Raw genomic sequence first — 144179 nt, 5'->3', positions numbered from 1 at the left:
TATAGGAGTTTCTTAATTAAACCAGGATCCAATCGCAATTCATGTATTTTGTTTTTTTAGTTTTTTTGGAATAGTCCCTCTACTTTTTAAAAATGACATTGTGTTTTTGAAGAGACTTTGTAGAAAGCCCCACAGTCTAGATTTGTCTGATTAATTGTGGGTGGTGGTGTTCTTCTTCTCCCCCGCTAGATTTCCTGCTATGAGCTGAATTGTATCTGTCCCCCAAAATTCATATGTTGACGCCGTAACCCCCAGTACCTCAGAATGTGACCTTATTTGGAAATAGTCACTATAGACGTAATTAGTTAAGATGAGGTCATACTAGAGTAGGGTGGTAGGGTGGACCCCTAATCCAATATGACTGGTGTCCTTATAAAAAGGGGAAATTTGGAGACAGACATGCACACACAGGGGGAATGTCCTGTGAACATGAAGGCAGGGATCAGAGTGACACTTCTACATGTCAAGGGATGTGAAAGATTGCTAGCAAACCACCAGAAACTAGAAGAAAGTGAAGGAGGCCAGAATGTGCAACTCCCAAACATGTCACTCAAAAAGGATGGTTTTGACCTGAAGGCATTTAGCTCTCTGCCCTTCCCGCTTCTGTCTAAAAGCAGGACATAAATTTCCAGTTGTAAGGCATCTGCCTCTGCTGTACTAGGTAAACTCTTAGCACCTTAGATGTCTCCTATCTAAATAACGAGACAACTCTTATTTTCCATACGTTTCCTGCCCTCCCTTTCCCATAACTTACCACCCCACAAGAAGCCCAAACTCCCTTTCCTTTGTCTAGTTTAGGATGGCGTGTAAGCCCCAAAGTCTAACGGCCTCCTTGAGTGACCCTCCTTTGTTAACTTTTGTGTGTCTGTATATAATTAAGTCTATCTTTTTCTCATGGTAGTCTGTCTTCTTTTTTTTTTTTTTTTTGGTTTTGAGATGGAGTTTCGCTCTTGTTGCCCAGGCTGGAGTGCAATTGCGCGATATAGACTCACTGCAACCTGGTTCAAGCGATTCTTCTGCCCCAGCCTCCCAAGTAGCTGGGACTACAGGCATGTGCCACCACGCCTGGCTAATTTCGTCTTTTTAGTAGAGATGGGGGTTTCATCATGTTGGTGAGGCTAGTCTCGAACTCCTGATCTCAGGTGATCTGCCCATCTCGGCCTCCCAATGTGTTAGGATTACAGGCATGAGCCACCGTGCTGGCCTTCTTTTTTTGTTGTTGTTGTTTTGAGACAGAGCTTCGCTATTGTTACCCAGGCTGGAGTGCAATGGCGCGATCTCGGCTCACCGCAACCTCCGCCTCCTGGGTTAAGGCAATTCTCCTGCCTCAGCCTCCCAAGTAGCTGGGATTACAGGCATGTGCCACCGTGCCCAGCTAATTTTTTGTATTTTTAGTAGAGACGGGGTTTCACCATGTTGACTGGCATGGTCTCGATCTCTTGACCTTATGATCCACCCGCCTCGGCCTCCCAAAGTGCTGGGATTATAGGCGTGAGCCACCGCGCCCGGCCCTGGCCTTCTTTTTTTATTAAAATTTTTTTTTATATAAATGGGGCCTTGCTATTTTGCCTAGACTGTGTAACCACGCACACAACTGGTTCATCTTGCCTGCTGCCCAAATGCAGTCAATTTATCAAGACAAGAGAATCGCAATAGAGAAAGAGTTTAATACACAGAAAGCTGGCTGAACAGGAGACTGGATTTTTGTTATTACTCAAATTCGTCTCCATGAAAATTCAGGCTTTTTTAAAGACAGTTTGGCGGGCAAGGGGCTTGGAAATGGAGAATGCTGATTGGTGGGGTCATGGTTGAAATCACAGGCAGTTGGAGCTTGTCTTCGTGCACTAAGTTGGTTCCTGGGTGTGAGCCACAAGAGCAGAGGAGCCAGTTTATTAGTCTGGGTGGCACCAGCTAATCCATCAGAATGCAGGGTCTGAAAAATACCTCAAACACCAATCTTAGGTTTTACAATAGTGATGTTATCCATAGGAGCAATTGGGAAGGTTAGGAATCTTGTGGTCTCTGGCGACATGACTCTTGAGCCATAATTTCTAATCTTATGGCTAAATTGGTAGTTTTATAAACATGGTCTGGTCCCCAAGCAAGGAGGGAGTTTATTTCAGGGAGGGACTGTTGTCTTCGTTTCAAAGTTAAACTATAAATTCCTCCTAAAGTTAGTTTGGCTTATGCCCAGGAAGGAATAAGGGCAGCTTGGAGGTTAAAGGCAAGATGGACCAATTAGGTCAGATCTCTTCCACTGTCTCACTGTTATAATCTTTGCAAAGGCAGTTTCAGCTGGTCTTGAACTCCTGAACTCCTGCCTCAGCCTCCCAAGCAGCTGGGATTACAGGTGTACACAACTACACATACTTGGCTTGGTAATCTGGTTTTTTTTTTTTTTTTGTCACTTTAATTCACAGGGCTAGGAACCACTGAGCCACTCCCCTAGAAGAAGTCTACAGTAGTTCATTCCCTCACAGGCTTGAAAAGGAACCAACCCCACCAGCACCTTAATCTCAGACTTCCAGCCTCTAGAACTGTGAGACAATAAATTTCTCTTGTTTATTCCACACCGTTTGTCGTACTTTGTTTCAGCAGTCCTGGCAAGCTGAGACACCTGTAAACTGGATGTTAGGTCTAGAGACATAATGAGATTCAGGTTAAATATTTTTGGCAAGAATACTACGTAGGTTATGTTGTGTATTTCATATTACATCACCTCAGGAGGCACATAACACCAGGCTATCTCACTGTAAGTGATGTTAAGTGTAATCACTGGGTTGAGGTAATGAGAAACAAGCTAAATTTTTACCTTTGCAATTAAAAAGTAACATGAAGCCACATGTGGCAGCTCACGCCTGTAATCCCAGCACTTTGAGGGGAGGGATGGAGGCAGGAGGATCCCTTGAGGCTGTGAGTTCAAGACCAACCTAGGTATCATGTGAGACCCTGTCTCTACAAAAATTTCAAAAATTAGAAAAAGAGTAACTTGAGGAGTGGTACGTTGGTACTGCGTAAGTATGCTGCCTCCACCAATCTATCATCCAATTGTGTTAGTAGTCATTGATGATCCTTGCCTGAATTGATTATTTTATTGGAAAATGGGAAAATTGTTAGCTGACATTCCTCTATAAAGAAGAATTAAATGGGGATTAAAAAATCAGGGTAAATGCCTGAATCTTTCCTTTAGTTACAAAATTTCAGGAAGAAAAGTTGGTATAATTGTCATCATTGATCACTAATGAGTTTTCTCTTGTTTGAGTATCAAAATGTATTCATGGTTTTAACTCACTCAGTGATTATAAGCAATTATGGTCATTATTCTTCTTGATGCTCAATTGTCCCAAATTTGGCCAGTGAGAGAGCCCCTTTAACCTAGCTTTTGTGTCCTTTTGACACAACCCCATTGGTCTTTTGGGGCTTTCTTATATCCTGGCATAAGAAGTCCCAGCCTCACCTTGTACTTTGCCTGTGCCAAGCCAGGAATCCACCATTTCTCCAAGAAGCACTGTGGTTTTGTTTGTTTGTTTGTTTGTTTTTTTATGACGGAGTCTCTCTCTATCGCCAGGCTGGAGTGCAGTGGTGCAATCCTGGCTCACTGCAACTTCCGTTTTCCGGTTTCAAACAATTCTCCTGCCTCAGCCTCCCAAGTAGATGGGACTACAGGCACGCACCACCAACCTGGCTAATTTTTTGTACTTGTAGTAGAGACAGGGTTTCACCATGTTGGCCAGGATGGTCTCAATCTCTTGACCTCGTGATCTGCCTGCCTCTGCCTCCCAAAGTGCTGGGATTATAGGCGTTACCCACCGCGCCCGGCCTTTTTTTTTTATAATTAGGAAATAGCATTTAGAAACCAAGATCTGGTTTCAAGGTATGCTTATTGCTACTGGGACATCATTGATTCTAGGCCACAGCAGTGCACAAACACTAGAAAATATGAAGGACTAGCTTTGTTGGTGTACTTGTGTACTTCTGCTCAGAAGGGCCTGGTGCTTGCGGTTTAATACTCTGTAATCACTGTCTTGAAATTCTATGCACTTTTATTTTTGTATCTGTGGTTTGTAAGTAGAGTCCAATAGAGTAAGGAAGCACACACCAGGGTCTTGGAACCTTGGCTCATATGTGGCTCCCTGACCTACCCAAGAAGGGTTCTTAAGGGCTGCTCGCCCACTCCCTGGCACCCTGGGCCCTGCTCGGCCTCTCCATCTCCAATCCTTCCCAGCAATCACTGTTGCTCTCTGTCTCCAACTGGTGTGAGTGCAGGGAAGGTCAGGTTAAGTGTGTCTGCTCTGCAGTATCTTGGAACAAGGAATGGCAGTAGCATTTTCAACCTGGGTTGGCAGTACCACATTGCATTCATTAGATGACTAGGCAGGAGTAATCTATAACCCACCACCATCCAGTTACCTAGTGCATCCTAGCATGGAGACTGCAATATGTTTGGAAGCCTCCCATTTGAAATGGCTTGGGGCAGCAGGACCATGGGAGAGAAAATGCCTGGCCTGACCTTTAGCTGAGGCACGTTATATCAGCCTAGACACCAGAAGGAGGGGGAACCTGGCAACTCTCACACTCAAGGGATCACACATGCCCCATGACATAGAGCAGGCCCCTTGAGTGCCTGTGAGCATCTGCACTTGCCCCTCAAGTATCCCATGCAAGGGATGTAGAGTAACTCTTCACTTAGCATCATCAATAGGTTCTTGGAAACTGCAAATTTAAGTGAAATGACATATAACAAAACTAATTTTACAATAGGCTGATATAACAAGAGTTAAGTTCCTAGGGCACATTTGTGGTCAGAAAAACATCACCAAACTTCTAAAACAAATACCCAAAACACTTCTAATATCAAATATTAAAATAAATGTGAGCTATGATCATCATGGCAGATGGGAGGCAGGACTAGATTACAACTCCAGACAGAGCAGCATGTGGAGGCTTGCATTGTTCATTTAAGCTCCAAATTGACTGCAAGAACAAGTCAGCAATCCCAAGAGGACTCACAGAGCCTCTAAAGGAAGTGGACTGCTTTTGCCAGACCTGTGAGACACCCCAAATACCGTGAGTGCCCCAACTGCGGAAGTGGGAAATGGAGACCCTCCTCTCCCAACACACTCCCTCAGTGGAGAAACTGAAGGTGTATTTGTGAGAGAAGTTTCTGACTTTACCTGGAGCTGAATCAATTTAGAGAGCTGAGTGAAATACAAGGGTAGAGGATGCAGCAGAAAGGCCTGGGAGCTCACTGGGTCCCTAAGCAGCCCATTCCTGCCTGGCACCACAAGGATCCATCCAGACAGAGGAACAAGAGGTAAAACTCAACAGGGAGAAGGAAATCTCTACCTGAACTTGGTAACAATTTGAACAGAGTGAGAAGCCTCCTGGCCAGAACTTAGGAGGGTGTGCAAATCCGCTGTGCAGACTCCACAGGCAGGGGAAGAACCAAGCCCTTTTCTTTAACAGCTGAGAAGCAGGTAGCCTGGGGCAAGTTTGTAAGCCCATCTCACCCACCACCTGGAAATAGACTCAGGGCTGTTGGTTGGGGTATGGTGGGAGTAAGACTGGCCCTTCAGTTTGCGTCAGAGCTGGGTGAGGCCTGTGACTGCTGGATTTCCCCCACTTCCCTGACAATCTTCATGACTCAGCAGAGGCAGCCATAATCATCCTAGGTATACAACTCCAGTGACCTGGGAATCTGACTTCCATCCCCTACAGCAGCTACAGCAAAACCCACCCAAAGAGAGTCTGAGCTCAGGCATGTCTGTCCTGGTGTTTCTGAGGAAGAAAAGAATTCTAAAAGCTTGGAAAACATATTTGGGGGAATAATCAAGGAAAACTTCCCCAGCCTTGCTAGAGACCTAGATATCCAAATATAAGAAGCACAAAGAACATCTAAGAAATTCATGACAAAAAGATCATCACTTAGGCACATTGTCATGAGGTTATTCAAAGTTAAGATGAAGGAGAGCCATTTGCTGGGAGAGACATCCAAGATGGCTGACCACTAGCAGCTCGGGATAGTAGCTCCTAGTAAAAGAGCAGAGAATGAGAGGACGCCACACTTTCAGACAAATTTTTGTTGCTCACGGACCAGGAGATTCCCAGCGGAGGAGCCCCACGGGTTGCTAGCACGACTCTTGTGGCCGGCGTGGCGGTTTTGCTGGCACCTCAGCGCAGCAGTTCTTGGTGCAGAGTGAGTGGGACTGGGTCCCCTTTTGGCCAATTCCCGGGCAGAAAAGCACCATCAATCTTGACGCCACTGTTTTGACCGGCGCAGTGGATTGCTCAGACTTTGGTGCTGGGAATCAACAAGTTTGACATCCACTCAGAAACCTAATTTGAAAGTCGGAAATCACAAAGACAACAGGTGGATAAATTTACAATGATGGGAAGAAACCAGCGTAAAAAGGCTGAGAATACCCAAAGTCAGAATGCCTCTCCCTCTGCAGGTGATCAGTTCCTCATCAGCAACGGAACAAGGCCTGATGGAGAACGAGTGCATTCCATTAACAGAAGTAGGCTTCAGAAGGTGGATAATAAGAAACTTCTGTGAATTAAAAGAACTTGTTCTAACCCAATGCAAAGAAACTAAGAACTTTGAAAAAACGTTTGACGGAATGCTAATGAGAATAGACAATTTGGAGAGGCATATAAGTGAATTAATGGAGCTGAAAAACACAACACGAGAACTTCCCGAACAATGCACAGGTTTTAACAGTCGAATTGATCAAGCAGAAAAAAGGATATCAGAGTTCGAAGACCAACTTAACGAAATAAAATGAAAAGTCAAGATTAGAGAAAAAAGGATAAAAAAGAATGAGCAAAGTCTCCAAGAAATACGGGACTATGTGAAAAGACCTAATCTACGTTTGATAGGTGTACCTGAATGTGACGAAGAGAATGAATCCAAGTTGGAAAATACTCTTCAGGAGATTATTCAGGAAAACTTTCCCGACCTAGTAAGACAGGACAATATTCAACTCCAGGTAATACAGAGAACACCACAAAGATATTCCTCAAGAAGACCAACCCCAAGGCACATAATCGTCAGATTCACTAGGGTTGAAACGAAGGAGAAAATACTAAGAGCAGCTAGAGAGAAAGGTCAGGTTACCCACAAAAGGAAGCCTATCAGACTTACAGCAGATCTCTCAGCAGAAACCCTACAAGCCAGAAAAGAATGGGGGCCAATATTCAACATCCTTAAAGAAAAGAACTTTCAACCCAGAATTTCATATCCAGCCAAACTGAGCTTCAAAAGCAAAGGAAAAATAAAATCTTTTGCAAACAAGCAAGTACTTAGAGATTTTACCATCACCAGGCCTGCTTTGCAGAAGCTTCTGAAAGAAGCACTACACATATAAATGAACAACCAGTATCAGCCTTTCCAAAAATATATCCAGCTAGCATCAAATGGCAGTATTAAACTCATATATATTATTAACTGGATAAAAAGCCAAAACCCATCGGTACGCTGTGTCCAGACCCATCTCACATGCAACGATACACAAAGACTCAAAGGGACAGAGGAAGATTTACCAACCAAATGGAGAACAAACATAAATAAATAAATAAAAAGCAGGAGTTGCAATTCTCACCTCTGATAAAAGAGACCTTAAAGCAACAAAGATCAAAGGAGGCAAAGAAGGACATTACATAATGGTAAAAGGATCAATGCAACAAGAAGAGCTAACGATCCTAAATATACACGCACCCAATACAGGAGCACCCAGATACATAAGACAAGTTCTTAATGACTTATAAAGAGACTTAGCCTCCCACACAATCATAGTGAGAGACTGTAACATCACATTGTCAATATTAGACTGATCAATGAGATATAAAATTAACAAGGATATCCAGGACTTGAATTCAGACCCAGAACAAGTAAACTTAATAAACATTTATAGAACTCTCCACTTCAAATACACGAAACACACGTTCTTATCAGTACCATATCACACCTATTCCAAAAGTGACTACATAATTGGAAGTAAATCACTCCTCAATAATTGCATAGCATTTCATAGGTTTAAATGAAATATTTGTTGGCTGCTTGTTTGTTATTTTCTTCCCTTATTCCTTCCTGTCTCTATTGTTAAGCACAATTATTGGCATAAAAGAGGTTTTCAATTCCCATTTTTAGACTGCATTCTAGCCTGAACCATAAAGCAATATTCCCATTCTCTCTCCCTCTTTCTCTTCCTTTTTCTTCCTCTTCTTCATTTTTTTTTCTTTTTTCTTTCTCTCTTTCTTTCTTTCTTTTTCTTAAAAAAAAAAAAAAGCCATTTGTTACCACCATTCAGCAAAAAAAGAAAAAAAAAAAAAGATGAAGGAAAGACTCTTTAGAACTGCAAGACAGAAGCACCAGGTAACCTATAAAGGAAAACCTAACAGATTAACAGCAGATTTCTCAGCAGAAACCCTACAAGCTAGAAGGGATTGAGGCCCTATCTTTAGACTCCTCAAACAAAACAAATATCAATCAAGAATTTTGTATCCAGCAAAACTAAGCATCATATATGAAGGAAAGATGCAGTCTTTTTCTGACAAATTCTGAGAGAATTCGCCATTACCAAGCCACCACTACAAGAACTGCTAAAAGGAGCTCTGAATCTTGAAACAAATTCTGGAAACACATCAAAACAGAACCTGTTTAAAGCATAAGTCACATAGGACCTCTAAAACAAAACTGCAAGTTAAAAATCAAATCCAAAAAAGCCAAAGTACACAGGCAACAAAGAGCACAATGAATGCAATGATACCTCGTATTTCAATATAACATTGAATGTAAATGGCCTAAATGCTCCACCTAAAAGATACAGAAGCACAGAATGGATAAGAACTCACCAACCATCTGCTGCCATCAGGAGACTCACCTAACACACAAGGGGACTCACATAAACTTAAAGTAAAGGTGTGGAAAAAGACATTTCATGCAAATGCACACCAAAAGCAACCAGGGGTAGCTATTCTTATATCAGACAAAACAAACTCTAAAGCAACAGCAGTTAAAAGATACAAAGAGGGACATTATATGACGATAAAAGGCCTTTCCTAACAGGAAAATATCACAATCCTAAACATACATGCACCTAACATTGGAGCTCCCAAATGTATAAAACAATTGCTAATAAACCTAAGAAATGAGATAGACAGCAATACAATAATAGTGGGGGACTTCAATACTTCACTGACAGCACTAGACAGGTCATCAAGACACAGAGTAAACAAAGAAACAATGGATTCACACTATATCCTGGAACAAATGGAATTAACAGATATATACAGAACATTGCATCCAACAACCACAGAATGCACATTTTATTTAACAGCGCATGGAACCTTCTCCAAGATAGACCATGTGATAGGCCATAAAACGAACCTCAATAAATTTAAGAAAATTGAAATTATATCAAGCACTCTCTCACACCACAGTGGAATAAAACTGGAAATCAATTTTAAAAGGAACTTTCAAAAACATGCAAATATGTGGAAATCAAATAAATTGCTCCTGAATAAGCATTGGGTCAAAAATGAAATCAAGATGGAAACTTAAAAATTCTTCATATTTAACAATAATAATGGCACAACCTACCAAAACCTCTGGGATACAGCAAAGGCGGTACAAATAGGAAAGTTCATAGCCCTCAATGTCTACATCAAAAAGACTGAAAGACCACAAAGTCACATTCTAAGGTCATACCTCAAGGAACTAGAAAAACAACCAAACTCAAACCCAGCAGAAGAAAGGAAATAACCAAGAGCAGAGCAGAACTAAAGGAAATTGTTTGTTTGATTGATTTGTTAAGACAGAGTCTCACTCCATTGCCCAGACTGGAGTGTAGTGGTGTGATCTCAGCTCACCGCAACCTCCACCTCCTGGGTTCAAGTGATTCTCCTGCCTCAGCCTCCCGAATAGCTGGGACTACAGGCGTGCATTATCACGCCCAGCTAATTTTTTTGAATTTTTAGTAGAGATGGGGTTTCACCATGTTGGTCAGGCTGGTCTCAAATTCCTGACCTCAAATGATCCACACACCTCAACCTCCCAAAGTGCTGGGATTGCAGGAGTGAGCTACCACACCAGGCAGGAAATTGAAACAAACAAACAAACAAAAAATACAAAAAGTAAATGAAATGAAAAGCTGGTTCATTGAAAAGATTAATAAAATTGATAGACAAAAAAAAGAAAATTGATAGACCATTAGCAAGATTAACCATGAAAAAAAGACAGAAAATCCAAATAACCTCACTAAGAAATGAAACAAGAGATATTACAACTGACACCACTGAAATACAAAAGATCATTCAAGGCTGCTATAAACACCTTTACACACATAAACTAGAAAACCTAGAAGAGATGGATAAACTCTTGGAAAAATACAACTCTCCTAGCTTAAATCAGGAAGAATTAGATACCCTGAACAAAAATAAAAATCAGTGAGATTGAAATGGTGATTTCAAAATTACCAACAAAAAAAAATCCAGGACCAGATGGATTCACAGCAGAATTCTACCAGACATTTAAAGAAGAATTGATACCAGTCTGTTTGACACTATTCCACAAGACAGAGAAAGAAGGAACCTTCCTTAATTTATTCTGTGAAGCCAGCATCACCCTAATACCAAAACCAAGTAAGGACATAAACATTAGATGTTGGCATGGATGCAGTGATCAGGGAACACTTCTACACTGCTGGTGGGAATGTAAACTAGTACAGCCACTATGGAAAACAGTGTGGAGATTCCTTAAAGAACTAAAAGTAGAACTACTATTTGATCCAGCAATCCCACTACTGGGTATCTACTCAGAAGAAAAGAAGTCATTGTTTGAAAAAGATACTTGCGCATTCATGTTTATAGCAGCACAATTCACAATTGCAAAATCATGGAACCAACCCAAATGATGGAATTTGGAATACTACTCAGTATGGATGGAATACTACTCAGCCATAAGAAGGAATGAATTAACAGCACTTGCAGTGACCTGGATGAGATTGCAGACTATTATTCTAAGTGAAGTAACTCAGGAATGATTAAACCAAACATCATATGTTCTCACTGAGGCATGGGAGCTAAGCTATGAGGATGCAAAGGCATGAGAACAATATAATGGACTTTGAGAACTTGGTGGGAAGAGTGAGAAGGGGGCAAGGGATAAAAGACTACATATATGGTGCAGTATATACTGCTCGGGTGATAGGTGCACCAAAATCTCACAAATCACCACTAAAGAACTTATTCATGTAACCAAAGACCACCTGTACCCCAATAACTTATGGAAAAAAAAAATTAAAAAGCAGAAAGAAATGTGAGCTATTCGTACATTAAGAAAGACAGAAAAAATAAGTAAGATCATTGTTTCCTCAATTTTTGGTGAATCACTGAGTGACAACTTTGGTTGTGGTGGTGGTGGGTTAAATTAGAGAATAAATGTTTGCACAATGAACATTGCAAAGAGTATAGTCACCTGACAGGTTCTTTCTGCCTGCTGCACAGACAAAACCAATTCAGTGAGACCATGGTATTGCAGTAAAGAAAGAGTTTAATTAACACAAGGCTGCTAAGTGAAATGACTGGAGTTATCACTCAAATCAGTCTTTCCAAAGGCTTGGAGGTTAGGGTTTCTCAAGGATAGTTTGATGGACAGGGTACTAGAGATTAGGTGCTGATGATTGGCTGGGGATGCAATCACAAGGGTGTGGAAAACAGTCCTCATGCACTGAGTCCACCTTTGGTTGGGGGGCCACCAGGCCAGATGAGTCATGAGTCACAAATCCAGATGGGGTCAGCCATTTGCTGTTATTTGAAAGTCTGAAAAACATCTCAATAGGTTCTACAATAGTGATTGTATCCACAGGAGTAATTGGAAAAGTCACAAATCTTGTGACCTCGAGCCACATGACTCCTGAGCAGTAAGGGATTACAGAAATTACACTTACATTTTAGCAGAATTCAGGCCCTTTCCAAAATCCTAGTCTTGAGGCCTTTAATTAGTATTACAAAGGAAGTTTCAGCCCTTGAACGTGGATGAAATCAGTTTTAGGGAGGGACTATTATAATCCTTTCTTCAAACTATAAATGAAGTCCTCCCATGGTTAGCTTGGCCTAGGTCCAGGAATGAGTAAAGACAGCCAGCTTGTGAGGCTAGAAGCAAGATGGACTCAGCCATGTTAAAATTCTCTCACAGTCATAATCTCTGCAAAGGCAATTTCAGGAGCACCTCCTCCCACCACCACACAGTTCACAACCAGTCACAAATAGGGTGGGCTCACTGAGTGCTTTCATGCTGTGTCGTATATTGTCATGCATTTGTATGATTATTGTAGACCTTTTGAATTTTTATTTGACAATCATTTGTATTCTTTCTTTCATTAATTTTTCAAGTTGCTTATTCCAATGCAGTGTCATAGGTGGCTGGAGCCCATCCCAGCAGTCTGAGGCATCAGGCGGGAATGTGGCCTGGACAGGATGTCATCCCATGGCAGGGTTCATCCACACGTATACCCACACTCATTCACACTGGGACCATGTAGACATGCCAGTTAACCAAATGTGCACAGCTTTGGAATGTGGGAGAAAACCGGAGTCCCTGGAGAAAACCCACACACATGGGGAGAATGTGTAAAGTCCACAGGGACAGTAGCCCCTGCCCAGAAGTGATTCTTTTTCTCATTGACATGTAACTGTAGTAGGTTCATTGCCTCATGCACATAGCAAGTCAATATGCTGAGACACCAGGTTGCAATAGAGAAAGAGGTTTAATTGTAGGGTCAATGAACAAGGAGATGAGAGAAAATCTCAAATCTGTCTCCCTGAGGATTTTGGATTTAGTGTTTTTAAGGGTTTTGGAGTGGGCTGACGTGTGGAGATCCTTGATTTGTGAAGCGGGCAGGGTGAAGTCATGGGGCAGGGAGACGAAGAAGCTGTATTCTCATGTTGATCCTCTTTCTCTGCGGGAGTCTTCAAACTGGCTGCTGGAATTTGAGGTCAGAAAAACGTTTTAAGTGATCCTTAAACAAAAGCCTTATGATTCTAATGTCAGTGATCCTCTCTATAGGAACAATGGGGATACAAATCAATTTGTAAACAGTCTTATGACCCCAATGTCAGAAAGCCAATGGAAAAATGCAAATGATCACTGTCTAGTGTTACCCGACTTTTAGGAACAAGGAAGTGAACTAAAGTGCAGTCTGATGAATGCTTAATTATAACTATATTTCTGTCCAGAACCTACCATGCAATTCTTATCAACACTGTGTGGACCATTTCAAACATTATAAGGAAACATCATTGAATGAAACAATGTTATCTCAGGGCTTGCTGTATCCTGTGCCTAGGGAGACCCTTTCTTCCTCCTTCCAACTTTCCTGAATCTGGTTTGTGTTAGTCTCTTCTGGCCAGCTCCAGGCAATCGCTGGGACAAGTCACAAAATACAGGTTGTGAAATTTCAGTTATTCCATACAGGAGTTAAAGGTTCTTACATTTGCTTTAAAAACAAACATTTCACAATATAGAGATAAAAGTAAAATTAATGCAAAAAATTTTAATTTTTAATATTCTTCAGAACAACACTAAATAGCAATAAAAACACCATTACAAGTTGAGAGAGCAAGAGGTTATGGAAGGGAAAAACTTTTTTACTTTAATATCACTTTTTTTTTTTTTTTTAGACAGAGTCTTGCTCTGTCACCCATCCTGGAGTGCAATGCTTCAATCTTGGCTCATTGCAACCTCCGCCTCCCAGATTCAAGCAATTCTCTGCCCCAGCCTCCAGAGTAGCTGGGATTAGCCACCACACCTGGCTAATTTTTGTATTTTTAGTAGAGAAGGGGTTTCACCATCTTGGCCAGGCTGGTCTTGAACTCCTGACCTCATGATCCACCCGCCTCAGCCACCCAAAGTGCTGGGATTACAGGTGTGAGCCACTGTGTCTAGCCAATATTTTAATACCTTTAAGGGCATTATTATTTAAAGCATTTATTAATGCTTTTTAAATAAGTGACCACATTTTTATTTTGTGTCAATTATGTTGTCAGTCTTTTTTTTTTTTTTTTTTAAGACAGTCTTGCTCTGTCACAGGCGCTAGGCTGGAGTGCAGTGGCGCAATCTCGGCTCACTGCAACCTCTGCCTCCCAGTATCAAGCAATTCTCCTGTCTCAGCCTCCCGAGTAGCTGGGACTACAGGCCCACGCCACCACGCCCAGCTAATGTTTGTATTTTTAGTAGAGACGGGATCTCACTGTGTTGGCCAGGATGGTCTTGATCTCTTGACCTTGTGATCTGCCCGCCTTGGCCTCCCAAAGTGCCGGATTACAGGCGTGAGCCACCGCTCCTGGCATGTTGTCAGTCTTAAATGTGTGTGTGAATAGATGGATATAGATAGACATAGATACTTTTCATTCAAATTTACTTTATCTGTAATACATACATACACATACAAAGGTTTCAAAATTTTAATACCTACTCACAATAAAACTACCAAGTGATAGTCAAGATTTCTTTTGACTTCTTTTTGACTTTGGTAATAGTCCGAGTACTGTGTTCATGAATTATTTGAAATAATTCTTGTCTCTGTGTGATTCCATTATCCAGGATATACAGTTAGGTCCATTTTGTTGTTTTCGATTATAAGTTTTGGTTTTTCTTCTTTTTTAATTTCGTTTTTTGGATGTTAAACTTTATATATTAAGTCAAAATTTTATTAACAGGTATACTCAGAAATCTCTTCAATTCTTATCCTCTCCTCCTTGGCGCCCCTCCAAGCCCTCTGTGGGTAACCATTTCTGTTAGCTTCTGGTTATTATTCCAGTACTTTTTGGGAAAAAATTTTAGCAAATACACGTAATATTATTTTCCTCCTTTCACATAGAAAAGATAAAACACTATATACACTCTCTGCACCTTGTTGGTTTTTTTTTTTTTAATTCATTGGCCGGGCATGGTGGCTCACATCTGTAATCGCAGCACTTTGGGAGGCTGAGGCAGGTAGATCACGAGGTCAGGAGTTCAAGATCAGCCTGGCCAACATGGTGAAACCCTGTCTCTACTAAAAATACAAAAAAATCAGCCAGATGAGATGGCGGGTGCCTGTAATCATAGCTACTCAGGAGGCTGAGGCAGAGAATTGCTTGAACCCGGGAGGCAGAGGTTGCGGTGAGCCGAGATTGTGCCACTGCACTCCAGCCTGGACGACGGAGCAAGGCTCTGTATCAACTTAAAAAAACACAACATTCATATTAGTACATAGACACCTTGTCATTCTTGTTGTACCCCTGTCTAGTACTTCATTATAAGATAACTTAGTTTATTCAATAAGTCCTTTATTGGTGGATATGTCAGATGCTTCTAGTCTTTACTATTAAAAATAATGCCACAAAAATAACCTTGTACATGTATTATTTCATAATTATGGAAGCATGCCTTCAGGGTAAATTTCTAGATGTGGGATTGCTAGGTCAAGGGGCAAACAGAATTTCATTACATATTGCCAAATTCCCCTCCTTGGGACTTGTACCATGTTGCACTTTCACCAGCAATGTATAAAAGTGCTTATTTCTCGACAGGTCTGTCTGTCAACAGTGTGTTTTGTAAAACTTTGGAGTTTTGGCCAATCCGATTTGTGTAAAATGGTAACAATACAGTTTAATTGATATTTCTATTGTGAGTAATAATGAGCACCTTTTCAAATGTTCATTTGCATTTCCCTGTGAACTCTCTGTGCCTTTTGCCATTTTTTTTTAAATCAAAGTTTTAGTCTTTTTCTTAATTATTAAGATCACTTTATGTATTAGGGAGATTAATCTTCTGTCTGATATATATATATATGTATAATAGGTCCTCTATGTTTACTATTTTATATTTGATTATGATTATGTGTTTTTAATGGAGGTAAATTTATTGATCTTTTATTTATTGAACCTGAATTTTGAGACATAGTCTGAAAAGCTTTTCCTGCTCTCATGTTAAAAAGAAAAATGGCCAGGCTCGGTGGCTCACGCCTGTAATCTCAGCATTTTGGGAGGCTGAGGTGGGTGGATCACAAGATCAGGGGTTCGAGACCAGCCTGGCCAACATAGTGAAACCCTGTCTCTACTAAAAATACAAAAAATTAGCTGGGCGTGGTGGTGGGTACCTGTAATCCCAGCTACTCGGGAGGCTGAGGCAGGAGAATCACTTGAACCCAGAAGGCAGAGGTTTCAGTGAGCTGAGATCACTCCATTTCACTGCAGCCTGGGTGACAGTGTGAGACTTCATCTCAAAAAAAAGGAAAGAAAGGAAGAAAAGAAGAAGAAAGGAAGAAAGAGAAAGAAAGAAAGAAAATGAAAAACAGATAACTTCTGTGTCTGATCAAGATGGAGTGTCCCATTCCTCCCAGGGTCTTCTCCAAAGAAACCCTGCGCATAACATAGCAAACAAGCATAGGAAGACGCTGAAAGGTTGAAAGAAGAAAGCAGAATTCTTAGGGACCTTAGACTGAGGAACAACACAACAGTGAATTTCCTGGGTTTCCTTATCACCTCCCTTATGTCCCAGCCAGGGCACTACAGAAGTCTCCAACTCTCCAACCCAAAACTGACAACACATACAGATTAAAAAACAAACAAACAGACACTTCCAAGGAAAGCCTGACAGCCCTAGCTATCAGTCATAACAACAGAAACCTTTTTGGCAATACCTGCCCTACTCCAACCAAACACCAACAGAAAGTCTGTACCCTTCCCTGCTGTGGGATCTTCCAATACCCACCAGGCAAAAGCAGCTGGTGTTCTGATTCCCATGCAGAGATACTGGCAAAGCTGAGCAGAAAGCTGAACTTCTACTCCCTGCCAAACAAAAGCAGGCAGTTTGCTGATTGCCTCATGGGGTAGTGTCAGCGGGGTCCAACTGAGCCTGGATTCTTACCAGGTAGTAATGAGACCCAAAGAGGCAGAAAGATAGGGCTAGTCCATACCCTGTTTACCCCCATCCCAAATGTTAGCTGGGTCCAGCCGCGGGGAGCTAAGCATCCACCCCCACATGGCATTAATAGGACTGAACAAGGCAATGCCAGTCAGATCTAATCAGCACTTCACTGTCCACTATCCCCCGACCACTAGTGTCAGCAGGGCTCAGTAGGGAGCTGAGCCTGCAACTCTACCCGACGTTAACATGGCAGGATGAGGTGACATGAGGTAGGTTTAGTACAGTCTTTGCTTCCTCCCACCCTCAGTATTAGTGGGGCCCAGTTGGGAGATGAACCTTTCCACACCAGGCATTGATTTGGCAGAAAAAGGTGGTGAGAGGTGGGGCTTGTTGGCGTTCCACTTTTCCTTTTCACTCCCTTGGTGTCTGCAGGGCTCAGCACAAAGCTGAGCTACTGCCTCCACTGTAGCAGAAAAGCAGAGTGAGTCAACCCGTGGCTTCCCCCACCCTCACTAGTGTCAGTGAGAACCAATGGGGAGTCAGGCTTACATTCCCGTTAGGAGGCAGTGTGGTGGCAAACATCAGTACCCCATTTTCACTGGGAAGGTATTGATGGGGCCAATGTGGGAACTGAATTTCCACCCCACACATCTACAAGGCAACAGGAGTCAGTGCCTACTTTTGCCAGAGTAGTATCAGTTGGAACCAGAGAGCAGCTGAACATACACACCTACTCAGCCTTCATGCTATATGTCAACCAGGGGACAACCTGTTATAAAAAGAAAAAGAAGAGCCGGGTGCGGTGGCTCAAGCCTGTAATCCCAGCACTTTGGGAGGCTGAGGCGGGTGGATCACGAGGTCAAAAGATCGAGACCATCCTGGTCAACATGGTGAAACCCCGTCTCTACTAAAAATACAAAAAATTAGCTGGGCATGGTGGCGCACGCCTGTAATCCCAGCTACTCAGGAGGCTGAGGCAGGAGAATTGCCTGAACCCAGGAGGCGGAGGTTGCGGTGAGCAGAGATCGCGCCATTGCACTCCAGCCTGGGTAACAAGAGTGAAACTCCGTCTCAAAAAAAAAAAGAAAAAGAAGAACTCGTAGAATCCATAGTCTAATAATATCCAAATGTTCTGGATGTAGTCAAAAGTCACTCACCATATCAAGAAACAGGAAAATCACATGGTTGAGACAAGATAACCAATAGACACCAACAAGGAAATGAATCTGATGATAGAATTACCTGACAAGGATTCAGAATCAGCCATTGTAAAATGCTTCAACAGGTAATTACAAATTCTCTTCAAACAAATGAAAAATATAGAAAATCTCAGCAAAGGAATAGAAGTTATTTAAAAAGAACTGAATGGAGATTATAGAACTGAAATATATAATAACCAAAAGAATGGATTTGACAGAAGATAGAATCAGTGAATTTAAGGACACATCAATAGAATTTTCCCAATCTGAACAAGAGGAAAAATAGACTGAAAAAAAAATGAACAATCTCAGGAACTGGTAAGATGATAAAATAGATAACATTTGTCTCATGAAATACCAGAAAGAAGAGACAGAGGGTTAAAAAAGTGTTCGTAAGATTTAAAAAGTATCTGAAGAATAATGGCTGAAAACTTTCCAAATTTGGTGAGAGACAGAAGCCTAGAGATTGATTCAAGAAGTGGAATGAATCCCAAACAGGATAAATGCAAAGAAATACATGCCAAGACACATAGCTTCTGAAAAATTCTGAAAATGAAAGACACAAAACAGAAAGAAAAGAAATCATGAAATCCAAAGAGAAATAATGCATTATTTGTAGTGGAACACCAATTTGAATCACAGGGTATTTCTCATGTGAAATCATGAAGGCCAGAAGGAAATAACACATTTTTCAAGCATTGGAAGAAAAGACCTGTCAATTGCAAATTCTGTATCAAGCAAAAATTTTGTTTAGGAATAAAGAAGAAGTAAAGATATTCTTGGAAAAAGGAAAACTAAAAATTTGTTGCTAGCAAATCTACCCTTAAAGAATTGCTAAAAGAGACTCTGAAAAAAAAGTGGAAATGATAACAGAAGAAGGTTTGGAACTTCAAAAAGGAAAGAAAAACATCAGAATAAGTAAAAACTAGAAAGAGAAGATCAAAATAAACTCAAAGAAAGAGGAAGGCAAATAATAAAGAGCAGAAATAAGTGATATTAAAAATAGGAACACACTATAGAAAATCAATGAAGCCAAACTAAATTATTTTAAAAATCATTTAAATCAATAAACCTCTAGCAAGACTGACAAAGACAAAAAAAGAGAGAAGATACAAATTACCAATCTCAAAAACAAAGCATGGGGTATCACTACAGATCCTGCAGCCATTAAAGGATAATAAGGGAATATTATGAACAACTGCATGTTGACAAATTCAAAAACTTAGAAAGGAACAATTCCTCAAAATCTGCAAACTCCCATACTCAATCGCAATAAAATAGACAACCTGAATAGTCCTATAACCACTGGGTGAAAAATGATTTTGTAATTAAAGAGCTCCTGAATGGTTTCACTGGAGAATTCTATCAAATATTTAAAAAAGAATTAATTTGAATTTTACACAATACCTTCCAGGAAACAGCAGAGGTGGGAACACTTGCCAACTCATTTTATGAGACTAATATTACCCAGATACCAATAACTATACAAAGACAGTACCAAAGAAAAGAAAGAACAAAAAACTACAGAATATCTCTCATAAACAAAAAAAATTCTCAATAAAATATTAGCAAATCCAAGAATATATTATAAAAAGAATTATACATCAAGATCAAATGGGATTTATTTTAGGTATGTGAGGCTGGTTAAATATTTGAAAATAAATCATTGTAATAGACCATATCAACAGGCTAAGGAAGGAAAATCATACAATCATATTAATTGACATAGAAAAAACATTTTACAAAATCCAACACCTAGTCATGATAAAAATCCTCAGGAATAAATAGGAACCACGTCGACTTGATGAACATCTACAAAAAACTTATTGCTAACATCACACTTTTTTTTTTTGAAACAAGTTCTCACTCTGTTGCCCATGCTGGAGTGCAGTGGTGCAATCTTGGCTCACTGCAGCCTTGACCTCCCAGTGTCAAGTGATTCTTGTGGCTTGGCCTCCTGAGTAGCTGAGACTGTAGGTGTATGCTACCATGCCCAGTTAATTTTCATATTTTTGTAGAGACAGAGTTTCACCATGTTGCCCAAGCTGATCTTGAACTCCTGAGCTCAAAGGATCTGCCTGCCTCAGCCTCCCAAAGTGCTGGGATTACAGGCGCAAGCCACCTTGTCTGGCTTTAACATCATACTTTATGGTACAAGACTAAATGTTTTCTTCCCGAGTCTGGGAACAAAGCAAGAATGTCCACTCTCAGCGTTTATTCAACATAGTGCTAAAAGTTCTAGCCACCATAAAAGGTATATAGATTGGAAAGGAAGAAATGAAACTATCTCTATTTGCAGAAGACACGATTATGTATACAGAAAATTCCAAGGAATCTATCAGAAACTCCTAGAAATAATAAGTGAGTTCAGCTAGGTTGCAGGGTACAAAAATCAACAGACAAAATTAATCATATTTCTATGTACTACAATAAATATGTAGAAACCAACTTTCAAAACAATACCATTGCATTCTCTACGAAGAAAATGAAATACGTATAAACTTAAGAATGCATGCACAAGATCTATATGGTGAAAATTACATACTGATGGAAGAAGTGAAAGAATAAACAAATGGAGAATCAGTGTTCATTGATCAGAATACTCAACAAGGTAAAGATGCCAATTTTCCCCCAAATTACTGTATAGGCTTAATGCAATTCCTATCAAATATCAACAAGGTTTTTTGTAGACACAGACAAACTAATTCTAAAATTTATTTGGAAAGGCATAGCCCTGAAATAGCTAAAACAATATTGAAGAAGAAGAATAAAGTGGGAGGGATCATTCTCCCCAACATTAAGACCTACTATATAACTGCAGTAATCAAAAGAGTATGGTATTGGCAGTGGAATAGACACATAGATAAATGAAACAGAGTAGAGAACCTGGGCTCTCTAGACCTACATAAATATGCTGAACTGATTTTTGACAAAGATGCAAAAGGAATTCAATGAAGGAAGGACAGCCTTTTCAACAAATGGCACTGGGGAAATTGGACATCCATAGGTTAAAAAACAAAACAAAAACCTTTACTAAATCTCTTATCTCATGTAAAAAATTAACTCAAAATGGATCACAGATAGAAATATAAAATGTAAAACTATAAAACTTTTAGAAAAACATTATAGGAGAAAATCTTCATGATCTAGGACTAGGCAAAGAGTTCTTAGACTTGATCCCAAAAGCATGATCCAGGAAAACTGATAAATCAGACCTCATCAAAATTTAAAACCTTGATCCGTGAAAGACCCTGTTGAAAACATGGAAAAACAACCAACAGACTAGGAGAAAATATTTGCAAACTACATGCCTGACAAAGGAATGATATCTAGAATATATAAAGAACCCTAAAAAACTCAACAGTTAAAAAAAAATCCATGGAAAAAAAGGCAAAAGATCTCAACAGAAATTTCACCAAAGAGGATATTCAAATGGCAAATAAATCCATGAAAATATGTTAAATATCATCAGCCATCAGGAAAATGCAAATTTAAACTACAATGAGATAGCAGTACACAGCTATCAGAATGACTACAATAAAAAATAGTGAAAATATCAAATGCTTGCAAAGATGTGGAGAAATTGAATCAGTTATGAATTGCTAATGGTAATGAAAAAATGGTACAGCCACTCTGGAAAAGAGTGTTAACACTTTCTTAGAAAACTAAACATGGCTTACCATACAACCCAGCAATTGCACTGACTTACATCCCTGTCTAAGTTCATTTTGCAGCTATAACAGAATACCGTAGACTAGGGGGCTTATCAACAACAAAATTTATTTTTCGTGGTTCTGGAAGCTGGGAAGTCCAAGATCAAGACACCAGCAGATATGGTACCCAATGAGGGCCCATTTCCTAGTTCACAGATGGCCATCTTTTCACTGTATCCTTACAGAGCAGAAGGGGCAAAAGAAGTCTCTGGGATCTCTTTTATGAGGGCACTAATCCATTCATGAGGTCCCTACCCTCATGACCTAATCACCTCCCAAGGGCCCCAATCTCCAAATACCATCACCTTAGGGATTAGGATTTCAACATATGACTTTTATTCAAACATTCAATATATTGCATTCTGTCCCTGGTCCCCCAAAATTCATGACTTTCTCATATGTGAAATATATTCATTACATCCCAATAACCCCAAAAATCTTAACTCATTCCAGCATCAACTTGAAAGTCTAAGTTCATAGTCTCATCTAAATATAATCTAAATCAGATGTGGATGATATTCAAGATATGATTCATCCTAAGGCAAATTCCTTTTCAGCTGTGAACCTGTGAAACCAAACATGTTATGTGCTTCCACAATACAATGGTGGGACAGGTATAGATAGACATTCCTGTTCCAAAAGAGAAAGAAGAAAGAAGAAACAGGGGACAGGTCTCAAGTAAGTTTAAAACCTAACAGGGCAAATTCGATCAGACCTTAAGGCTTGAGAATAATTCTCTTTGGCTTGATGCTCTGACATCCAGGTCCACTGGGTGACAACATTGAGTGGCAATGTCACTTTCACAGCTTTATGGGACGACCCTATGGCAGGATCTCTGCCCCCATGCCACAGATCTTCCCGGCTGTCATTGTGTGCCTGCAGCTGTGGGCTGTTTCAGCCTTTGAAACCTAGGCGCAAGCAGCCATGCCCCTACCTTAGCCTATGAACTCTGCATATCAGAGAAGACAGTGCCACATGGACACCACCAAAGTTTGCTATCTGCACACTCCAGAGGGGCAGCCACCACAGTCCATGTTGCACCAGGACCCATGGGAGCTGCACCCGGAGTGACAAAGGAGTACAGTGAGTGGAGACCACAAAGTGAGTTGACAATGAGCAGGGTGCACTGAAGTCCCACAGGCACTGGCAGTCCCACATGGGAATGGCAAGCCTGATGATCTCTGAATTGCCTTCAGGGTAATTCTTCCATTACCTTGAAGAATAACATCTAGTTTCTGTTGAGATGGCTGATATATACTAATCTCCTTATCAAACAATCATTTGCCACATCTTTAATGTCCTCATTTTTTGCAATATGTGCAGGCTAAGTATTTTCCTAAGAATCTTTCATTTCTGCTTCCTTTTGCTTAACAATTCCAACTTTAAGTCACTTCTCTCTTCTCACATTTTGCTATAAGTAGTTAGAAGAAGCCAAGCTGCACCTTCAACACATTGCTTAGAAATTTCCTGAAATAAATATCCAGTTTCATCACTCACAAGCTCTACCTTCCACAAAACATTAGAGCATATGCACAAGCCAGCCAAGTTCTTTGCCACTTTATAACAATGATCATCTTTTCTCTGTTGTCTAATAACATGTTCCTCATTTCTGTCTAAGACCTCATTGGAATGGCCGTACCACCCATATTTCTACGAACATTCTATTCAGAATCACTCAGATATTCTCTAAGAAGATTGAGGCTTTCTCTACAGCCCTCTTTTCTTTCTGAGCTCTCACCAGAATCACCCTTAGTGGTCTGTTTATAGCAACATAGACTTTTTCCATCATGCACCTCAAAACTCTTCCTACCGCTACTTGCTACCCAGTTCTAAAGCCACTTTCACATTTTTAGGTATTGGTCCCACCCCACTCTTAATACCATGTTTGTATTAGTCATGTTTCTATGTATTAGTCATGTTTCTATAGAGAAACAAACCAATAGGATACGTATAGAAAGAGAGTTTCTTTTTTAGACTGGGTCTCACTCTGTCACCCAGGCTGGAGTGCAGTGCCTCAATCTTGGCTCACTGCAGCCTCAACCTCCTGGACTCAAGTGATCCTCCCACCTCAGCCTCCTAAGTAAACAGGACTATAAACGTGCACCACCACACCCAGCTAATTTTCATATTTTTTGTAGAGATGGGGTTTCATCATGTTGCCCAGGCTGGTCTCGAACTCCTAAGATCAAAGGATCCACCTGCCTTGGCCTCCCAAAGTGCTGGGATTATGGGCGTGAGCCACCGTACCCAGGCAGAAAGAGAAGTATTATGGAAGATGGACTCATGCAATTATGGAAGTTAAGAAGTCTCACAATTTGCCATCTGCAACCTGATGATCAAGGAAAAACAGTGATGTACTTCTAGTCCAAGCCTGGAGGCCTGAGAATCAGGGGAGCCAATAGTGTAACTCAGTCTGAGTCCAAAGGCCTAAGAACCAGCGAGCCTGTGGTGTAAGTCCCAGTCCAAGTCCAAAGGCCCTAACACCAGGAACTCTGATACGTGAGGGCAGGAGAATATGGATGTTTCAGCTCAAGCAGAGAGCAAGTTTCCTCTTCATTTGCCTTTTTGTTCTATTTAGGCCCCTCACTGTATTAGATGATGGCCACTCACATTGGTGAGTGTGATTTTCTTTACCATGTTTACTGATTCAAAGGCCAATCTGTTCCAGAAACACTCTCACAGACGTACCCAGAAATAATGTTTCACCAGCTATCTGGGCATCCCTTAGACCACTCAAGTTGACACACAAAATTAACTGTCACAGCCAAGTGTGGTGGCTCATGCCTGTAATCCCAGCACTTTAGGAGGCTCAGGTGGGTGGATCACCTGGCGTCAAGAGTTCGAGACCAGCCTGGCCAACATGGTGAAACCCCGTCTCTAAAAAAAAAAAATTAACTATCGTAAGTTTATCTTTGTCAACTTGGCACCCATAGGCATCTCCTTAAACCATACTTAATCTCCAAGTAAAGACAATAACAAGGTCATAATTCCACCTAACATGATACAACTGTTCTATATACAACTGAAAATGCACTAATCCCTTCCCCAGATAGGAAAGTCCTTGAGTGATGTTTACTCTTCTTCTGATATCCCATAACTTAAATACTATGATATAAAATTAACAATATTTAAATACTGATAGAAAGTCAATACATATTATGTTGCATGATAAGAAATAAGATGAAAGAAAACAAATATATTTGCTACACTAACACATGAGCATATTCACAACAAAATAAACTAGAAATACTCATGAGAATTACAGTCTTCTTTCCTGTTAAGTGGTCATGTGGATTGCATAACAACCTTCATCCACTACCTGGTCCATATTTCTTTGCATTCAGTAAGCACCTCAGCTGGTTGTGATTCTTTAGCTGGTAGAATGACCCAAGTCTTTATTCATGAAGAGTCTTGGCCATTAATAGTCGTGCTTGGATTGAGTTGTTGGAGTTTTCCATTGACTTTAATCACAGGGAATGATAAAACTAGAGCCATCCTAAGGGATCCCTGTATTCCAGACATACTGTTTCTTACCTCCATGGTGGAGTAGTAGTTCAATTCCCTCTTGGTAGTCTGGATTAATCACCCCAGACAACACTATAACTCTCTTCTTGGCCTTGACTCAGGGGCATGAGGAGCCCAAAGTGGATGGGTGACAGTCTTAACTTCCCATTCAATGGAATTATTGCTACGACTCCTGGTGAAAGCACTCCTCCTTCTGCAACTAAGATTTCTAACCAGCAGAGCATAAAATCACAGGAACAGGAAGCAAAAATTTTGCTAGTAGGTCACTAGGGGCAATGGTGACCACTCCCATTTCCATCCCTTAATTCCTGGATCCGTGAATTCTGGCTATTTGATAAACAGCACCATACACTGGACATTTATTCAGAGAATATACAGCCTTCTGAAGAACCTTGCCCCCATGCCTGCAAGGTATTACCACCTAGCTAATGCTGTAACTGAGTCTTCAAAAGCCCTTTCCTCTGTTATATCAAGTCAGTTGCTTCAGGATGATGGAGAACATGATAAGACTTACGAATTTCATGAATGTGGTCCATTGCCACACTTCTTTTGCTGTGAAGTGAGTTCCTTGATCAGGAGCAATGCTGTATGGAATACCATGACAATAAGGCATTCTATAAGTCCATGGATGCTAGTTTTTAGCAGAAGCATTGCATGCAGGGAGGGAAAAATCTGTAATTAGAGTAAGTGCCTATTCCAGTAAGGACAAAATGCTGCCGCTCTCATGATGGAAGTAATCCAATGTAATCAACCTGCCACCAGATAGTGGCTGTTCACTCCAGGGAATGGACCTATATTGGGGGCTCAGTATTGGTCTCTGCTGCTGACAGATTGGGCACTCAGTGGTGGCCATAGCCAGATTGGCCTTGGTCAATTCTGAGCCCATGCATAACCTCCATCTCTGAAGCCTGGCCACTTACTTCATTAGCCCATCGAGCAGTGACAAGGGTGGCTAGGGAAAGAGGCTGACTGGTCTCCACAGAATGGTCATCCTATCCACTTGATTATTAAGATCTTCCTCTGCTAATGTAAACCTTTGGTGAGCACTCACATGAGATGCAAATACCTTCACATTCTTTGCCTATTCAAAGTAGTCTATCCACATACCTCTCCTCCAAATATATTTGTCACCAATTTTCCAATCATGTTCTTTCCAAGTCCCTGACTATCCAGACAAATCATTGGCTACAGCCCATGAATTGGTATATAATTGCATATCTGGCCATTTCTCTTTCTGAGCAAAGTGCATAGCCAGGTGTGCTGCTCAAAGTTTTGCCCACAGGAAGGATTTCCCTTCACCACTGTCTTTCAGGGATGTCCCAGACAGGGGCTGTAGTGCTGCAGGTGTTCCCAAAGAAATGAACACTTATGTTTACATGAAAACCTATACATAAATGTTCATATAACCTTTATTAATAATAATCACAATGGGTGAATAGTTTAAAAACTGTGTAACATCTATACTAATGGAATGCCACTTAACAATGAAACTAACAAACTATTCATACACCAGCAACTTGGCTGGATCTCAAGGGAGCTAAGCTGACTAAAAAAGAAACATTATAGAAATGGAGAACAGATTAGTAGTTACCAGGGGTCAAGGATGAGGGCAGGGGGAAGAAGAAGGAAGCATGATGTGGTTACAGAAGGGCAACGTGACAGATCCCTGGGGTGATGTAACCATTCTGTATTTTTTTTTTTTTTTCAGATGGAGTCTCTCTGTGTCCCCTAGGCTAGAGTGCAATGGTGCGATCTCGGCTCACTGCAACCTTCACCTCCCAACTTCAAGCAATTCTCCTGCCTCAGCCTCCCAAGTAGCTGGGATTACAGGCATGTGCCACCACACTCAGCTAATTTTTGTTTGTATTTTTAGTAGAGATGGGTTTTCACCATATTGGCCAGGCTGGTCTCGAACTCCTGACTTTGTGATTCACCTGCCTCGCCCTCCCAAAGTGCTGGTATTACAGATGTAATCCACCACGCCCGGCCCTTATTCTGTATCTTAATGGTATTAATGTCAGTATTATGGTTGTGATTTTGTACCATGGGTTTGTGTTAGTCAGCTCAGGCTGCTAAAACAAAATACCATAGTCTGAATGGCTTCAGCAACAGATGTTTATTTCTCACAGTTATGTAAACTGGGAAGTATAAGATTAAAGTGCCAGCATATTCAGTTAATAGAAAAGGCTCTTGTCCTGACTTGCAGACTGAGGCCTTCTTGTTGTATTCTCAAGTGGTGAAGAGAGAAAAAACTGGTCTCTCTTTCCATTTATATATGAACACTAATTTAATCATGCAGTCCCCACCCTCATGACCTCATCAAAATCTAATTACCTCCAAAATGCCCCACCTCCAAATGCCATCCCACTGGGGGATAGAAATTCAACTTATGAGTTTTGGGGATACAAACATTCAGTCTATAAGAAGGTTTTAAAAAATTATTTTAGTAAAATACAAAACATGAAAGTTAGCATTGTGACCATTTTTAAGTGCACAATTCAGTGTCATTAAGTATATTCACAATGATGGGTAACCATCACCACTATCTTTTTTTTTTTTTTTTGAGACCGAGTTTTGCTCTTGTTGCCCAGGCTGGAGTGCAATGGTGCAATCTTGGCTCACCACAACCTCCACCTTACAGGCATGTGCCACCATGCCCAGCTAATTTTGTGTTTTTAGTAAAGAGATGGGGTTTCTTCATGTTGGTCAGGCTGGTCTCGAACTCCTGACCTCAGGTGATCTGTCCTCTTTGGCCTCTCAAAGTGCAGGAATCACAGGCAAGAGCCATAGCACCCGGCCGACCACTATCTATTTTTAAAACTTTTCCATCATGCAAAAAAATCCCTCTGTAACCATTAAGTAATAATCCCCATTGCCCCTTCCACTCAGTCCTAATAACCTTATTCTACTCCCTGCTATGAGGTTTTCTTATTTGTAACATACTTTTGCAAAATGTTACCATTGGATGAAACTCGGTAAAGGGTACACAGAATCTCTCTGTATGATTTCTTAAAACTGCATGTGACTCTGGAATTATTTTAAAATTTAAAAAGTTATTTATGTGTTCTTATATTATTTATATGGTTATTTTTATTATTAGAAGCATATCTCAGAGATAGTGCAGGTTTAGTTTCAGATCACTGCAATAAAGTGACTATAACAATAAAGTGAGTCACGCAATTTTTTGGCTCCCAGTGCATATAAAGTTATGTTTACAGTGGCTGGACATGGTGGCTCATGCCTGTAATCCCACACTTTGGGAGGTGAGAGGATCGCTTGAGCCCAGCAATTCAAGACCAGCCCAGATGACATAATGAGACACCATCTCTATTTTTTTTAAAAAAAGCTATATTTACATTATAATATAATCCATTAAGTGTGCAATAACATTATGTCTTAAAAGACAATGTACATATCTTAAACATATTTTATTTCTAAAAACTGCTAACAATTATCTGAGCCTTTAGCGAGTTGTCATCTTCTTACCAGTGGAGGGTCTTGATTCTTTGTTGATGGCTGCTGGCTGATCAACGTTGGTGGTTGCTGAAGGGTGAGGGTGACTGTGGCAATTTCTTTTTTTGAGACAGAGTCTTGCTCTGTCGCCAGGCACCAGGCTGGAGTGCAATGGTGCGATCTCAGCTCACTGCAACCTCTACCTCTCGGGCTCAAGCGATTCTCCTGCCTCAGCCTCCCAGGTAGCTGGGACTACAGGCGCATGCCACCACTCCCAGCTAATTTTTTGTGTTTTTTTAGTAGAGACAGGGTTTCATCATATTGGCCAGGATGGTCTCGAACTTCTGATGTCAGGTGACCCGCCCACCTCAGCCTCCCAAAGTGCTGGGATTACAGGCTTGAGCCACTGTGCCCGGCCAGCAATTTCTTAAAGTAAACAACAATGAAGTTTGTTGCATTGATTGACTCTTCCTCTCATAAAATACTTTTCTATAGAATCCAATGCTGCTTGATAGCATATTATCCACAGGGGATCTTCTTTTAAAATTAAAGTCAATCCTCTGAAACCCTGCCCCTTTGTCAACTAAGTTTACAGCATATTCTAAATCCTTTGTTCCCATTTCAACAATATTCACTGCATATTCAACAGAAGCAGATTCTGTTGCAAGAAACCACCTTCTTTGCTCATCCATAAGAAGCAATTTCTCATTCATTCAGGTTTTATCATGAGATGGCCCAATTCAGTCACATCTTCAGGCTCTACTTTTTATATAAATTTTTGTGGGTACATAGTAGGTGTATATGTTTATGGGCTAAACAGGATGCTTTGATGCAGGCATACAATGTATGATAATCACATCAGGGTAAATGGGGTATCCATCACCTCTGGCATCTATCCTTTGTCTTACAAACAATCCAATTACACTCCTTTAGTAATTTTTAATTTTAAATGTACAATTCAATTATTATGGACTATAGTTACCCTAGTCTGCTATCAAATACTAGATCTTTTCACACTTTCTAATTACTTTTCAGTACCAATTAACCATCCTCATTTCTTCCCCTACTCTATCCCCTCCACTACCCCTCCCAGCCTCTGGTAGCCATCCTTCTACTGTCTATCTCCGTGAGTTCAATTGTTTTAATCTTGCCTCCCACAAATAAGTGAGAACATGCAAAATTTGTCTTTCTGCGCCTAGCTTATTTCACTTAATGACTTCCAGTTCCATAGATGTTGTTGCAAATGGCAAGATCTCATTCCTTTTCACAGCTGAATAGTACTCCCTTATGCATATGTACCACATATTTTTAACCATTTGTCTGTTGACAAAAACTTGGGTTACTTCTAAATCTTGGCTATTGCAAACAGTGCTGCAATAACCATGGGAATGCAGCTATCTCTTCAGTATACTGATTTTCTTTCTTTTGGATATATACCCAGCAGTGGGATTGCTGAACCATATGGTAGCTCTACTTTCAATTTTTTTGAGGAACCTCCAAACTGTTCTCCATAGTGGTTGTACTAATTTACATCCCCACCAACACTGTATGAGGGCTCCCTTTTCTCCACATCCTCACCAGCATTTGTTATTGCCTGTCTTTTGGATACAAACCATTTTAACTAGGGTGAGATGATATCTCATTGTGGGTTTGATTTACATTTCTCTGATGATCAGTGATGCTGAGCACCTTTTCATATATCTGTTTGCCATTTGCATGTCTTTTCAGAAATGTCTATTCGGATCTTTTACCCATTTTTAATTAGATTATTAAACTTTTTCCTATAGAGCTGTTTGAGCACCTTCTGTATTCTGGTTATTAATCCTCTGTCAAGTGGATAGTTTGTAAATATTGTTTTCCCATTCTGTGGGCTATCTCTTCGCTTTGCTGCTTATTTCCTTTGTGGTGCAGAAGCTTTCAAATTTGATATAATCCCATTTGTCCATTTTTACTTTCATTGCCTGTGCTTCTGGGGTATTACTCAGGAAATTGTTGCCCACTACAATGACCTGGAGATACTCCCTAAGGTTTTCTTATAGTAGTTTCATAGTTTGAGGTCTTAGATATAAGTCTTTAACTCATTTCCATTTGATTTTTATGTATGGTGAGAGACAGGGATCTAGTTTCATTGTTCTGCTTATGGATATCCAATTTTCCCAGCACCATTTATTGAAGAGACTGTCTTTCCCCCAGTGTATGTTCTTGGCACCTTTGTTGAAAATCAGTCCACTGTAAATATATGAATTCGCTTCTGGCTTCTGCATTCTGTTCCATCGGTCTATGCACCTGTTTTTACAGCAGTACTATGCTGTTTTGATTATCATAGCTCTGTAGTATAATTTGAAATGAGTTAATGTGATTCCCCAGTGTTGCTCTTCTTATTCAAGATAGCTTTGGTTATTCTTGGTCTTTTGTGGCTCTATATAAATTTTAGGATTTTTTTTTTAATTTCTGTGAAGAACTTCATTGGTATTTTGATAGGGATTGCACTGAATCTGTAGATTGCTTTGGGTACTATGAACATTTTAACAATATTGATTCTTTCAACCCATGAACATGAACTGTCTTTCCATTTTCTGGTGTTCTATTCAATGTCTTTCATCAGTATTTTACAGTTTTTATTATGGAGAGCTTTCACTTTGGTTAATTCCTAGATATTTAATTTTACTTGTGGCTGTTGTAAATGGGATTTTTAAAAGTTTCTTTTTCATATTGTTCACTGTTGGCATACAGAAATGTTACTGATTTATTTATTTATTTATTTTTGAGATGGGGTCTTTCTCTGTCACCAGGTGGAGTGCAGTGGCATGATCTCGGCTCATAGCAACCTCTGCTTCCTGGGATCAAGCGATCCTCCCACCTCAGCCTCCTCGGTAACTGGGATTATAGGCGCATGCCACCACACCTAGCTAATTTTTGTATTTTTTGGTAGAGATGGGTTTTCCCATGTTGCTCAGGCAGATCTCGAACTCCTGAGCTCAAGTGATCCACCCAGCTTGGCCTTCCAAAGTTCTGGGATTACAGGTGTGACCCACCACACCTGGCCAGATTTTTGTATGTTGATTTTCTATCCTGCAACTTTACTGAATCTGTTTATCAGTTCTAATTGGTTTTTTTTTTTCGTGTGTGTGTGTGTGTGTGGAGTCTTTAGGTTTTTCCAAATTTAACATCGTATCATCTGCAAACAAGGATAATTTGACGTTTTCCTTTCCAATTCTGATGTCTTTCATTTCTTTCTTTTGTCTGACTGCTGTAGCTAAGATTTCCAGTATTATGTTGAATAACAGTGGTGAAAGTGAGCATTCGTCTCATGTTCCAAATCTTAGAGAAACGGCTTTCAGTTTTTCCATTTCTTTGTTGATTTTCTGTCTAGATGATCTGTCCAATGCTGAAAGAGGAGTGTTGAAGTCTCCAGCTATTATTGTATTGGGGTCTTTCTCTGTCTTTAGCTCTAATAATATTTGCTTTACATATCTGGGTGCTCCGGTCTTGGGTACATATATATATTTAGAATTTTTATATCCTCTTGCTGAATTGACCCCTTTATCATTATCAAATGGCCTTCTTTGTTGCTTTCAATAGTTTTTGTCTTGAAATCTATTTTGTCTTGTGTAACAACATCTATTTCTGCTGTTTTTTGGTTTTCATTTGGATGGAATATCTTTTTCCATCCCTTTATTTTTAGTCTGTGTGTGTCTTTATAGGTGAATTTTGTTTATTGTAGGTAATAAATCAATGGTTCTTGCTTTTTTAATCCATTCAGCTACTTTATGTCTTTTGGAGAGTTTAGTCCGTTTACATGTAACATTATTATCAATAATTAAGGACTTACTCTTGCCATTTTTAAATTTGCTTTCTAGTTGTTTTGTGGTCTTCTATTTCTTCTTTCTTTCCTTCTTGTCTTCCTTTTAGTGAAGGTGATTTTCTCTGATGATATGATTTAATTTCTTCCTTCGTATTTTTTGTGTATCTGTTGTATGTTTTCAGAGTTGAAGTTATCATGAGTCTTGCAAATAATATCTTATAACCTGTTATTTGAAGCTGATGTCAACGTAACACAGATTGCATAAACAAAAAGAAAATGAATAAAAACTTTATATTTTAACATTTTCTCTGCACATTTTAATTTTTTCTTGTTTCTGTCTATACCTCATTGTACTGTCTATGTCTTGAAATGTTGTTGTAGTTGTTACCTTTTTTTTTTTTTTGAGATGGAGTCTTGCACAGTCGCCTGGGCTAGAGTGCAGTGGTGTGATCTCGGTTCACTGCAACCTCTGCCCCCTGGGTTCAAGCAATTCTCCTGCCTCAGTCTCCCAAGTAGCTCAGGATCACATGAGGTTGGGAGTCCGTCACCACACCCTGCTAATTTTTGTATTTTTAGTAGAGACGGGGTTTCACCATATTGGCCAGGCTGGTCTCGAACTCCTGACCTCGTAATTTGCCTGCCTCGGCCTCCCAAAGTGCTGGGATTACAGGCGTGAGCCACTGTACCCAGCCAGTTATTATCGTTGATCAGTTCATCTTATCATCTTTCTACTAATGATGTGAGTAGTTTACACACCACAATTACGGTGTTATAATGTTCTGTGTTTTTCTGTGTACTTACTTTTACCAATGAGTTTTGTACCTTCAGATAATTTCTTATTGGTCATTAAGGTCCTTTTCTTTCAGGTTGAAGAATTTCCTTTAGCATTTCTTGTAGGACAGGTCTGGTCAGCTTTTGTTTGTCTTGGAAAGCCTTTATTTCTCCTTCAAGTTTGAAGGATATTTTCTTTTCTTTCTTTCTTTTTTTTTTTCTGGAGATAGAGTCTTACTCTATTTCCCAGGCTGGAGTGCAGTGATCTTGCCTCACTGCAACCTCCACCTCCCGGGTTCAATTGATTCTCCTGCCTCAGTCTCCCGAGTAGCTGGGATTACAAGCGCCCACAACCACACCCAACTAATTTTTTTATTTTTAGTAAAGATGGGGTTTTGCCGTGTTGGCCAGACTGGTCTCGAACACCTGACCTCAGGTGATCTGCCCGCCTCACCTCAGGTGATCCGCCCGCCTCAGCCTCCCAACGTTCTGGAATTACAGGCGTGAACCACCTTGCCAGGCCCCAATAATAAATTTTATTGATCTGTCTTCAAGTTTACTGGCTCTTCACTCTGTCATCTCTGTTCTGCTGTTGCGCCTACCCAGTGATTTGCTGTGAGCAGATGTTGTCATCCAGGCTTTGTTGTTCCATTTGCAGAGTACAGACAAGTAGATTTAGCATAATTCTTAGTGGTCCTAGGATTTTCTGAATAGTAAATGAGCATTGGCTTCAACTTAAATGCACCAGCTGCATTAGTCCCTAACAAGAGAGCCAGGCTGTGTTTTGAAGCTTTAAAGCCAGGCATTTATTTCTTTCTAGCTATGAAAATTTTAGGCTGGGCACGGTGGCTCACACCTGTAATCCCAGCACTTTGGGAGGCCGAGGCGTGTGGATCACCTGAGGTTGGGAGATCGAAACCATCTTTGCTAACATGGTGAAACCTCAACTTTACTAAAAATACAAAAAATTGGCCGAGTGTGGTGGTGCATGTCTGTAATCCCAGCTATTCAGGAGGCTGAGGCAGGTGAATCACTTGATCCTGGGAGGCAGAGGTCGCAGTGAGCTGAGGTCACGCCATTGCACTCTAGCCTGGGCAACAAGAGCAAAACTCTGTCTCAAAAAAAAAAAAAAAAAAGAAAAGAGGAAAATTTTAAGCAATCCCATTACTGAGTATATATCCAAAGGATTATAAATCGTTCTACTATAAGGACACATGCACACGAATGTTCATTGCAGCACAGTTTACAATAGCAAAGACCTGGAACCAACCCAAATGCCCATCGATGATAGACTGGACAGGGAAAATGTGGCACATATACACCATGGAATATTATGCAGCCATCAAAAACGATGAGTTCGCGTCCTTTGTAGGGACATGGACGAACCTGGAAACCATCATTCTGAGCAAACTGACACAAGAACACAAAATCAAACACCACATGTTCTCACTCATAGGTGTGTGTTGAACAATGAGAACACATGGACACAGGGAGGGGAGCATCACACACTGGGGTCTGTTGGGGGGAAATAGGGGAGGGACAGTGGGGGGTGGGGAGTTGGGGAGAGATATCATGGGGAGAAATGCCAGATATAGGTGATGGTGAGGAAGGCAGCAAATCACACTGCCACGTGTGTACCTATGCAACAATCTTGCATGTTCTTCACATGTACCCCAAAACCTAAAATGCAATTAAAAAAAAAAGAAAAAAGGAAAATTTTAGATACCATATTCTTCCAATAAAATGCTGTTTCATGGAGACTGAAAATCTGTTGTTTAGTATGGCCGCCTTCGTCAATGATCTTAGCTAGATCTTCCGGATAACTTGCTGCAGCTTCTCCATCAGCATTTGCTACTTCAACTTGTCTTTTTATGTCATGGAGATGGCTTATTTTCTTAAATCTCATGACCCAAGATCTGCCAGCTTCAAGCCTTTCTTCTGCAGCTTCCTCGCATCTCTCTCAGCGTTTATAAAATTGAAAAGTTACAGCTTTGCTCTGGATTAGGCTTTGGCCTAAGGGATTGTTGTGGCTGGTTTGATCTTCTTATCCAGACCACCTAAACTTTCTCCGTATCACCAATAAGGCTATTTTTCTTTCTTATTCATGTGTCGACTATAGAAGCACTTTTAATTTCCTTCCAGAACTTTTCCTTTGTATTCATAACTTGGCTAACTGGTGCAAGAAGCCTAACTTTTGGCCTATCTAAGTTTTCTTTTTCTTTCTTTCTTTCTTTTTTTTTTTGAGACAGAGTTTCGCTCTTGTTGCCCAGGCTAGACTGCAGTGGCGCGATCTCAGCTCACCACAGCCTCTGCCTCCCAGGTTCAAGTGATTCTCCTGCCTGAGCCTCCCAAGTAGCTGGGATTACAGGTATACCTGTAATCCACCAGGTCCAGCTAATTTTTTGTGTGTTTTTAGTAGAGACAGGGTTTCTTCATGTTGGTCAGGCTGGTCTCGAACTCCCGAAATCAAGTGATCCGCCTGCCTCAGCCTCTCAAAGTGCTGGGATTACAGGTGTGAGCCACCACACCCGGCCCCTATCTAAGTTTTCAACCTGCCTGTCTCAATAAACTTAATTTGTGTTTTAAAAAATTTGTAAAAAACACAATATCTGCAAAGCACAACACAGCAAAATGCAGTAAAACAAGCTATGCCTGTAGATAGTAAGTACTGTTTTTCTTTTTTTTTTTTTTTTTTAGCCGGAGTCTCACTCTGTCACCCAGGCTGGAGTGCAGTGGTGCGATCTCAGCTCACTGCAGCCTCTGCCTCCTGGGTTCAAGCAGTTCTCCTGCCTCAGCCTCCTGAGTAGCTGGGATTCCAGGAATGCACCACCACACCCAGGTAATTTTTGTGTTTTTAACAGAGATGGGGTTTCACCATGTTGGCCAGGCTGGTCTTGAACTCCTGACCTTGTGATCAGTGAGTACTGTTTTTCTAAAAGATGTTTAAATTGCTGCATTAACATTTTAAGTGTAATCAGCTTCTTATTTATTTATTTATTTATTTTTGAGCCAGAGTCTCACTTTCACCCAGGCTGGAGTGCAGTGGTGTGATCTTGGCTCACTGCAATCTCCACCTTCCAGGTTCAAGCAATTCTACTGGCTCAGCCTCCCAAGTAGCTAGGGCTACAGGCACCTGCCACCACACCCAGGTAATTTTTGTATTTTTAGTAGAGACGGGTTTTCACCATATTGGTCATGCTGGTCTCGAACTCTTGACCTCAAGTGGTCCACCCGTGTCGGCCTCCCAAAGTGCTGGGATTACAGGAATGAGCCACTGCACCCAGCCTTAAGTATAATCAGCTTCTGATTTGAAGTAAGAGACTTGTGACTCTCTCACTTGAACACTTATTTAGATGCCATGGTGGAGTTGTTAGTTGGCCTAATTTCAATATTGTATCTCAGGGAATAGGGAGGCTCTAGGAGAGGGCTAGAGATAGGGAAATGGACAATCAATGGAACGAACAGTCAGAATACATACATTTATTCATTAATGTGCTGTGTTACATGGCCAGAGTTTGTGGCACCCAAAAACAATTACAATAGTAGTATCAAAGATCACTGATCAGAGATCAGCATAACAGATATAATCATAATGAAAAAGCTTGAAATATTGCTAGAAATATCAAAATGGGACACAGAGATACAAAGTAAGCACATGCTGTTGGAAAAATTGCCCTGATAGACTTATTTGAAGCAAGGTTGCTACAAACATTCAATTCGTAAAAAACCCAGTATCTTCAAAGCACCACAAAGCCAAGTGCAGTTAAACAAAGTATGCCTGTAGATATTGAGTATTCAGTTTTTCTAAGAGCTGTTTAAATTGTTGCATTAACATTTTAAGTATAATCTTTCCAATTGCGCTATCCAATATGGAAACTTATAGGAAGTTATTGTTTTGGATTAAGCTCCTGCACTAGGCCCCGATAGATCAGACTAGAAATCAAATGGAGTCACTCATGCTAAAGTTTCACATCGCCAAATCCAAACTAATTTATCATCTGAACTTCAGAGAAATTAGGAGAGACCTAATTTCCCAAACAGGCCAGTTTAAATCTTCAATTGGCATGATAATGAAGTTCCCTCTGTTTTAAATCCTTACACAAAAGAAGTAGCCTGAAGTAACCTGACATTAACTAACCTATTATCTTTCTATTGTTCTGTCTCTCTACCCCACCTCACAAGAAAAGTAGCTTTGAACCCCCTAGTAATGCTTTGTTCTTTATTTCTGCTTTCTTCAGCCCTTCTCTGTCTATAAAGCCAATCTCTTCTGCTCAGCTCATGGGAACACTTAATTCTATTTCATGGAATAAAGTGTTGCCTGATTCTAGAATTCCAATAAAGCCAATTGAGATCTTTAAATTTGTTGTCATTTTGTCTCTTGACACATGCATTATAGACATTTTTATTTATTTACTTATTATCTGTCTCCTCCAATCAGAAGGTAAGTTTCATGAAAGCGCAATCTTTGTTTTACTCATTGTTATTTCCCTAGCACTTAAAACAGGGCCTGGTATATGGTAGGTCCTTGACAAATACTTGTTGTATAATGAATGAATTCATGTGAGTAATGTACACTGTTGCTCATGTATTAACGGATTCAGTGACCTAAAATACATTAGAACATGGAAGAACTGAACCCAGTTACAAGTTTGTCTTGACAAACATATATAGAATATTGAATCTAACAAATAGAATTCCTGACCTGAAGTGATCCACCCTCAAGTGCTTCATTCAATTAATGAAGCAGTTACTAAAACAGACCATGCATTATGGCTCAAAGAAAATCTCAGTAAATTCTTAAAGGCCAGTATTATAAGGGCCCACTATTTTGCAACATGCAGTAACATTATACATTAACAACAAAAGAATATCCAAAAAAAGAAGCTATGTGCTTAGAAATTATATTTTTTGAAACTCTTCTAAGAAACTAAAGTTAAAGAGGAAATAAAGACTGAGATTATGAAATATTTCTGAATAAAGACCAAAGAAACCATTATATGGCAAAATTTGTAGGATGCACATCTCCACTACCCCTTTCCTTTCAGCCCAGAGAAAAATCATAACTGTAAATTTGGTAAATAAAATGCCTTCCAACTGTTACTGAAAAGGGAGTCTGGATCCAGACTGCAACAGAAGGTTCTTGGATTTTGCACAAGAAAGAATTTGGCCAGTCGTGGTGGCTCACGCCTGTAATCCCAGCACTTTGGGAGGCCGAGGAAGGCAGATCACTTGAGGTCAGGAGTTCGAGACCAACCTGGCCAACATGGTGAAACCCACCTCTATTAAAAATACAAAAATTGGCTGGGTGTGGTGGCTCACACCTGTAATCCCACCTTCTCAGGAGACTGAGGCAGGAGCATCACTTGAACCCAGGAGGCAGAGTTGCAGTGAGCTGAGACCTCGCCACTGCACTTCAGCCTGGGTAACACAGCAAGACTGTCTCAAAAAAAGAAAGAATTCAAGGTGAATTCTTAGAGTAGGTGAAAGCAAGTTTATTAAGAAAGTAAAGGAATAAAAGAATGGCTACTCCATAGTCAGAGCAGGCCTGAGGGCTGCCGGTTGCCCATTTTTATGGTTATTTCTTGATTATATGTTAAACAAGGGGTGGATTAGTCATGCCTTCCATTTTTAGACTGCATAGGGTAACTTCCAGACATTGCCATGACATTTGTAAACTGTCATGGCGCCGGTGGGAGTGTAGCCGTGAAACAACCAGCGGTCTCGTCACCATCTTGGTTTCGGTGGGTTTTGACTGGCTTCTTTACCACAACCTGTTTCATGAGCAAGGTCTTTATGACCTGTGTCTTGTGCCGACCTCCTATCTCATCCTGTGACTTAGAATGCCTAACAGTCTGGGAATGCAGCCCAGTAGGTCTCAGCCTCATTTTACCCCGCCCCTATTCAAGATGGAGTTGCTCTGGTTCAAATGCCTCTGATACAACCACTAATCAATATTGAATAAAGATAAGAAGCCTTAGAACAAACTGACAAAACCAGATTAAACAAAATAATCACTGGATGCATTCTTTATATATTCTGGCTACTAATCTTTTTTTGTTGTTGTTGTTATATATGCTTATAGATATCCTCTCCCATTCAAATTACAAATATTGCCTGAAAATAACACAAAGTACCAGAGTTTTCTAATAATGATAGGAAAATTTGAAGTTACTCAGAACTCTACCTTTCCCAAAGCAATGAAACCAGACAAAAACGACTTTAGGTGAAAGTTCTATCAAAACTTCAAGGATAGTTACCTAAAAGCTCCAATTTAAATCTGGAAGGAAAGATACTAAAAGTTGCTAACTCATTCTATGTGACTAGCATAACCCTTACATCAAAACCAGACAAGGTGAACACACGCATGCACACAGACACACAGACACACACACACAAATTATATACTAATTTCACTAATGAATATGAATAACAATGTAGCTACATTACCAAATACATTCCAGAATTAATCCATTTTGACCAAAAAGTGTTTATCTTACAAAAGCAGCCGTGTTTCAGCATTTAAAAAAAACATGTAAATTTAATCTCATTCCGCATATAGATTAGATGAGAATAAAATCTTAGGTCAGCATTAAAAGTCACCAAAAAGCCTGGCACAGTGGCTCACACCTCTAATATCAGCACTTTAGGAGGCCGAGGCAGGTGGATCACTTGAGTTCAGGAGTTGGAAACCAGCTTGGTCAACATGGTGAAACCCATCTCTACTAAAAATACAAAAAAAATTAGCCAGTATGCTGGCACCTGCCTGTAATCCCAGTTACTTGGGAGGCTAAGGCAAGGAATCGCTTGAACCCAGGAGACAGAGATTGCAGTGAGCTGAGATGGCTCTATTGCACTCCAGCCTGGGTGACAGAGCAAGACGCTGTCTCAAAAAAAAAGTCACCAAAAAGCAAATGGTAAAATTTAACACTCATTCCTGCTAAACTTCTTAGCAAACAAATAATAAAAATCAACTTTCTTTGAATAAAAAAATGAAACCTATAAAATAAAAGGTTTCTATAAGAAAGCATCAGAAAGTATGACACATATTAGTGAAATGTTATAAGGATTCCTATTAATGTCAAAAATTTTTTAAAGATGATCATTGTAATTGCTATGATTTCATTTTGCCCTTGAGAACATAGCCAATGCAATAGAAAAGGAACTATATTATTGTCTCAAACTCCAAGGTAGACCTAGTAAGACCATTGAATAACTGTCTCAAACAAAATATCCTAGATAAACGTCAAAAAAGCAACAGCTTTCCTACATCAATTACAGTCATGCCTCATTTAACAATGGAACTTCATTCTGAGAAATGTGACGTTAGATAGTTTTTATTTTTGTGAGAACATCATAGAGTATACTTACATAAACCTAGAGCTACAAACCTGCCCAGCATATTACTGTACTGAAAATACTATAGTCAATTATAACAAAAATGGTATTTGTGTGTCTAAGCATATCTGACCAGAAAAGGCACAGTAAAAATACGATGTAAAATAGTAGCTGGGTGTGGTGGCTCATTCTTATAATCCCAGCATTTTGGGAGGTCGAGGCAGGTGGATCGCTTGAGGTCAGGAGTTCGAGACCAGCCTGGCCAACATGGTGAAACGCTGTCTCTACTAAAAATACAAAAAATAGCCTGGTTTGGTAGTACACACCTGTAATCCCAACTACTAGGGAGGCTGAGGCAGAAGAATTGCTTGAACCCAGGGGGTGGAGGTTACAGTGAACTGAGATCATACCACTGCATTCCAGCCTGGGCAATAAAGTGAGACTCTGTCTCAAGAAAAAAAATAATGTAAAGACAAAATATTCCACTTACAATGAACACAAACCTATTTTAAAGCCTAAGAATAATTTTAATAAGAAACAATAATAACTATATTAAAGAAAATCTAAAACTGCAAAGAAAATTTGAATGAGTGAACAGATATAACAAGTTACTGGATAGGAAGATTCAATATTGTAAATGCTTTGGCTCTCCCCAACATAATTATGCGATGTTCAATAAAAGTGTTATAATTTTACATTTTGCATCTCAAATGTCATCTCCTCAAAGAGGCCATTCCTTACCACCCTATCAAAAAATATCCTGTTCTCTGTCTTAGTTCATTTTGTGTTCGTATAGCAGAGTACCAGAAACTGGTAATTTATAAAGAAAAGAGGCTGGGCACAGTGGCTCACACCTGTAACCCCAGCACTTTGGGAGGCCGAGGTGGGTTGATCACAAGGTCAGGAGATAGAGATCATCGTGGCTAACAAGGTGAAGCCCCGTCTCTACTAAAAATACAAAAAATTAGCTGGGCGTGGTGGTAAGCACCTGTAGTCCCAGGTACTCAGGAGGCTGAGGCAGGAGAATGGCTTGAAGCCAGGAGGCGGAGGTTGCAGTGAACCGAGATAGTGCCACTGTTGCATCTCAAAAAAAAAAAAAAAAAAGAGGTTTATTTAGCTCAGGTGCTGTAGTCTGAGAAGTTCAAGGGCATGGCCCTAGCTTCCGAGGGCTTTCATGCTGCATCATAACATGGCAGAGACAGTCAAAAAGGAAGCAGACATGTGAGAAGAGAGGAAACTCTGAGAAGCACCTTGACTTTTTAACAACATGCTCTCATGGGAACTAATTCATTTCCTCAAGAGCTAATCCAGTTTCATGAGAGTGAGAACTCATTCACTACTGTAAGAATGGCACCAAGCCATTCATGAGGGATCCACCCCAATGACCCAAATACCTCCCACCAGGCCCCACTTCCAAACTGCCATACTGGGGATGACATTTCAACATGAGTTTTGGTGAGGACGAACAAACCACATTCAAACCATAGCATGTCCCTCTTTTGTAATACTTTATCTGCTAAATTTGCTGTACTCTTCTTTATAAATAAATAAATATAAAACACCAACCTTATATTACCTATTTATTGATTTTCTCTTTTATCTGTTGTGTTCCCATATTAGAAGTAAGCTTCATGAGAGTACATTCTTTTTTTAATTCGCCACTATGTCTCTAGCTTCAAGAACAGTGCCTGGCACATAATAAATACTTAGTAAGTATTTGTTGAATGGGTGAATAAATGAATGAGTGAAGGAAAGATATAGGCTTTCATGTAATTCGGCTATATTAACAACAGGTTGAGTAGGAAAAATCTTCAGTGGATCTGCATCAAGGAAGAGATAAGGTATGTTTGTAATTTGCACATCCCTAATGACAGGCAATTAAAGATATTTGATATCTTTTTATTCTCTTAAGTATTCAACCTCTCATTCTTCTCATAAAATTTTTATTGGTAATGTCTGACTACATAAATTTTATTCTACGTGGATTAAGTCCATAATTATATGCTTTCATAGTTTTCCAAGACGAATGAATTCATAGCTGAATTCATGTTGGCAAATCTATGCAGTTATCTCGTTAACTTAGTAAGTAGACAATTGTTGATTCATAATTCCTTTAATTCTCAAATCCCATAGCCTCTCCTCATCCTACGTTACCTAATTATCAATTTCTCTGTTCTAAACAGCCCATAGGCATTCTTCATCATGAAGAATGTTCATGGCAGGCAGAAAGAAAAACTTTATGCTCTCCTCCAATATCAAGAAACCATCATTTCTCCCATATAAGTAAATAGGAAAGCTTGATTACTGGTCAATAATTGATTCTATGTTCTGTATGCCCTCAACTACGACTTGGCACCTCTTCTAGGACATGTCAGTCAAAGGACGTTTTACCTTCACGGGAGGGTCATTTCTAGTTTTTTCTGTGATGAAATGGGAGAACTTTGAATCCCTTGCCTAATGGTCTAATTGAATAATCCTTTAAATCAGAGTAGGGGGAAAAAAGAGGTAGAATAAAGATATATTCTAGGAAAGTGATATATAACAGAACCTGTCTTATAAGAGATGCAACCAATGAGAAATAGATGTACGAGACATCACCTGTTCTGTGTCACTTTCCAGGGTTAAATACTGTGCTTCAGGAGGCGTACATACCAGTGTGATCCATAAAGCATCCATCTTCTTGGCAGACTTTAACAGTTTTGAGTGTATTCATTTCTGCTTGATGCACTCTGAATCCTCCATTTCTCTCATACTTGCCTGCACCACTCAACATTCCTTTGAAATACCATCTCCACCTTCTCTTCTTACCTAAAGCTTACCTACCCTTCTAAGTACAGATCAAGTCTCACCTCTTTGACCCCTTCTTTGACCTTACCCCCAGGGATCACTGTCTTCTCCGAACTCCCAAAAAAAAGTCACCAAAAAGCAAATGGTAAAATTTAACACTGACTTCTCAGGGAGCAATGCACAGCAAGGAAGTCCGTGTGAAAAACATAAAATATATTGTTCCTGCCTCTCACTTCATGTCCACTCTGCCCAAAGGGTTGCCTATCCATTTAGGCAAATGAAACAAAACAGAAATATACCATTGTAAAAAAAAAAGTCACCTGTAATTAATTAATTGCGTGAGAATGTACAGGAGGGAAAAAAATCACTGAGCCCTAAAGTAGTGTGGAAAGATTTTGCCAAGGAGACACTTGGCTTAGATGTAACAGAATGGGTAGATTTAGGCAAATGGAAAAGAGACCATTATAGGTGGAGAGGACAGAAGTAAATGAGGAATTGAGATAGAAAAAAACAAGATGTGTTCTAGGAACAGGAAAGAGGAAAATCTTCTCTGAATTGTATTCTTCAATGTGCCCAGTCCCACACCTCACCATAGTAGGTGCTCAGAAAGCATCGTTGATTGAATGAACTGAAAAACGCAATAATATTTTTTGCTAGGTAATAATCTGCCATTTCATCAATACATGAACAGAAGATGGCTTCGTTTTCAGGAAGTATAAGAGCATTGATTTCCCACATAATATGAAATAGTAGCTTGCTGTATCTTACTGATAGACAGTTTTAATAAGACAAACTAAAAAACCTCATCTTTTAAAATTAGTTGAAATTAATAATAGAAATAGAACCATTAGCATTTCTAATGGTTGTTCTCTGTTTACATTCAGTGGTCCAAAATGTTACTATTTAAGTCAAATATCTATAAAAATATGTACAGTAAATTTCAGCATACATCCCTGTTATTACAAGTGCTGACCTTTCTCATTTTTGAAAATACCTGTTTTGAGATAATGCATCACAATATCTTCTACAAATACTTAGGTACTTAATTAACCATTGGATATATTGTTGACGTAAGAGCAATAAATGCCTACAAGAAGAGCATGTCTATTTCTGGTTCCCAGAATCACCGTTCCACAATTGTTTGAGGCATTATCACAGTATCCTTGAGTAAAGGCTTATCTCATGCTGAAGTCACCTGTATCAGTGAGAACAAGAATGGCTGCTATGGATTTGTGGGACCCCCTCCTTCATACCTGGCTTTGAGCCACAAACTGATCACATAACAGCCTACTCCTCTCTAAGTCTCAGACAACCTGCCTCAACTTTGAAAAACCTAAGTGTCCAGTTACTTAATTTCATTAACCGAATAAACTGATTTGTGTTGTGTGGGTGTGTATGCACATGTGTTATGTATACATGAGCTGAGAGGGATGTTTACAGACTGTTAAAATACGAACTTGAAAAGAAAACTAGATCTCAGGGAACATAAATCAACATGTCCAAACCATGAATGCCTGTGGGGAAGATCTCTCATTTTCCGCCACTTAAGACACCTTTAACAAGATCAGTTTTCTTCACTTCCATGAATAACTTTTTGTGGGTCATTAATTAGACCCTTACACAATAAACAAAGAAATTAGTAAGAAAGTTCAATATTAAATCAAAAAATGGGAAAAAGAGTTATTTCTTGATAAGAGAGAGCAAAGTTATTTTCAAATACTTAAGCAAGTGAATTAAAGAGGGTTTTTTTCTTGAGTTAGACATAGGTTTAGTTAATTCTCACAAACATATCTGGGAAGATAAGGAGTTTTCAGTAGAGATGTCATCCTCAAAGAATACTTATGAAGGAGAAAAAGTGCAAGTGACATCAAGTTGGAAGAGAAAATTAATACATACGGTTGCTATGAAAGACCAGCTAATATTGGTCTCAAAACTCAGTTATGAGAACTTATGAAAGCTGAACACACGTTAATACACGTGAAAGTGAGCAGAATCACTTTCTGCTTCCACTTGTACCAAGAACTCCTAGTAAAGAGCATGTTCAAAATAGTACAGAAATAAGAGATGGGCAGAGAACAAAGTTTACAAAAGTCCTCTCACAGCTAACCATCCTCAAACACACTGCACTCTGGATTTAAGCTAGGCATAGTACATAAAAACTCTTGTAGATCACATCTAGTTCCATCTCTTTTGTCTATCACAGAGGGCAGGGCTCCCCAGAATGGTGGAATTTGCCAGTTTTCTGAAAAGGTGATGGGGAGAGCACATCAGTAAAAACTTTGCTTTGACAGGCAACTGACACCCATATGTCAACTATTTCTCCAATTGTGGAATGAGGATCAATTTTTAACTGAATATAGAATTCTAGCATTCAGAGATTTTTTTTCCTTTTAGTTTCTTTTTTTTTTTTTTAACCAGACCTATCCAGTTTTTGAAATGGCACGGCCTTCAGAGCCCATAGCCCCTTCTCTGACCTCCCACACTCCTCATATCACAAAGCCAAGAAAATTAAGTACCTGCCCATAGCAAATAGCTATGGGCTATTTTTCCTAAATAGCTATGGGCATGTTTGCTCATAACCTTCTAAATCCCCTGGAAACTGGGCCAAAAGGACCCAGGAAACTTGAAGGGAGCACATTTTAAAACAACCCAACAAAACAGGCACTTTTTTCTTGTGTATTTTACCACCACTTTGCTTGGGCTGGTGAAAGTGGAGGGGAGATGAGAAAAGGCGTCATTTTCTATGTTAGCTCTTAGCTATTTTGTTTAAGGGATTTTTTTTTCTTATAAAACATACAACTGAAACTGGAAAGTCCTTCAGCTAGATGGTCAATGTTTTTGTGGAATATGAAAAGCATGGCTTTTTATATCACTGGGTAATTGACATACGCTTGGTAGGTTACTCCCAGATTTCCAAGGTAGAAAGTGACAGTGGGAGGCGATGATTCAAATTGTTCAAATATCTATAGGGAAGACATATAAACTCACCACAGACTTTGATAACACATTAGTCATTAGATATCTCATCCTGACCCCAGCTTCAAATTCACCTTCTGAATACCTGAGCTTCAGTAAGCCATACTTGGAAATGGGGAAACAGAACCCTACTGAGAAGTAAAGAAAAACTTGTCAAGAAAAAAAAAATCTCTCTTTCCCGTGCCTAAACAATTTCCCCCCTAAAGAGCCAGAAGAGCTAACACAGTATCCTTAAAAGAAAAATGAGAATACAAAAGATAACACCTGTAAAAGGAACTTCAGCTTTCACATCACGATTCCACATCACTACATTGACGACTTGCAGAAAGCAATCAGATGCAGGAATGCTCTGAGTTGACTGAGCAGAGGCTCCTGGACCAACAGCTGAGCACACCCAACAGAAATAGAATGGTCACTGACGCTGACCACAAGCCAAGCCCCACACAAGTAAGTGCTTTACCTGCCCTTTATCATGTAACCCTCATGGCAACCATCTGAAATAGGCATTTTAAATTTCCATCTTAAAGATGAGGAAACAGAGGCACCAAGGGGCTAATTAACTTATCAAGCTATTTGTATAGAGATTAACACAACTGGCAAGGAGCAGAGAGTCAGGAGCCTGGGCCTTTCTAACTGTTCCTTTAAGCAACATTGCCTCCCTGTGTTCAGGGCTGACTGTTCTCTTTCAGGTCTTCAGAGCCATTTACACAGACATTCAAAGGACAATGCCGTGGTTCACCCATAAAACATGGAAAAATATCATTATAAAAAATCACAGATGATCTCTCTAGTCTATAGAAGCCAAAATATCAGTGTGAAAAATAAAATCCCCAGTCAATCTTACATTAATTCACGATGTTTTACAAGTCCTGTTTTTTATTTGCTAATATATCCCATTCCTGTTTTACAGATGGGATTTTTATTTTAAATTAAAATAGAAAAATAAAGGTTTCAAAACTGTTTAAGATATCATGACAGTGCTTAAAATTATTTTTAAAATAATACTGGGAGATCCCAATCCAGAACTGAGAGTAGCTTGTTTGAATCATTTTGCTTAAAAAAATAGTTTAGTGGACTTAGCCAGATGAAGCTCACATCTTGGCACTGTGAAGTTCTGCATTATCCTTCAGCAGAGGGAAGGAAGTGAGACAATCTATTATTATTATTATTGTTATTCTTATTTTTTTACTTTAAGTTCCAGGATACAAGTGCAGAACGTGTGGTTTGTTACATAGGTAAACTTATGTCATGGTGGTTGGCTGCACCTATCAACCTGTCATCTAGGTTTTAAGCCCCGCATACATTAGGTATTTGTCCTAATGCTCCCCTCCCCTCGCCTCCCACCTCCCAACTGGCCCCATTGTGTGTTGTTCCCTTCCACGTGTCCATGTGTTCTCATTGGGACAATCTATTACAATCCACACCTCAATTTCCCCTCCTGTACTTCCAGTCCCTTCAATAAGTTTTCTTTTTTCTTTTTTTTTTTTGAGATGGAGTCTCACTCTGTCACCCAGGCTGGAGTGCAGTGGTGTGCAATTTCGACTCACTGCAATCTCTGCCTCCTGGGTTCAAGCGGTTCTCCTGCCTCAGCCTCCAGAGTAGCTAGGATTACAGGTGTGAGCCACCACATCCAGCTAATTTTTATATTTTTAGTAGAGAGGTGGTTTCATCATGTTGGCCAGGCTGGTCTCGAATTCCTGACCTCAGGTGATCTGCCTGCCTCAGCCTCCCAAAGTGCTGGGATTACAGGAATGAGCTACTGCGCCCCGCCAATAACTTTTCTTTCAGGCTTTAAACCTCTTCGGCAGCTCTATGTTCCATCAATTGCTAATTACTGTAATTCCATCTCTGCAATCTTTTTCTTCTCTCTCCCTTTCTGTTGCAATTGCCCATGTCCTAGTTCATATCCTTCTTAACTCTTGCCTCTGGCTTCCTTCCCTTCACCCAGAGTTCATCTTCTAAAGCACGTTGGTCTACCAGCATAAAGCACCCAGATCATCTTCAAAATTTCCAGTGGTTCCCTATTGCCAAGCCAGCAACAAACAAATAAAACAATACAACACAAAACAAAATGAAAAGCAAAACACACCGCAGTTCAGCATAAAAGGCCATCCATGATCAGACTTCTGTTTACTTTTCCAAGACAGATGATTTCCCACTATTCCAACCCCTGCAATCTATTCAGCAGCCACAGAAGACAATACAGTATTTCCCTAAAATGCCTTACATTCTCCCACCAGAGCATTTTTTTTTTTTTTTTGCTTCAAAATACCTTCACAATCTGACACGTAAGTTCCATGAAGACAGAAACTTTGGTGCACCAGAAGTATACCCAGTACCTAGGCATGTGATAAACATTTTTTAATTGTGTTGCCGAAATGCCAAGGATTTGGTCCAGGTCCTGCTGATGGCCACACAGAATGCCAATCACTGAAACAAATATTGCCAGGGAAGAAGGCTTTTATTGGGTGCTGAAGCCAAGGAGAAAAACAGGGAAAGTCTCAAACCCATCTCTCCAACCGACTAAAATTGGGGGTCTTATTTAGTGTGGAAGGTGGGAAAACAGGAATTAAGGAGGGATAAGAAAGCAATGATGATGGATGAGGGTCTGGCATCTCATTCTCTAGATGTGGTGATCTGATGAGTTTCAGTACCTTTCCTGAGGGTTGGTTTCCTGCGGAAGGAACTCATGAGACAAATGTAAGTTTCAACTTTTAAGAACAGGGAGGGTCAATTTCTATATTTATTTAAAAAACCATAAATATTAGTTCTATGGGACAATTGGGCCAGGTTTTTTTTTTTTTTTTTTTTTTTTTTGAGACAGAGTTTTGCTTTGTCACCAGGTGCCAGGCTGGAGTGCAGTGGCATGATCTCCGCTGACTGCAACCTCTGCCTCCCGGGTTCAAGCAATGCTCCTGCCTCAGCCTCCCAAGTAGCTGGGACTACAGGCATGTGCCACCACACCCAGCTAATTTTTGTATTTTTTAGTAGAGACAGGGTTTCACCATGTTGGCCAGGATGGTCTCGAGCTCTTGATCTCATGATCCGAATAGGGCCAGTTTTAAATGAATCATGTTCACCCTGTGAGAAATGACCTTTTCTGACATCCTTACCCATCTATGTACTGTCATTTCCTTCTGTGCATCATTCATTCCTTCTCCACAACCCATCACTGATGATCCTCACAAAGTCAGTCTCTTGTTTATGTCTGCTTTTCCCTTGTTTGCCTCCTTCTCTAACACTTTCATTGGCTGCCTCAGATTACAGCCACTCCTGCCTCTGGTTCTCCTGATGAAAAACCCCTGGAGAGCAGAGGATATGTTCCAAGTATGAAGTCTGGCACTTAGTAGGAGCTCAAAAAAAAGGATTATGCATTAAACAAAAGTTTGTTAACAATAACCAGGCCATCCAATACATTCCTTTATACAAGGTTTTCTTTTCCATATGAGATTTTCTTCTCTTCAGAGACAAAATGTGGACATTATAAATTATATAATGTCAGGGATTAGAAAACTTTTTCCAAAAAAGTACACTGCACAGGTATCTCAGAACTTAAAGTATAATAATAACAATTAAAAAAAAAGAAAACTTTTTCCAAAAAGGGCCAGATAGTAAATATTTTAGGCTTTGTGGACCATGAGGTCTCTGGCAGCTATAGAGAATACATAAACATGGCTGGTTGTGGTGGCTTATGCCTGCAATCCCAGCACTTTGAGTGGCCTAGGTGGGAGGATCAATTGAGGGCCGGAGTTTGAGACCAGTCTGGCCAACATGGTGAAACCCTGTCTCTACTAAAAATTCAAAAATTAGCTGGGCATGGTAGCACATGCATGTAATTCCAGCTACTAGGGAGGATGAGGCAGGATAATCACTTGAACCCTGGAGGCAGAGGTGGCAGTGAGCTGAGATTGTGCCACTGCACTCCAGCAGCCTGGGTGACAGAGCAAGATCCTGTCAGAAGGAAAGAAAGAGAGAGAGAAAAAAAGGAAGGAAGGAAGGAAGGAAGGAGAAAAAGAGAGAGAGAAAAAGAGAGAAAGCAAAAGAGAGAGAAAAAAGAAAGAAAGGAAGGAGGGAAGAAAAGAAAGAAAGAAAAGGAGGAAAGAAAGGAAGAAAGAAAGGGAAGGAAGGAAGGAGACATAAACAAATGGACATGGCTGTGTTCCAATAAAACTTTATCTATAAAAGCTGAGAGTGGGCTGGATGTGGCCCATGGGCTGTAGTTTGCCAACCCTGTATTAAATGGTAACATCAAAATTAGTAGGCACAATGGCTGCTGTGTTCTTCAGCTTCTCCATTCAATGAGGCAGACAAAACAGTCTCCAGTTAGGATCAAAACACACTCATTCCTATACTTCAGTAAAGGGCTTCTCAGTGCTGACATCTGTTCCTGCTGGAGGGATGCAAAAATAAATATGTGAAAATCACTTGTGAGGGTCCACTACATAAATATTTGACATTTTGCAGTATCATTTCCTTCCTATCTATTTCTCAATTTATATCTTGTTGATTTTTAAACTTCATTTGCTAATTTTTTGGCATTAAAAACTAGATTCTGTCTTCAGTGTGGTGTGCCATTCCACAAATATATAACATTTTCCTCTTCTAATGAATTCCTTTCTAATTGAGAAAAAAAGCACGTAAAAAATAAATCAGAATACTGAATTGAATATTCATTATAGTCTAAACTATATAACAAATGTTCACAGAATTGGTAAGAGAATATTTTTTAGTATTATAGAGAAAAATTTCATTTCAGTGGAAAACTCCCTATAATCTGTAGCACAAATTTCTGGTTTATCAGATCCTGGTCCTGATCATTGTCTTTGAACTATTGTGCATCACTTTGTAAATGGAAGGAAACTGATCCATGTCATACAAACTCTGTCTTGTCTGATGGAGATTTAATTGACTTTCTCTTCCTCTGGAAACACCGGTTGGTGTTCCTATCTGCAAATTAGACTGGATCCTGTTACCTTGCCCAGATTCTTAGTCAATTGCTAACAAACTTTCAGTTCTTTCCATTTTCTTCAACATCAGGCTACAAACCTTCAAGCTAACATTTCCAATTTTTCTCTCTTCTGCCTGACTCCTGAATCACCAAGAACTAAAACCTGACTGCCCAAAACCCTATTGAGATGCTGGACTTCCTTGCACTTGACCTTTTCCTCCAGGACTTGAAGAAACCTTGCAAATTGAATCCCCAAAACTTGATATAAACCTCAAAGACCATGCATGCGCCGGAATTCTGTCTGAACAAGCCACTACCTTGACCACTAAGAAATCCAAAGAAATGTTCACGTCACATACACACACTCTTACATGAGTAGTAGCCAAAACCATGGGCAATATTATCAAGAGCTCTGATATCCTAGCTTGAGAGCATCAAGAAAGTCAGTCAACTGTGCTGCCTAACCAACTGGTACTCTCATAATTTGGGTGTCCAGAGGGAGTGCATGTGCAGTAGTCAGAAGCAACCGCTATGCCTTTGTTCCCCAAAACTCTGATATCTTAATCACATTAGATATGCCAACAAAGAAATTTGCTGAGTATCTTCAATTCTCCTGATTCTTTTTTTTTTTTTTTTTTTTTTTTTGAGAAGGAGTTTTGCTCTTGTTGCCCAGGCTGGAGTGCAATGGTGGGATCCTGGCTCACTGCAACCTCTGCCTCCCGGGTTCAAGCAATTCTCCCGCCTCAGCCTCCTGTGTAGCTGGGATTACACGCATGCACCACCATGCCTGGCTAATTTTGTAATTTTAGTAAAGACGGGGTTTTTCCATGTCAGTCAGGCTGGTCTCGAACTCCCGACCTCAGGTGATCCTCCCACCTCAGCCTCCCAAAGTGCTGGGATTACAGGTGTGAGCCACCGTGCCCAGCAATTCTCCTGATTCTTAATCTCAAGATTTTCCTCTATCAATTTCTTGGAATCCAATAGCCTAGTTGCCCTCAGGATTCAACTCCTAGCTCTTTATAGGTTAATATAAGCTTTTATTTTTATATCCGTGTTTTTGTTTTTTACTTTAAGCATCCCTCTTTTGAAATGCCTGATTTCTAGGCCCCTAAAACAACTTACCTTTCCTACTGCCTCTCCAAAGATAGATGAGCTGATTTTACTGGACATTGCTGTAGGGGAGAAAAAATAAATTTCTCTTTACTCTTCATCTTTTTTTTTTTTTTTTGAGATGGAGTCTCACTCTTGTCACCCAGTCTGGAGTGCAGTGGCATGATCTCAGCTCATTGCAACCTCCGCCTCCCGGGTTCAAGCGATTCTCCTGCCTCAGCCTCCCGAGTAGCTGGGATTACGGGCATGTGCCACCATACCTGGCTAATTTTTTTGTATTTTTAGTAGAGATGGTGTTTCACCATGCTGGCCAGGCTGGTCTCGAACTCCTGACCTCAGGTGATCCACCTGCCTTGGCCTCCCAAAGTGCTGAGATTACAGGCGTGAGCCACCGCTCCCGGCCAACCCTTAATCATTCTTAACTGGGACTTCCTGTAACAAAAGACAGATTACTGGCCAGGCATGGTGGCTCACACCTGTAATGCCAACACTTTGGGAGGCCGAGGCAGGCAGATCACTTGAGGTCAGGAGTTCGAGACCAGCCTGGCCAACATGGTGAAACCCCGTCTATACCAAAAATATAAAAAAATTAGCCAGGCGTAGTGGCAAGTGCCTGTAATCTCAGCTAGTCGGGAGGCTGAGGTAGGAGAATTGCTTGAACCTGGGAAGTGGAGGTTGCAGTTAGCTGAGATCGCACCATTGCACTCCAGCCTGGTCTACAAGAGAGAGACTCCGACTCAAAAAAAAAAAAAGTATAAACTTCAAGCTTGAATACCGTTGTTTTCTGAAACAAATAAGGGTATGTGGAGAGCTCACACCAAGACATATTACCAGGAAAAGCACCACAAATAAAGGTAAGGTGGCTGGGCATGGTGGCTCACGCCTGTAATCCCAGCACTTTGGGAGGCCGAGGCCAGTGGATCAAAAGGTCAGGAGTTCAAGACTAGCCTAGCCAACATGGTGAAACCTCATTTCTACTGAAAATACAAAAATTAGCTGGGCGTGGTGGTGCATGCCTGTAATCCCAGCTACACAGAAGTCTGAGGCAGGAGAATCGCTTGAACCCGGGAGGCAGAGGTTGCAGTGAGCCGAGATAGTGCCACTGCACTCCAGCCTGGGCTACAAGAGCAGGACTCCATCTCAAAATAATAATAATAAATAAATAAAGGTAAGATTTGTTAAGCAGATTTACGCCATGCCTTCTCCATTGTTTAAGAGTGATTTAGTCATTCTTCTCCTGTTACTGAGAGGAAGAGACCCTTACGAATGGAGATTTCCTTTATAGATATAAATTTCTCTTCCAAAAGAGCAACTTTCCAGAACTACTCTTGTATTTACAGTTTCTCAAAATAACCAATATGCCAAAGGGACATATTCTGGTCTCTGGTCATATTTTGGGATGGTGTGTCCTGATCCCTAACAATGCCAAGAAGAGTCCTGGAAAGATTATTTCTTAGGCTGGGCGAGGTGGCTCACGCCTATAATCCCAGCACTCTGAAAGGCCGAGGCAGGCGGATCACCTGAGGTCAGGAGTTTGAGACCAGCCTGGACAACATGGTGAAACCCCGTCTCTACTAAAAATAGAAAAATTAGCCGGGCATGGTGGCGGGCGCCTGTAATCCCAGCTACTTGGGAGGCTGAGGCAGGAGAATCTCTTGAACCTGGAAGACAGAAGTTGCAGCGAGCCGAGATGGCACCATTGCACTCCAGCCTGGGCAACAAGAGCGAGGCTCCATCCCCCGCATCTAAAAAGATTATTTCTTAGACCCTACTTCCCCTATTCAGGAGTTTTATAATCACTGAGCTATTAAGCAACTCATGATCCATCTTGAACAAAAGGGGAGACTGAGCACATTGAATTTTATCTGAGCCCTCTCTCAGAAAGTAGAAATGATAGTGAAATAAATTCCCTACTTCTTTACGTTCCAGGAAAGGGTAAGTACAAAGCAGCACCTTGTCAATGGTCTTCTAAAATAAGACCCACCTCTACCCTTCCTCTTGGCTCCTCATTGACTCCCGTAATACTTCCTGCCCACCCTTTCCCAAGACTCCCTGGTTATGTGCCTGTATAAAACCTCAGGTGCTAGCCGTCTTCTGTAATGAAGAATTAACTAATGAATATTGTCCCTATTGTATTAACCTGAACTAAATCATCTCCTTAATTATCCAGTGTACTTTGCCCCGACAGTATTTTCAAAAATTTAAAAATGAGCCTTTATTATTCTTATAGTAAAAATAAAGAATTTAAGTAGCACAAAAGTCCTTTTTTGTGTTTCTTTCAGAAAGCGTTTTGGTTTTCTTGATCAGATGATGATTTTCTAGTGGAACAAAAGGAACAAATGGTTTTTGAGCTTCGTATCAGTTACTCTGCATACATTCTTTTTGGTAACGACCGTAGTTGCGGATGTTAGAACCACTATTTTACTGGTGAGACCACAGTCTCAGGGACATAATGCTTTGTTGTATTGGACATAGGCTGTGCTGACATCCAACATTCTTTGCTCTCCTGGTTTTCAAAGGTTAAACATCTGAAATCACATTTCCCAGACTCTTTCCCCAGCAGGATTCTGGGTTCGTTTTAGGTTTGCCTGATGAAATGGATTTGCAGAAGATTTGTAAGCTAAAGGAAAAGCACCGGTGGTTAGATCTGTATGTCAGTAGATGTTAATGTTTTCATCAGCTTTCCAGTGTTTCTCTGCTGATCGCCCTCCATGATAATGCCCGCTCCCTGAAGGTGGTCTCCTGAAATTCCTTTCCTGGACAACAGAAGCAACTTCCTCAGTCTCTGAAAGTGACCCGTGTTTCTAAGAGCTAGCAGTGGCCTTTCCTGACCTTTGCTCCTCCAGCCCTCCCAGCATTCACGTAAGCACCTAAGCCTCTGTGTTATCACCACTTTTTGATTGAAATGCTGAGAGTAATTTCTGCTTTCTTTCCGTAACACAGGGATGTCTGATGTTACAAACCTTGTAAGCACAGAGCTAAGCCTTTGATCCAGCTCTGTTTGATTCCATAGCCTAAGTTCCTAGCCTATGAAGGGTACCAAAATATGCCACCCCAAAATATGCCTCTTTGGCATATGGATTATTTTGAGCTTAAAGCAATTGAGAAGAAGCAGATGCAGGAAAAGCTCTCTATCTCCCCCAACTGCCTAAAAATAGAGTATAAATTTTATCCTTTTCAAAAGAATTTTACATTTATAAAGGAAATTTCCATTTTTAAAGATATTTCATAAGAGGAAGAGAACTACTCCAGGAACTTTTATCACCTGAGAGATGTATCTGCATAACCAGAGAACTCTTATTTACCAGACATTTCCTCTCCTCTTCCCCTTCTTATAACTAACTGGTGTCCCCCAGCCAGAAGCCCCAAACCCCTTTTCCTTTGTTTAGCCTAAGATGGTATATAAGCCTCAATCATCTGGCCACCTACTTGAGTCTCATTTCTTTGTAAGACTCCCATATGTATGTAATTAAAACTATTTTTTCTCTTGTTCATCTCTTCTGAAAGTTTGATTCACAGGCTCTAGCCATTGAACCTAGGAGAGTGGAGGGAAAAGGATATTTCCTCCCCTACATCTACTACCACTCTGGATCATCAGCTGTACCTGCATTCCATCCTGGAATGGCCTCCTTCATGGAGGCTTCCTTGGTGCCAACTCAATGGAGTCTTGAGAGCAAGAAGCGGGAGAGCGAGTCTTCTAAGGCAACATCCTAGAGGGGAAAACATGCTGTTGGACACGTGAGGGAAATGTCAAAAAAAAACAAAACCACAAACCCACACAAACATCAAGTAAATATTTATTCTGTATAATGTAAAATTTTTAAAGTTTCATCAAGAGGATACCACAATGGAGCCAGGATCTAGTCTATGTAACCTGAGTCCTACTGAAACCTTCTCCCACCTGCTGTGCCTGGGGTGCAAGGCAGGGCTATAGGCTAAACTTGGCAATGGTCAAAGTCTGCCCTTTGGCACCAGCTCACCACTTCTGATGTCAGCCCCTTTTTACCCTGCTAGGTTCCCACCCCACCTATCTACATATCAATCTCATTAATCCTTGTTAATTGATCATAAATTGAAGTGTGATAGTCTCCCAGGATATATGAACTTCAATAAGGAATACTCAAGCAAAGCCAATAGCTCTGCCCCAAAACTCATGAAGGAGGATTTGGCAAGCCACTTTTGATATACCTCTAAACCCTGATTTAGCCCACACCCACAAAGCATAACGTAGACACTATGGCCTTAAGATGGAGATCTACCCTTTCCTTGGAAAGCTTCAGAGAAAGTTCTGCCACCAGGTTCTAGTTTCGAACATTTCAAACACAAAATACTTGGGGTTACTACCAAGCTTTTGCTAAACCAAGTCACAGAATTTCCTAAATAAAAAGCTATAAGCCTCTATGTCCCTAGAAATGTGTGAAGGGATTTAAGAGAACAGGACAGCTTTGACTCTCAGCCACATCTCAACTTCTCCACAGATCATGTAGGTTTCATTGGACTAGTATCAGAATAGAAGCAGGAATATCCTGCATACATGTGACACACACACAGAAAGACACATCTTTCCTTCTTTTCCACCTCCAGTCTTTCTCAATTGTGTTATCTAAAATTAGATCAGCTGACTCTTCCCACACACATGTATTATGCTCAAATACCTTAAGGTTAAATTCCTAGCTGTTAGCAGCATTAGGGGTACAGTTAAAGACAGCTTCTAAGGTGAGCCTCACCAAACTCTTTCCCCGATGGGTGAAATCTTGGGGAGTTTGAATCATTTCCACTTCAAACGGGTTTTAAGAGTTTCTTGCTGGTCTCCTCTGACAAAAGCCTTTTGAGCCTTTAACAGAGCGTTTTATTTCTTAAAAGATCAAAGTCATACAACTCCATGAATTCCATGAATAAGTGAATTCAAGATTAAGTCATTCAACTTCAGTATAAAAATCTAACCTCTGGCCCAAGTTGGGCTGCCAATTTAACAAATATTTTTAACTTATTTTTAATTTTTTAAAAACTCCATACCTGCCTGCAACTCTCCATGCCTCCTCCTTCTTCTTTACTTGTATTGTCTTTCATTTACCACATCCCATAACTACATTTTGTGATTTCCTTTGTTTGTCCAATCTTTATTTGTAATCTTTATCAACAACCGTAAGAATTTAAATTATCCCAGTTCTAGCACATACATGACATAATTGAACACCCTATGAAGGTTTTATTTATGATGCTTAATATTCAAGTAATACATTGAGGCTCAGTGACATCAATGGTTTCATTCAAGAAGTGGCAAAATAAAATAAGCACTCTGCTCATGTGATTCCAAAATCAGTACTTATTCATGGATTTTTTTTTTTCAACAGATATTAAGAAATGACTTTATGTCAGGTAGTATACTAAACACTAGGAATAGTACAGTGAGATGGACAGGTAGCTTATGAAAACACATTTGCAAAATTATGGCAGTAAGAGAAATTTGACATAGTTGACTCCATCTTGCTTCTAACCTCCGAGCTGTCTTTGTTCATTCCTGAGAATAGGCCAAGCTAACTTTGGAAGGGATTTAGTTTATAGTTTAGCCTTAAAGCAAAGATGATAATAGCCCTTCCTAAAACTATCCCCTCCTTGTTTGGAGACTGAAATTACCCTGTGAAGCTAATGAAAGGCCACAAGGTTAGGATTATGAGAGGGGCCTGATCTCTGCTAAGATGTAGGGATAGTCAAATGATAACCAGCCATTGTTCCAGAGGTCATTAGATATATGACTTCCCCAATTGCTCCTATAGGTAAAGTCACTATTGTAGAACCTCAGATTGGTCTCTTGAGATGTTTTTTAGACTTTTGCATTCTGGCAACTGACTGACTCTACTCAGACCTACGATTTGTGACTCACCTGTGGATCCTACCCAGAGGCTGACCCAGTGCATGAGGGCCATTTTCCACACCCCTAAGATTTAATCCCCAACCAATCAGCAGCGCCCATTCCCTAGGCCCCAGCCCACCAAGTGATTCACAAAAACTCTACCCTCTGAGTTCCTGGGAAAATTAATTTGAGTAATAAACTCCTGTCTTCCACATGGTAGCCCTGGATTAAACTCTTTCTTTATTACAATACTGCTGTCTCAGTGAATTGGCTCTATCTGTGCAGACAGGAAGAAGATCTTGCTGGGTGATTACACATTATACCCCAACTGTCTATATTCACTCTATTTGCCCCCTAATTATTTCATATTTCCTTTATTTTAGGACATTATAAATGTTCAATACATACTTATTGAATTGAACTGAAAATACCCTATTATGTACATGAAAGATGGTTCAGATGGCAAGTGTCAGATTCTCAACTGGGTAGGTTTCTGCAGGGTACATCTGTTGAGGGATGAGTTTCTAGCTTAAATTGTATTCATCAAATAGATAGTTGACAGACTCTCCTTGACCTAACTTTAGTCAGGCTCCTCTGAATCTTCTTCCTAAATGGGCCTCAACTTTTGGACTTCCATGTCCATCTTTGCATCACTCAACTTTAGCAAGAATCCCGCTATGTCAGTTTGGCCAGAACCACCCCCGCTCCAACTCAATATCTGATCACCCTCAATATCTGATCGGGTTCCTCATCCTTCACCATCCCCCAGGTGATTTGTGATCACCCTGGCCTGTCTTCAGTAAGAATCTGGTTAGGCCAGTTTAGCCGGGAATCCCCCTAAACCCTGATGTTTCCTCATAGTAATTTCCCATCCACTGACCCCCGTGGGCCCTGCTCCCTGGCAATAAATTCCTACTTTTTTTGTTGTATTCAAAATTGAGTCCAGTCTTATACTGAAGTCTCTTTTCCCCTGTGGCAATAGTCCTAGATAAAATCTGTTTTACCACTTTTACTGCTGTCAGGCTCTGGTTTGTCTTTAACAGGAGCAGAAAAGGAGCCTCAAATTCAGTTACCAGAAGCTCAACCAAGACTCAACATGATGGTGTCTGCTTTCTTCCTTTTTTGTTAGCAGTCTGTTCTCCAAACATCAAACAAAGGGGCCTTGTAATTATACAAACTGTAGGGGAGGAAAACTTGCTTCCTTGTACATTTCTTGGTTCTTTGGCTAGTCTACAAATTACATTGGCAGAAGACAAATTAACAGGATAAAAATAATTTTAATTTTGTAAATAAACACAGAAGTCTCACAAAAATATGAGACTGAAGGAAGCAGCCAGATGATTGAGGCTTATCTATCCTGCTGAGCTATGGAAAAGAATAGGGGCATGGGAATTTTCGCAGGGTAGAGACAGATTATGGAAAGGCAAAGAGGGAAAATGTATGTTGAATAAAGGTTGCCTTGTTATACAGATAAAAGTCTCTCAGGTGACAAAAGTTGTCTTGAAGTACCTCTCTTCCTGGTACAGATACCTCTACTAATAAGATTTCCTTTATAAATGCAAATTTCCTTTGCAAAATGGGAATTTCATATTTTAGGCAGTTGAGGGGGAGGTGAAGAGCTTTTTTTTCTGCATTGGCCGGTTCTCAATTTCTTTTAGCTCAAAATAATCAATATGCCAAAATGGCATATTTTGGGGTAACATGTTCTGAACCCCTTCAAAATCAAGTTTCAAACCTGCTTAAAATAACCTCGATAGCTTCCCATTGTTATTAAAATAAAATCTAAGCACCTTCCCTTGGCCTAACAGGGGTTCTTAAAACACGGTCCCTGGACCAGCAGCAGCATCTGTGAACTTGTTAGAAATGCAAATTCTCAGACTCATCCAGACCTCCAGAATCAGAAACTCTAGGGATGGGACCCAAGAACCTGTGACTTACCAATCCCTCCAGGTGATTCTGATGTTTGCTTGAGTTTGGGAACCATTGGCCTCTAACACCCCATACAGCCTGACTCTTGCAGACATTTCTGACTTCCTCAAGTTCAACTTCTTCCCTGGTCCACTCCACTTCAGCTACTCTGGACTTCTCTCTTCCAGTTAAATATCCAAGCTGATGCCTAACACAGGAAATTTTCACTTGCTATTCCCTTTGCCTGGAATACATTTTCTAAGATTTTGGTGTGACCCGGGCTTTTTCATATTACAGGTCTCAAGTAAGATGTCATTTCTGGCCAGGCACGGTGGCTCTTGCTTGTAATCCCAGTACTTTGGGAGGCTGAGGCAGGCAGATCATGAGGTCAGGAGTTCGAGACCAGCCTGGCCAAGATGGTGAAACCCCATTTCTACTAAAAAATACAAAAATTAGCTGGGTGTGGTGGTGCACGCCTGTAGTCCCAGTTACTCGGGAGGCTGAGGCAAGAGAATAGCTCGAACCCGGGAGGCGGAGGTTGCAGTGAACTGAGATTGTGCCACTGCACTCCAGCCTGGCGACAGAGTGAGACTCCCTCTCAAAAAAAAAAGTCATTTCCTCAGAGGAGCCTTCCCTAACTACTATATCCAAAGTCACTTTCTTCCATCCACTGCTGTATTACTTCCTGTTATTTTCTTCATAATAGTTATCACCACAGTAGGGGACGAAAAACTTTTCCTCTGCCCTCTAATGTTTATTAGCTGGGGGCCTCTAAATTAAACTGATAGAAGACAGAGTAACAGTAAAAAACAGCATACATATTTAATTGATGTGTTTATCAATTGTACATACATGGGGGCAGAGGCTACACAGAAAAGAAGTGCAAGCCTCAGAGGTGGTTAGACTCCGGGGTTGCTATATGATTTTAACAAACGTGTGATTTTTGGGAGGTTGAGGTGGAAGGATTGCTTGAGGCCAGGAGTTTGAGATCAGCCTGGGCAATGCAGAGACCCCCATCTCTACAAAAAATAAAAATAAAAAAATAGCCAGGTACGGTGATGCATGCCTGTAGTACCAGCTACTCAGGAGGCTGAGTTGGGAAGATCACTTGAGCCCAGGAGGTTGGGGCTGCAATGAGTTATGATCACACCACTGCACTCTAGCCTAAGTGACACAGTGAGACCTTATCTCTAAAAAAAATAATAATAACAGTAATATGACCAGGTGCAGTGACTCATGCCTGTAATCCCAGCACTTTGGGAGGCCATAGTGGGCACATCACCTGAGGTCAGGAGTTGGAGACCAGCCTGGCCAACACGGTAAAACCCTATCTCTACTGAAAACACCAAAAAATTAGCTGGGCGTGGTGACGGGCACCTGTAATCCCAGCTACACAGGAGGCTGAGGCAGGAGAATTGCTTGAACCCGGGAGGCAGAGGTTGCAGGGAGCTGAGATGGCACCACTGCACTCCAGCCTGGGCATCAGAACAAGACTCCATCTCAAAAATAAACAAATAAATAAATTAATTAATTAATTAAAGTAAAAAATAAAAAATATGATAAATTATGGAGAAGTGACTAGGCAAAGGAACAGGGATTTGGGCTTCTAGGAGCAGTTAAATTATGGGAGGGTAAATATATGGAGGAAACTAATAGTAGATGAAAGATGTTTGGTAAGGTTTGGTGTACAAACTCAAGTTGGTGCTGTCTTTAGTGATAAGAGTGGTTCTCTACTTGGTATAAGAGAGGGACACACCTTCATAAATGGAAAATTTTTCCCTGCTTTTAGGTAGAAAAAGGGCAGGCAGAGTTTCTTCTGTGTCTACTATTTTTCTTAATTGGCTTCAACTCAAAATCATCTTTAAGCCAAGGTAGCATATTTGGGAGTGACATACTCTGATCTCCTTCACTACCTTGAATTATCTTTTTTTATTTTTTTGAGATAGTCTTTTTTTTCTTTTTTTTCTTTTTTTTTTTTTTTTGAGATGGAGTTTCGCTCTTGTTACCCAGGCTGGAGTGCAATGGCGCGATCTCGGCTCGCCACAACCTCCGCCTCCTGGGTTCAGGCAATTCTCCTGCCTCAGCCTTCTGAGGAGCTGGGATTAACAGGCACACGCCACCATGCCCAGCTAATTTTTTGTATTTTTAGTAGAGACGGGGTTTCACCATGTTGACCAGGATGGTCTCGATCTCTTGACCTTGTGATCCACCCACCTCGGCCTCCCAAAGTGCTGGGATTACAGGCGTGAGAGACAGAGTCTTGCTCTGTCTTGCCCAGGATGGAGTGCAGTGGCGCCATCTTGGCTCACTGCAACCTTCACCACCGGGATCCCAGCTATTCTCCTGCCTCAGCCTCCCGAGTAGTTGAGATTACAGGCGCACACCACCTCGCCTGGCTAATTTTTTGTATTTTTAGTAGAGACGAGGTTTCACCATATTGGCCAGACTGGTCTCAAACTCCTGACCTCAGATGATCCACTCGCCTCGGCCTCCCAAAGTGCTGGGATTGCAGGCATGAGCCACTGTGCCCAGCTGAGTTATCTTGTTTAATTACGTTTCACTTCTTAAATTTCTACACTGCCCCCACCGACTAGAATGTAACCATGGTGGCTGGGACCTTGTCTGTATAACTGCCTCAATCATTATTTGTTGATGAACCATCAGGTGTGTGGTATTTAAGCAAACATGATTTTGGCCATGATTATTTGAAGACACTATACAGGTACTTCTGTTTCTACATATCCAGGATTTACTCTGAGTCTTAAGAATATTCCATGACAGTTATATCCACTGACATTTTGGTGCATCTATAACAAGTACTTCAGAAAAGTACAAATAAGTTTGAAAGGATCTGGTCTTGTACCCCTTCTCTTCCCAAGGTGTATCAGGGTACTAGCCCGGTAAGGGAGCATTTTCATTAGGTTCATCAACTTGTCCCCGCTCAAGTGTTCTCCCAGGTGTGTCTCACATCAAGTAATGAACAAAAGAATATTGCTGCAAATTGATTAAAAGGGCTCTTCCTTATAACTTAAAAGGCAAAACTATGTGAAAAAAATTATAAAACAAATGATATTGAAGAAGTCACTTCTAAAGAAAAGTTGATATGTACCTATCATGAAATATTTTTTGCAAGAAATATTTTTGAGTTAATAAAACTCATTTTTCCCCTTTGAATTTATCTTTATCAAGTAGGAGGCAGTTTCCTTTTCAAGCCTACCCTAGAAGTTGCCCAAAATGAAAAAAAAAATTCTAAATCAAGATCCATATTAAACATCCAGCAAGGTCCCTCTCATTCCAACTGTCTTCCTAAACCATCATCATTGTCATCAACATTGTCACTGTTACTCAGTACTCTGCTCTTATAATTCTATTCTCATTTATATATCAAGTTTCAGATATTTGACCTGATCTGGTTTTTCTCAAAAGGAAGTTATTGATCTTCACCATTTGTGTGAAATGGGGATAATAACTGCTTTTGATTCATCCATTCATGTGCTATTTGAAAGAGTGACAGTGTATATAGGCTGGGGGTGGTGGTTCCTGCCTGTAATCCCAGCACTTTGGGAGGCCGAGGCGGGTGGATCACCTGAGGTCAGGAGTTTGAGACCAGCCTGATCAACATAGTGAAACCCCATCTCTACAGAAAATACAAAAAGTAGCCGGATGTGGTAGCAGGCACCTGTAATCCCAGATACTCAGGAGGCTGAGGCAGGAGAATCGCTATAATCCGGGAGGTGGAGGTTGCAGTGACAGCGCTATATAAAGAAAAGGTATTATCATTATGTTATATCTGTGTGGGAGAAGGAGCAGATGCTTCTATTTTCTCTAAAGATTCCCTATAAGCCATTCCCCCATCATCTATATCCCCCAGAATGCATTGATTTTACATAGAAACCAGTAAGACAGATTACTCCTAGAGAGACCCAAGTTTAGGTAGAGTAGCTGGGTAGCACAAAATCTGAGCCAGAACTCATCTTGAGGAGGAATCTGAAGGAAATGAACCTCCAAAACCAAATTCCAAGTGCCACCATGAGCCCTCTATCATTCACCTACTCTGTACATCAGAGCAGTCTTCATAAAGTCAGCTATATCAATACCTAAAAAGTGAAGGAAGTCATTACCATGTCTCACTACATTAGAAATCCTCTTTTGAGACACATTCACACAAAGGCCACACTACTCCCCTTGCACAGATTAAAAACTTCTAGAAACATTGCAATTCTTTTTTGTCACTAGTCTGTTGCTCAAGCTGCCACTTCTGTATAGCAAATAGAACTGTGGATCCTGCCCAAGGCCTCACACTTTCCAGAGCATCTGTCTAACCTGCAAAAAGAGAACAGCTATTCCAAGAGAGCACCTTGGATTGTGAAACAACATGATGCAATGTCTCATGTGGTTCACTTCTCCGTGGCAAGGATTTGCATCTGTGTCTGTGAGGCCCATGGTATTGCAGGCTCCTTGTTCATCATAGCACACCACAGAAGAATTGGCACGGAAGGTCGTAAATGTGACTAATTCAGAGGACAGTTGTGAAGTCATAATCATATATAATAACACCTTGTAATAATATCACTCCTGCCCGCTTAGGAGCCTCTGCAGCTTCACAGACATCTCTTTGTGCTCAGTTTCTGCTCTGCTAACTAGCACTAAGCTTTTCTCACCCTACCTCAGCAGAGGGAGTAAAAGAAAATTTGTCCTCACTCTTCCTGAGCCGACCTTTCAGAGGGGAGGCCCTTGCATTCCTTTTCTATTTTTGAGTAAGAAATGACCACAAATGTAGCAGCTTAAAACAACACTAATTTACTAACTTACAGTGCGAGTAGGTCAGACGTCAGCCACAGCGTGGCTGGGTCTCCGCTCAGGGTATCACATGGTTGAAATCAAGGTGTTGGCCTGGCTGGGTTCTTGTCTGGAGACTCTGGGGAAGGAATTGACTTCTAAGTTAATCCTAACTGTTGGCAGGATTCAGGTCCTCGTAGCTGTTGGACTGAAGTCTATTTCCTCCCTGGTTCTCAGCTGGGGTCCATGCTCTGCTCTTAGAAATGCATTCACATTCTTTTTTTTTTTTTCGAGATACAGTTTCACTCTTCTTGCCCAGGCTGGGTGCAATGGTACGATCTTGGCTCACCACAACCTCTGCCTCCCGGGTTCAAGCAATTCTCCTGCCTCAGCCTCCCATGTAGCTGGGATTACAGGCATGCGCCACCATGCCTGGCTAATTTTGTATTTTTAGTAGAGACAGGGGTTTCTCCATGTTGGTCAGGCTGGTCTTGAGCTCCTGACCTCAGGTAATTCACCCGTCTCGGCCTCCCAAAGTGCTGGGATTACAGGCAGGCGCCACCACGCCCGGCCGAAATGCACTTGCATTCTTTCTCAGAGTCTCCCCTTCATCTTGAAGCCAGCCACAGTGCGTTGAATCCTTCTTGGGCTTAAAATCTCTGACTTACTCTTCTAGAAGCAGCCAGAGGACACTGCTTTTAAAATGAGCTCACTTGATTAGGTGAGGCCCACCCAAGATAATCTCCGTTTTGCTGTATAACATAACATCGGCACAGGAGCACTATCATATTCACACTGAAAGGTAGGAGGATTGTACAAGGACAAAGCTCATTGGAATCATCTGGGAATTCTGCCTACCACAGCCTGAAGGGATAAAGGTGATAGAAATAGTGAATATGGGCAAGTAGAGTGTATAACAAGCTTTGAGGGTCATTTCAAAGGGACAAAGCCCTTCAGCTCCTCATTTCCCCAACACTGTGTACCACCATTTTTAGAGCACAATATTGAACTAAGTGTATCATTCCAGGCAGCAGTACTATCTCTAAAAAGTGTGCTTCGCATGGGAGCTTCCCCAAAATTCAGGAGACCTGCCCATGTTTACCTTGTCATACAGTTTATCACAAGGGACTCTGACAGGCTTTGGTGTGATCTCCACAAGATTCCAACTTAAGAGTAAGACTGTATCTTCTTCATTGCTGCATCCTCACGGTGCCTGTAGACAGCAGGTCCTAAACACATGACTGGTAAATGGATGGTGTACCAGAATGATAGGACTGTCCTGTGAGTCCTCCATGACATCTTCATGTCTGATCATGGTATTAATCAGTTCTCAAATGGCTATAAAGAGATACCTGAGACTGGATAATCTACAAAGAAAAAAGTTTTGGCCAGGTGCGGTGGCTCACACCTGTAATCCTAGCACTTTGGGAGGCCGAGGTGGGTGGATCACCTGAGGTCAGGAGTTCAAGACCAGCCTGGCCATCATGGTGAAACCCCATCTTTAAAAAAAAAAAAAAGAAAGAAAAAAGTTTTAATTGGCTTATGGTTCTATGGGCTATACAGGCTTCTGCTTCTGGGGAGGCCTCAGGAAACCTACAATCATGGCAGAAGGCAAAGAGGAAGCAAGCACGCCTTCACATTGCCAGAGCAGGAGAGAGAGAAGAGGGAGGTGCTACACACTTTTGAACAACCAGATCTCGTGAGAGCTCACTCACTGTCAGGAAAACAGCAAGAGGGCAATCTGCCACCAGGATCCAATCACCTCCCACCAGGTCCCTCCTTCAACATTGGGAATTACAATTCAACATGAGATTTGGGTGGTAACACAGATCCAAACCATATCAATTGTTTTTGCCAGCTTATTAACCATTGCTTTTACCAGTATGCATAGTATTTGTAAAACCCCATTTAGATGGATGAGCATTTATCAAATGCCTATTCTATGCAAAATTCATGGGAGAAACTAAAAATAATGAAGATGAAATCCCTGTCAAAGATTTCCTACTTGCTCTCTGTTAGGAAAGACTGGCGTATAAACAATTAGAACAATGATACAAATCTGATCATGCCACTCCCCTGATTAAAACTCTCAGATATCCTCCAGTTGCACTTGGGTTAAAATCTGAAATCCTGGCTGGGTGTGGTGGTTCACACCTCACACCTGTAATCCCAGAACTTTAGAAGGCTGAGGTAGACAGATCCCTTGAGTCCAGGAGTTCCAGGCTAGCCTAGGCAACATGACAAAACTCCATCTCTACAAAAAACTAAAACAAAACAAAAATTAGCTGGGCTTGGTGGCACATGCCTATAGTCCCAGCTAATTGGGAGGCTGAGGTGGGAGGATCACTTGAACCTAGCAGTGGAGATTGCAGTGAACCAAGATTGCACCACTGCACTCCAGCCTGGGAGACAGATCAAGGCCCTGTCTCAAAAAAAAAAAAAAAAAAATCTAAAATCCTTACTGTGGTCTTCAAGGCACTACATGACCTGGCCTGTCCTTCCCCTCCAGTCCACTCTTCCTTACAGGTCAGCCATGCTAGACTCTTTCTTTTCAGATACAAGGCCTCCAAACCAGTGGTGTGCTGGTAAATGTTTAACCATGGGCTCTCCAGAAGAAAAAGAAACAAACATGATTTGTGACATTTGCCGATTTCCACAATGCAAATACTCACACCGTGACCAATTTCAAGTTACCAATGTCAACCAGATAACACAATTGACAAAAATTTAACAATTGGCTCTTGACAGCAGGTTTGAGTCAGCTCTAGCACACTACTGCTTCAGACATGTTATTCCTTCTGTTCATTCCCTGTACGGGGTTGAATAGTGTTCCCCCCAAATCGTGTCCACTCAGAACCCCAGAATGACTTCATTTGGTGACTGCATGCCATGTGTCTGAAAAAATACATATATTTATTTTTAAAAAAAGAACATGATCTCATTTGGAAATAGCATCTTTGCAGACATTACTAATTAAGGATATCAAGACGAAATCATCTTAGATTTAGGGTGAGCCCTAAACCTAATAATTGATGTCTTTCTTTATAAGAAGAGAGGAGGATACAGGGATACACACACAGAGAAGAAGGCCATGTAGAGACAGAGCTTAAAATTATGCTATCACAAGTCAAGAAATGCCTGGGGCTACCAGAAGCTTAAAGAAGCAAGAAAGAATTCTTCCCTAAAATCACAGAGAGCATGGCCTTGCTGCACCGTGATTTCTGACTTCTAGCTGCCAGAACTGCGAAAGAATAAATTTCTTGTGTTTTAAGTCACTCAGCTTATGGTATTTTGTTACAGCAGCCTTGGGAAACTAATACATCCCCCAAATTTGATCTTGGAAAATCCCTTTTCATCCATCAAGCTTCAAGTTAAACATTACTTCCTCAGAGAAGCCATTCCTAACTAAATCAGATCTCCCCATCAAAAGTTACATTTCTTTCAAGCCTGTATTATACTTCATAATAAGATATGGCAAGATCAGTAGATAGATAGATAGGATTTTTTTTCCATGTCTTTTTTTTTTAACATGTCATGTCTTACCCCCCTTGACATGAGGGCAGGGAAGGGAACTGGATCTTGTTTACTGCATATTCCCAATCCTTAGAGCAGACTTTCTGTACTTAGTACTCTTTCTTCGTTCTCACTCTCTTCTGGGTCTCCTACATCACCATTGCCCCTCTCAGTATCTTGCTGTTTCCTCTTCATCTCCCCAGCCATTAAACCTTAGAAAGTCCCACACCTCAGGCTTCAGACCTCTTTTCTTCTCTATCCACATTTACTTCCAAGGTAATTTCATCTTGTTTCATGGCTTTAACTGCCATCTATATGCTGACAAATCCCACATGTATATCTCCCCTGAACTATAGACTTGTCTAACCAAGATACCTACTTGTAATCTCTGCCTCTGTGTCTGTTAGTGTTTTATTTCTTAGTCTTGATGCAAGTTACAGATGCAGTTGTTTTGTAAAACTTCAATGAGCACTTTTCTTTTAGAATGTGATGTTTCAATTAAAAATTATTTGTAAAGTAAGAAAGTAATTAACAAGTCCCAGAGCAAAACTCCTAAACTTGCCCCCCTTGCCTGTTTCTTGTACCACCTACTCCATTTTGGTATCTGGAAACTCCATTTTTCCAGCTGCTCAATGCAGAAACATTGGAGGCATCCTTGACTTCTGACACCTATGTCCAGTTCATCAATTCTGCAATTCTGTTCTTACTTCAAAATATATCCAGAATATAACCGCTTCTTACCACTTCCCAGTGCAAGCCATCATTCTCTTCTCCCTTCACCAGTCAACAGTCTATTCTCAGCACTGCAGCTAGAACACCTGCCAATGACTTTGCTCCCCATTCAGAGTAAAAATCCTAGTCCTTTTCAGAGCCTGATCCGCTTCTGCCTTTCCCCTCACTCACTTGCTAGTCCTCAAACGGGCCAAGCACAGTCTTTTGTGTTGTTACTCCCTCTGCTTAGAATTCTCTTCCCCAAAATATCTGCCTAGCTCACACCTTCCCTTCCTTAAGGTTTCTGCTCAAATGTCACTTTCCTAGTGAGGCGCTTTCCAAACACCCAATACAAAATAGAAACTCACCTCTCCCTGGCATTCGCTAACTCCCTTCCCGTGCTTTTTCTTCCTCCCAATACTTATTCATCTATTGTCATGTCCACCCTCCGCGAGACTGGAGACTTTACCTACTTTGTTCACTGTTCTACTAATCCCTCAGCTTAGACCAGTGCCTGGTATATAGTAGATGCTCAACAAATAAATGAACTCAGACGGGCAGAATTAACTAAGTGTTAGAATAGATGCCTAATGAAATACTCTTGAGAATATTGAAGAGGAAGGAATTTATTCTAGAATCTGTGAAGGGATTAGAAATCAATGCTTCACAAAGAAACTGATATTGAAACCAGTTATGGAAAATGAGTAGGACTTTTATTCTTTGAGAAAGGATAAAGGACAGTCCACAATTCCCATACAAGCAAAAATATTATTACTTAAAAATAAAATCCAAAAATAAATAAAAAGGAAAAAAGGAATTGTCTCATAAACCAATTCCCTATCAACTGTGGGAATAGTTAAAATATAGGGTAAAACTTTTGCTGGATTAAACAATCTCAAGTAATGTATCCTTTTTATCAGAATCTGTTTAAGAGTAAGGAATTCACTAACTTAACTGTTTGTTAAAATAAAAACATATTAAAATTTCACCAGCAATATCTCTTTAAATTCAGTTGATAAGCCTACCTCGATCTGGTTTCAATTTATTCTCAGCCTACGCCTATAGGTCTAGGAAAGCAAGTTTTTTGACTACTGGTTTGAATAGTAGTTTCTTATAATAAAACTAGACTTACACAGTGAAATTTCAAGAACATTTATAAACAAGTCTATTCCACTAAGGTAAGATTTCTAAACCTAACACTGTAAAAGCACACAAAAGTGATTTTTTTTTTTTTTGAGACAGAGTCTTGCTCTGTTGCCCAGGCTAGAGTGCAGTAACACGATCTTGGCTCACTGCAATCTCTGCCTCCTGGATTCAAGCGATTCTCCTGCCTCAGCCTCCTGAGTAGCTGGGATTACAGGCTACTCAGGTGCACGCCACCATGCTTGGCTAAATTTTTTTTGTATTTTTAGTAGAGATGGGGTTTCACCATGTTGGTCAGGCTGGTCTCGAACTCCTGGCCTCATGATCTGTCCACCTCAGCCTCCCAAAGTGCTGGGATTACAGGCGTGAGCCACCGCATCCGGCCTACACAGTGGCTTCTTTAACTTTGTATGTGCTTCATGTGATACAACATGTAAAGAGCAGAGTGGCAAGTGGAATTCAACATTTCTTTGCTGTACTACTTTTTGTAAGAAAAAGAGAAAAATATTGTACTGAATGAATCTAAAGTAGAATTCATTCAACAAATGCATGGCCTCAAAATTTGGTAAAAACAAAGGAAACCTTGCTCAAAAGACAAAGCTCTACATTCTGATATTCTAGTCTTGGTTTTGCCACTTACTGGTTTGTGCAGGCACTGGGCCTCATTTGATCCACACTATTTAGAAAGTCAATTTCTGCTCTCATGTTGTATCTGTAGGAGGTAATGCATTTGGAATTAAATCAAGCCATCATTACGGAAGCTTAAATGTTTTGAAATGCTAGTGCAAGAAGTCATCCACTTTCCCAAGGTAATCTGAGATTCAAGAGGAAGTTATTTGAATTGGTACAGATTCTGATTTTGACATGCCTATGGCCTTACACCATAGGTCATTGTTTCTCTGGCTATATTCTCCCTCCCACAATAAACCGTGGAATGTTCCCATCCATCGTTCAAATTTTAAAATAATCATTTTATAAACCCAGTAAATAGGTCGTGAATCTGAGAACCCCTATAAGATCCAAGTAAATGAAATGATACCAGCCTACACTCAATGAAGGTCAAATAAAATTATGAGCTTTCTGTTTTCTCCTGGTCTAGTCTCATGTGACAGTAGAGAAAGGGAAAGAAACGAAACAGTTCTTCATCGTGCGCCCCTACCAATTCCCTTCCTAACTGGGGTCGAAGCAAGCATGGGGGGTATCATTCAAGGTGACACTGCTTCCCTTTCCTTCGCTTAGAGGCCAGCACATGCAGCAGCCTGAAACCTGACCTCAGACACTGGTCTCCTATTTGACCCACGAACCTAGCCTGGGACAGTTTGGTTATACACATTCATGAATCACGCGGCTATCACTTTCCCCTGTCACACCTGGTTAACCTCGGGGAAGTACCATGGGAACAGTCTTGTCCCATCAAGCGCTCATGAGATCCAGCCTAGATACTGTGTACCTGCCCCGACTGAGTTGCTCCCACAGCCTCTGTCTCAGTGGCAGGAGGACTTTGTGTGCTCATTATGGACCCTGAGTCTTGCACATCTGTAATAAATTCCAAACCCAGGAAACGTATTTCCTCACTTTCCAAGTGTTTATTGAAACTTAGAGGTTTTCTCATTATTATTATTATGTTGAGACGGAGTCTCTCTCTGTCGCCAGGTTGGAGTTCAACGGTGTGACCTTGGCTTACTGCAACCTCTGCCTCCCCGGTTCAAGTGATTCTCCTGCCTCAGTCTCCCAAGGCGCATGCCACCACGCCCAGCTAATTTTTTTGTATTTTTAGTAGTGACAGGGTTTCACTGTGTTAGCCAGGATGGTCTCGATCTCCTGAACTTGTGATCCACCCGCCTCAGCCTCCCAAAATGTTACGATTACAGGCATGAGCCACCACACTGGGCCGGTTTCCTCATTATTATATAGGGTTAGGAAGTCCAAATATTTTAACTTGGGTGTATTACAGGGGTAACTTCAACACAGAGCAAAGAAGCTTCCTGGCTGCTGGTAAACAGGGTCATGCCAACTTCTTTAGCATACTAAAGTCCCCTTCTAGAAATTCTAGTGTTGCTTTTAGAGGACTGCTGGGGCAATAGAAGACCCTGGCGATCTACGCTTCCCTGACATTGCCTGGGTCTGGAAGTACTTGGCAAACTTAAGTCTTTTATTGTTTCAGTTAAGAATATGCTTGGAAAAGTGCATCATTCAGCTCTCAAACAAAATGATGTAGGCTCTAAATAGCTCCCATGACAGTCTGTCTCAGAAAAGAATGCATTTCACAGAGATATTCAGGGATTCCATTTTTTAAAGAGTAAGCCAGTAAGAACTGAACATATAAGATATTAGAAAAAAAAAGCATGGAAAAAGCTCCTTTAAAAGGCATTCCTGAGAAACTTAATTTAATGCCCCTAAAAAATTACTACCATCCACTGCAACCAAGGATTTGCTGGAGAAGAGAAGGTCGGGCTTTGGGGAACTTCAATTCATTTTAGAAACACAACACAAACATCAATATTGGTGGCATAGATATTTACTTCAGCTCATTAGCATTAATTGGTATAACCTTTACTGAGATTTAGATGCCCACAACACTTACTCAATGGCAACTTTCTCAGCAAGTGGGACCAAATAGATCTTTGGGAAATCAGCTACTGCTGTCACACTCAAGGCAATGCTGGAAGACTCCGTTGAAAACAGAGCACATTGGGCCGGGTGCTGTGGCTCACGCCTGTAATCCCAATACTGTGGGAGGTGAGGAGGGTGGATCACCTGAGGTCAGGAGTTCGAGACCAGCCTGGCCAACGTGTTGAAACCCTGTCTTTACTAAAAATACAAAAATTAGCTGGGCGTGGTGGTGCGCACCTATAATCCCAGCTACTTGAGAGGCTGAGGCAGGAGAATCCCTTGAACCTGGAGGTGGAGGTTGCAGTTAGCAGAGATCGCACACCTGCACTCCAGCCTGTCTCAAAAAAAAAAAAGAAAGAAAGAAAAAGAAAAGAAAAGAATACATTGGTCAGGCCATTTATGAATTCACAGACTTTCACTGCTACCTGGATCAACACGGTTTCTTACAAATCAGAAACACAAATCCAGGTCAGGGGGAGAGTTCTTTGTCTATAAAGACAACCATTTTTCCAACAGCTGTAGGTCACCAGGGATGATGGATGATGAAGGGCTATGAGCTTCCCTGGAACTTCACAGAGAAGACAGCAATCAAAATAATTTTCTTCTCCCACAACAGACTTTGAGAACACTATGTTGCCACTGACTCTTAAAATGCTAGAGAAGTAGAGACAATAGTTCACGGCCAGGGATGAGGTTTGAGAGGACAAAAAGAAGATATGGATACAGATAGCAGAAGAAACAAACAGAGCATTACTTATTCCAGGAACTATGTTCAGTTCTGTCAAGTTTCTCAACTCCAAAGCTAGGCATGTGAAAATTCATTCAAAAGTAGAAAATGACCTATTCCCCACCAGATCATAAATTCCAGGAAATGCCAGGCGCTTTGATTATTATGGCCCATATGCCACGAATTCATTAAAACACAGACCTGTTTAAGTTACAGGAAGCACAGCTTTGTGGAATGAGCACCAGACTGAGTTCTGGCTTGACTGTTCTCTTTTAAGTGAAGCTAGGCAATTTGCTTAACCTTTCTCTGAATTCTAACTCTCCGACTGTAAGAAGAAAGAGAGGAGAGAAAAGAAGGCAGGAAACAAATTCTCCATTTCTCTTGCTTATCTTTGAAGGATTATACGAGAATTGACAAATAGTATCCTTAAAACACTGAGAGGCTTCTGGAAGCCATTCACGTCCTAATGCCACTAACAGCTGCTGCTGATATGAAGGCATCTCTCAGGGCTGCATGCATGGAGCTTGGTCCATATCCCCATAGGACCCCACAGCGCCTGGGATGTCGACAGAGGTTCATGCTACACACTTCCTTCTGCAGAAAGTCCCACTTATAAACGATGGTTCATTGGTATTCTCTGATGCTCCTTGTGTAGGAGGTAGAAGCTGACTGCTTATTTTTAAAATAATTTCCTAAGAGAAGTTAAAAAAAAATCAAAGCATTTTAACTGGGGAAAGGAAGGGAAAGGAAACATCTCATTCAGGGATAAATGGATTGATTCATTTGCTCACTCCATAAACTTTTCTGGAGCAGCTCCAATGTGCCAGAAACTCTGCAGGCCTCTGGGGATGCCAGGAAGAGTGAGGCAGGGCTCTGAGCACAGGGAGCTTGTGGTCTCATGGGAGAGGAAGATGGCCAAGGCTGTGATCCCAACACTGTGCTGAGAGTAACATCATGTGCTTACAGGAGCCCGTTTTGGCTATATCTAAACTGTTGTGGGGTTTCCAGAACAGGGCATGCCATGAGCTGGACTGGAAAGACATATAGGAATTAGACTAAGAAGAAAGAAAGGTTTTCCAGGCAGAAGGACCAGTATCTGCAAACACAGGCATGAAATTGCTTTCCTGGCCGGGCGTGGTGGCTCACGCCTGGAATCCCAGCACTTTGGGAGGCCGAGGCAGGCAGATCACGAGGTCAGGATATCAAGACCATCCTGGCCAGCATGGTGAAACCCCGTCTCTACTAAAATACAAAAAATGAGCCAAGTATGGTGGCGCGTGCCTGTAATCCCAGCTACTTGGGAGGCTGAGGCAGGGGAATCGCTTGAACTTGGGAGGTGGAGGTTGCAGTGAGCCGAGATCACACCACTGCACTCCAGCCTGGCAACAGAGTAAGACTTCGTGTCAAAAAAAAAAAAAAGAAAAGAAAAAGAAAAAAAAGAAAGAAAGAAACAGCTTTCTTACATCGAGAAATGGTAAATGAAATCATGTATCAGGAGTGCTTAAGAAAGAGTAGGCATTCAACAAATATTGAATAGGCAGGGAGCATCAGCGAGAGACCTCAAAGAGCTAGGCGGCTTTTCTCAGAATCACTGATTTGACAAGTTGCTGTGAGAAGCTGGAGACTGAACCATGTCTCTAGATTCACTGTAGAACTGCAGAAAATGTGGAGGCCTGCTACGCAATGGGAATACTCTCAGCTAAAGAGATGCAGCCTTTTCTGAATATCGTGGTCTGAGATCTTAGAGGATGTGTTTTGGTGAGTTGGAGTGGTTACCTTCCAAAAACACTAAGGATAACCAACGTTTATTAAGCTATCAGTAGGTGCCAGGCACTGTGATTGTCGGAGGATATTCCTAATAGCCAACAAATGACCTGTGAGAAACTAGCCATTAGAAACACAAAAAAGCAAGGCCTTGCCAACCTCTGATTAGCACGTGAGATTTCTTTGTTAGTATTTTAAAGATATTCATTTCCCCCAGTTCGGCAGTACGGAAGAGACATTTAGACCAGAGAATAATTGTGGAAGATCTTTCTCCTGTTGGCACAATTTCTGGAGATCGAGCTTGGAAAACCAGGTGTCTGCTGCCCCCATGTGGCCACAGTCATCTTTTGCTTTCAGCAGCCACATGAAAGTGCATTTCACACACCAAGCAGAAGTGTAAAATTAAGACTTTTGATCGAAAAGATTACAGTCTTGTTTAAGGGTTTTCTCCTTTTCCATGTGTGTAGGAAAATCCTATGATACATATTGAAAAATTTAGAAGTTTCTCCAGGACAGCCTAGGAGATCCCAGTGGTAAACTCTGGTTTATCCTTGCTAAATTGAAGACCTTTGTCTTGGCATTCTAAACTCCATGAGTTTCTGAAATGTACAAACTCTTAAAACAGTTTATTTCCAGGAATTCAGTACACCGATTCTGGAAGCTATTTCAACTAAAGTCTTATCCATGCACTGTGAGAGTTGTGAAGAATTTCAAAGAAATTTCAAATTAGTAATTTTCTGGTTTTCTTCAACTATCCTCCCCACCCTACTCACATTCCTTAAAAAGCTGTCATTGTAATAACCTTAGCCAAGTAAATACATTTGTTCTTCTCTACACATAGGCTAACAACTGCTGAATCAAATTCTTCCCCCATATTTATTTCCCTTTCTGTAACATTTACTTTACTCTCTTCACCCCACCAATTCCTTCTACTCTAAGAATGGCCGGGCGCAGTGGCTCACGCCTATAATCCCAGCACTTTGGGAGGCTGAGGTGGGTGGATCACGAGGTCAAGAGATCGAGACCATCCTGGTGAACATGGTGCAACCCTGTCTCTACTAAAAATACAAAAATTAGCTGGGCATGGTGGTACACGCTTGTAGTCCCAGCTACTTGGGAGGCTGAGGCAGGAGAATTGCTTGAACCCAGGAGGTGGAGGTTGCAGTCAGCCGAGATCACACCATTGCACTCCAGCCTGGGTAACAAGAGTGAAACTCCATCTCAAAAAAAAAAAAAAAAAGAAAAGAAAAGAAATTTCTACCCAGAAATTAACGTTTTCTGCAAAACCTTCCCAGACTCCACTCAGAAAACTTCGTCAAGCCAACAATTTCAGCATATTCCACTTGGAGGAAAAAAAAACAAGGGACAGAAATAGAAAGAGAGAAAGAGAGGCCATGCGTGGTGGCTCACTCCTGTAATCCCAGAACTTTGGAAGGCCAAGGCAGGTGGATAGCTTGAGCCCAAGAGTTCAAGACTAGCCTGGGCAACATGGAGAAACCCCATTTCTATTAAAAATACAAAATTAGCCGGGTGTAGTGACACATGTAATCCCAGCTACTTGGGAGGCTGAGGCAGGAGAATTGCTTGAACCCAGGAGGAAGAGGTTGCGGTGAGCTGAGATCACACCATTGCACTCTAGCCTGGGCAACAAGAGCGAAACTCTGTCTCAAAAAAAAAAAATAATATATATATATATATCACTCCAAAAAGATTGTGCATGATGTTTGCAATTCTCACCCTCTACTTCCAGCACCAGGCAACCATTAAATTGCTTTCTGTCCCTATAGATTTCCCTATTGTGAACATGTCATATAAATGGAATCATATAATATGTGGTCTTTTGCATCTGGCTTCTTTCCCTTAGCATAATGTTTTTGAGGCTCATCCATGTGATACCATGTATCAGTACTTTGTTCCTTTTTTTTTTTTTGAATTGGGTCTCACTCTGTTGCCCAGGCTGAAGTGCAGTGCTGCAATCAGGGCTCACTGCAGCCTCAACACCCCAGCCTCAAGTGATCCTCCCACCTCAGCTTCCCACATGGTTGGGACTACAGATGCACACCACCACACCCAGCTAATTCTTGTATTTTCTGTAGAGATGGGATTTTGCCATGTTGCCCAGGCTAGTCTTGAACTCCTGGACTCAAGCTATCCACCAGTCTTGGCTTCCCAAAGTGCTGGGATTACAGGTGTGAGCCACTGTGCCTGACCCACACATTTTTAAATCCATTCTTCAGGTGATGGACATTTGGATTACTTCGACTTTTTGGCTATTATGAATTACGTTCCCATGGATGTTGGTGTACAAGTTTTTGCATGTTATAATATGTTTTCATTTCTCTCTAGATATTTAAAGAATTGTTGGATTTTATGGTAACTTTAAGAAACTGCCAAACTGGTTTTCCAAATTGGCTGTCTCACTTTTCATTCCCACCAGCAATGTACGAAGGTTCTAGTTTCGCCACATCCTCACCATCGTTCTATGAGTATGAAATGGTAGTTCATCGTGAATTGAATTTGCGTTTCTCTCAAAATTAATAATGCGGAACACCTTTTCACGTGCTTATTGGTCATTTGTGTATCTTTTTCCCGTTGTCCATTTTTTAATTGAGTTGCTTGTCTTCTTATTATTTAGTTGTAAGAGTTTTTTGTGCATTCTGGACACAAGTCCTTTACCAGAAATATGATTTGAAATATTTTTTCTGGTCTATGGATTGTCTTTTCATTTTCTTTCTTTCTTTTTTTTTTTTTTTTTTGAGACAGAAGTTTGCTCTTGTTGCCCAGACTGGAGTGCAATGGTGTGATCTCGGCTCATCATAACTTCCGCCTCCCAGGCCCAGGTGATTCTTGTGCCTCAGCCTCCCAAGTAACTGGGATTACAAGCATGCGCCACCACACCTGGCTAATTTTTGTATTTTTAGTGGAAACGGGGTTTCTCCGTGTTGGTCAGGCTGCTCTTGAACTTCTGACCTCAGGTGATCCACCCGCCTCAGCTCCCAAAGCGTTGGGATTACAAGTGTGAGCCACCGCGTCCGGCCCTTTTCATTTTCTGAAGTGCCATTTGAAGCACAAAAGCTTTGTAATTTTGATGAAGTCCAATTTCTCAATTTGTTCTTTCATGTTTTGTGTATATCTAAGAGATTTTTGCCTAACCCAAGGTAACCAAGTGTCTTTTTAGTTCATTTTGTGATGCTGTAACAGAATACCTAGGTATTTCATTTTATTTTGTCTATTTTTTAACCCAAACTAACTTTAATTGTCCAAAAGCCACACACAGCTGTCCAGAAACTGCTTCTGGAAGGGAAGCTGAGAGAGTCCACGATACACAGGGTCAAGAGGCCTCTAGAAGTTTTCAAGCAAGCCGAGGACGTGCTTTTTCTCCTTCTCCCGGAACTCCACATAAGGCTTGATGATATGCCTGACAATTTTGATGATGGTGCATCCTCACATGTTTAGGATCTGGTGAACCCTCTGGCAAATCTGGGGGATATTGGCATTGCAGATCTTGGCCATAATGGAGCAGATGCACTGGAGAACAAAGAGCCCTGCACCCAAGCACTGGAGGCAGAACTCGTCCTCATGTCACTGTGTATGATCTCTCCACGCTGGGCCATGTCATTGACGTTTTTCCCGTTCAATCCTCTTGTCTGCCACCTGCATCACACCCAGATATGGAAAGTGCAACTCCATTAGTCTGTCAACCTTCTCACTGTCATTTTCAGTGAATTTATTCAGAAGTCAGGTGCGCTGATGCCCTCTCAGGTTCCGAAAAAGGGAAGCCAGGATGGAACAGACATGCTCTTCATGTTCCTTGTCAGTGGTACCCACTTTCTTGATCTTCCTGGGGAATTTCATAAAGAGGGGAAAGATGGTTCATAAGCCAAGAATGTCAATAATTTTTTTTTTTTTTGAGATGGAGTTTCGCTCTTGTTGCCCAGGCTGGAGTGCAATGGCGCGATCTCGGCTCACCACAACCTCTGCCTCCCAGGTTCAAGCCATTCTCCTGCCTCAGCCTCCCAAGTAGCTGGGATTACAGGCATGTGCCACCACGCCTGGCTCATTTTTTCTATTTTAGTAGAGATGGAGTTCCTCCATGCTGGTCAGGCTGGTCTCAAACCCCCAACCTCAGGTGATCTGCCCGCCTGGGCCTCCCAAAGTGCTGGGATTACAGGTGTGAGCCACTGCGCCCGGCCAAAGGTCAAGAAATTTACCGCAGTTGTAGATGCCCTTGGGTGCAATCAGCACTTTCAGGGCACCGCTCCGTGAGATCTTCTTTTCCCTGAGCATGGGAGTCATCAACTGAAGACCCTCGCCCTTCAGGAAGTGCTCACGACTGGAACTGAACATTAGGTAGAAGCAGAGTGAATCAAACAGATTCTCCATCATCTCCTGTTTGCTGTGCCTGGATTGTGTCTTTTAAACACAGATAATGGCTGAATAAGTGCATCAATTCCATCCAGCTCCCCAAGAAATTTCCTGTTTTTATCATTGTCCTGGAGCGATATGGTCAGCATTTCACTGCAATACAGTTTGTTGGCATCAAAAGGCTTCTTTGCCTTCAGCCTCTTCAACAGCCACTGCAGAAAACCCTGCTGGACACCTTTTGTACACATCTCCAGCTAGAACTCAGCCATGGTTTCTACAATAACAAGAGTGTTATGGACACCATTGGCCTCCTCCTTCACAGACTCATCCAGGCGCTCCACGTTGCATGCCAGCAGCGCTATCACCTGCTCCTCCACCAGAGCATTGATGAGTACTTCTGTTCCCTCTTCGCTCTCATAGAAGATACCTATATCTGTTAATTCCTAATTCAAATCAACCTCAGCTATGGACACATCTGTGTTATCATGTCCAAGCAACCCAAGAAATGACGGCACAGCATTCAGTCCAGCAGAAGGTGGTACAGGTCGGGCATGGTGGCCACCACATGCGTCTTCTGAATGATGTCATGTAAGTCCAGTTGGGATTTCATGAACTTCTGTGGATTGTCTGGAAACTTAATCCACAATTCTTGGTTTTTATATGCTCTCTATTCAAATGTGAGGATCATTTTCTTTTTCTTCTTTTTTCTTTTTTTTATAAAGACAGGGTTTCACCATGTTGGTCAGGCTGGTCTTGAACTCCCGACCTCAGGTGATCAGCCTGCCTTGGCCTCCAAAGTGCTTGGATTACAGGTGTGAGCCACCACGCCCGGCTGTGAGGATCATTTTCTTCACTGAGCTTTCATCCAGTGGTTCCTCCTCTTTCTCTTCCTCCTTACCCTTTCTGTCAATAATCTGAAGCAGCCATTTTTTGTCATCTTCTGCTTCTTCTACCACAGTCATTTCCTCTTGCTGATAGTAGCCACGTTCTTGAGTACCAGTTTGTTTCTGATGTATCTTCTGCTCCTCCTCTTCATCATCTTGGGGACGTTTTATGCCCCTGTTGGGCTGGTAGCTCAGAAGTTTTCCCATGTCCATGGTCCCTGGCACAGCCAACCTGGTTAATTTATAAAGAACAGAAATTTATTTCTTACAGTTTTAGAGGCTGGGAAGTCCAAGAGCAAGGCGCTAGAAGGTTTGGTGTCTGGCCAGGGCCCTGTCCCTGCTTCCAAGATAACACCTTGAATATTGTATCCCCCAGAGGGGAGGAACACTGTTCTTCACGTGGCACAAGAGCAGAAAAAAAGAGAGAACTCCCTCCAGAAAGCTCCATTTTAAAGACATTAAACCCACCCATGAGGGCAGAGCCCTCACAACCTAATCACCTCTTAAAGGTCCCATCTCCCAATTCCCATTACAATGGCAATTAAATTTCAACATGAGCTTTGGAGGGGGCCAACATTCAAACCAGAGCATTCCACCCACTGCCCCCCCAAACTCACATTCTTCTTATATGCAAAACACATTCATTCCATCCCAGTAGCCCCCAAAATCTTAACCACTGTAGCACCAACACATAAGTCCAAAATCTAGAATCTCATCTAAATCATATATGGGTGAGACTCAAGGCATGATTTATTCTGAGGCAAATTATCTCCAGCCATAAGCCTGTGAAATCAAGTTATCTGCTTCCAAAATACAGTGGTGGGACAGGCATAGGATAGACATTCCCAGTCCAAAAGGAAGAAACAGTCAAGAAGAAAGGGGTAACTGATCTCCAATATGTTCAAAACCCAACAGGGTGAACGACATCAAATCTTAAGGCTCCAGAACAATCTTCCTTGACTCCATGTCCCACCTTTTGGGCAACTGGAGTGGGCTATGTGCTTCTAAGATCTCAGGCAGCTCCTCCCCCATGGCTTTGCTGGGCTCAGCTCATGCAGCAGTTTTCATGCGTTGAAGACTTGTGTCCGCAGCTTTCCCAGGCCAGGACTGCATACTGGTGATTCTACATTTCTGGGGTCTCTGCATCAGCCCTGAGCCCACAGTTCCACGGGGCATTTTCCTAGTGATAGTGACAGGAGGGAGCCAAATGTCTAGGCAGGTAGGGGTGGGTAAACCCCAACTCCAAGCCAAAGACAGCTTAAAGCCTGAAAGCCAAACTACAAGTTAAATCCTCACACTGGATTGAGAACTTGTCTTCCGTCTTCCTGTTTGGCACATTTTCCTCTGATTGATCCCCTCCCTTTACCTATTTTACCTATACCTACCCTTTCCTAATAGGTTTTCTACAATCATGCTTACCTTCGAGTGGTGTCTTTGCTTTAACCTTTTTTGCATACTCACAAAACAATCAACATGCACTTCTCATTCTGAGTCCATAAAAAGCCCCGGGTCCAGCCATACAGGGGACTTTTCCTGCCTTCAGATAGCGGAACCTCAACCCCCTGACGTCCCCTCTCTGCTGAGAGTTTTCCTTTCACTTAATAAATTCTACTCTACTCGCTCTCTGACGTTCGTATGCCTAATTCTTCCTGCTTGTGAGACAAGAGCTCAGACTTCCTGAGCTAAGGAGCAGAAAGACTGCAACACTAGTGGAAGCTCTCTGTGGTGGCTCTGTCCCCGTGACAAGTTTCTACCTGGTCCCCCAAGCTGTCCATGACATCCTTTGAAATCTAGGTGGAGGAAGCCATGGCCCCACATTTCTTGCATTCCGTGGGGCTGCAGAATTAGCACCATCTGGATGTAACCAAGGCTTAATGCTTGCATCTTTCAGAATAGCAGGTTGAATTGCACCTGGGCTTGCTTGAGCCACAGCTGGGACAGCCAAGGAGTGCTGCACTGGAATACAGTAAGCGGACACTTGAGGTAGCAAAGGGCAGCAAATGTTGGGATCCCATAGACCTCTCTCTAGAAACCTTGCCCTCAAGGTCCCAGTGCTCTGATAATGTGATGGAAGGGGCAGCCTCAAAGATCACCACTAACTTTAGGTTAATTCTCAGTTGTCTTGATGAATAGCAGGTCCTTTGGCCACACTTGTGGTTTTCTCTCCTAAACGATACAAATAATAATACAAATTTGTACAAAAAATACAAAAAAAAACCCCAAAGCTTTGTATTTCTTTTTTTTTCTTTTTACAGAAATTGACCTTTATTTGTTGTACTAAAGCCTGTTTAACTTTTGATACAAAGTAACACTTTAGTACAGAAAATCCCAGTCCGTCAGCTCAGTACCTGTCTGTGCACACTGTACCATCGAAGTCCCACTCTGCCTACAACTCAGAAAACAGCCCCTGCCCCCAGAGGGTCTGGGAGTTAATACCTTGAGAATAATCTCCAGTTTTTCATAGTTTGTCTGAGCTAGAAAACTTGTACCTGTAAAACAAAGGACAGCATTGAGGACTGAAACTTGTCTCGTTTTTGAACAACTGTGCAAAAAAAAATCCCTTTTAAAAAACATCAGTTATGGCTAAACTACAATCTAGTGTCTAGAATTACAAAGAATAACATGAAATCAAAGATGTCTCACTAGTAAAATGAAATGTTAGGAACAGTATTAAAATATAGGTCCCACCCCAGTGACACTTACACAGAGCCCAGTACAGTATCTATTATTAACAGGATGCACAGCTTCAGGAGGAACCACATCAAATCTTCAGCCAGACATATCCAGCAAAGCTTTGTATTTCTTTACTTGGCCAGGCTGGGGATTTTCCAAATCCTTATGTTCTGCTTCCTTTTAATTATAAATTCCATCTTCAAGTCATTTCTCTCTTCTTGTGTTTAACTATATGAAATTAGAAGAAGTAAGACAACACCCTGAATGCTTTGGTACTTAGATATTTCTCCTGTCATATCCTAATTCTTTGCTTTTAAGTTCTGCTTTCCACAAAACCCTCAGACGTGGATACAGTTCAGCCAAGTTCTTTGCCATTTTATGACAAGGAAGGACTTTACTGCGGTTTCTGATACACTGTTTCTCATTTCCATCTGAGATCTCACCAGAATTGCCTTTTTCTTTTTTAGAAGGAAAAAAAAAAGGAAGAAAGAAAGAGAGAAAGAAAAAAAAAAGAATGAAGAAGAGGAAGAAAAAGGAAGAGAAAGAGGGAGAGAGAATGGGAGTATTGCTTTATTGCCCAGGCTAGAATGCTGTCTAAAAATGGGAACTGAGAACCTCTTTTATGCCAATAATTGTGCTTAACAATGGAGACAGGAAGAAATAAGGAAAGAAAATAACAAACAAGCAGCCAACCAATATTTCATTTAAACCTATGAAATGCTATGCGATTACTGAGGAGTGATTTACTTCCAATTATGTAGTCACTTTTGGAATAGGTGTGATATGGTACTGATAAGAATGTGTGTTTTGTGTATTTGAAATGTAGAGTTCTATAAATGTTTATTAAGTTTACTTGTTCCGTGTGCGAGTTCAAGTCCTGGATATCCTTATTAATTTTCTGTCTCGTTGATCTGTCTAATATTGACAACGGGGTGTTAAAGTCTCCCACTATTATTGTGTGGGAGTCTAAGTCTCTTTGTAAGTCATTAAGAACTTGTCTTATGTATCTGGGTGCTCCTGTATTGGGTGCGTGTATATATAGGATCGTTAGCTCTTCTTGTAGCATTGATCCTTTTACCATTACGTAATGTCCTTCTTTGCCTCTTTTGATCTTTGTTGCTTTAAGGGCTATTTTATCAGAGTTGAGAATTGCAACTCCTGCTTTTTATTTATTTATTTATTTTTGCTCTCCATTTGGTTTGTAAATCTTCCTCCGTCCCTTTGTTTTGAGTCTTTGTGTATCGTTGCATGTGAGATGGGTCTGGTTACAGTGTACCGATGGGTTTTGGCTTTTTATCCAGTTAATAATATATATGAGTTTAATACTGCCATTTGATGCTAGCTGGCTGTTTTGCCCATTAGTTGATGTAAGTTCTTCATTATGTTAATGCTCTTTGCTTTTTGATATATTTTTGAAAAGGCTGATACTGGTTGTTCCTTTATATGTGTAGTGCTTCTTTCAGAAGCTCTTGTAAAGCAGGCCTGATGGTGGTGAAGTCTCTAAGTACTTGTTTGTTCACAAAAGATTTAATTTTTCCTTCACTTATGAAGCTTAGTTTGGCTGGATATGAAATTCTGGGTTGAAAGTTCTTTTCTTTAAGGATGTTAAATATTGGCCCCCACTCTTTTCTGGCTTGTAGGGTTTCTGCTGAGAGATCTGCTGTCAGTCTGATAGGCTTCCCTTTGTGGGTAACCTGACCTTTCTCTCTGGCTGCTCTTAGTATTTTCTCCTTCATTTCAACCCTAGTGAATCTGACGATTATGTGCCTTGGGGTTGGTCTTCTTGAGGAATATCTTTGTGGTGTTCTCTGTATTTCCTGGACTTGAATGTTGGCCTTTCTTACTAGGTTGGGAAAGTTTTCCTGAATAATCTCCTGAAGAGTATTTCCCAACTTGGATTCATTCTCTTCGTCATATTCAGGTACACCTATCAAACGTAGATTAGGTCTTTTCACATAGTCCCATATTTCTTGGAGACTTTGCTCATTCCTTTTTATCCTTTTTCCTCTAATCTTGACTTCTTGTTTTATTTCATTAAGTTGATCTTTGACCTCTGATATCCTTTCTTCTGCTTGATCAATTCGACTGTTAAAACTTGTGCATACTTCACAAAGTTCTCGTGTTGTGTTTTTCAGCTCCATTAATTCACTTATATTCCTCTCTAAATAGTCTATTCTCATTAGGATTTCATGAAACCTTTTTTCAAAGTTCTTAGTTTCTTTGCATTGGGTTAGAACAAGTTCTTTTAATTCAGAAGTTTCTTATCATCCACCTTCTGAAGCCTACTTCTGTTAATGGAATGCACTCGTTCTCCATCAGGCCTTGTTCCGTTGCTGATGAGGAACTGTGATCCCCTGTAGAGGGAGAGGCATCCTGATTTTGGGTATTCTCAGCCTTTTTATGCTGGTTTCTTCCCATTATTGTAAATTTATCCACCTGTTGTCTTTGTGATTTCCAACTTTCAAATTAGGTCTCTGAGTGGACGTCCAACTTGTTGATTCCCAGTGCCGAAATCTGAGCAATCCACTGCACTGGCCAAAACAGCGGTATTAAGATTGATGGTGCTTTTCTGCCCGGGAATCTCTGGTCTAGCTCCCTTCTTGAGTCCATCCTTCAATCAGCTGAATAGGCAACTCTGTCTTCCCAGAGCTCCAAACAACATCTGCCAAAAGGGGACCTAGTCCCGCTCACTCTGCACCAAGAACTGCCGCGCCGGCCACAAGAGTCACGCTGGCGACCCATGGGGCTCCTCCGCTGGGAATCTCCTGGTCCGTGAGCAACAAAAATTCATCTGAAAGTGTGGCGTCCTCTCATTCTCTGCACTTTCACTGAGAGCTACAATCCCAAGCTGCTAGTGATCAGCCATCTTGGATCTCTCTCCAGAATTGCCTTTACCATCCATATTTCTACCAACATTCTGATCGTGATTACTTGGTAATTTTTTAGAAGTTTCAGACTTTCTCTACCACTCTCTTCTTCTGAGTCCTCACCGGAATCCTTCTAAAGACTTTATTCATGGCAATATAGACTTTTGCTAGGAGACTTCTCCAAGTTCTTCCAGCCTCTACCCATCACCCAGTTTTAAAGTAGCTTCCAAATTTTTGGGTATATGTTATAGCAACAGCCCTTCTTCTGAGAGCCAATAGGTTAGATACATGATAGATAGACAGATGGATAGATAGATAGATAATTATAATATCTATCTATAGATATTATAGAGAGCCTACTTCTGAGAGCCAATAGGATAGATACATGATAGATAGACAGACAGATAGATACATAGATAGATACATAGACAAGGGGATTTATTAGGAGAATTGGCTCATGTGGTTATAGAGGTTTAAAAATCCCATGACAGGCTATCTGCAAGCTAAAGAACCAGAGAGGCTGGTAACATGGCTCAGTTCAAGTCTGAAGGCTGCAGAACCAGAGAAGCCAATGGTGTAACTCTCGGCCCAATGACAAAGTCCTGAGAACCTAGGAGGTTGCTGGTGCAAGTCCCAAAATCCAAAGGCTGGAGAACCTGGAGTTCTGATGTCCAAGGGCAGGAGAAGAAGGGTGTCCCAGCTCCAGGACAGAGAGAGAGAGAGAGAGAGAGAGAGAGAGAGAGAGAGAGAGAGAGAACATGAATTCACCTTTCCTCTGCCTTTTTGTTCTATCTGGGTCCCCAGCCAATTGGATGGTGCCCACCCACGTTGATGGTGATTATCCCCACTCAGTCCACTGACTCACATACCAGTCTCCTCTGGAAACACCCGCATGGACACACCCAGAAATAATGCTTTACCAGTTATCTAGGTATCCCTTCATCTAGTCAAGTTGACACCTAAAATTAACCATCACACCAAAGTTTTCTCCTATGTTTTTCTCTGAAAGTTTTAGCACTAAAATTTAGATCTTTGACCCATTTCGAGTGAATTTTTGTGTATAATGTGAGGTAAGAGTGCAAATTCATCTTTTGCATGTGGACATCCAATTGTCGCAGCAACCATCATTGAAAAGACTGTCCTTTCTCCATGGAATTGTCTTGGCACCTTTGTCAAAAATCCATTCACCATAAATGGAAGGGTTTATTTCTGGACTCTTGATTCTGTACCAACATCTGTCTTCACGACAACATCACACTGTCTTTTTAAACTTATTTTTAGAATAGTTTTTTAAACATTTTTATTTATTTATTTATTTTTTGACAGAATTTCGCTCTTGTTGCCCAGGCTAGAGTGCAATGGCACAATCCCGACTCACCGCAACCTCTGCCTCCCAGGTTCAAGCGATTCTCCTGCCTCAGCCTCCTAAGTAGCTGAGATTACAGGCAATGCGCCACCACATCCAGCTAATTTTTGTATTTTCAGTAGAGATGGGGTTTCGCCATGTTGGTCAGGCTGGTCTTGAACTCCTGACCTCGTGATCCACCCACCTTGACCTCCCAAAGTGCTGGGATTACAGGCATGAGCCACTGCGCCCAGCCTAATTTACTATATTTTTAAAAGTTATTTTCTTTGTTGTTTCTCTAGGGATTACAAAATGAATCTTAACCTGTCACTCTATACTTCATAGTAATTACTAATTACCTTTGGTAAAATATAAAAAATTTGTACTAATATATGTCCACTTCTCCCCTACACACACTCTGGTATTATATATATTATATTTTTATCTGTCATAAGCATAAAAATCATTTTATAAGAATTATATTAATAAGGTCAAGTGTGGTGGCTCACACCTGTAATCCCAACAGTTTGGGAGGCTGAGGTGGGTGGATCACTTGAGGTCAGAAATTCGAGACCAGTATGGCCAACATGGTGAAACCCCATTTCTACTAAAAATACACAAATTAGCTGGGTGTGGTGGTGCACACTTGTAGTCCCAGCTACTCAGGAGGCTGAGGCAGGAGAATTGCTTGAACCTGGCAGGCAGAGATTGAAGTGAGCCGAGATCATGTCACTCCAGCCTGGGCAAAAGAGTAAGACTCTGTCTGAAAAAAGCAAGACTCCATCTCAAACCCCCCACCCCCTAAAAAAACCCAATAAATTGTTTTATGTGATCTTACGTCTTTTAGACACATTAGGAGAAGAAATTAATATATTTATATAGTATTGTATATTTACCTACAGATTTACCTTTTCTGGAGCTTTGTATATCTTTGAGTGAATCAGAGCTACCATCTAGTGTCATTTCCTGTCAGTGTGAAGGAGTTTATTATTTCTAGAAAAACACCTATGTCTGTGAGAAATAAGGTTACTTTGGGTTTACAAATACTGGATAACCAACCCAGACGCAGATACAAGGCTAAAATGGGAAGGATACAAATATTTTATTTGGATCCCATTAATTCCTGGCACATTCATATTTTGACGTGGTGTTTCTACATATTTTGGTAAATGCAACCGTGAGGTGGCCAACAAGTATTTGGATTATCCCCCTCCAACCTATGTGAGAGTAGGTTGCAGATTCCTTTTTTGAAAAAAAAAAAGTTTGTAAGAAAATCTTGCAGTAGAGAGCACTTTGCCACTTTTCTATGGACATCACCACCACCACTCAAGCTAAGAGAGGCTCCCCAAGACAACTCAGAATAAGGGAAGTTGAGAGACGGACATCTGCTTCCGCTCCAACTGCTGAGCTATAGAAACGTATAGACCTACCCAATTCTGTCTCTGGGGTACAGTTTGAAGGAGTTTTTGGTAAAGCTTGACATGTCCTCAGCGTTTTAGGTTGTAGATGAGGATAGAGACTGATGACTGCTCCTACCTGGATAAACCTGTAGAGAGGAGACTGGTGTAGCAGCCCGACATGGCAGGGTAAGGAAAGCAAGTCCAGACAGCGTGTATGTTCAGGGTTTGCTGGGGTGAGGCTATGTGGGTTTTTCCCAGAGGCCAAGAAGGCAGCCAGCTGGAAGAATCTCGAAGGGTCTCGACCCAAGTGGACAGGTGGTCAGCTGAGGAAACTGGTGCCAGGAGTAACTCCCGTTATAGAAACTGAGACAGTAAGTAATTGACCTGAGGAGTATTTGCAAATTCAGTGTTCTTGGGCTCTTAGGGCCATCAGAACATCCCTATATTCTTTTTTTTTTTTTTTTTTTTTTTGAGACAGAGTCTTGCTCTGTCGCCAGGCTGGAGTGCAGTGGCACAATCTTGGCTCACTGCAACCTCTGCCTCCTGGGTTCAAGCTACTCTTCCGCCTCAGCCTCCCGAGTAGCTGGGACCATAGGTGCGTGCTACCACGCCCGGCTAATTTTTGTATTTTTAGTAACGATGGGGTTTCACCATGTTGGCCAAGCTGGTCTCGATCTCTTGACCTCGTGATCCACCCACCTCAGCCTCCCAAAGTGCTGGGATTACAGGTGTGAGCCACTGCGCCTGGCCAGAACATCCCTATATTCTTTCCACTATTTCTCTGCATTGCTGCTAAACCTGTACAGGACCTACAAAAGTCTTGCCGTGGTCAATGGTTTGGTGCCAACCATTTGCATTCTGGAGTTCCTGGGGATGCTTGTCGCCTCGTTTTGTTCATAATGTAATCCGGGAAATTTTTTCTTTGCTATCATAATGGTTCTTTTGCTATCATAATGGTTTTACGATAGTATTCAGGGAGATCAAAAACTATACTACAGGCCAGGTGCTATGGTTCATGCCTATAATTCCAGCACTTTGGGAGGCCAAGGCAGGATGATTGCTTGAGCCCAGGAATTTGAGACCAGCCTGGACAACATAGGGAGACCTCGTCTCTACAAAAAAAAAAAAAAAAATTGTTTTTTAATTAGCTGGGTGTGGTGGTGCATGTCTATAGTCCCAGCTACTCGAGAGGCTGAAGTGGGAGGATCGCTTGAGCCAGGGAGGTCCAGGCTGCAATAAGCCATGATCGTACCACAGCACCCCAGTCTGGGTGACAGAGCAAGCTCTTGTCTCAAAAAAACCAAAAACCAAAAAAACTGCACTACCATTAATACCTTGCATTGGCCCGTTAGTCCAGTACTGACTTGTTAAAGAAACCAGGCCAGTTATGTTGTAGAATGTCCCACATTCTGTATCATCTGATCGTTTCCTCATGATGTCATCTGACTTTTCCTTTATCTCCTGTATTTTCTGTAGACTTGCAGTTAGGTCTAGAGGTTTGATCAGTTTCAGGTTAAGCATTTTTAACAAGAATATTTAATAATGACCAAGAATGCTTCATGGGTAATATTGTGCAACTACTTTGATGATGCAAAATTTTCTAACTAGCAAGCCATTTGTGGACTGACATTTTAGAGAGTAGGATGTTAGCATCCTGTTCCAAAACAACTTTTATTGAATTTTTTTTGACATCCCTCAAGGATCTTTGCCTGAATCGATTATTACACTGAAGCTTGCAAAATAGTGATTTACTAATTACACAATTATTTCTATATTTATTAGGTGGCATCCTTTTATAAATAATGGCTGTAGTAAATACTGTGTGCTCTGCTCAGATGTCCTCTACAGGGCCAACACACTATCCTCCCAACTTCTGGGAAAATCAGCTACTGACTTCACAGCTATGTCCCTCGCTTCAAACTGCCCTTGGCTACAGGGAACTGCTTTACTCAAGGCTACCCACCTCTTTTACCCATCAAGGAGCCGGCAGTAGTCAATGAGGATCTGATGTAGAAATACAAGTCATACATGGCTTATGATGGGGCTACATTCTGAGATACGTTCCGTTAGACAGTTTCATCCATGCGCAAACATCATAGAGTGTACTTACACAAACCTAGATGGTATCATCTACAACACACCTAGGCTACATGATACAGCCTATTGCTCCTAGGCTACAAACCAGTACAGCATATGATTGTACTGGATACTACAGGCAATTGTCACACAATGGTGTTTGTGTACATAAACATATCTAAAAATAGAGAAGGTAGTGCATCATGCTAAGATGTTATGACAGCTACAATGTCACTAGATGATAGGACTTTTTCAGCTTCATTATAATCTTGTGGGATCACAGTTGTATATGCGGTCCGACATTCACTAAAACATTCTTAGACAGTGCATGACTGTACAAACTGGCCTAATTTGAGGCAACTCTGAAGGGCCATCTCAGCTCCAGAGCTCTCTGTAGACTTGTCTTAGGCCTCAGTTGTAACTGCATTGTAGGTCAACTTCTCTCTCGGTCCAATCTTGTCGTCCTCACCCTCTTACAGATGTTTCTCCACAGATCTCTCTCCAATAAGCTTTCTGTATACAGCTTTCCATCGGAGAGTCTGTTAACCTGAAATCCATTATAAGACAAAACAAAGAGCTTTTGCCTTTTCTCCTTTTAACCTTTCTTTTTTATGTTTTTGAAGTATCACTATGAATTTAGGAACTTTAATTTATTGAATGTGTTACAATAAATGACAGCCGTTATTCTTTTTGATGTTGAAATGATCTCAAATGTGGCTAGTAAAGGCCCTTCATGATGCTGCCTATGTCACAGGGCCCCATGAGTGTTTAAGCGTTTTCTTTGCTTTTTTAGCACGATAAGAAAGCCCATGAGCACCATGTAGTCTTCTACCCCCAGACCCGGAATTAGACATTACCCTAAAAATCTCTGGTGACTTTTTAGTGAGAATGGTGATTAGAGATCAAGATAATGGGCACTAGGGGTAAACTATTTTGTTCAATTTCATTATCTAAATGTCTTTTTGTTGATACACAGAAATGCAATGCATTTCTGCACAGACATTCACTGGGATTGCATTAGAATTAGAATTAAGTTCTCCTGAATCTCAATGTATATTAGGAATATTTTCAGCTGCGAGTAGCAGGAAGCCTGTTCACAATGGCCTACAAAAACAAGATGATTAGTTAGCTCACCTGATAAGGAGTCTGGATATAGCCAGTCTGGGACTAAGGCAATGGCTCAATGATCCTGTTGGGGGGACCCAGATTATTACTATTTAGCATCTCTTAGTTTGTCTTCATGTTTTTTGCCTCACTGTTACAAGATGACTGGCCTACACCAGGTATTGTCTACATTCCAGGCAAGAATAAGGAAGAATAAAGAAGTTAATGACAAAAATATGTTCTCCTTTCCAGGTTTTGCTTTTTTATTGGGGAAAGATGCGCTCTCTGGCCGGGTGTGGTGGCTCACACCTGTAATACCAGCACTCTGGGAGGCCAAGGCAGAAGGATTTCTTGAGCCCAGGAGTTTCGGATCAGCCTGGGCAACATGGCAAGACCCCATCTCTACAAAAAAATACAAAACTTAGCCTGGTGTGGTGGCCTGTAGTTCCAGCTACTCGGGAGGCTGAGTTGGAAGGATTGCTTAAAACTGGAAGATGGTGGCTGCAGTGAGCTGTGATCATGCCACTGCAATCCAGCCTGGGTGACAGAGTGAGACCCTGTGTCAAAAAACAAATGTCCTCTCCAGATAATTCCACTTGCTCATTATTAGACAGAACTGTCACAAGTCCAACTCTTGATGTATAGTAAAGTAGGTCAGAAAATTGAGTTTTATTTTTAGCTGCTAACCCGGAATTATACTCCCAGTGAAAATATCCTTTAAAATGAACATTAAAAGGCCCGGCCCAGTGGCTCATTCCCGCAATCCCAGCACTTTGGGAGACCAAGGCGGGCAGATCACGAGGTCAGGAGATCGAGATCATCCTGGCCAAGATGGTGAAACCTTGTCTCTACTAAAATACAAAAAATTAGCCAGGCGTGGTGGCACATGCCTGTAGTCCCACCTACTCAGGAGGCTGAGGCAGGGGAATCTCTTGAACCTGGGAGGTGGAGGTTGCAGTGAGCCAAGACTGTGCCACAGCACTCCGGCCTGGGCAACAGAGTCAGAGTCTATCTCAAAATAATAAAATAAAATAAACATAAAATAAAACTAGTCTCAGAAAAATCAAAACGGATACAATTAATTGTCAACAGACCTACACTAAAATAAATACTAAAAATATTTATTCAGGTTGGAAAATAATGATCCCCAAAATACGAAAATGCCAAAAGGAATAAAGAATACTGAAAAGGATAAATATGTAGGTCAATCTATATGAATACTGATTGTATTAAACAATTATCATAATGTATTGGAAGTCTTAAAATATACGTAGAACTGACATTCAGAGCAACAATAGTGCAAAATATAAGGGGGGATTAATTCAGTTGAAATATTTCACATCGTTGCATTGTTGAGGAAGTAGTAAATATACTAATCTGTAGTGGACTAATAAATCAAGGGTGGCATCAGTGAGTGGTTGAAGCAGCCCATAGGGACCTACAATGTTGGGTCCTTTGAGTAGTTGTGTATAGCCTAAGATTTTTTGTTCAAAGAGTGTAAGGACCTCCATAGCGATAAGAGTGGGGATAATGAGTAGGAGAAGGTCAATTATAGGTATGTTGTTAAGAAGAGGAGTCGAACCTCTGATTATAAAGTTTTAAGATTTATGCAATTGTGGGACCCTGCCATCTTAGCAAACCCCGTTCTTGGGTAGTGTGTGTGATGATTTGTTAGATTGAGATAGCATCATCTATGGAGTGAGGGCACTTTAAGAAGTGGACCCTATTTCTCTTGTCTTTTTGTGCTAGGATAAATATTAAATAGATAGAAACCAACCTGGGTTACTCCAGCCTGAACTCAGATCATGTAGGACTTTAATTGTTGAACAAACGAACCCTTGATAGCGGCTACACCATTAGGATGTCCTGATCCAACATTGAGGTCGTAAACCCTATTGCCAATATGGACGCTAGAATAGGTTTGCACTGTTATCCCTAGGGTAATTTATTCCATTGATCAAATTATTGGGTCAACGTGTATTAATTCGCTTAGACTAGTGCAGTCTTAGTTTAGGTTGTTCGGAGTTGAATTATGCTCCAAGGTTACCCCAACCAAAATTTTTAATTCAGGGATAGTAGGCTAGGGCCTGTAGGCTTGAGTTATTTGCATTAATGAATTAAAGCTCCATAGGGTCTTCTGGTCTTATTTGTTTATATCTGCCTCTTCATGGATAGGTCAATTTTACTGATTAAAAGTAGGAGACAGCTGAATCCTTGTGTGGCCATTCATACCAGTCCCTATTTAGGGAACAAGTGATTTTGCTACCTTTGCACGGTCAGGATACCACGGCCGTTAAACGTATGTCACTGGGCAGGCAGCGCCTCTAATACTGGTAATGCTAGAGGTGATGTTTCTGGTAAACAGGAGGGGTATGATTTACCGAGTTCCTTTTACTTTTTGTGATCTTTTCTTAGAGCATACTTGTGTTGGGTTAACAGTATAAATAATAGCATGCTTATTATGTCGTTTATTAATATTAGGCTGTTAAGTGTTAGTGGGTTATTCTGGTTTGATGTAAGCTTATGCAATGGAGAATGTCTTTATGTGACTCATAATCACATTACTGCTTCTATTAAGTAACAGATCAGTCCAATGTGATGTTAGAAGTTCAGTAGAGTAATTAGAATTTAAGATAGTTAGATATTGAGCTTAAACACTTTCTTAATTGGTGGCTGCTTTTGGGCCAATTATGGTAGTAATATTTTTCACTCTCTGTAGGAAGGTTGTTTCCTAGGGTCTAAAGAGCTGTCCCTCTTTAGACTCACAGTTAAACTTGCAGGGAGATTAAGTAATTCTGTGGGTAAGTTTAAAGTTGAACTAAGATTCTATCTTGGACAACCAGCTATCACCAGGCTCGGTAGGCTTGTTAGCGCTACTCAAGAATCTTCCCACTGTTTTGTCACATAGGTGAGTGTGCTCTCTCAGCCGTTCTTGGATAGCTCGTCTGGTTTCGGGGGACTTGGCTATAGTTCTCCGTGTAAAGTTATTTCTGGTGAATACATTATGCAGAAGGTATAACGGCTTGTCTTTGCTTTTTAGTACTTGATACAGGTCTTTCATTTTCCCCTTACGGTGCTATATCTATTGCACCAGGATAAAAATTTCTATTGCCTACACTTTTGTCTAAGATAAATGGTTTGGTTAAGATATTTTGATAGTATTTTTAGCGAGGTTTGGGGCTAGAGTTGGCTCAAAGTGATCAGGTCATGATGAAATCTTCCGGGTGTAAGCTACAGTTTGGTTTGTTCAAGCACTCTTTCCAGTATGCTTATCATATTATAACTTATCTCTTCTGTACGTGTGTAGAAAATTATTAGTAATAGTGATTTCTAGAGTAATATTTGAGGAGGGTGACGGGCGGTGTGTGTGTGCTTCATGGCCTTATTCAGCCAAGCACTCTGTTCTTGATTTACTGCTAAATCCTCCTTGAGCCCTTAGATTTCATAAAGGTTGTCATGAGATTTTCTGGACATAGAAAATGTAGCCCATTTCTTGCCACCTAATGGGCTACACCTTGACCTAACATTTATATCTGTGTATTTGTGTATACTCTATAGCCTTCTAAGGGTTTGCTGAAGATGGCGGTATATAGGTGGGGGGCAACAGGTGGTGAGGTGTATCGGGGTTTATTGATTATAGATCAGGCTCCTCTAGAGGGATATAAAGCACCACAAGTCCTTTAAGTTTTAAGCTGTTGCTTGTAGTACTCTGGTGAATGGTTTTGTTAATGTAACTATTAGAGTTTAGGGTTAAGCATAGTGGGGTATATAATCCCAGTTTGGGTCTTAGCTATTATGTCTTCAGGATATTAAAGGCACTTTCTTAGTATATTTTATTTCAGCTGGAGTTTTTAACAACTTAGATGGGGTTTAGCTTTACTGAGACCTTAAACACTCTTTACACTGAGTTCTGTTAGTGCAGGTTAATCGTATGGCTGGGGTGGCTGGCATGAAATTAACCAAACTTAAATGTTAGTGTAGCTTAGTCAAACTTTCGTTTGTTACTAAAGATTTCTCAGGCTGGGCGTGGTGGCTCACGCCTATAATCCCAGCACTTTGGGAGGCCGAGGCAGGGGGATCACAAGGTCAGGAGATCAAGATCATCCTGGCTAATACAATGAAAGCCCTTCTCTACTAAAAAAAAAAGTACAAAAAATTAGCCAGGTGTGGTGGCACACACCTGTAGTCCCAGCTACTCAGGAGGCTGAGGCAGGAGAATCGCTTGAACCCAGGAGGCAGAGGTTGCAGTGAGCTGAGATTGCACCTGCACTCCAGACTGGGTGACAGATTGAGACTCTGTCTTAAAAAAAAATATATTGATCACTGCTGTTTCCTATGGGGGTGTGGTTAAGGCAAAGTGCTTTGAGATGCATTTGTGCGTGCTTGACACCTGCTCCTTTTGATCTGGGTGATCTAGAGGGCATTTTCACTGGGGTGGGGACGCTTGCATGTGTAATCTTACTAAGAGCTAATAAAAAGGCCAGGACCAAACCTATGTGTTTATGGGGTTGTGTGGACCCACCTAGACGCTTTCAATGTCTTGCTTTGCATGATTAAGCTACATTAACTACATAAATACTTAGTGGAAAAGTTAAGATATGAAAAAGGAAGAAATAAGTGTGAATAGTCGTTTACATTTCTGGAAATTCAGAGTCTTTAAAGCTAATTGGCAGAGGTTTGGCTGGGAGGATTAGTTATAATTAGAGTATATTTAATTTAGGGTATGATATAATGGGGCAGTGCTTTCAGATGGATATGCTCAAGGTATTATACTAGTATTAGGGCGAAAATTTTAGCTATTGTATCTATTATACAAAATGGAGTGTTAATTTGGTAGGAGGGTCTTAAGATTTTTTAGAAAAATTATATCAATCAATATAGCCCTCAACAGGGCTAGTTGTTGAGGTGTTCTTCATTAAAATATGATTTCTAAGCTCTGACTCGGTTGCATTTTAGTTTCTTGTTTTTGGGGTTTGGCAAGGCTATGTTTACCTAGGTTTATGGTAAAGTCAGAGATTGGGGGAGGAAGGTTTGCAGATTTCATCAGAAATAGTTCTCGAAATTGTGCATACGTGCATGAGTGTCTATTGATTAATTGTTATGTCCTTCAAGCATGAATTAATTAAACCTTATGGTTATTATGCCAGCCCAGAATATTCAATATAAGCTCAGCTTCTACAATTGGTTTGGCAGAAATCAAATCTGATTACGTCTACAGCGGATTCGGCAGGTACCAGGCCTTCCGCGACAGTGAGTGATAGCATCCACCAAAGTTAAAAATACCAAATGCGTGACAGTGCTCCCATGACTAGTTAATAGGGTGGTAGTCACTAGTCCATTGAGATGTCTTATTTAAGGGGAACATGTGGGTGATCTTAGTGTTATGGCCCTGAGGTGATAACCAGATGCCATCATAACCTCTAGGACCATTAAAATAATGATTAAAGAATGCAAAACTAAGAAAGTAAAAGAAGGGAAATGGGATAATAAAAGTTAATTGATTAATCCAAAAGTCAGAAAAGAAGGGAAAAAAGGAACAAATGATGGGAGACAAAACAGGTGACAAGTAGTAAGATGGTATACTGAAACAGGCAATGTATCGTTAATATGAAAACACAGAGATGAAAAGCAAAATGATGGAATATAACATATAATGCAAATACTAATCAAAAGAAGGCTGGTGTATCTAGATTAATATTGTGAGTTGAATAGTAGTCCCCAGAAAGATATATCCTAACCCCCAGAACCTGTGAATGTAGCCTTATTTGGAAAAGGGATGTTTGCAAAAGTAATTAAATTAAAGATCCTGAGATTAGATTATTCAGGATTATTCAGATCGGCTCTAAACCCAACGACAAACGTCCTTATTAGAGACTTAAGAGGAGAAGACAGAGAAGAGGAGAATACCAAGTAAAGACAGAAGCAGAGACTGGCATTATGGAGCCATGAGCCAAGGAATCCTCAGAGCCACCAGAAGGTGGAAGAATAGAAAGCATCCTTCCCCAGCACCTTTGGAAGAATTTCAATCCTGTCAAACCTTGATTTTAGACTTCTGCCCTCCAGAACTGTGTGAAAGTAAATTTCTCTCTCTCTCTTTTTTTTTTTTTTGAGAGAGAGTTTTGCTCTATCACCAGGCGACAGGCTGGAGTGCAGTGGTGTGATCTTGGCTCACTGCAACCTCCGCCTCCCAGGTTCAAGCAATTCTCCTGCCTCAGCCTCCCAAGTAGCTGGGACTACAGGTGCACGCCACCAGGCCCAGCTAATTTTTGTATTTTAGCAGAGACGGGGTTTCACCATGTTGGACAGGCTGGTCTCGATCTCTTGATCTCGTGATCTTCTCGCCTCAACCTCCCAAAGTGCTGAGATTACAGGCGTGAACCACCGCGCCCAGCTGTAAATTTCTCTTTTTAAGCCACTAAATTTGTGATAATTTGTTAAAGCAACCCTGGAAAACTAATAAAGATTTTGGTACTAGAAATCAGACTGCTGGAGTAACAAATAGCTAAAAATGTGGAAATGGCTGTGGAACTGAGTACCGGACAGAGGCTGGGAAAAGTTTAAGAAGCATGATGGAAAAATTCCAGATTGCCTTGAAATGATTGTTAGTAGAAATATGAACATCAACGCAATTCACGTCAGGGCTCAGGAGGAAATGGGGAGTATGGTAGAGAAGGCTTCTATCATCTTAAAGAATACATATGTTGTTATGCAGAATGTTGATAAAAATATGAACAATAAAGGCACTTCTAGTAAGAATGCCGAAGGAAATGAGGGACGTGTCATTGGGAATGGAGAAAAAGTGATCCTTGTTATATAGTGGCAGAAAACTTGGCTGAATTGTATTCTACAGTTGGGTAGAAAGCAGAACTTATAAGTGATGAATCTGGGGATGTAGCTCAGGAGATTTCCAAGCAGTGTTAAAAGTGTGGCCTAGTTTCTTCTTGCTGCTTAAAGTAAAATGCAGGAGGAAAGAGACAAATTGAGAAAGAAATTGTTAAACAAAACAGAATGAACATTTGATGATTTGGGAGGTTCTTTGCCTACCCAGTTTGCAAAAGATGCTAAAATTAGAAAATTCACTGTTGGGGAAAAAAAAAAGAAAATTCACCGTTGGCAATATATGTTCCAGAGAGAGGTGTCGCTAGATACCTTTTTGCTGAAGAGCTTAGGTGTGTGACTCATGGACCTAATCAACTATCTCAGCAGAAGCCAAGAATCAAAGGATGAAAATGAGAATGGCACGACCCATTGCTAGAGATCCAGTAGCAAAATTTTGGCTTCCAATCTCTGTGGCCTTATGTTCTACTGGTCTAGAGATCTTGGTTTCAAAGGAAGGAATGCTTTCCACTAGGAGACACAACAAGGATTCCATTGAACTGGAAGTAAAGACTGCCATCCAGCTGCTTTGGGCTCCTCATGCCTCTAAATCGGCAGGCAAAGAAGGCAGTTACTGTACTGGCTAGGGTGATTGGGCCTGATGAGCAAGGGGAAAATGGGCTGCCCTTCTAAATTCTTCCAGCCTCTAACCATTACCCAATTTCAAAGGTGCTTCCACATTTTCAGGTATTTGTTATAACAGTTGCCCACTTCTCAGTACCAATTTTCTGCTTAGTCCATTGTATGCTGCTATAACAGAATACCAGAGACAGGGTAATTTTTTTTAACTATGAATCTATATTTTATATTTGTAGTCACCATTACATTTTTCAGATTTCTTACACATACCTCATTTTTCAGATGTTTTACAATATATTATTAAGCAAAAATAACTAACAATGACAGTTGCAATAATTCATTTATAAAACTACCTTTTCAATAATTTATAAAAATTTAGTATAAACTATTCAATAGGGTCACGATTCTTTTCTCCCTCCATCTCACTTTAATATGTTGAACAGTATCTTTTTTTTGTTAATTGTACTTTAGGTTCTGGGGTACATGTGCAAATCATGCAGGATTGTTGCATAGGTACCTACATGGCAAGGTGGTTTGCTGCCTCCATCCCCCCATCACCTATACCTGGTATTTCTCCCCTCGTTATCCCTCCCCACCCTCCCCACCTCCCACTGTCCCTCCTCTAGCCCTCCACAACTGACCGCAGTATGTGATGCTCCCCTCCCTGTGTCCACCTGTTCTAATTGTTCAACACCCACCTATGAGTGATAACATGTGGTGTTCGGAGACTGGGTAATTTTTAGTTAACAGAATTTATTTGGATCATGGTTCTGGAGGCTGGGGAGTCCAAGACTGAAAGGCCACATCACATCTGATGAGGGCCTTTTTGCTGTATCATAACATGGCAGAAGGCATCACAGAGGAGAGACAGAGCAAGAGAGGGGGACAAACTCATCCTTTATAAGAACTCCACTCCCACAATAATGAACCCACTTCCACATTAATCCATTCATGAAGGCAAAGCCCTTGTGACCTAATCGCCTCTTAAAATTAAAGGCCCCATCTAAACAATGTTTCACTGGGGATTAACTTTCCAGCACATGAAATCTGGGGGACACATTTAAACCATGGCAACAAGAATAATGGGTAACATAAATGAGGGCTAACTTTATACACAGGGAATCTAAGGCCTGGAAAAGAAAATTTCATGACACAAACCATTGCTGCTTGCCTCGGCAGCCGATGCCTCAGTTTGCAGTGATACTAGAGAGTTCTGCACTCTTTTACTTCAGTTTGGAAGGAAGAAAAGGGAGACAAATCTTTCAACTTTAATGTGAATTGATGCACCAGGTAGTGTCTATTGACACTCCACAATGTTCCCATTCTTATTCTCTTCCCTGGATTAAAGAGGCTGGAGGCCTTGAGACAACATTTCTCAGTCTCCCTTGCTAATGCAATGTCTCTGAACAAAATTTGGAAAAGAGAAGGGAGCTAGAAGCCATACTTTTCCTCTAGCAGGAAGAGCAGCTGTGAGTTTTCATAGCACCCTGTTAAACTCCTTTCTAAGCTAATCGTCTTGGGGCCAATGTGGTACTCATGCTAGCAGCAATGTCTTTTTGCAGTTTTCTGACCGCTGGGTGACAGAAACAATTTCCTGACCATAGTGATCCTGAAAGCTAGTTATAACCCCTGGGCTATGCTCATCCATGTTCTTTCTCCCTTCCAGGAATGATGATGACCAGAGTGCCTTGGAAGCCATTTTGAAGAAGGCAGATATGACAACACGCTGGGTCTACAGAAGCGGCGCTGCTTGTCAATATGGAATACCCATAGTTGATTCTTATGTGAGCAAGAAAGAGATTGTATCTGAGTCATTAAATTTTGGGTCTAATCAGTAGTTTGGCCTAACCAGAATAGTACAAAAGTTGTAGTATGCATCTAGTTGCTGGTAGTTCCTGGAGTTTGTGGGCAGGCAACTGGGCTTACAAATGGTGTCTGAGCATCTGAGAGGTTGTTGTAGCTTCATTTTCCCCAGGATGGTAGCTGCATGGGCAGGCAGATTTCTGAAGGGAACCATTTTGACCCTTTTCCTAGGCTCAGTACAGTTGGGTCCTCCTGGGCAGCTAAATCATTTGTTCAGTACAGCATGGTGGGCAGGAAGACCTGGAATGAAGATCAGCCTGTTTTTTCCTGCAAACTCATAAATAATGTGACATTGAACAATGCCCATTCCTTTATTACTGTTCTCCCCAGAATCCCTCATGCAATAGAGGAAGGAACCAGGGAGACAGGAATATTTGCTGACAAGTCAAGTGGAATGGGTCCTAGTTCCAGTCTGTTAATAACTCCCTGAAGAGTCTTTTACCTCCTTGGGCCTCAGACTCTTCACCCCGAGAAGGGAATTGTTAAGGAGTCTCAGAAGTGAGATGCAGAGAACAGACCAGCTATGTCTTTGTGTGTGTGTGTGTGTGTACAGGTAGATATGTGTTTAATGAAGTTCTCCTGCTTGGAAGCCACAGCTGCTAAACCAGAGGGTTGTTCAAATTTTATTTTGACTCAAAGCATGGACCGTCAGTAATAGCATCACCTGGGAGCTTGTTAGAAATGCAGAATTTCAGGCCCTTTACAGAAGTACTCAATCAGAATCTGCGATTTAACAAGATCCTTAAGGAGATCCCAATGTGCATTCAAGTCTGAGATGCACTGCTCCAGAGGACCTGGGATAAGACAAATGTCAGCCTGAAAAAAGAATGGGATTTGAAGTCAGGTGACGTATGTGTCAGTTTTAATTCTGCCACTCACTGGCTGTCCAAACTGAGCAAGTCATGCAATCACCTGGATCCTTTTTTTTGTAAATGGGGTGCTCTAATAACTAAAGAATGGTGTCAAGATTCACCGTGTATGTTCTGGAGTCAAACTGTCTAACCTTAAATCTTGAGTTCATTTATTAACTATGAAGCTTTGGGTGAGTTGCTTCACCCAAATCTGTGGGCTTCAGTCTCTTTATCTGTAAGACAGGGTATCGTAATAATGACAGACATTGAGAATTTTAAAATGGGCCGGGTACAGTGGTTCATGCCTGTAATCCCGGCACTTTGGGAGGCAGGCTGATCACCTGAGGTCAGGAGTTCAAGACCAGCCTGGCCAACATGGTGAAATCTCATCTCTACTAAAAACACAAAACTTAGCCAGGCATGGTGGCACATGCCTTTAATCCCAGCTACTCAGGAGGCTGAGGTGGGAGAATCGCTTGAACCCAGGAGGTGGAGGTTGTAGTGAGCCGAGATCATGCCACTGCACTTCATCCTGGGCAACAGAGTGAGATTCTGTCTCAAAAAAAATAAAAGAATTTTAAAATGAAGTAATTAATGTAATGTAAATCACACAGCACAAGGCCTGGCATCATCTAAATTCACTGTACATCTTATTATACTTTGACTTCCTGTACAATCTTTCAAGAACAGAAAGAAGGCTGGGCGTGGTGGCTCACGCCTGTAATCCTAGCACTTTAGGAGGCCAAGGCAGGTGGATCACTTGAGGTCAGGAGTTTGAGACCAGCCTGGCCAACATGGTGAAACTCTGTCTCTACAAAAATACAAAAAAATTAGCCGGGTGTGGTGGCGCACGCCTGTAATCCCAGCTACTCAGGAGGAGGCTGAGACAGGAGAATCGCTTGAACCCATGAGGTGGAGGTTGCAGTGAGCCGAGATCATGCCATTGCACTCCAGCCTGGACAACAGAGCATTATTTCATCTAAAAAAAAAAAAAAAAAGAACAGAAAGAGACCTCTAAAATAGAGCTGCCTGGAGGTTAACTGAAGACTTCCACCTTTGGTGTTTATCATAGTATACACACTTTCAACAATGGGCACAGATGCTCAAAGACTGGAGCTCTAACCTCTGAACTACCAGACAGGCATGAGATTGGCTCCATGATATTATCTTAGCCATCAACCAGTTCCCTTGTGTGTATTCCCCATTCCTTTGTTGTCTATTCCAGTTATACTCAACTCTGGAGACTCCCTTCCCTGTGAAAATCCACAGGGCAGCCCTACACAGAGCAGTGCCATCCAGGTAGGAGACGATCACTTGTAACTGGTTTTTCCTTCCTTACAGGAACTCACACAGTTCAAAGAGTGGAATGTCATCAAGGCATTGCCTGATGCATCTGTCACCACACTCACTGGAGGGAATTAATCTAGGAATAGGCAGGTTCCAGGGACCATCAGCAACATACCAAACCACAGCGAGAAATCAAGCATGACTCAGCTCCTGCCCACTGCAATTACTCAGGACCTCTGCCCTTCAGATGTGGGGAAAAGCCCAGCAGTGTCTTGCAGTAACTGCTGCTCAGGTCTGGAACTTCCTGACAAATTACCTAGCAAGTCCTTTGCTAAGGGGAGGCTCAAACTGGATTTCAGAAGGCCCACCTGACCAGGATGACTGAAACAAACTGTGGACTGGGTACCAATCCAAAGGATAATATTGTAGCGTCAGGAATAAAATAAATTTCAACTCAATAAGAAGCCTAACTTATGCATTTAAAATGTCTGCAGGTGGATATAAGTGGTGATCCTGGGCAAAGCTGGTGCTAGGCACAGGCACAGCTGTGCAAGGAGATGGCAAAAGGGAAACCCACAGTATGGAAAAGTCCAAAAGGGGCACCAGCATGTTCCATAGTGTGAGAGAGAGGAAAATGAAAACACCATTTGCCAGGTGCCTGCCAAAGGCTATACCTGGGCCTGCAGCTCTAGAGATGTTCCTCTGAACAAAACAGGAGCCATCTAGGACAAGTGGTGCCTGGCTATGGCAAAGAGGAGGGAACTTAAGCCCAACGGGTCAGTAAATGATGGATTTGAACCTTCTCTTCTAATGGTAGTAGATCCCAACAGTCAATATGGTGGGGGTTGGAAAAACTTTCCTTCCTGTGTTTCTTGATCCCCAAATGCCAATGTCATGAATGGCAAATGCTAGCATCCCAATAACGGTGTGCCTTTCACGAAACCCAATCCAAAGATTCAGCCCCTTCTTCTAATGTTCAAGCACCTGTTCCTGCAGAATCGGGATATGAAGAGAGGCTGGCAAAGACCACAAACCAGGTGCTTCTGCAGCTTGTGGGCGGGGGATGGGATGTCTATGCTGTCCACAGGACACTGTCACGCTAACTCTATTAACCCTTTCCTACCTAGAGATAGTGATATTGAAGCAGGAGTGGCAGGGAACAAACTTCTCGAACACCTAACTGAGGAAGGAAGTGGCTTTCTATTCAGCCAGAAGCTGCGGGGGGCCACAGCCTTATTCACCGAGCTCCCCGAGCTGCAGCTTCTCTCCCCTTTTATAGGCTTACAACACTAAAGGGGAAACTGAGGTGGAACTATGTCATTGACCATTTGCTGTATGTCCGACCTTACAATCCTTTGGCTTAATTGATTTGCTAATTCCCAGCAGGGGAGGGTGCTTGCAGAGATAAGACAAAAGCAACAAGCTGTTTGTTGGCAGAGATGTTTCCAGGAGGGAGCCTGGTCTGTGGAGACATGGGGGCGTGAACCAGTGCTGGGCTCCAGCCGGCAGGGATAACATTCATTTGCAGCTCTTTCAAAGTTAACAGATAGCAGAGATGCTGGGAACTAAAAAGGGAGTCATTTTCCCAGCTCCTTGGTATTTTATTTTATTTTATTTTTCCTTCTTCACCCTCCTTCCCATCTGGAAATGGGGGAGGGAGGAGGTGAAATAGAAGGAGGCATGGGGGGGTCTCCCCTCTCAATATGAGAAAAGAAGGTTATCAATTCACCTCTCCTCTAGAAATAAATAGGGTGGTATCTCTGAACCTGGCCATCATTAACAGATACAAATAAAATACAGAGTGGGTAATAACGCAATGCCCATATGCTCAAGAAAAAACACGCTGGCATAAATAAGGGGCTTCATTTCTGAAAATACCAGCTCCACTTAACACTGGATACTCTCCTGCCTATGGAAATCGACAGTGGCGGTTGCGGAGAGTGAAGCAAGTTTCATAGTGTTGAGACAGAACAGTGAAAACCAACATTTACCCGGTGCCTGCCATGGGCTATTCCTGGTCTGAGGCTCTAAAGATGTTTCTTTGAACAATAACAGCAGCCATCTGGGATAGGTGGTCCTCAGCTATGGCAGAAAAGAGGGGAATGAGGCCTAAGAAGCTAGTAAATGGTGGAGTCCAGTCTTCTCTTCCAATGGATTAGTAGACACCAATGGCCCAGGCAGGGTGTTTCTTAATTTTTGAATACTAACATCATGAATAGCAAATGCTGGCATGGTAATAAGAGCTTGCCCTGCATCTGGTCACATCTAAAACACCAGTTAATTCTCTTTTTGCAGAAATACCTGTTCCTGCAGAATCAGGATATGGAGAGATGCTGGCCAGGGCCACAGACCAGGTGCTTTTGCAGTTTGCAGTTTCTCTACTGTCCTCAGGACACTGTCATACCATTAACCAATTCCTGCCTAGTGATAGTGATGTCTGAAAGGAAGGTTATCACTTCACCTCTCCTCTAGAAATAAATAGGTTGGTATCTCTAAACCTGGCCATCAGCAACACATACACATGAAAATCTGAATGAGTGATAATTAACTGTTCACATGCCCAAGGGAAAACAGGTTCTTTTCTTAGGACTTGTACAGGAGGCTTAGACAGGGTGACTTCCCAGGGGATGGTTGTACTGAGTTTGCAAATTTGGGCTGAGACTCATTCAAACTACCTGGGGAATGCAAGTTAACCTGCAGAGGCGAAAAAGGAGACAGATTCATGTTCAAAGGGAAATTAAGTACATGTTTGATGGATTCCATGATCAGCTTTGACACTGTTTATAGAAACAATGGCTGGCACCAGTTGGCTCCAGCATAGAAGGGATTGCTTTGTACCTGGTGGAGACTCTGCCATGCCTGACCCAAGGAAGCCTGCTCGGTGACCAAGCAGGCACGGAAGGATGGAGAACACACTTGGTCTGTTTTCCCCAGGCTCAAACAGGAAACAGAAAACTTTCCTCAAGGCCACTACAGGCCTTTTTAGCAGGCCATGTTGCCACTGGCTGGCATTCTCAGAGAAAACATCTCTCTGCTATTTACAGTGCGTTTTCAAAAAAGTAAAATCCAGATTCTCCCAGGATGTCTAGGATCTTAGGAATTGGGAGTCCCTGCATAGAGAAAAATCAGAATGAGGGTTTTTCCCCCTCATTTCAAGAGACTGCTGGATCTGAAGCCCAGCTCAAAAGCCTATCCTCCAGGCCACTTCCCCTCCTGCGCTAGACTCCTTGATCTCAGGACTCTCTGAGAGCCAGGCCCAGGGTCGGGTTCCCTGGGACCCGCCTGGACCCTAGATGGCCACGCCTCCGAGCGCTATTGACGCTGGAGGCGCGACTCTTTTTCCTGTTCACAGGAGGGGGAAAAAGCGGGAACAATGGCTTTCGGGACAGAAGGACGCGAACACCCAATGCGGCAGCGACTGGGAGGGTCGCGATGCAGGAGGACGAAGTGGGAGAAGGGGGATTTCGGCCTCCCTGCGGGCGGGAGCTAAGCCGCTGAAAAGTCCGCTCGCCTCTCGACGCCAAGGGACGACCCCCTGGGCCTTTTGTACCACTTGCCGCGGAAAATGGTCACACGCTTTTGTCCCCAAACCGAACACTATCAGAAACATATGACCCCTGGAAGCCGCAATGTTGGCCATTGGCGGTGGCGCACGCACTCCCATGCTACTGCGCGTGCGCGACGCTGCGACACGCTCCAACCCCGTCGCGCGTTCCCAGGGGGCGGTGGGAAGCGGAAGTGCTCGGCTGACCTGGGAGGGCGGTTCCTGGTTCACACTGGCTGCTGTCGTCGGTCTCTGAGGTTTCAGGCTCTTGGCGGTGAAGTAAGACGGACGCGGAGGTGGTGATGGTTTTGATGGGGGACGGGGATTGACGGAGCCGTGGGGTCACGGGGCCGTAGGTGAACGCCTTTGTGGGTGACAGGGTGGCTCTATAGCCCAGCTCAAAAGCCCATCCTCCAGGCCACGTCCCCGCCTGAGACAGACCCCTTGCTCTCAGGATCCTCTGAGCCAGGCCCAGGGTCCTGTTCCCTGAGACCCGCCGGCCTGTGGGCATGAGTGCTGGGGGCGAGGTTCGGGGCCAGCGAGTGACTGATTGAGACACTCAGCGCCTGTTTCCTGAGCGCCTGATAACTGCCAGGCAACCTTGCAAATGTTTCACATTAACCTTCACAGGAGCCCTGTGCAGTAGTAGCATGATTATCTTCTTATCTTCATTTTATAGAGAGAAAATGGCTTAGTGTGGCTTGGCAACCTGTCCAAAATCACATAGGTAGCAACCTGAGGAATGCTTTTTTGTTTTCTTTTCCTGTGCTTTTCATGTTTATTGTTTCCTGTGTGTCTCCCCCGCTAGACTAGAAACTGCAGGAGCTGGGACTTTGAGATTTTGTTCATTGATGCATTTCCAACACAGAGAATGGGCACATGAAAGGCACTCATTTCTTCAGTGAATAAAAGTGGCACAGCAGGCAATCAGTTGGTTCCAAAGCCCGGACTCAGGAAGGCAGGGTTTCACTCACTGAGGATAATTGAGCTGTGCATGAATGTTAACTCTTAAAGCTAGAATGAGGCATTGTCCCTCTTCTGTTGGGTAAAAACCTTTCGATTTTACTCAACTTCACTGTATGAAGGGAGCGTAGGTGTTGCTAATTTAATCTCCTGTGGTCATTGTGTTTTCAGGGTCACAGTGCAGACCTGAGACTACTGCTCACGGACTTAAGACTCCAGTTTATCTGTGCCCCGGCTTCCTCACTTAGTCTCAGAAGACCTAGGCTGAGGCCCCAAGAGGAGGTGAGTTCGCTGGGTCACAGGCAGAGATCTGGTGCTACAGTGATGGTCCCAGGTGGGGTGTGTTCGTCTCTGAATCCCTTGGTCCTGCCTCCTTGGACACAAGAGAGGTATGCTGAGCTGAGGCAAGTTGGAGGAGAAGCCTCAGCCAGAGCCTGGACCTAGATCCACAGGGCAGAGAAAGGAGGCTCACAATACAGCAGGTCTTAGAAGAGCTGGACCCATAGTGGCCTTTGTCCCTCCCTTCAGCTGAGACAGAGCAAAGCTGGCTCAACTTCCAGGTGCCATCAAGGACCATGTGACAGTGCACTTTGATTCCTGCTGGAGGAGGGACAGGTGAAAGTCACAGGTGGATGGTGGCATGGATGCCCCCCATGGGGCAGGTGCCCTGCTGTAGTACCTGCAAAGGCAGGATGAGGCTGGGAAGGATCACAGCCAGCCACAGAGGACTTGGCCTCTCCTAGAACACCCATTCTCTTGCCATTGGCTATTTCTCAATTTGAGTTGGCTCCACACCATCAACCAGGCACCTGCTTCCAGGGAAAATGCTGAGTCTCCCTCCATCGTGACCAAAGTGCAAGAAATAGATTATATTTTTAGTTTATAGAATTTCAGAGTAGTCTCTAGGTATGCTGATATCTAGCTCTGCTGCCTTATTTTAATGTTTAATGAAAGTGCACTGCGGGACATGACCTGTTAACCTACATAGAGCTGAACCCTGTTGTCCTGATGCTGTCGCAGTGATTGCTGCAGTATGAAACGGTTACTCTGCACAGAAGCTCCTTGCTGGAACTTTCTTTTGAAAAACTGCCAAAGAAGGAGCCTGGCAATCAAAACGCAGATTATGAGAAAGGAGGAAGTGGTGGGGTGGGAACAGGGTAGGTGGTCAGTTAGAGAGGCGGATGCAGGGGAGCAGGCACAGTGGTTTACAGCCCCTCACAGAACTGACACTGCTGTGCTGCTACCCACCCACCTCCGCACTGCATCTCCCTTGCAGCCCTCTGAGCCCTAGTTGGGCTCTTCCTCCAAACCACATCCAGAGATCCTACTCATACACACTTGCAGAGGGTCTTTTCACCTTTAGGAATCGGTTTGATAAGAGGTAATTTTTAATAATTTTTAATTTTTGTTTTACTAGTAATATTCTTTGTCAAAAATTGAGAAAATGCAAATAAAATTGAAATCACCACTCAAAAGTAACCAACATCAGCATTTTAATAAATCCTCTGAGACATCATATATGTGCCTATTGATTATCAAAAATGAGATCATACTTTGCTTGCTTTCTTGGAACCTACTTTTAAACACATTAGGAACTGAAAACAAATTCCATGGCATTTTTAAAGCGTGTTCAGTATACCTGCTTTTGCATGTGTCATATTTTTTAACTGTGTCCTCTTTGCTGGACATTTAGTTGCTTCCAATATTTTGTTTGTTTGTTTGGTTGGTTTTTTTTTAGATAGGGATTCCCTCTGTTACCCAGGCTGGAGTGCAGTGGCGCCATGTTGGCTCACTGCAACCTTGGCTTCCTGGGCTCAAGTGATCCTCCCACCCAGCCTTCAGAGTAGCAGAGACTACAGGTGCATGCCACCATGCCTGGCTGATTTTTGTAGAGATGGGGTTTTGCCACGTTGCCCGGGCTGGTCTTGAACTCCTGGACTCCAGTGATCTGCCCACGTCGGCCTCCCAAAGTGCTGGGATTATAAGCTTGAGCCACTGTACCTGGCCCACTTATTAATATTTTAATGGTAGAAATGACTACAGTTAACATTCTTTCAGCTTTTCCACAATTAGGATTGTTTCATTATGACAAATGTCTAGTAATAAAACTCTTAAGATAAAGGAGATGTTGTTACTGCTTTCTAAAGTAGATATCTTTAGATACAAGTTTTACATCTGTCCAGTAAGGGAAACAAAATTTCATGTGTAAAACCTACACGATCTTAGTAGAGTGTCATGGAAACAGGCTGGAGCTACCAGGTCATGTTTTTAGACCATTCTCCCCAGGGTATAAGGGTAATTATTATCAGGATGATAATGATGGTCTAACACCTACCTAGTGTACTCTCCTAATTTTGCCTTTATAGATCTCCATCCTTTATCCAGCGCAGAGCAGGATGGCCATGTCCCAGGTAAGTGCCTAATTTACCCATACTTTGTTTCCCGTGAAATTGAGGCAAGGTTTGGAATCTTTATAGTAGGCTTGAAAATACCAATTATCCCCTCTTCTCTGGCTGTTTTCTGTTAAACTTGTTCTCAACCTCTGGTTTCTCTAATCCTTCCCCTCACCAGGAGAGAGGAAAAACAATTCCTCTCTCTACTTCTTGTTCTTTTTTTTTTTTTTTTTTTTTTTGGAGACAGAGTCACATTCTATCACCTAGGCTGGAGTGCAGGGGTGCGATCTCAGCTCATTGCAGCCTCCACCTTCCGGGTTCAAGTGATTCTCTTGCCTCAGCCTTCCTAGTAGCTGGGATTACAGGTGCCCGCCACCAAGCCCAGCTAATTTTTGTATTTTTAGTAGAGACAGGGTTTCACCATGTTGGCCAGGCTGGTCTCGAACTCTTGACCTTAGGTGCCTCTGCCCACCTTGGCTTCCCAAAGTACTGGGATTACAGGCGTGAGCCACCATGCTCTCTACTTGTTCTTCTGAGAACTGTACCTCATCTTTTCTTCATTTCTTTCTCACAGAAGATTGTTTAAATACATATATTCATCTTGCTTTTTCCTCTTTCTTCACTTCTAGATCGCTTGATCTTTTTCATCATTCATATTTATGATAATAAGTTTGTGCATAATGTTTTAATGTGCATAGAAAAAACCAGTAGCCCAAAGGATTCCATTCCTTCTCCCCCCTGTACCATGTTCCTCGTCAGAGATGCCCACTGTTAACAGTTGGGTTAAATGGTCGAGTAGATGCATTTATGTCAATTTAATGAGCTAAAAACATATACATATGTATTTTTTTAATGCTTTTACACAAATGGCATCATACTCCCATACCCATCTTGCTTTTTGCACCTGATTACTTTCTGGGTGGTATTCCTTGTCAATATATAAAGATGTTTTAAATTTCTATTTCATAGTATGGATGTATTAATATCATATAACTATTTATGGATATTTAAGTTTTTAATTTCTTTTTACTATTGTAAACCATGCTTCATGAACAACTTTCTCTGTATGTGCTTGCTCTGTAGTACCAGTGTTTATGGAGGATATACCTGGAAGTCAGGTTTTGACTAAAAGGTACTGAGACTTAAATTTGCCCTCTGAAATCCTTCATAATTACTCCTTTCACTAAATGTAAAGACCAGATAATTTCTGTGTTCGAATTTTCCAGGCTATTAAAGATGAAAAGGCACCCAATTCATTTTGGGAAGCCACTTAACCTGAAATTTGAGGAAGACACTAAAAAAAAGAAAATTAGGCCAGGCACAGTGGCTCAAGCCTGTAATCCCGCACTTTGCGAGGCCGAGGCAGGAGGATCACGTGAGGTCAGGAGTTTGTGACCGGCCTAGCCAACATGGAGAAACCCAGTCTCTACTAAAAATACAAAAATTAGCCAGGCATGGTGATGCATGCCTGTAATCCCAGCTACTCAGGAGACTGAGACAGGAGAATCGCTTCAACCTGTGAGACGGAGTTTGCAGTGAGCCGAGATTGCACCACTGCACTCCAGCCTGAGTAAGAGAGAAGACTCTGTCTCAAAAAAAAAAAAAAAAGAAAATTATAGACTAGTTTCCCTTAAGAATATAAATGTCAAAATATTAAAAATACTCTGAATAGAACATTAACAAATTGAATTGGACATTTTAAAAGCAATGCATGGACATGGTAAAAAAAAAAAATTCATATAAAAGCTATGTTCAACAAAAAAAGTTTTTTTGTGGTTTTTGTTTTTTGATGCAGAGTCTGGCTTTATCACCCAGGCTGAAGTGCAGTGGCACAACTTCAGCTCACTGCAACATCCGCCTCCCAGACTCAACAATCCTCACACCTTAGCCTCCTAAGTAGCTGGGACTACAGGTGCATGCCACCATGCCCAGCCAAGTTTTGTATTTTTTGTAGAGATGGAGTTCTGCCTTGTTGGCCCAGGCTGGTCTTGAACTCATGAATCTCTTTCTCTGCTTATGCACAATCACTTGTTCTCTCCTGCATGTGCTCTCTTTCTTTCTCCCCCTAACAAGTTACAGTACATCCTGGTCTTTCTGATCCTTTTTTTAAATGATCTTTTCACTTGTGTTAACTCTACACCAGGGTTTCTCAGTGTGACGTTATTGACATTTTGGTTGAGGTCATTATTTGTCATGGGTTGCTTTCCTGTGAATGCATTGTATGTGTAGCAGCATCCCTGGACTGTCTCTACTAGATGCCAGTAGCGCTCCCTCCTCCAGTTTGGTCAACCAAAATATCTTGTCATTGCCAAATACCACCTGAGGAATAAAATTATCCAGTGTGTAAAACAGTGACCTATCCCCTTTACAAAAATGGCTCCTTGATATTCCATTTGATGGCAATACCACTAATTATTTACCTTTCTCCTAATAATAGATATTTAGGATATTCCTCTTTTTTCTTTTTTTTTAAGGAGGGAGGGGGAGGAGGAAGGAAGGGAGGAAAGAAGTCAGGATATTCCTAATCTTTTGCTACCATAAACAACATAGCAGTGTATAGTACATTCCCATTGTGTGTATGTGAGAACATTTATAGCATAACTTTCTAGGTCAAAGTTATATGCATCTTGAAGTTTGATTCAGAACTGTCAAATTACCTTCCAATAGGATGTTCTGATTTGCATTGCTGGCAGTATTATAATGCCTCTTCCCCTAAATGGGCAATCACAGTGTATTATCCACTATGATTTTTGCCATTGTGAGGGAGTAAAGAGTGGTGTATTTTAATTCGGTTTTCTTGATGTGAGTGTCTTTTAAAATGTTTAACCACCATTTGTACTTTTTTTCTTTCAAATATTTATTCTAGTCATTTGCCCCCTTTTCTCTTGGGTGTGGAATTACTTTGATGGCTAGATGTTAACTCCTTGGGTTCACTTAAGCAAATGAGATCTCTGTTATATATGTTGTAAAAATTTTTCATAGTTTATTATTTGCTTTGATTTGTCTTAAACATCTTGGGGAGTGGACACTTAATGTGTTTTTAATGCCAAATTTCACACTTTTGTGCTTTTAGAGTTCTTGTATTGCTTAAATAGGATTCTGTTAGTTGAGATTATAAAAATGGCATTTCAGTTATGTGGAAAAAGTGGTTACTGAATGATGGTGGCACCATTGAGGCTCCATTTGGATGGAAAGAAAGTTAAACTCTTCTACATCATATACATGTCAATTCCAGATTGATCAAATACCTAACATATTTGAAAAATTAAATGAAAATGTAAGAGGATATTGGGATAACCTTGCTTAGTGCAAGAAACTTTTTTTTTTAATGGTACAATGTTTTTTGTTTTGTTTTTGAGACAGAGTCTCACTCTGTGGCCCAGGCTGGAGTGCAGTGGCACGATCTTGGCTCACTGCAACCTCTGCCTCCTGGGTTCACGTGATTCTTCTGCCTCAGCCTCCCAAGTAGATGGGACTACAGGCACACACCACCACACCTGGCTAATTTTTGGATTTTTAGTAGAGACTGGGTTTCACCATGTTGGCCAGGCTGGTCTCGAACTCCTGACCTCATAATCTACCCGTCTCGGCCTCCCAAAATGCTGGGATTACAGGTTTGAGCCACCGCACCCGGCCCAATGTTTTTCTTTTAATGATCATTAGGACATCTTTAAATTAACTACTAAGTACACACACAAATAAGGAAACATAAGGAATGTCATAGCCCAAGTACTTCTGAAACTACTTCTTAGTTCCAAGCCCCAGCACATATAAATTATATGAATTAATTTTTTAAATTCAGAACCTGGATCTTTGTTTTAAGACTAGTATAAAAAAAACCAAACAACTTGTTATTAACATAATAGCTGCAGTTATTAACTGCAAGAATACAGTAAAAAAGAGTCATACTAAATGTTAATGTTCTTGTAACAGAATTATCCATATCACTTTATGGTAGCAAATTCTGGCAAGAAATGATCATTCATTTCTTATTAAAAATACTTATTTCTAAGATTGATCAGTTATACCACAAATAAAACCACAGTTTATTCAATAGAGCCCTTACCTTTCTGTTTTTTTCCTGAAAGATCTATCATTTACAGGGAACTACTAATTTCAGATCAGTTACTCAAACCAGGGTTCTGCCTGTAAATTCACATCTTGACTTTATATATAGTAAACGTACACCCATATTCCCTCTCCAGTCTTGAAGCTAAACACTTTCACAAAGGGAACAACCTAAAATCATTTCATGTGAATCTTAGTTCTTACTTTTCTTCTACTTCATTTTTATTTCTATCTATTATTTGTTATTCTTCCTCGTCACCAAAAGTCTCTTCCTGCATGGTGGTAAAGGAGAGAGATCTAGCAGCCACTTCTGTGGCAAGGCCAGTAGTGAGGGTAAAATCCAGTGACAGCTGTAGCCATGCCAGCCTCTGCTTCATGGAGGTCTGTAAGGACTCCCTGGGAGGTGGAGGGGAGACCAGGATGGGCCACCAGGCCAAACCGCCTCCATCTGCTTGAGATTTATCTTTGCTCTTGCATTGGTAACATGTTCTCTCTTCTGCTCCTTGGAGGAAGACTTCATTTGCAGAATTGTCTTTATTTTTACTCTCTAGAGCAAGCTTGTCCAACCCATGGCCCACAGGCCACATCTAGCCCAGGACAGCTTTGAATGTGGCCCAACACAAATTTCGTAAACTTTCTTAAAACATTGTGAGATTTTGTTGCAATTTTTTTTTTAGCTTATCAGCTGTCATTAGTGTTAGTGTATTTTATGTGTGGCCCAAGACAATTCTTCTTCCAGTGTGGCCCAGGGAAGCCAAAAGATTGGACAGCCCTGCTCTAGAGAACCATCACATAAATACTCAGTCCTGCTTGTTGCATTGTCACTTGTGGAGTGTTTACTATTTTCCTCTTCAGTATCATTTTTACTGACTTTCCTGTATCTGAATTCATTGATGGTTCTGAATTACTTGTGTGTTTCACTAGGTCTACAGGAGACAAGGATTTCAACATAGCATGATCACTAAATAGCAGTTACAGCCACTTCTGCTTTTCTGCCTCTGAAGCTTTAAATCCCAGCACAGCTTTTAATTCTTGGAGTACCCTCTTGGATTCTTCATGCTTATTCCTCTGTCTTTCTTTGTCTTCTTTAGACAAGTAATAAAAGTCATCCTTTCTGTAATCACTGTCGATAGCTATATCATCTGCATAAGCTTCTAAGTCCTATTCTTCCTCCTCAGGGAGTGGATCTTTGTCTGCAATGGATCGAGTAGGCTGTGTCAAAGGTGCCCTTGTACGATGTTGATTTTCACACACTACCTCAGGCTTGCCTTTTTTTAAATCTATATTTCTTCATAGCAGTTTGTCCACCTGAGAAATGGCCTCTTCCCAGCAACTGTTGCTTGTTTGAACATGGGGGCTGAATCAACTTTAATTTCTGTTCTAGGATTTGATAAGCCTCTGGCACTAGTTCTTGTGTTTCTTTAATACAAAGAAGCCTTTCAAGTTTATCTTCAAGAATTATTACCTCATTCAACAATGCTTTCACCTGGAGCTGCAAGTTGCACGCTGCTGTGTGAACGTTATTCGGTTCTTTTGACCTCTGTTGAGTTTTGGATAAACACCGGTACGGACTGGTGCTGAGTTTCAAAGTACCGATAGAATTCAGAGTTGCGCTGAAGCTCCTCCAAACAGGCATAGTAAGCCTGAGGTAGACCTTGAGTCACATCAGGCAAGCTATGATGAGCCAAAAGTGCTGGAGTAAGTAAGGGCCCAGGAGGTGAATTGGCTGTAGAAAGTAATAGGGCTAACCATCTGAAGAATTCTGAACTCTGCCACCCACAGTTGGAACAAAACCTTCGATGTAGGCAGGCTGAATTCATCTGTAAAGTTAGGTGCTTCCTCTTCTGAAATCTACTCTTCACTAAGTCCAAGGCCCAGCTCCTTAAAAGGCGCCACACAGATATAGTTGGTTACATTGTCACTTTCAGAGTGGTTTTTTTTTTTAGCATCTATAGGATAGATAGCCTTGCTGCTTGGAAGTTCTGTAGACAGCTTTCCAGAGACTGATGAGGTGCTAAGTGGGATGCTGTCCAGCTTTATTAAATGGACAAGCAGCACTGACTCTGTCAAGCAAAAATATAAATCCTCTGGAAATCACTTCAGTTTCTTGAATGAGATGTAAAGCTTTTCTTCAAGGTTAGTAAAAGCTCAGCTATTTGCTGCCATATCTTCCAGGTGAACACTGTATTTTTTTTCAGGTCACTTGTAGTTCAGCTGTCTTCCGTAACCTCAAAGCTCTTATGACCAAATAAACAAATAAAATCACTCCCCATACCAGCCAGGAAGATACAGTCCCCCAAGTGGGAAGCATAGCTAGCAAACTAATGAAGGCAAATAGCATTGAGACACCCCAAACATTAGGGGTTGCCAGGGAGCAAAGTGTTGGAAGGCGTCCACTTTCCTGTTGTTGATGTTGCCCTGCAGACAGGATACTGGCATCAAGTAGCTCAGTCAGCTCCACATCCTCTCGAAACAGGACTTCCTGTTGCAGGATGGTAGGTAATGGGGTGAGTCGGAATCCAATATCCAACTTGTGAAGTAAATCATCTTTCTTACTGCGCTGAGAAAAAAAAAATCCAACTTTTGGTGGTTTCTGCCACTTTTAACAGGATGCATTGCTTAATAACCCATTCCCTGAGCATGCCAGTAAGTGGAGTTTATGTTCATTGAGTGATGACTGTATTCCAGGTATTTTGGTAGGACTCTTGTAGGAAGCTTTTGTTGTTCCTCTGTGGTGCATTTTTCTGTTTTTGGTGACAGAGAACATATTTCAAAGTCTGTGTGTCCTGGATCCTGTAAGTACTGATAAAGTGGAGAATTCCAAAAGTCACCTCCTTGTCAAACTCCGGTGTCATCCTTCTCTGCCATGCCACCCACCTCAGCACAATGGGAAATCGGAAGAAACATTTTTAATGAAGATGGGAAACCTAGAAACCGTAAAGAGAAAGACTGTCAGATTAAACCGTACTAAGATGTTAAAACCTGTAGAGTCAAAAGACATATTTGAGGCTGAGAGAAAATACATGCAATGCATATGATATGCAAAGAATTCATATACAGAAAATGAAAAATGATGAAAGAAGACACAAAATGTGGTGGACATATAGTCAAAAAGATAAGGCAGGCAATTTATGAGAAAAAAGTATGAAGCCATTTGAAACGATGTTTACTTTCCCCAGTTTTCAAGCCAGGAAAACAGGGCTGATTTTCATTCCTCCCTTTCTGTTGCACTCCAACAAATGCACCCAGTCTCAGCCCTTCTACTAACTGTTTGCCTTACTGAAACTTTTTGTTTTTTATATATATACAAAACAACAAAATTTGGCATGGGTTGTTTTTAAAGAAAATATGCTCCTACTATGCTTTTCTGTTTGGAGGTTTTTGCTGTTTGTTTGTTTTTTGAGACAGAGTCTCACTCTGTTGCCCAGGCTGGAGTGCAGTGGCGTGATCTCAGCTCACCGCAACCTCCCCCTCCTGGGTTCAAGCGATTCTCCCACCTTAGCCTCCTGAGTAGCTGGGATTACAGGCACCCACCACCATGCCCAGCTAATTTTTGTATTTTTAGTAGAGATGGGGTTTCACCATGTTGGCCAGGCTGGTCTCGAACTCCTGACCTTAAGTGATCCACCCGCCTCAGCCTCCCAAAGTGCTGGGATTACAGGCGTGAGCCACTGCACCCAGCCCCGACGTTAGAAATTTCTAGGTAGCACAATGAAAATCTTAAAAATTATCAAACACCCACATGAGCTAACTTCTTTTATACACTAAAATTCTAACAAATCATTAAAGATCACACCTAATATATAACTGAAAGAATATGAAATGAATGTAGAATAGTATACCATGTATCATGATTCATATTCTTAAACATCAAAAAGGTTGATAATACTTAGTACAGTCAAGTATGTAGAAAAAAACAGCAAAGAAGTTATAAACCGTATACAGCATTTTGTGGTGGAATAGTTGGTTTATATGTATCAAAATTTATATTGTAAATATCCTTAACACAGCAATGCTCTTTCTAGAATTTTACCCTAGACCTTTAATACATCAGTAAGACAAGACAACCCAACAGAATCAAGACTCATAGCAACAGAAATATTGGTGGCCTGGAAACATATGAAAAGATTATAATCATTACTGAAACTCACATACATGCTGTCATTTACCTGTGAGAGTGGTAAACTTTGAAAAGATAGATAAAAGCCACTGTGGATGAGAGTACTGGCTGGTTGACAGGTAATTTCGCTGTTCTTATTAAAGATCTTTTTCTTATTTTAACCAGCAGTTGCATTTATAGGACTCCATCCTACTGAAATATTTATATGTCCATAAAGATGTCCAAGGCAGTTCTATTCATACTAGCAAAAAGTAGAAAGAGAAAGCCCTAAATGTCCCATGTTCCTGAGATTCCAATAATGGTTGAATGACAGCTGTACTACTAGGTGACATTGTTTATGGTAAAAATGACCCCTGATTGGTAAACAAATTGCACATGCACTAGGAGGACTGGAGAGTGGTTAAATAAATTGCCATCTGTACTCTGCAACTGTCATGATAAAAATTGGCTGACATGTAAGAATGTTTGGGATACTTTTGTCTAAGTGAAGAAAAATCAAAGTTCAGAAAAGCTTAGTAGGAGTGGCCAGGTGTGGTTAGTCACACCTGTAATCCCAGCACTTTGGGAGGCCAAGGCAGGTGGATCGCTTGAGATCAGGAGTTCAAGACCAGCCTGGCCAACATGGTGAAACCCCATTTCTACTAAAAATACAAAAAATTAACTGGGCATAGTGGCACATGCCTGTAATCCCAGCTACTCGGGAGGCTGAGGCAGGAGAATCGCTTGAACCTGGAGAGGGTGGAGGTTGCAGTGAGCCGAGATCACACCACTGCACTCCAGCCTGGGCGACAGAGCAAGACTCTGTCTCAAAAAAAAAGAAATTTCCAATGTCTAGGTAGTCAAGTTTATCACTCTATAGTCGTGTATTTTATGAATTTGGGGAAAGACTATCTGCAACTACAAAACTATCAAAACTTTTATGGTTATCTTTTACACATTTAAATCTCTAATCCATCTGTAATTTACTTGGGGACTCAGAGTGAGATGAGTAATTTACCTTTATGGAGTTTCTTCCCTCCATAAATACCTAGCCAGATTTTTCTGATGATATCTTTTCTGCAGAGATTTAAGATACTTTTACTATGAAGTAACTGCTGACACTACTCAGAGGATCTATTAGTCATAATTAACTCTCATCATCATTGTCATATTTAGCTCTGTGTTACTGGAAACCTGATAATGGGATGACGGCTATTTTACTGGGTCTGAGAGATAGGGAAGGAATCCTACATTTTTCCTACTGGCTACTCTCACTTGACACAACACTTCCCACACCAGATGTGATCCCAGGCCCCAGGCTGTTTCCCCACATACCAGGCAGTTCTCCAGTGGACACCAGCTGGGTATCCTCTAAGTCAATTCCCTTCTGACACCGTCTACCTGGAGTTACTGTCAGTTCCCACAGGTTGGGGCTTAGTCCCACAAGACTGCCCCCCACTCGAGATGCCACTCGCAAGTAGGGTGTCACCTATACATCTGACAGATGGGCCACAAATTGGGGGTTCCCATGACCCCCTCCTGAAGATTGATTAATTTGCTAGAGTGAGTCCCAGGATCCAGGGAAACTGAGTTTCTTTCCCCTATTTGTTATAAAGGATATTACGGAGGATAAAGATGAACAGCCAGATGGAAGAGATGCATAGGGCAAGGGATGTGGGAAGGTCCACGGACCTTTCATGCCCTCTCTGGACTCACTGCCATCTAGGAACCACCAAGTGTTTAGCTGTCTGGAAGCCGTCCGAACCCACCCAGTCCTTTGGATGTCGTTGTTGTTGTTGTTGTTTTTCAGAGACAGGGTCTTGTTCCATCTTCCAGGCTGGAGTACAGTGGTGCAATCTTGGCTCACTGCGGCCCCAACCTCGTGGCCTCAAGTGATCCTTCTCAGCCACCCATAGTGCTGGGATCACAGGAGCGAGCCACCACGCCTGGCCACAGTGGGGTTGATCATCATTGGCCCTTGGTGAACAATTCAACCTTCAGCTTCTCTCCCCTCCCAGGAGTTTGGAGAATGGAGATGAAAGTCCCAGCCCTCTAATCCTGCCTGGTTTTCTGGTGAGCAGCCAACATCCAGAAGCTACCTAAGGGCTGTTAGCCAACCGTCATCTCGTTAATATATATAAGACTTTGATCACTTCTGGGGTTATTCCAAGGGTTGCAGTTTTTTGCCAGGAGACAGGACAAAAACCAAATATATATTTCACAATATCAAACCAGGTGACATCACGCCCAATAAAAATGACTCTGGACTGGTAAACAAACTGCATCTGCACTGGGAGGACTGAGTAAACTATGACTAGCTGGTGGGAAGCCATAGATTGGGATTTTCTTTTTCTTTTTTCTTTTTTTTTTTTTCTTTTGAGAAAGAATCTCGCTTTTCTTGCCCAGGCTGGAGTGGAATGGCACAATCTTGACTCACTGCAACCTCTGCCTCCTGGGCTCAGGCGATTCTTCTGCCTCAGCCTCCCAAGTAGCTGGGATTACAGCCATGCGCTACCATGCCTGGCTGATTCTGTATTTTTAGTAGAGATGGGGTTTCACCATATTGGTCAGGCTGGTCTTGAATTCCCAAACTCAGGTGATCTGCCCACCTTGGCCTCCCAAAGTGCTGGCATTACATGTGTGAGCCACCGCACCCGGCCAGATTGGGGTTTTCTGAGTACATTATCACTCAGTGATACGTAACTGGGCACATATTTTACTGGGACCCTGGAATCCATGCTACTGGGACCATTAGAAGAGATATTGGTCTATGGAACAGGTTCGGGCTTCCAAGCAATGTCATCCTAGCACTCAGCAGTGTGGTTTTGTTCCCGGGCACTGGAGCTATCACGAGGGAGGGGCAGATTGGGCTAATAGCTCCCGGATTGCTCTGAGAAGCCCTCCTTCTGGAGAAACCTGCCTGTCACCGCCCTCTGGCACGCTGGCTTTCCTGTCTCCTCTCCTTCCGCACAGCTGGGTAAACTGGTGTCCACTGTGGCCGGTTTGGGCTTTATGCGTGCAACAAGTGGCTTGAATTGAAGGCCACCAAAGTGAGAGCATGACAGGATGGGATCCGGAGCAGAACCAGGGGGTATTGGGGCACTTGCAGAAGTGAGTTTTTGTTTGGTGGTGACAAGGCCAAGCACAGACCCTTCCCCTTTTGCCTTGGTCAGCTGCCCAGGCCACAGACCTTTGGCTTCCTGTTCTTTGTCTCATGATTGATGAATGAAGGTTAGAATGGTTTGTCATGATTGGTTAGCTATGTTTAGAACTGTTTGTTGTAGCTCTGTGTCTCCTGCGAAGCCTGGTCTGACAGCCCCAAGCAGAATTGACTTCCTCCTCTGTGGGCCACCCGGACCCTGTCCTACATCTGTCCCTGTCCCTGTGAGGCAGGTTCCTCCCTTCCTCCATTTTGTCTGAGTGTCTAAGTGTCGCTTTTCTCCCTCTACTAAACCGAAGCTCCTCGAGTTCAAGATGTATCGTTTTGTATTAATCTTTACTTCACAGGACTTACCAGCCTGGCCTCTATTCAGTAAACATGTGTTGAATGAATGAATTTCCAGGGTGAGGTATTTCTCATACCCTATATGTTTCTCCTATAAAGTTCAAAATGATTTTAGTCATGTAGATACTCTATGTAATATACGGTGCCAGACGGACTAGTGACTGTCATAAGAACAATTACATGAGAAAGGCTGACGTGGGTGCGGGAGCCAGACTGTGTGGATTTGAATCCCTCATTCCTGGCCGTGTGACCTGAGCTAGTTACTTAGGCTCTGTGCACCTCACGCTCTTCATCTGTCAAGTTTCTCCTAGGGTGGCGGCGAGGATCGAAATCTTTAGTACGTGTGAGGACTTCAGAGAGCACAGAGTAAGCCCTCTATGTGCGTGAGGTGCCATGTCCCAGTGCCCCAGGCTGGTCCCGGGGTGCTAAAGGGGAATGTGCCGTTACAGGAATCATTGACCTTCAAGGACGTGTTCGTGGACTTCACCCTGGAGGAGTGGCAGCAACTGGACTCTGCCCAGAAGAACCTCTACAGGGACGTCATGCTTGAGAACTACAGCCACCTGGTGTCCGTGGGTGAGGGACCGCATCACAGTGTGACGCAGAATGCCCCAGTACTGTCTTTCTTTCTCAGCTGCTCCAAGCTCCGGGGCCTGGGAACAATGAGTGTGGGTTACAAGCCTCAGTGGGCTTGGGTTACAGCCCACTGTGTAGTATTCGGAGTCCCGTTTAGACGCTGGACAGCATATTGGTGCCATGGCTTGCTTTGTGAATGTTCTGTACTGAGGGGCAGATAAGCTGTGTGCATGGGACCGTCACCGAGGCTGTGCCACCTTCAGCCTGCAGGGATGGGCCTAGGTTCTGGAATTCCTCAGCATTAATAACGAAGTCCTGTGTCATTTCCCCTGAACAGGGTATCTGCTTGCCAAGCCAGATATGATCTTCAGGTTGGGACCAGGAGAAGAGTCCTGGAGGGCAGATGGAGGGACCCCGGTGCGCACCTGTGCAGGTGAGGACAGGCCAGGTGAGTCAGGCCGGGGAAAGGGGACCAGGTTGGTTGGTGAGAGGTTGGCTTCTGGGATGCGCTCAGGAGCCCTTCTAAGAGCCCGGGACTTGTGGACACGCCTAGGCTCTGATGAACGGAGCTGTTGTCATGTGCACCTGAGGCCTCTGCCTGGCAGCCAGTTACAGTCTCTGTGTTCTTTGCTTGGCGTTCACATAGGTTGTGGCCACTCTTGTTCTGAGATCCCATTTCTACCTTCCAGCCTCCTGGCTTGCTGGTGAGAAGTGCCAAGCCCCTTCTCATTCCTCTCCCACCACCTTTATGGAAAGTTTTAAGACTTATTCTCCTACCTTCTTGGCCTTTTGTATTTTCACCATAGTAGATGTAGTAATAGATGTCAGCATTTCCTCTTTACTGGGCATACTGTGGGCCCTTTCAGGCTGAAATTTGGACTTTTTTTTTTTTTTTAGCCTAAGGTATATTATCATACCTGTTTTTTTGAGGAGGCAGTGTGGACACCAAAGCTTTGCCAGTGACCTTTACCAGCCAGGTACCTACCACATTCTTGCCTGCTCTCACTTTGTAGTTAACACTGTAAACCTCACACCATTTTCTGTTTTCTTTACTTATTCCTTCTCAGACTCTTACAAATCTGACTTGATACTACCTGTTATCAGATTCCTCCACTTTTCAATACATACTTCCCACTTAACTCTTGCTTTTTATATTATCTCTTTACTTATTCACAATATAAACACACTTGAGAGGACATTACTCCCAGGGTGGAATACTTCAGTGAACCGTATTTTAGTCCTGCATAGAGCTGCTTTTTCCTTGTCTGTTTTTCCTGTGGGCTGCCTATAAGGATCCAGAAACTCTTCGGATACACTGGTCTGCTCTTTCTCTCCCCTTCATAGTACCCCCTTCAGTGGCCTGTGGCAAAAAAGCCTGTTTAGAATGTTCTTACTCTTCAGACGGTGATCCCTGAACCAGCAGCCTGGGCATTGTTGGGGCTTTAAGTAGAAAATCAGAATCTGAGGCCCCACTCTAGATTTTCTGAAGGAGAATGTGCATTTCAACAAGCTCCCCAGGGACACCATAGGCATAGTAAAGCTTGAGAACCGCTGCTCATTAGAGATTAATTTCAGAGCATCAACTGCAGTCAGGTGCAGGCCCCAAGGACCTACAGATGACTCCTCAGATGGCTTCCTCCAGAACCCACTCCTCAGTGCACACACCTGCTCTCTGAGATCCTCCCTGTGCTAGCATTTGTGGCTCCTACCACTCTCTAGCTTCCCCCAAGAATGTTTAGGCAATGATAACCTCTTTAGTGCTCCGTGTAATTCCACATCTGCTGCCTAGAGATTCATCAGGATTTCTGGTGTGCTGACAGTATGCTTGCTTTCTTCCAGTGATGCCTGGAATTGTAATGACTGTGTGTCTTGTTCTCGTTTCAGTGCTATCCTGGAAGGGAGGAAAAGCAAATTCAGGCACAGTCCACCCTCCTGAGTCCCAATTCTCTCATAATAAAAACTATATTATATTAAAATACAGACATTTATATATTCAGTCTAAGAGTGCAGAACAGTATAGGCTAAAAAGTAATCTTAGGTACATTCCCAGTCATGCCTTCCAAGGGCAGCTTCTTGTAAAGGTTTCTCTTTTTGGTTCTGAGCACTTCCATAGGTTTAGGGAATACCTTTATATCTGCATTTTGTGGGTTTTCAGTTTTATCTCCCCTCTATGAATAGTAAGGATTTCCCTCACACTTTGGCCCTCCACTCCGCAGCTCTTTAAAAGTTTTTTAAATGCTTATTTTTAGTTCCTTTATTGGTTACATTTGTAACTTTAAATAATATAGCTGTGCATTTCATATGGTAACTTTAAAAAAAATCTAGCTAAGGGTCAGTGGCTCATTTCTCTAGCTTGAACACAAACCCCTAGACGTAAGAGCCTACATCTTGTTCTGACATGTTCCAATGTGAGACTGGTGGAAGACATTCAGTATATATTGCACTGATTGTTTTGGACCTGGGCAGAGGAAGGAGCTTTGTTATTCATCCGGATACAAGTGGCTAAGACCATGGACTGTGGAGCCACATAGCCTGGGTTGAAATTCTGGCCACTTCCCTCACTAACTATCACTGTGCATATATTGGTTGGCCTCTCTACCTGTTGTAGAATGGGGCTAATGATAGAACTGAACGATTGTCAGAAATTAATGAGTTGATGCATGTAAAGCACCTAAAAGGGTGCCTGGGATAAAAAGCACTCAACAAATGTTATCACTATTTTTATTGTTGTTATTATCCATTAAAAAGTTTTTTTTTTTTAATTTAATGTGGTGGTTGTTAACCAGAGATGTGTTACATAGTTACCTGTGGATCTTTCAGAATACCCACGAGTAGGCCCCGCTATAGAAATTGTTTCAGAAAGCCTGGGGTAGGCCTGGTTATGTGCATTTTGAGTGACACTCCAGAGGATTCTGATGCCCATCTTTGGTTAAGATCCACTACTTGAAATATCTGCTGAGAGGAATTGCAAGGAAATAGGAGATAGCAGTGAGCATGCGAGCAGGATGGGATGGGATAGCTAGTGAGGGAAGTGGCCAGAATTCCAACCCAGGCTATGTGGCTCCACAGTCTATGCTCTTAGCCACTTGTATGTGGATGAATAACGTGAACTCACTCCTAGGCAGTCTCCAAACTCCCAGGGTTGGAATCAGAAAGCAACTTGAATTTCTTTCTTGTTCCTCTGTATTTAAATCTATTTCAGGAAATGTATTTTTCCCTCTGCCTCATGGATGAAACCACTGACTGGTCCCATAAGTTCGCTGGTCATTCTAAGATAATAAAAATCTTCTAGGAACTGTTACTTTCAAGAGCAGCCTCATTATAATAATGAAAACTGTCCAATCTCATGTTGTAGTACAAACTGAAGTTTATTTCGTTTGTTGATCTTTTCATAGAAGAAGTTTTACTTTGTTAATTTTCTCTACCATTTTTCTGTTTTATTGATTTCTCCTTTTATTTCCTTTTTTCTACTAACTTTCAGTTTACTTTGCTGTTCTTTATTTAGCTTTTCCCCCTCAACATTTTATTATGAAAATTTTTGTATAAAACAAGTAAAAGAATTATAGACTGAACACCATATAATCCCTATATGGGTATTCTGTAATAACACCTAGATTCATAATTATAACTATAAACATTTTGCTGTTTATCTCCTGTCTGTCTGCCAATTCCTCTGTCCTTCCATCAATTTGATTTTTTTTTTGTAGTGCATTTCAAAGGAAGTTACAGAAATCAGTACCCTTAACCCCTAAATACCTCCACAGGCGTATCATTAATTAGAGTTCAATATTTGTTAGTACTTTATCATTAGTGTTCATGAAGGATTTTAATAAAATAAAATGCCCTAATGGCACCATGTGATCTTTGGCTATACATGTTACTGTTTGAACATAATTTTCTATATGTGTTTTTCATATGTGGTCATTATATATTTATGCTGATGTGACTGCATTCTTTTTTTCAAATGAAATTAATTAAGGTATAATGTACATACCATGAAATGTATCTTTCTTAGGTGTACAGTTGTATAGATTTGACAGATATATAGCTGTGTAACTACTACCATAATCAAGGTATTGGACATTTTCATCCCCTATAAAAAACTCCATGTTTCCTTTTGTAATTTAGTCTCTCTCCTCATCCCAGGCTTGATCTCTTTTCCTTCTAGTTTGGTTCTTTCTAGAATGTCATGTGGCTGGCTTCTTTCACTTACCTTAATGCATTTTAGGCTCATCCATGTTGTGGCATGTATCAGTTTGTTCTTCTGATAACTGACTAGTGTTCCAGTTTGTCCGTCGATGTACCACTTAATGCACATTTGAACTGTCCCTGTTTTTTTGGTTATTATGAATAAAGCTGTATTCTTGTATAGGCATTTCTGTGGATCTTTGTTTTCATATCTCTTGGGTAAATATCTGGAGTGAGATTGCTTGGCTGTATGGTAAGCATATGTTTAACTTCATAAGACATTGGGCCAGGCACGGTGGCTCATGCCTGTAATCCCGGCACTTTGGGAGGCTGAAGCAGGCGGATTGCTTGATGTCAGGAATTTGAGACCAGCCTGGCCAACATATAGTAAAACCCCATCTCTACTAAAAATACAAAAATTAGCTGGGTGTGGTGGCGCACAACTGTAATTACAGCTACTTGGGAAGCTGAGGCAGGAGAATTGCTTGAACCCAGGAGGCAGAGGTTGCAGTGAGCTGAGATCATGCCACTCTACTCCAGCCTGGGCAACAGAGTGAGACCCTGTCTCTCAAAAGAAAAAAAAAGATACTGTCAAGTGTTTTCTAATGTGGCTGTACTATTTTGTTTTCCCACTAACAACACACCTTTCTAGTAGGTATGCAGGGGGATCTCATTGTGATTTACATTTGCATTTCTGTAATGATCAGTGATGTTGAGCATGTTTTCATGTGCTTATTTGCCATCTGTATATGTTCTGTGGTGAAGTGTCTATTGTAATCTTTTGCCATTGTTTGTTATTAAATTGTGAGAGTTATTTATATCAATATATATGGATATAAGTCCTGACCAGCTATGTGTTTTCCAAGTATTTACTCCTAGACTATGGCTTGTTTTGTTCAGAACAGTATCTTTTGGAAAAAAAAGTTTCTGTTTTTTTATAAAGTCCAATTTATTAAATTTTTCTTTTATGGTTCATGTTTTTTATGTCCTCTTTAGCAAATCTCTCTCTAACCCAGGGTAATAGAGTTTTTTTCATATGTTTTCTTCCAGGAGATTCATAATTTTAGTTCTTATATATAAGTCTATGACTGTTAATGACTTAATTTTTGTATCTGGTGTGAGGGAAGGATCAGCATACTTTTATATTATTTTCACATATGCATTTCCAGTAACATTTTTGAAAAGAATATTCTTTCTTTTTCTCAAATCAACAAGTGATCCATTTGTAATTTGACATCTACTTTAAAATGATGCCGGGTGTGGTGGCTCACACCTATAATCCCAGCACTTTGGGAGGCTGAGGTGGGAGGATCCCTTGAGTCCAGGAGGTTGAGACCAGCCTGGGCAACATAGTGAGACCCTGTCTCTACTAAAAAATTAGCTGGACATGGTGGTGTGCACCTGTAGTCCTAGCTACTCAGGAGGCTGAGGCACGAGAATCACTTAAATCCAGCAGGTGGAGGTTGCAGTGAGCCAAGATCACACTACTACACTCTAGCACTCCAGCCTGGGCAACAGAGTGAGACTCTGTCTCAAAAAAAAATATCAAGGGTAAGAATTTCACTGGGGAACTAGGATATATAAAATAATCTAATGAAAACTGAAAATTAAGGATTTAATATATATGAAAAAGGAAAAAGAAACAAACTTTAAAAACAACAACAAAAAAAGAATTTAATATATAGACTTAATAACAGATAAACCAGAGCAGAAGAGAGGATAAGTAAGAAAGATAAGTTACTATCAAATATCCACAGCCTATTCTAGACTGTTCTTTCTTAGTTAACTTACTTTGGCATCCTTTTTGAAAAGTACTTGAACATATGTGTCACTCTGTACACCAGTACAGGTTGAGTATCCCTAATCCAGAAATCCAAAAGCCAAAATGCTCCAAAATCCAAAACTTCTTGAGCCACTGACATGGCATCCAGAGGAAATGCTCATTGAAGCATTTCAGATTTCATGTTTTCAGGTTAGGCATGCTGAACCAGTAAATATATAATGCAAACATTCTGAAAACCAAAAAAATCTGAAATCCAAAACACTTCTGGTTCCAAGCATTTTGGATAAATGATACGCAACCTGTACCACAGGTCTTAATTACTGTAGACATATATTATGTGTTCAAATCAGACAGTATGAGTCCTCTTACTTTGTTCTTCTTTTTTATAATATTTTAGCTAGTTTAGGTCCTTGGTATTTTCCTAGAAATTTTAGAATCAGCTTGTCAATTTCTGTAAAAAAGCCTGCAGGGGGTTTTGATATTGCATGGAATCTGTGGATAATTGATGTGCAATGTTTAGCCTTCTAAATCATGAATATTATATATCTGTTTATTTCAGTCTTTTAAAATTTATTTCAGTAACATTTGATAGCTTTGAATGGATAGGTCTTGCACATATTTTGTTTAATTTACCCCTGTGTTTTATGTTCTTACAAGGTAATATAAATGGAGTGTGTGTATCTATATAGTTGTTTTATATTTCATTTTCCTATTTCTCACTGCTAGTTTATAGAAATGTAATTGATTTTTCCATATTGGCTTTGTATCCTGGAACCTTTCTAATAAGCTCACATATTAGTGCCAGTAGCTTTTTTATAGATGGTTTGGTATTTTCTACATAAACAATCATGTAGTTATGAATAAGGACAGTTTATTTCTTTTACCAGTCTGAATGCCTTTATTTCTTTTTCTTACCTTATTGTACTTACTGGCTAGGACCTTCAGTATAATGTTGACTGGGAGTAGAGAGAGCAACATACTTGCCTCGTTCCTGATCTTAGGACAAAAGCATTTACTGTCTCACCATTAGGCATAATCTTACTTGTAGGTTTTTTCATAGATGGCCTGATAAAGGTTGAGGATATTTCCTTCTAATCCTGATTTTCTGAAAGTTTTATGAATGGATGTTATAAATTATTTTTATGGATCAGTTCCTATGATTGTGTTTTTTCTCCTTTAGACAATTATATCCTATGTAATTATTGATATTATTGGATTTAGATGTACCATTGTATTATTTATTTTCTGTTCATCCTCCCAACCAAACTTCTTTTTTTTGTTGTTGTTGTTGTTGTTTCTCTTCACCATTCTCCTCTTTGGAATATTTGACTATTTTTTAAATTAAACATTCCATGTTGAGATAATTGTAGATTCCCATGCCCTTGTAGGAAATAATACAGAGAGATCTCATGTATTCTACCTAGTTTCTACTAATGCTGACATCTTGAAAAGTTATACTACAAATCACAACAAGGATATTGACATTGAGAAAGTCAAGATACAGAACATTTCCATTACTACAAGGGTCCCTCATGTTGCCTTTGTATAGCTATACCCATTCCTTCCCACTCCACCCCTTCTTAAGCCCTGGCAACTACTAATTTGTTCTCCATTTCTCTAATTTTGTCACTTCAAGAATATTACATAAGTGAGGTCATACAGTATGATACTTTATGGGATTGGTTCTTTTCACTCAGCATACTTCTCAGTTGGATTCATCCTGTTGTGAGTACCCAGAGTTTCTTCCTTTTTGTCATGGAGAAGTATTCCACCAAATGGATGTACCACAGTTTGTTTAGCCATTCACCATTTGAAGACCATTCCTATTTTCAACTTCATTGATTTCTGCTCTTATTATTTCTTTTCTTCTGCTTGATCTTTATTTCTAATATATGCATTCAGTGCTATAAATATCCCTCCAATTGCTGTTTTATCTGTGTCCCACAAATTATGATATGTTGTATTTTCATTTAATTCAAAATAGTTTCAAATTCCCCTTAAGACTTATTTAGAAGTAAGTATGTCTTTAAATTTCCAAATATTTGGGATTTTCCAAGTATCGTTCTCATTGATTTTTTGTTGTAATACTGTTATTGCACATAATATGATTTCTTATAAATTTGTACAGGTTTGTTTTAAGACCCAGAATATGTTCTATCTTGGTGAATGTTTCATATGCACTTGAAAAGAATGTATTTTCTGCTGTTGTTGGATACAGTGTTCTCTGAATGTCAATTAGGTGAAGTTGGTTGATGGTGCTGTTCAGATTATCTATATCCTTGCTGGTTTTCTGTCTACTTGTTCTATCAATTATTGAGAGAAAGAGTGTTGAAGTCTCCAACAATAATTGTGGATTTGTCTGTTTCTCTTTCAGATGTATCCATTTTTGCCTCATGTATTTTGAAGTGCTGTTATTAGGTACATACACTTTTAGGATTGTTATTTCTTCTCAAAGAATTGACTGTTTTATCATTTTGTAATGTCCCTCTTTGTGCCAGAAAATCCTTCTTGTTCTGAAATCATTGTCTGAAATTAATGTAATTTCTCCAGCTTTCTTTTGGTTAGGTTTTCATGGTATATCTCCATCCCTTTACACATCTCTCTCCAGAGAGTTTCCTTATACCTCTCTCTACCCGCCCCCACCCCGCCAATTTCCCCAATAGTAACATCTTGCATTAGTATGGTACATGTGTTACAACTGGTCAATGAATACATTATTATTAACTAAAGTCACATCTTACATTAAGGTTCACTCTTTGTGTTGTTCAGTTCTATGGGTTTTGTCAAATGCATAAAAATCCACCATTACTGTTTCATACAGAATAGTTTTCCCGCCCTAAAAAAATCCCCTGTGCTTTGCTTTTTCATCCCTTTTTCACTCTCTCCTGGCAAGTACTGATCTTTTTACTATCTCTATAGTTTTGCCTTTCCTAGAATGTCATATAGTTGGAATCATATAGTATGTAGCCTTTTCAGACTGGCTTCTTTCAAATAGCAATATGCATTTAAGTTTCCTCCATGTCCATGGCTTGATAGCCCATTTCTTTTTATTGCTGAATAATATTCCATTGTGGATCACTTTGTTTATCCATTCACCTATTGAAGGACATCTTGGTTGCTTCCAGTTTGGGGCCATTGTGAATGAAGCTGCTATAAACATCATGTGCAGGCTTTTCTGTAGACATAAGTTTTCAACTCATTGTGGTTCATTTCCTTTTGAAGTTTGTAATTTTTTTACTGTGAACTCCTTTTCAGTGAGAGTTATTTGCCATGGAAATTCTGTGTACCCTAAGCTATGAAAGCATCACTGCAGAACTATTTGGATTGCCACTGCTGGGGCCCACTGGTTTCACTAATGCAGGAACAATTTATAGGTGAATTTATCAACTTCGGGGGTTTTGTATTATACTTCAAATGTCCATTTGGAATGCACTCCTACATGTGGTACAGGACTGTGGTTCTGACTTCTTGTAAGTAACCCCTGATTCTTCTTAACATTTTCATTAGCCAGTGGGTGGCATCTTTCTAGTTCCTATTTTACATACAGAGATGTCCTTTGTGACTCCCAGCTTTAAGCAGGTAGCTCAATTCTAATTCTCTGCACATTTGTGTCCTGTGGCCTAGAATTCACTTCACACTCATGATGAGAGCCTTAGCCCCCCAACTGCAAAGCCACACAGCTTCAATTTCTGTTCACCCCCTCACTTTAAATTTCTTCTTCATTTTTGTCACATAATAAATTTATTTTCTTGGTTTGAGCTTGGCTGCATATTAAATTATTTTTGTTAAATTTGAGCCAGCATTTCTTTGTACTTGCACTCAGGGGAGGTGGTGGTGGTGGGACATGGGGAGGGTCCATCTACATCAGCTCAAGTCATGTTGATAGGAGTTCACTGCAGGGCCTTTAGGGATTAATGTTATTCCATAACATTCTAGTGGAAAGACTTAACAAGTTTGATGATTCATTGCACTTTCTTCTAGAAGTCTGGCAAGTTGATGAGCAGATAGATCACTACAAGGAAAGCCAAGACAAACTTCCGTGGCAAGCTGCATTCATAGGCAAGGAAACACTGAAGGATGAAAGTGATCAAGAATGCAGAACATGTAGAAAACGCATTTATCTCAGCACAGACTTTGATTCTGTAAGACAAAGACTCCCTAAATATTATTCATGGGAAAAGGCATTCAAAACATAATTTAAACTTTCTTAGTCAAAATAGAAGCTATGTAAGAAAGAAAGATGATGAATGTAAGGCATATTGGAAAGTATGCCTCCATTCTAACCTTCATAAAGCTCAACCTGCGGAGAAATTTTTTGACCCTAATCAATGAGGGAAAGCCCTCCACCAAAAGCAAGCCCTTCAGAAAAGTCAGAGAAGTCAAACTGGGGAGAAACTCTACAGATGTACTCAGTGTGGAAAAGGGTTTATCCAGAAAGCAAACTTAATTGTACATCAAAGAACTCACACCGGAGAGAAACCTTATGAATGCTGTGAATGTGCAAAAGCCTTCAGCCAGAAGTCAACCCTCATAGCACACCAGAGAACTCACAGGGGAGAAGCCCTATGCATGCAGTGAATGTGGAAAAACCTTTATCCAGAAGGCACCACTTATTAAACTTAAGAAAATTCATATGGACAGGGACCCTATAAATGCAATGTCTGTGAGAAAGCCTTCAGTAGGAAGTCAGCTCTCATGAAACAGATAATTCACATGGGAGAAACCTTACAACTGTAATGAATGTGGGAAATCGTTTAGTGTTAAATCAACTCTCATTGTATGTCACAACATATATGCATAAGTTGCATGCTATTGTGAGTAGTGTGATGAAATTTTGCACTGTCCTGCTCTTTCCTGCTCAGGATGCAAATCAGTGAATCATCATCTTTTTTTTTTTTTTTTTTTTTTTGAGATGGAGTCTTGCTCTGTCACCCAGACTGGAGTGCAGTGGCACGATCTTGGCTCACTGCAACCTCCACCTCCCAGGTTCAACCAATTCTCTTGCCTCAGCCTCCCGAGTACCTGGGATTACAGGCGTGTGCCACCACACCTAACTAATTTTTGTTTTCTTAATAGAGATGGAACTTCACCATGTTGGTCAGGTTGGCCTTGAACTCCTGACCTCAAGTGATCTGCCTGCGTCAGCCTCCCAAAGTGCTGGGATTACAGGTGTGAGCTACTGCGCCTGGCTTGAATCATCCTTTTGTCCAGTATTATATCCATGCTGTATATGCTACCTGCCCATTAGCCACTTAGCTGTCTCTGTTGTCAGATTGACTGTCATGGGATTGCAGTGCTTGCATTAAAGCTACCCTTATTGTATAATGACCCCAAAGTGCAAGAGCAGTGATGTTGGCAATTTGCATACGCCAAAAATAAGCTATAAAGTGCTCCCTTAAATTGAAATGGTGAAAGTTCTTGACGTAATAAAGAAAAAAAATACATGCTGACGTTGTTAAGCTTTACAGTAAGAATGAATCTTCTATCCGAGAAATTGTGAAGAAGGAAAAAGAAACTTGTGTTAGTTTTGTTGTCACACCTCAAACTGCAAAAGTTATGGCCACAGTGCAAGATAAGTGCTAAGATGAAAAAGACATTAAATTTGTGGGTGGGAGGCATGAATAGAAATGGGTTCTGACAGAAATCAGGTTCAGTACTATTCACAGTTTCAGGCATCCACTAGGGATCTTGGAACATATCTCCCACAGATAAGGGAGGATTACTGCACACTGTCATAATGTGCATCAAAGAATTCATTGAGTGTAATCATGTAAATCTAATACTAAAAAAGCCCCCAGATACAATTTAGCCTTCAGTAGATGATATAAGAAAACTCAAGTTACTCAAATCATTCAATAAATGATAAATTCTTTTTTTTTTTTTTTTTTTTTTTTTGAGACAGGGTCTCACTCTGTCACTCAGGCTGGAATGCAGTGGCACGATCACAGCTCACCAGAGCTTCGACTTCTCAGGCTCAGGTTATCCTCCCACCTCAGCCTCCCGAGTAGTGGGGACTACAGGCATCTGCCACCACATCCAGCTAATTTTTGTATTTTTTGTAGATTGGGTTTCGCCGTGTTGCCCAGGCTAGTCTCGAACTCCTGGGCTCAAGTAATCTGCACACCTCAGCCTCCCAAAGTGCTAGGATTACAGGTGTGAGCCACTGTGACCAGCCAATAAATGATAAATTCCTTACCCATGAATTTTAGTACATTGTACATCAAATAATTTATGAAGGGTCAAAACCATAAAGATAGCAAACACTGGAAAGCCTTTGGAGAGAAGTGAGGTGTCAGAGCACTTGCATTCAGGAAACATTAATTTGAGAACCCAGTTTTCCTGTATAATATAAGGAGAATCATGTGACATATATGTCATCCATTTTATAGAAAAGATCACAGCGGTTACAATGAAGCACTCAATTATAAATTATACCCATATTCTCTGCAGAATAGGTTTAAAAGCTTCTGGAAGTATAAATATATTTTATAGTCAGGAGAACTGAGGAAAAACATATTAATCCTTACTAGGCCAATCTCCAAGATTATCTGTAAATAGATAATCCCTAAATAGATTAGTTTGAGAGCACATGAGCCAGAAGGATTCCCAAACAGCCCAAATAGATGTTGCACATGTATTTTATCTATCAGTGCAAAAGTGGAAGCATCTTATGGAGAAAGGTTATACTCTTCTGGGATACTTTTCTTTGAAAACTGGTCAAAATTTATTCTATCTTAAAGTAATTATGGTGGGGCAATAGGGGGTTCAGAATTTCTAGGAAAGATCCTATAAAAGCAGTATTAATTGAAATAAAAATAAGCAATTTGAATATCCAGTGATAGGTGATTAACTGTTGATATATTCATAAATTGGAATCATGCTTCCATTAATGCATTCATATTTTAAGGAGTTTGGAAAATGTTCATAGTAAATTAAGATTATAAAACTACTTTATGATCTGTGTTGTAAAATGGCATATATAAGAAGGATATGGCTGAGCAAGGTGGCTCATGCCTGTAATCCTAGCACTTGTGGGAGGCCAAGGCGGCCAGATCACCTGAGGTCAGGAGTTGGAGACCAGCCTGGCCAACATGGCGAAACCCCATTTCTACTAAAAATACATAAAATAGCTGGGTGTGGCAGGGCATGCCTGTAATCACAGCTACTTGGTAGGCTGAGGCAGGAGAATCACTGGAACCCAGGAGGCAGAAGTGGCAGTGAGCCGAGATCGCATCACTGCACTCTAGCCTGGTCAACAGAGCAAAAGTCCGTCTCAAAAAAAAAAAAGGATATGCACCATTATGAATTCAGTGTTTCTGGGTTGTAGGAATATAGGCAAATTTTTGATTAGTAAAAAGTTAGATACATATGTATATATTTATATTACATTTCTATCTTGTCTATGTGTTTATTCTCACATGTGGAGAGAAACACACACAGAAAAAGCTAGAAAGAAACTACACCCTACTATTAGTAGTAATGTTTGGACACTAAAATTATTGATTTTTAATGCCTCTGATTATACTGTCAAATTTCAAGAAACTACCAGGATGGATTATTTAAAATGTCTTTTACATAGTTTTCCTTCTCCCTCCCCATTTTTCTATTCAGTTCTATTTTCAATATATTACACTATTCTGCTACTTTCTATTCGGCACACATCATCCCACTGACATGTCTACACATATTCTCTATTTTCCATGTGGTTGTCGGTTTGATCTCATTGTTAGTAGAATATATTCTACAACTTTGAGAAAGTATGTCTTATGATTTTAACTTAGTGATTTTCTAATGAGAGCTAAAACATCATCTTGCTTTTACATTTCATCCTCACAAATCCTGTGACCTAAGTTGGAAGATACCAGATTGTACATATAAGAAAACACCGTAGTGAGTAACTCAAGGTCACATGGGTAATAAAAACAAACTGATGAAAACCCAAACCTCCAGAATTCTGATACTGGTGGATATCTATTGGACATCTATTTTCTCTTTTCCTCTTTTTTCCGTACTCCCTGTCACCAGTTCACAAAATGCAATGTGGTGAGTATCTCTTAATATTGATTTGTTATGAAAGTAAAGTCTTTTCATTTTATAAAAGCATTACATTGATGAATTCCACTGATTCTCATGGCAACACTATTAAGTAGGGAAGAAGATGATGGTCCCACCTCCACCAATCAGACATACCCTCTGATATTTTACAGATAAAAAAACAAAGTCACAAGGAGTTTGTTTACTTAAAACTCATGGAAAACAAGCAGTATAGCAAGCATTAGCCACTGATACACATTCTGTGTGGCTCCATGCAGCCAATCTGTGTGCTCCTTTATGATGTCTTTCATCCCTCTACACCTCACCCAATGGAAGAGAGGAGGAAACATCTTATGTGGTAATTGAATATCTTCTCATTTTTGTCTTGGATTTAAATGTTGAATAAGAAAGTGATGAGCAGACTCTCATTTCCATGTATATTGTAGTTGGTATTGCCAGGCCAGCAATCATGCTGCAATAAGTTGTGGAGGGGAGGTGGGTGGGGGATGGGGAGATAAGTTGAAAAAAGTTTAAAGATCTTGCCAAGCTGCAGAAACAATGAGTTCTAGATGAATTAAAAATTCCAGAAAGTAAAGTGCCTTTTCTAGGGGAGTTGACAATTGCTGACCATTATCTTCTCCGGGGGCACTTGCTGATTTTTAGCGTGAGCTGAGGATAGGGCTTGGTTCAGGCTGATAGACTTTAGAGATCCAGAAGGGCTTTTGGAAGTTATATAGGGCTGACTTAGAAACTAGAAGAGCTTCAAGCACATGACTCATTTTGTCCACAGGACATCTGCTGTTTGTGATGATGTGGGAGGTTAGGGAACTGGGCCAGAAAGGCAGTCTCTCTGCTTTGGAAACAGTCCGAATAAGAGAAGGGGCTTGCCACAGTCATGAGAAAGGAGGCTAAAGACCTCAGCTCAAAACCTATGAAGAGGAGAACTAAATCTCAAGCAGTTTTTCTAGTCTGAGGAGATAGACCAAACAGGCTCTCAAGCAAAAAGTGCAGGAGGGAAACACCTGAGGAACAGTGATGAACAAGAGCTGGGTTGTCTTAGTAACACTAAAGCCCTGATTGGTTTAAGGTAATCACTGCCTTTCTTTACCTCACTTATCTTTACAGGAAAAGATAAACCCACTAAACTACAGTCTCTCCAGGTTTTTTGTTTATTATTATTGTTGTTGTTGTTTGAGATGGGGTCTCACTCTGTTGCCAGGCTGGAGTGCAGTGGTGCGATCTAGGCTCACTGCAACCTCCACCTCCCGGGATCAAATGATTCTCCTGCCTCAGCCTCCTGAGTAGCTAAGACTACAGGCGCACACCACCATACCCAGCTAATTTTTGTATTTTTAGTACAGACAGGGTTTCACCATGTTGGCCAGGATGGTCTCGATCTCTTGACCTCGTAATCTGCTTGCCTTGGCCTCCCAAAGTGCTGGGATTACAGGTGTGAGCCACTGCGCCGGCCTGTTTTGTTTTCTTGACTTGGGGTCTCACTCTGTCACCTAGGCTGGAGTGCAGTGGTGTGACAATGGCTCACTGAGGCCTCAACCTCCTGGACTCAAGAAATCCTCCCACCTCAGCCTCTTGAGTAGCTGGGACTACAGGCATACACTACCATGCCTGGCTAATTTTGTATTTTTTTTATGGAGATGGAGTCTTGCTATGTTGCTCAGGCTGGTCTCTAACTCCTGACCTCAAGCGATCCTTGTGCCTCAGCCTCCCAAAGTATTAGGATTATGGGTGTGAACCACCACACCCAATCATCTACAATTTTTAAAATACACAATGACCACAAAATTAAAGATTACTAGGTGTGAGAAAAGGCAGAGAAATTCAGCTGTTAGGACAAAATGGGCCAGGCACAGTGGCTCATGCCTGTAATCCCAGCACTTTGGGAGGCCCAGGTGGGAGGATCAATTGAGCCCAGGAGTTTGAGACCAGCCTGAGTGATATGGTTTTGCTGTATCCCCACCCAAATCTTATCTTGAATTATAGCTCCCATAATCCCCACATGTTGGGGAGGGACCTGGTGGGGGGTAATTGAATCATGGGGGCAGTTATCCTCATGCTGTTATATAGTGACTGAGTTCTCACAAGATCTGATGGTTTTATAAGGGGCTCTTCCCCCTTTGCTCAGCACTTCTCTTTGCTGCCACAGTATGAAGAAGTACATGTTTGCTTCCCCTTCTGCCAAGATAGCAAGTTCCTGAGTCCTTCCCAGCCATGTGGAACTGTGAGTCAATTCCTTTATAAATTACCTTTATGAACTACCCAGTCTTGGGTATTCATAGCAGCATGAGAATGGAGTAACACAGTAAATTGGTACCAGGAGTTGGGTGCTGCTATAAGGACACCTGAAAATGTGGAAGTGACTTTGGAACTGTGTAACAGGCAGAGGTTGGAACAGTTTGGAGGGTTCAGAAGACAGGAAAATGTGAGGAAGTTTGGAACTTCCTAGAGACTTGGAGGACTCAGAAAACAGGAAGATGTGGGAAAGTCTGGAGCTTCCTAGAGACTTGTTGAATGGCTTTGACCAAAATGCTAATAGTGATATGGACAATGAAGTCCAGGCTGAAGTGGTCTCAGATGGAGATGAGGAACTTGTTAGGAACTGGAGTAAAGGTGACTCTTGCTATGCTTTAGCAAAGAGACTAGGCCAGGCATGCTGGCTCATGCCTGTAATCCTAGCACTTTGGGAGGCTGAGGTGGGCAGATCACTTGAGGCAGGGACTTCAAGACCAGCCTGGGCAACATAGTGAAACCCTGTCTGTACCAAAAATACACAAAATCAGCTGGGCATGGTGGTGAGTGCCTGTAATCCCAGGTACTTGGGAGGCTGAAGCAGGAGAATTGCTTGAACCTGGGAGGCAGAGGTTGAAGTGAGTCTGGATCGAGCCACTGCACTCTAGAGCCTGGGTGATGGAGTTAGACCCTGTCTCAAAAAATCATAATAATAATAGCATTTTGTCCATGCCCTAGAGATCTGTGGAACTTTGAACTTGAAAGAGATAATTTAGGATATTTGGTGGACAAAATTTCTAAGCAGCAGTGTTCAAGAGGAAGCAGAGCATAAAAGTTTGGAAAATTTGCAACCTGATGATGCCATAGAAAAGAAAAACCCATTTTCTAGGGAGAAATTCAAGCCTGCTGCAGAAATTTGCATAAGTAACAAGGAGCTGAATGTTAATCACCCAGACGATGGGGAAAATGTCTCTAGGGAATGTCAGAGGTCTTCATGGCAGCCCCTCTCATCACAGGCCTAGAGGCCTAGGAGGGAAAAATGGTTTCCTGGGCTGGGCCCAGAGCCCTCTTGCTCTGTGCAGCCTTGGGACATGGTGCCCTGCATCCCAGCTGTTTCAGCTCCAGCTGTGGCTAAAAGGGGCCAAGGTACAGCTTGGGCCATTGCTTCAGAGGGTGCAAGCCCCAAGCCTTGGAAGCTTCCACATAGTGGTGAGTCTGTGGGTATGCATAAGTCAAGAACTGAGGTTTGGGAATTTCCACCTAGATTTCAGAGAATGTATGGAAATGCCTGGATGTCCATATCATTCCCTCCACACTTTGAGTATCTGGAGAACCTGTGAATACAATAAAATATCACTTATATGATTATGCTACTTTAAATGGCCAAAGGGAGATTGTCTGAGTGGGCCTAATGTTTTCACATGAGCTCTTTAAAACCAGAGAGCTTTCTCCAGTTGGGTGGCAAAAGAGGGAGTCACAGATTTGAATTATAGGAGGGATTAGAACACAAGGGAGATTCTCTGTTACTGATATGGAGAAGGCTCATGGCAAGGAACTTTGAGCAACCTCCAGGATCTGAAATTGGCCCCTGGCTGACAGCCAGCTAGAATGAGGATCTCAGTTCTACAATCAAAAGGAACAGAATTCAGCCAACAACCTGAATGAGCATAGAAGCAGATTCAGCCTCCAGATAAGATCCTAGCCTGGCTTACAGCATGATTTCCACCTTGTGAGACAGAACTCGGCTAAGCCCATCTGGTATTCTGACCTACAAAACTATGAATTAATAAATGAGTGTTGTTGACCAGGCACAGTGGCTCACCCCTGTAATCCCAGCATTTTGGGAGGCTGAGGTAGGCAGATCATTTGAGGTCAGGAGGTCAAGACCAGCCTGACCAACATGGGGAAACCCCCGTCTCTACTAAAAATAAGAAAAAATTAGCCAGGCGTGGTGGTGCGCACCTATAGTCCCAACTACTTGGGAGACTTAGGCAGGAGAATCATTTGAACCCAGGAAGTGGAGGTTGCAGTGAGCTGAGATCGCACCAGTGCACTCCAGCCTGGGCAACAGAACAAGAGTCCGTCTCAAATAAATAAATAAACAAACAAAACAGAGCGAGAGTCTCTCTCAAATAAATAAATAAGTAAGTGTTGTTTTAAACCATTAAGTTTTTGGCGGTTTGTTTTGGCAGCAATAAAAAACTAATGCAGAAAACTTAGATGATTTTGATACTGGAATTAGTCAAAAAGCACTTTAAATTGCCATTAATATAACAGATGTAAAGGAAATGGATGAAAATATGAAGGATTTCAAAATATTTGTAATCTCTAAAAATGGATGAAATATGTATGCTACAAACTGAAACAAAATACAGTAGCCAAGAACTTACTGTATGAGTTTTAACAGCAGATTGGACACAATAGAAGACAGGATTCATGAATGTGAAGTCAAGTCAATAGATTTGTCTCAGAGGAAAAAAAATGCAAATGACACAGACAGTGTTAGGCATTTGGGACACAGCCAAAAGGTAAAGCACATATAACTAGGGTCCCAGAAGAAGAGAGAAATACTGGAACAGGAATCATATTTGAGACAATGGTTAAAATTGATCAAAAACCAGTGAAAGAGATCAAGCTATGGGGTCAAGAAGCTTTGAGAATCCCAATTCAAATAATATATGAAAATTCATTTCCAGCCATGATGGAATAACCAGGTCCAAACTTACCCACCTGCTATAAACAACTAGAAATAATATATATACAATATGTGTGGTAACAGTTTTTGTATTTTGAACAAAGACAGCACAGGATTATAAAGCTGAGAAAAGGAAAACAAATGAGGTGAGCTCTATGATTGCCCTGGCTTTCTGCCTGGATGCACTTTGCAAAATGTGATACAGGGACAGGGGTTTGAAAAAGAACATGGTGGTTCACAAAGTTAAGAGGTCAGTGCTCAGGAAGCCTAAAGCTACTGGAAGCTTCAGCAAAGGAGGGAGTTGTTGACAAGAAAAAGCAAGAGAAATCTGTGTGGGGTCCCCTTGGGTTTACAAACTGAATATTAAGCTGTGTATAGTGGAACTCCACGAGGCAGGGGAAAGAGCAGTTGGGGAGCTATAAGGTGAAGAGTTTCCAGAGGTCATACAGGGATGGAATGTGTGAGTTCTAGCAAGTCAGAGTGGAGAGTTCTTGTCAACCACCCCCAGGAAATCAGTGGAGACTCCATGGGAGTCATGTCTTAGTAGTGGGGATAAAATAGCCCTCAAAGGGAATGGGAGAAAATTTTTGCAATCTATCCATCTGACAAAGGTCTAATATCCAGAATTTACAAGGAACTTAAACAAATTTACAGGAAAACAATAACCCCATCAAAAAGTAGGCAAAGGATATGAACAGGCACTTCTCAAAAGAAGACATTTATGTGGCCAACAAACATGAAAAAAACCTCATCACTGACCATTAGAGAAATGCAAATCAAAACCACAATGAGATACCATCTCATGGCAGTCAGAATGGTGATTATTAAAAAGTCAAGAAACAATAGATGCTGGTGAGGCTGTGAAGAAATAGGAACACTTTTACACTGTTGGTGAGAATGTAAATTAGTTAAACCATTGTGGAAGACAGTATGGTGATTCATCTCAAGGATCTAGAACCAGAAATACCATTTGACCCAGCAATCTCATTATTTGGCATATATCCACAAGAATAAATCATTTTATAAAGACACATGAACACCTATGTTTATTGCAGCACTATTTACAATAGCAGTCATGGAACCAACCCAAATGCCCATCAATGATAGACCAGATAAAAAATATGTGGTACATATACCCCATGGAATACTATGCAGCCATAAAAAGGGATGAGATCATGTCCTTTACAGGGACATGAATGAATCTGGAGGCCATCATCTTCAGCAAACTAACACAGGAACAGAAAACCAAACACTGCATAAGTGGGAGTTGAACAAAAAGAACACATAGACACAGAGAGGGGAACAATACACACCAGGGCCTGGTGGGAAGGAACTTAGAGGACGGGTCAATAGGTGCAGCAGACCACCATGGCAGACATATACCTATGTAACAAACCTGCATGTTCTGCACATGTATCCTGGAACTTAAATAAATAAATATATATATCCCTAGAGGGAAGGGGACCATAAACTTACCCTAACAAAGCTACAATTAAGTCTTGAAAGAATGAAGCATCTTAACCACTTGTTAGAATGAAGTCCAATATTCTTTAAAGGAATACAACAAAATCTAGCATTCAATGATGTAATTTTATTATGTAAATTTAATATCCAATCAGATAATAAGATGTGAAGATATAGGAAATGTGATACCTAGCTAAGAAAAAATCAGATAATGAAAATAGACCAAGAAATGACAAATATGATGGACTTTTAAAAATCTAATAAATATTAGAAATATTCTGGAAGATTGAAAGGAAAGGTGATGACATGAGGAATGGAAGATAACTTCATGTTCCGAAATGATGCAAGACAAAATACAAATGAATGAAAGCTTTAAAATGCAGAAAGAAAAACCTAAATTGTTGATGTAGAATTCAGAAAAATATTCAAAAATGAAGGCAGGCCAGACACAGTGGCTCACACCTGTAATCATAGCACTTTGGGAGGATTTAGAGGAGGACTGCTTGAGTGAAGGAATTCAAGACTAGCCTGGGCAAAATAGTGAGACCCCATATCTACAAAAAATTAAAAACTAGCCTGGTGTGGTGGTGCATCCCTGTAGTCCCAGCTACTCAGGAGGCTGAGGTGGGAGGACTGCTTGAGTCCAGGAGTTCAAAACCAGCCTGGGCAACATAGGGAGAGTCTGTCTCTACAAAAAGTTAAAATATTAGCCAGGTGTGATGGTGCATGCTTATAGTCCCAGCTACTTGGGAGGCTGATGTAGGAGGATTGCTTGAGCCCAGGAGGTCAAGGCTGCAGTGAGCCATGGTTGCACCATTGCACTCCAGCCTGGGCAACAAAGTGAGGTGCTGTTTTAAGAAAAAGAAATAAACCATGATCATCACAATGGTTGCAGGAAAATCAC

The 144179-nt window shown here is 41.3% G+C and overlaps 1 protein-coding gene, 1 long non-coding RNA gene and 2 pseudogenes across 10 annotated transcripts; 2 read left to right on the top strand and 2 right to left on the bottom strand.

Annotated features, from left to right (window-relative positions):
* Positions 1–78888: 78888 nt before the first annotated feature.
* LOC105714308 (beta-catenin-like protein 1) lies at positions 78889–81008 on the bottom strand (annotated as a pseudogene).
* Positions 81009–89149: 8141 nt separating this feature from the next.
* On the top strand, positions 89150–103985 carry LOC105714310 (uncharacterized). Its single transcript, XR_001106792.1, has 3 exons — positions 89150–89266; positions 101382–101499; positions 103771–103985. It is a non-coding gene; the product is annotated as an uncharacterized LOC105714310 (long non-coding RNA).
* Positions 103986–107453: 3468 nt separating this feature from the next.
* On the top strand, positions 107454–134279 carry KRBOX4 (KRAB box domain containing 4). Of its 9 annotated transcripts, none has more exons than XM_012448187.2 (7): positions 107454–107539; positions 108395–108505; positions 110590–110634; positions 122738–122864; positions 123202–123297; positions 131210–131253; positions 132817–134279. In XM_012448187.2, exons 3-6 carry the CDS (start codon positions 110620–110622, stop codon positions 131251–131253), a joined length of 282 nt encoding a protein of 93 aa, XP_012303610.2. In that variant the 5' UTR covers positions 107454–107539; positions 108395–108505; positions 110590–110619; the 3' UTR covers positions 132817–134279. The 9 variants fall into 9 exon arrangements, with proteins under 9 accessions (XP_012303610.2, XP_012303608.2, XP_012303606.2 ...); XM_012448185.2 differs by having other exon boundaries at positions 123202–123312; XM_012448183.3 differs by lacking the exon at positions 131210–131253 and having other exon boundaries at positions 132817–133747.
* On the bottom strand, positions 114291–125269 carry LOC105714254 (vezatin-like; annotated as a pseudogene).
* Positions 134280–144179: the final 9900 nt, after the last annotated feature.

The sequence above is a fragment of the Aotus nancymaae genome, unplaced genomic scaffold (genome assembly GCF_030222135.1).
Source record: "Aotus nancymaae isolate 86718 unplaced genomic scaffold, 86718_ANA_hifiasm-v0.15.2.pri h1tg000058l, whole genome shotgun sequence".
Lineage (NCBI taxonomy): Eukaryota > Metazoa > Chordata > Mammalia > Primates > Aotidae > Aotus > Aotus nancymaae.
Note: the sequence above shows the minus strand (reverse complement) of the source record. Positions and strands in the feature narration are given on the sequence as shown.

Coding starts and splice junctions, on each gene's coding strand:
- KRBOX4 (XM_012448178.2), top strand. Junction 122,865..123,201: donor CAGCCACCTGGTGTCCGTGG/GTGAGGGACCGC, acceptor TCCCCTGAACAG/GGTATCTGCTTGCCAAGCCA. Junction 123,313..124,748: donor TGCAGGTGAGGACAGGCCAG/GTGAGTCAGGCC, acceptor TTCTCGTTTCAG/TGCTATCCTGGAAGGGAGGA.